A 144,179-nucleotide genomic window follows, 5' to 3' on the forward strand; every position below is an offset into this window, starting at 1 on the left:
TGTGTAGAAATCAACAGCTCTGTGGGCAGTCTTTGTGCAGAAGGCATGATCCACACTGCTGCCCAGGATTTTGACTATGTGATGACATACATAGAGGGCCTGATCCAAATGGAAAAATTAGCATGTCATCATGAGATCACAGATGATTTGTGCTATATTAACCCATTTTTTCCCAATCCAGCTATCCTATGAACTATAAATGTATAGCTGAGACCCAAGCTATAAGGCTACTAATTATTATTAAGGGATTGTGGCATCAATATGGAAGATATTTGTTTTTATTAATCATGGAAAAGGGGTTAAAGGCAATTTTAATGGTCATTGAGGCTGAGCTATCAGTAAGCCAGTTAATTCTGCAAATGTGTTCTTATGACCCCTTGGGCTACACCTGACTTAATCAGTCCCCCGCGTTGCTAAAAAATTCAGTCACCCAATCAGGGAGCAGAAATAACATCACGTGCCCAATCACACAACCCAAACAGCAAATACTTGAAGCAACGGTTGTGGCAAATCATGTACAACACAGAGGGTGAAATCTGTTTGTATCAAATATTGGTCAAATGCTTCAAACAGCAAACAGATTTGTAAAACTTAAAATCTTTTTTCAGACAATGGGAGCTAAATTAATTAAACGTATTGTTTGGTGTGAATAGTCCACTCATGATCTACAGATAGCAGCTACACTAAGAGATCCAAAGAGGAGATTTCTCCCTGCACAAGCCAGTGTGTGCTGCAAAAAGCTTTCCTTAAGCAGATGTCACCATTCTTTGATTGTGAAACATCTTCCAGATGTAGCAGAAAAGAATAGCATCAAAACAGCAGGTACCTACCTAATGGCAAACATTGGTAGCGTGGCCAGGCAGAGGGCTCCAGAGAATTCAGATAACTTGTGTTCAGACGGTTACAATACAGCTAAAGGTTCTGATTCTCCTCTGCATTAGGGCTTGCATGGGCCACCCCACCAGCACAAATCAGCCCTAGAGTGGGCATGGCCAGCTGTTGGAAGAACATCCCTCACTGGGATCCCCAGATGGCATAGAGCTACTGTAGCAGCTTCTGTGATACCCCTCTGCCTACAGCGGGTGCAGAGGTCATGGCTGGTGGAAAGGGGTGGGGCCAGCAAGTCATTGCATATCAGTCTCAGGTGCTGTAATGGCCATTAGGGACAGCTTCTGGCAAATGGCATAAACTGAAGAAGTCCTTAGGCTGCTCTAACTTAAATCAAGGCAAACTGGTTTGGAGCCCAGCAGGCTCAAGATTGGAGTCCACAAAGGGGACATAAAGCCACCTGTGCAGCTCCTCTCCCTGAATGCCAATGTTTGCTCTTCTGCCACTTTACAGGATCTGGGTTGAAAATATTGTGAGAATTTCCGTACGTGCTGTATGTTGGCATCCTTTGGTTTGCATTGGAGAGGCGTTTACTAGCGCTGCCAACCTGCTGATATTGAATTTAGCATCACATAAATTAGGCCTTACGGGAGATTTGAATGAACATTGGTGAAATGGCAGATCAGTCCATTTCACAGATAAAGACACAATCTTTCTTTGTAGACCTGATTCAATTAATTTTATTCCTTGCTTTATGCATTTAATTTCAAAACAGGTACTGTAGAACATGAGAGAGAGAGACATTGGCAATAGTGGATTGAGCCTCTATTCACCACTCCCACAAAGACAGAGAACATGGAATCCTGGGCCATATTTTAGATCACAACGTTCTATAGTGTATCTGTAATACACTAAAATTACTTTAAATTGCTCAATTATTTAACACAGAAGGGAGGGCATTCTGGGAAGGAGCTGATGGACCTGTGCATTTGTATAAGCCAGTTGCTCTGCCTCAGAGAAACATCATTAATTCATGGTGTGGGCAATCTTTTAATACGATCTTTAAAATGAATGAAAAATATTCACCCTTCTCTTAAAATACAGCTCTCCTCTGCAAGATGCATGAAAAGCAGTGACAAAAGATGGGCTCCCCCGTTGTTCTCTCTTAGTGGTTTCCCCTTTGGATGTGCTTAGCTTTTGCTAAGTTATCGCTTGGCAATCTGCCCTGAGTAAGGAGCAGCACATAGCTGTACTGTATTTTAGGGGGGAACTGGCCTATATCAGTAGCAGATTACATCCATCTCTGCCAAGCTCAGCTGGTCTGAGTGGCGCTTTGCGGATGGGAACAGAACCAAGGCTCTGCACATGCCCACACCCAGCTCAACGGCTTGTTGTTCGGCATGGACAACTTTCCCCTCCTCCCACATCACTGGGTTCCACTGGTAACTTACCCAATGCTGGGGACTAAAACCCTCTTGCTTCCCTGTGCAGGTACCTTGCCCTTTGTAAGTATTAAGTCATCTGATCGGCAGCATTGGAAACTAAGGGCACAGTGTCCCCTCCCAGAAAGGGGAAACTGAGTAATTCTCTGCAGGGAGTTTTCATGTATTACCCTTCCTGGGGCGTGCAGACAATAACCCCAAGCAGAGGGCAGAGGATATGGCCCTCTGACCGTGTGGATGCCCTTGAACCAATGGGAGGGATATAGCTCTCTGAGCCAGTGAGCAGAAAGCTAATCCCTCCAAACTACCTAAGGTCCCCCTTCTGCCGGGAAGCAGCACTTATTCTTAGTTGGCTCAAACCCTAATATGTATTTGAATGGGACATATGATGATGGGCTATCAGATATTAAACCTTCTTCATAATGTCAGTGCCATATTTTTAATATTACACTCAAAAAAACAGTGCTAAAAGAACATTATTGAAGTTACAACGTCAAGAACTCAAAAGTTTAGGAGATGCCAGAATTAAGGTTGTCTGTTGAAGGCTGGTGTGTGATTGTCCCACGCCCATCCCCTCACTGTCAGGCTCTTGGAGAGACAGGTTCACTGGTCTCAATTTTGTTGCCTGTCCACAGCACCAACCCAGAACTGGGAAAGTCTTGCCTGCAGGAGCATGTTCAGTGTGGACAGAATCTTCAGAATTTTTGGCTGCAAAACTCTGCTGAGCATGTGCAAAGCATGTGATTTTTTTTCAATAGCTATACCTTGACCGAATTTGGGTGAATTTTCACACAGATGGCAAAAGGCTCATCCCTAAGGACAAAGGACTCCTCCAAAGAAGGGCGTGCTAGAGTTTGTTTTGTTTTAAAGAAAAGGTTGTCAGGACTCTCTATCATGGGCAAAGCAGTATATTTTTCCCTAGCCTTGTTCTTGGAAATGAATGACTCAGTTTGGCTGACACTTTCAAAAATATTCACTCGGAGGCAGACACCCAGCACAAACAATTTTAGCCCAAATGGTTAAAATTTGGCAATGTTATAAGCAACTGAAAACCAGGTCATACAGTGTGGGCAACCAAATAGGAGGTGCTCCCAGCTCTGCCTATAATAAATATGACCCGTAGCATTTTCTTTAACTTGTTTGGAAGCAAAAATTACCTGTGAACGCTTTGGAAAAATCTTTTAGGAAAAAAGACAGTTTTAATGGCTTTATACAATATCACAGCCTAACCCTAATTATAAAATTGCAGTCAGATGGAGAGGAAGACTTCCTAACCTAAATTTCTTCTCTCTTCTGGATTTGCCTTGCTGCATACTTTATGCACAGTGTGTGCGAACTTATTTAACACATTAGCCTATCACCAGCCTAAGAGCCCATTCATCATTGTCCCTGTCACACATAATGTCAAGTATGGTCAAAGCCGTCTGTCCATCTTCCTCTCTCCCCCCCACCCTTTTTGCAAGAAAACCTCTGCTTGTGTCTTTCAAACTGTAGAGAAATTTTAGTTGGGAAATGTTTTGTAGAAAACCTTTCTTTATTTCTTAACCATTGAAATGGCAAACCATGTTGAATGGCATATTTGCAAGAATTTTAACTAGATGCAAAGCATCTAATATAATTTCCTAGTATCATTCCTATGTAAATGGTAAAATGCTTTATGTACCCCACATGGAGTCTACTGAGCTTACTAAACTAATTACTAATGTAAGAAGACATTTAAGTATAGAATATTTATATTAATGGGGAAATTAATTAATTACTGGCAATGCTCAAGCAGCTTCCTCTCCAACTCCGGAGGAGTTCCTTACATGGCTCTTTCTAAGTAACATATTTAAATATTTTCTTCAATTTCATAGGATTTAGTTGATTGCTTTCTTTGACCAATTAAAAACTGACTGGTTATTAATAATAACCAGACACCTCTCACCTGCCCTTAAACAACATTCTTTTGCCCACTTGTAAACATTCTTAGCTATCAAAAGATACACTAGCCCTGGACTCTCTATAATTTTGGGAAATAAGACCCTGGTCTCAACTTCCCAAGAGAAAAAGTACCCCACCAAAGGTCAGCCTACTTGCAAAGATATAATCTCTGCTAAATTTTCTCCACAGAGAGGCATGCAGAAGATATTGTAATGGAAGTTTTATCATTTGGGGTCTGTCATTTGTGTAGTTTTATCTAATGTTTTCTTTTCCTTTAACAGGAAAATATCCATAGTTAATTAGTGTTATTCTTTTGCTTGGTTTTAATCATGGTGGCCCCAAAGGTACATAAAAGAACACCTGTGACTAATATAGCGGGAGTTCAATCCCTGAATTGGCAATAAGGAAAACAACTTGGAAGAGTTTCAGAGTAACAGCCGTGTTAGTCTGTATTCGCAAAAAGAAAAGGAGTAGTTGTGGCACCTTAGAGACTAACCAATTTATTTGAGCATAAGCTTTATAAGATCTTTATATCTTCATCGGATGCATACTGTGGAAAGTGTAGAAGTGAGCTGTAGCTCACGAAAGCTTATGCTCAAATAAATTGGTTAGTCGCTAAGGTGCCACAAGTACTCCTTTTCTTTTTGCAACTTGGAAGAGCTGGCCTATCATTTCTTGTTTCTTTGAACTAAATATTTTAGTAATTTTTAAAATAAAAATCACTTGGTGGCCAACATTTTAAAATGATCTCTTGCCATGCTACACATGGAGGTCTCCAAAAAAAGGTCAGATGGCCAACCTTTGTGTAATGACATCCATCATGGGAAATAAGTGGGAACTGAACCCAGGACTTTCAGCACTGGTCTCGACCTACTTGAGCTAGTAGCTAATAGCAATAGTAGGCTGTTATCCTCTACATGGGCAGTCCATGGAGGGTCACACAACACACAGCCAGGGTCTTACAGTTGCAACTCAGCCACTGCAGCATTTTGCTTGGGTATAATATTCCAGGTGAAGGAGATATTAATTACAAACCAACTAGCCTAGTTTTGCTGTCTAACTCGAATTTACTAAGCAGACAAAAATAATTTAAGTGTTTGAATAATCTCAGGGGGGCATTATCAACATAGAGGGGAAGTTTTTTAATGTATGATTTTATCCGAACAGAGTCCATTTAAATTCTCTCAAAGAAGCATCCAATCATCATCAGATTTACAGATATTTTCTGGTTAAGGACTGCATTTTTCATGAATGCCTGTTAGCTGAACAAAAATTAGCATTCAGTACATTAGAGGTACACTTCAAAGAGACTGGAAAGATTGGTGTAATCTAGTCAGTATTTTTTGTTATTTTTTGAATATTCATTTGTATACCAGCATACTGCCAATGTTACAATTGAAGGAACTCTTAACTACCAATATTTTTCAGTACCTTTAATTATCCTTTTTGTATTTTATATGTTAATGTATTCAGTGACCAGAATTACAGCAGGTATGAGCTGGGCCCAGTGCGTTATCATAGCAAGTCTGATTTGCATTTAAAGGAAGTTTGGGACTTCTGTAAAATCTATTAATATCAGAGCGTTATGTTGTGGTGCCAGATAATGACTGAGGGATACGGAAATCAAGGGAGAGAACGGATGGTATTGCAGTGAAGGCATTAGAATGGGACTCACTCAGGAGACTTTGGTTCTATTCCTGGCTCTGCAACCAACATTCTCTGTGACCCTGGCCAAGTTTCATCAGGGACTTAATTTCTCTGTGCCTCAGCTCCTCAGCCCTCAGAGATGGATAATAATTCTCCCCTGCTCACCGGGGTGTTATGAAGATGAATTCATTAATGTTTCTGTGATGCTAAGATACTACAGTGATGGAGGGACATATCTATCTAAACCAGTGGTTCTCAACCTTTTTACCATTGTGGGCCACATCCAATACTACCTGTATGGCCCTGAGGATGTCACATGGGTTGCAGCTCTGTGCTAATTGGGCCACAAGCAACCTGTGGGCCGCAGGTTGAGAACTACTGATCTAAACAGATGGATTTCATGAGGTAATGCGGACAACAGTTTCAACCTGTCCTCCCTACGTTTACGAAATCTGCTTTTAAAACTTAAACAGACCTTGCTATTGGAGGGGAAGTGGATATCTCCAGAACAACAGAGGCAGCTTGAATGTCAGTTGTTGGAGGAAAAAGACCTATAGCAGGTCTAGCAGGATTTGAAGCCAAGGGTTTTGTGCATAAACTGTTAATTGAAGCTACAGATTGAGGCCTGTAAAAACACCAGGTTTCAGAGTAGCAGCCGTGTTAGTCTGTATTCGCAAAAAGAAAAGGAGTACTTGTGGCACCTTAGAGACTAACCAATTTATTTGAGCATAAACTTTCGTGAGCTACAGCTCACTTCATTGGATGCATAAAAGTGGAAAATGCAGTGAGGATGTTTTTATACACACAGATCATGAAAAAATGGGTGTTTATCACTTCAAAAGGTTTTCTCTCCCCCCACCCCACTCTCCTGCTGGTAATAGCTTATCTAAAGTGATCACTCTCCTTACAATGTGTATGATAATCAAGGTGGGCCATTTCCAGCACAAATCCAGGGTTTAATAAGAACGTCTGAGGAACGGGGGGGAGGGGTAGGGGGGTAGAATAAACAAGGGGAAATAGGTTACCTTGCATAATGACTTAGCCACTCCCAGTCTCTATTCAAGCCTAAGTTAATTGTATCCAATTTGCAAATTAATTCCAATTCAGCAGTCTCTCGCTGGAGTCTGGTTTTGAAGTTTTTCTGTTGTAATATCGCAACTTTCATGTCTGTGATTGCGTGACCAGAGAGATTGAAGTGTTCTCCGACTGGTTTATGAATGTTATAATTCTTGACATCTGATTTGTGTCCATTTATTCTTTTACATAGAGACTGTCCAGTTTGACCAATGTACATGGCAGAGGGGCATTGCTTGCACATGATGGCATATATCACATTGGTAGATGTGCAGGTGAACAAGCCTCTGATAGTGTGGCTGATGTTATTAGGCCCTGTGATGGTGTCCCCTGAATAGATATGTGGGCACAGTTGGCAACGGGCTTTGTTGCAAGGATAAGTTCCTGGGTTAGTGGTTCTGTTGTGTAGTATGTAGTTGCTGGTGAGTATTTGCTATAAAAACATCCTCACTGCATTTTCCACTTTTATGCCTCCGATGAAGTGAGCTGTAGCTCACAAAAGCTTATGCTCAAATAAATTGGTTAGTCTCTAAGGTGCCACAAGTACTCCTTTTCTTTTTGTAAAAACACCAAGGCCCAGACTGGACAAACAAAGAAGAGAAGGGTGGGGGTAGCGCCCAAGTACTAAATAGTGCTAAATAACAAAAAGATTTAAATATAAAAGAAATTTCTAACAAAGAAATATAAGAACAACGAGAGAAAAAGCAGTGAACTGTGTGGCTAGCTATGGTGAACACAGCAACGCTTTGCCTCAAGCTGCAGGAGGTTGAAAAGGAACTGGAGTGGTGGCAGGTCAATCCTCCCCAATATAGCCTCACACTGGAGCATGAGCTGTGTTGGACACAGGTGCAGACCCACAGACACTGCTGATGAAAATCTCTGATCAAGAGCGCACATCCTCAAGTGAAGCACCCTCAGGGACACTACTCAAAGCCACAGCAGGGATCAACTGCAGGCGCAAAGGAGAGTTTGGACGTTAATAAAATATTACACAATGTTCTTCCTTCTTACTTGGCTTCCATAGCATAGTCCTAGTACAGATACATGCAATTATTATTCCATATATTTCGACCCACCAATCAACATAGTCACCCTGCTGCTCAGGTGCAGTCAAGGAGTGCACAGCTAAGGAGGGGCTGGTTGTGTGCTGGGTTAGTCCCCCAGCATAAGTGAAGGCAGCTTGCAGGTAGTTATAAATTATACTGCCATGGCCCTGAGGGGCTAACCACCAGGGGACCACCAAAGTGCAGGCAAACCCTGGCCACATCACCTTTTTCTCATTCATGCTCACTACATCTTCCGCAGGGAAGGTGGAGGTGCAGGAGCCAGCCGCAACATTGTCTGTGCCACCAGAGACTCCTCCTGCACAGCAGTGTTAGAACCAATTTACCACCAGCAGAACAATGCCAGAAAGCCCTAATTCAGCCCAAGATTAGGACGAGTGAAGCATACGCGGACCATCAGAAGTGTGACTTTTTGCTACTCACTTGACCCCAAAACCTCCACTTGTAACAGCGTGACCAGACTGGCTGAAGAATCAAGCATTACGCTGCACCTGAAGTGCCTTAGCAGACCTGGTGGAAGCATTTCTTTATTTCCAGACATGGACAGGTCTCAGAGTGCCCTCTGGTGGCAATACGAAGGCAGCGGAAAGCACTCCGGCTGCTCTGGTACATCACTGTCTTGAATGGAAACAAACAAGGAGGCAGAGTCTGAAAAATAAATTATTACACCTGTTCGTTTTGAGCTCAAAAGATGGTAGGAACCTCGAGCCTAAAATAAATTCCGCTGTGTGTAAATTTTGTAAAACTGGAGACAAATTCCATGAGGAGTATTAAAACGTTAATGTTATTGACCCCAAAACCAGCCATGTGGTGTTAGATAGCTAGGTTATGGGTGCTGAGAACCCAACTTTTTTGTAAACCTTTGGGATTATTTAAGTGCGTGTCTTAAGATCGGTACCTTAAATAGATATCTTTTCTGAGGATGCTGCAGGAGATTTGTCTTTCTTAAAACCGGCTCCTTTAGGGCCCCAATGGGTAGTTAGTATCTCTCAAAGTGTCATCCAACATGACAGTACAATTTGACTGGTTTGGAACTGAGGTGGGAACTGCACTATTCCCTATTCACTATTCACTAATGAGGCTAATGTTCCTCTCATATGCTGTAGCACATATTATTGATTTTACAAATCCCTTCCTTGTGTGTTATAGTGTAATAATTTTACTTTAATAATTTCTACAGTAAGTTCATTTCTTTTGCCTGTCCTGCTTCCTGTGAAGATTACTGAAGCATCATCCCTTGCTTTTTTTTCTTAGGTCTCTGCAGTAGTATTCTTTGCTCCATCACAGCCAGAGGCTACTAACAGAACTCGAAAAATCACACGAATCCACCTGGTCAAGTGGAGAAGGTATCATGGGATGCCAGAAGATCCAGACTTCATCCTCTTCAATATCTGGAGAAAACACACAAGGCAATGAAAGAAGAGCTTATCTGGTATACCGTCTTACTACTCATAGTTAATACTTTATTTTGATGGACGCATAAATGCCAAAAAAACCTTTTACTGACAAGTAAAATAAAGTGTCCCTTCCCAAAGAGCTTAATGCTTTGATCCCACAAGAAAAGGGGTACAGGCTGGTCCCTCTGTTTGCACAAAGCCCCATGGACTTAAATGGGGCTCTGCATAAACACCTATCTGTGCACATATTGCAGGATGGGGCGTAGGTGTAACATGGTGAAGGACAGTCAACACTGTAGGGTAGGGAAAAGAAAGCTTATCAATGATTAGATCATGTGGTTGCTTTGCTTAGAGACTGTAAATTTGAAGAGAGAGATGTGGGAGTAGGTATTAATGAAACAGTTAGTAAAAGAGAAAGAGTAGGGTTTACAGGCCACAATGAATTAGTGTTTTAAGGAGAGGGTAACATTGGACAAAATGAACTGGAACCATAAACTCACTGAACATTAAATCTCACCAAATGAGGGTAAATCCATCCTCATCATCATATACACTCATTATACTCCACACCTGAACATAGCCATTATATGAACAACATACCCTCATATCTCAATGTCTGTACTTTGACCCGTTAACCTTTTACCCCCATGGGGGAGACTGCAGATTATGTATTCCTTACGCCATCCGATCCTAAATCGAACTTTGCACCCCTTGATAATCTGTACCTTATTCCCTGATAACCAGAAACTTCTACTCTTAAACTCTGTACCATTTCTTTTATTTTAACACCTTAATAAAATTATTAAATCTGATACAACCTTTTTATCCCAACAGGAAAATAAGCCAATTTCGGCATTTGGATTTTTAGATAATCTCTTGAAATGTAGGGATTCACAGGACCATCAACATTAAAATCCAGAAAAAGAAAACAATTTTCACCAATTACACCCTAAAAACTTACATACAATGCTTGCAAATTGAACATTTTTATCTCTTTTTGACCCAAGTGGTTAGCCAATATTTGGATTCTTGCAGGTTGTTTTCAATAAGGGGAGAAATTGATGAGAGCCAGGTATTTTTTTGATGGAACCCTATTTATTTACAAAAAGTGTACACAAAGTCCTGTTTCCCTGAACACAGGCAGAATCAAACAACTGAAGACAGTTTCTTTGCTCATAGTTCCAAGCCTCTTTCCAGCCAGCACTTTACCCAAAGCTCTCAGCTTTTTCTCAGAATCATGCTAAAAGTGCTTTTTTGCTGTCTCTGGGCTTCCTTCTCTCAATCTCTCTCTCTCACACACACACACACACACCCCACCAAACAATATGCAGCCGCTTGCATTTGCAATCAGTTCCCAGTGAAACCCTTCTGCCTACATAGCTCAGATTCCTGACGGACCTTGCCAGAAGCCTGCATTTTGGGCAGAGGCGCCTATTGTTTCTGATATCTATTCTATTAAGGAGCTTAATTGCTTTTTACATTTATTCTGAATGAAGGGCAGCTGTTCCACCCACCAGCTTCAATAAATTTTCAATCAACGCCCTGCATAACAATACATTATTTTCTCATTCTGCACCATTTTCTGCTATTGCTTGTGAAACTTCAGCAGCCTTGTTAACACCTTGCTAAATCCACGCATGAGTACCACTCTGGAAGCCATGCTTTTCCTCCCACTGCTTAAGGAAATTGCTTTTCATTTATGTCTGCCATGTACATATCATACGCCCTTACAATGTATCAGAGGGGTAGCTGTGTTAGTCTGTATCCTCAAAAACAACAAGGAGTCTGGTGGCACCTTAAAGACTAACAGATTTATTTGGGCATAAGCTTTCGTGGGTAAAAAACCCACTTCTTCAGATGCCCTTACAAAGCTTGTCACCTTCCATGTGCTGAGAAAGTGGGCATGAACAGGCTGTAGGAGAAACAGGGTCCAGCAGAAAAAAAATTAAAAATCTTTCAAGGGACAAGAGGGTTATCCCACAAGGAAGAGCACTGAAATTCCCAGAGTTTTCTGTGAAGATAAAAGAGTTCCAGGCCCTTGTTTCTCTACATGAGCTCAAGGAAACAATTAATTCCATGACATATGAGAAGAGTTCTGGTCCAGGTTTTACAGACAGGTGTTTCTGGACAATGTTTTTGTTACTGTACAAAATGAATTCAAAGAGAAATGCTTTCTCTGGGAGACTGAGCTCTCTGATTATAAGTAGAGAAGATTTTAACAGAAATTTGAAAGCTTAGCCCTAATGATCCCTCCTAAATCAGAATTGTACCACTCTAAGGAAGATTGTCGTGAAATGTCAAAATAATTTCTAGACCATTCACCCATCCTGACCCATTAAGATTCCTAAAAGCTAAGCAGGCTGATGTGAGAAGATTTCTTAGTAGCTTAGCATGAAGCTTGCTTGACTGAGAATCCTGTAGAGGCCTTGTATGCTGAGCGCGCCTTTGACACTGAGGATTGCAAGGGGGACCTTTGCTATCTTTCAGAAGGATTTGAAGTGAACTTTAGAGAATATTCTAATTTGCATTGTACTTGTGCCAAGAGGCCACAACTAGGTTGGAGCACGATGGTGCTACGTGCTGTTTTGACCTCTAGCAAAAGGCAGTCCCAGCCTCAAAGAGAGTTTATAACCTAGTTTAAGACAAAAACATAACAGGTAGGAGGAATAAAAACAGTATAGGGGCTATAGTATAGTATACTCCTAGCTATGGACCCCCCTCAAAAACTAAAAGTAACTTCCCATTTACACCCTTCAAATGTCTCACTTCTATCCCTCCTCAACACAGTCATCTCTGAGCTGAAGTTGTACGAACTTAACACAGTCTGTTCGCATAGGTTGGTCCCTTCAGGACACTCTTCACTGAACTCCTTCCAATTAATCACTCTCTTTGATAATGAGATTCCTAGAACGGAACACAATTTCTGGCAGAGTCGCAATGGAGCTGCAGAGAGGAAATCTATTACGCTCTATTCATTGATAGCATGTCTCTATGTATGCAGCCTGTAATTTCACCCATCTTTTCTTTGCAACTGCCACATCACATTGCAAACTCATGTCTAATTTGATATGATGCAAATCCTCCCAAGTCTCTCTTGGCATTACTTTTCTCCAGGTTTCTTCCTCCCCAAAGAATATCTGGCATTTAGATTGTTTCTTTCCAGATATTTCAGACTGCATTTGTCCAAGTTGAATCACACTCTGATTCTCTGTCCATCTGTCTAATCTAATCTAATGGATCCTTTTGTTTTATTACTCTGCCCTCACTGGTATTTGTACCATCTTTCAATTTAATATTACTTGCAAAATTCATTAATGTGGTGTTTATTTCCTCTTACAAATCAATAATGAAGATACTAAATACGACTAGACCTGACCCAGGTCCCTGCTGGACTCCCCTGGCCTCACACACCATCTCTATACTTGGATGTTTAAACATTACCATTTTTATATAGCCCATAATCAGGGAGAGTTCATGACCTGCTCTGAACAGAATATACACACACTGTATAAAGTCCAAATGTATTATCTTTCTGGGGCTTGGGCTTTACTGGACAAAATGTTGAAATTAAAAAACAAACAAACCAAAAAAAACCCCAACAACCAAAACTTCATCCAGTTCTCTACAGTTGGTTGAAAAATACTGGGAAAAATAATTCCCGTTCCCTTTTTTGGTTCTTTTTAAACCAGTTTTATATTTAGCATAGTTTAGTCACCACAAATATTAAAAGCCACATGAGCTTACATTCCTTTTGCTCACTCAAGAAGCAATATGGCATTTTGAGGTGGAAGTATTTATCACCTTAAAAACCCAAGGATAAAACTGAGTAATACACAACACTACCACATTTATTTTATTTTATTGATATTCATTAGTGAAGAAAATTTAAATTTTATCTTTCTGATGTGTTACACCTGCTTTCTGGTGATTGGACAGCTCCTATTGTTTACTTAAAGGCTAAATAATAATATACTTTCCAAATTGCATGATTAGCTTTTACATTTTTAATTCTCATATGGTATTGCTCTCTCTCTCTGGGTACATAAAATGGCCCATAAAAATCAATGATTTTTCAGATCTAATTGTTATTCTATCTAATTTTAAAGATACATTCAAATAAAAAGATTTAAAGTTACTTGCAATAAGTGCACATATACAACAGCAAATGGAGCTGATGACATTTTACTAAAACTTTTTTTAAAGTTCACAGAATAAATAGAAGTCTTCAAACACATGCAGTATTTGGCTCATGTGTTTTCTCTCAAAATATCACTGCACTATTGTAATATCTACTTCATTCAAAAGCATCCTTCTCTTGTAACAAAGACTAAAAGACAGTTCCATTCATACAAGAAATTATCAGTGCTAATGATTTAGTAACAGTCTGGTATACATAGCAATTTGCGGCAATTACATGTAGTGCAGTAGTGGTGGCAATAAATAAACGGGCTGCTTGGTTTTAAACTTCACAGAGACTACAAGGAAAAAAGAAGGTCCTGATTTTTTAAATCAAAGCTCAAAAACAATCTTTTCTTGGCCACGGGAATAAGATCTTTTTTGTCCATTTCTATTTTAAGAGCTAACAAATATTCCTGCAAGCACCTAGCATAAAATTGGGCGGGACAGGAAAGAAAATTCTAACAAATACTGGGCTTTCCTGATTGAAAGCATATGGGCTTATTATAGCGGGGGGATAAAAATGTTTTCAAATGGCTGTTACTTCTGGCAAGTTTACAACACCTGGATGGAAACAGGTTTCTATGAAAAATGATGAAAGCTAAGTAGAAAATATTCTCACCCTGTTATAAAACCATTTAGTGGATTGATTTCTTTAGATATATAAAACCTGTAGCGAAAAGGTAAATATAAGGTCAAAAGCTGCTTTCCCTTGCTTGTACCATATTCTGTTACTAAATACTTTTGTGGTTCTTCCCTGCATGATATTTCAAGCACACACCTGTTTCAAAGACTGCTTTTGCTAAACAATCTTTTCAAACAAGACTGTTTTCCAATCTATTCAGTGACTCTGGCTCCCAGGAAGTGGTTGCCATGTTATCTTGTGAAGTGTGAAAACTAATCTCTTTAAGGATAGTTTGTAAGGTGTGATTTTCAGTATCAGCAAGAGAACACAATGTAAAGCATTTTTCCTTCCACAGTCCAGTGCAATATTGAAAATAATAAGGTGAATCACACAGAATACAGATGTGCCAGAAGAAACAGCAGTAGTGGAAATGTGTCATTTTTCCAGGCACGTAGCAGGCCCGTTGACCTCAAAACACAGTACTAGTTCAAGTTTATCATACCAGGAAAAAAAAACAAAACAAAAAAATGTCTCATCTATTCAAGCATAACAGCCACACGCTCGGATAACCCACTTCATCCACAATGGCAAAATGAAATTAACACAGATGCTAAGCTGACTACTCTGTTTAGCACTTACCAAAGCACAAATGTTCCCTGCTGCTGTTATTCCAATGTCTCAGGTAACATGGTCAATAATCTTGCTATGCTAGGTCAAGTTAGGCTAGCTACAGAATTCATTTTCTTCTATCCATGGATTGTTGGGTTCCTCCCCCCGCCTTCAGTGCATCTTTAAAAAAAACAACCACCTTTCAGAAGGTTAGCAAGTTAAACCCTAATACAGCAACTGCAGTGTCAGAACATTTTGCACTCAACTGAACAGTAAAATAAACAAATTCGTTACAATATATCTGGTACATATTTACAAATTGTACAAAGTTTACACACTTCTCCCATTAGGCACAAAGTTGATTTGTCAAACTCAGGAGGCAATGGAAGAAAAAAAAAATTGCAGGCAGGTTCTTGGTATCTCTTTAAAAGACTAGCCATAAAAATTAAGTCCTTCATCGTAAGCTAGTTTGCTTAGGGAGCTTGGCTCCCATTAGGATGCCAGAAGTGAGAGTTGCAGGGCCCTTCATCTGCATGCTGGAACCCACCATGGTTGGGAAGCTCCGATTCCTTCGAATGCCAGTGTTCAGCTGAATACCGCCAATGGCACTTGTTGCAGAAGGGCAGCCCAACTGAAGGCCTTCTGGGGCCAAGCCTCGGGGAACAAAGGCCCTTACTGGTCCTTGAGCCCCACAGAGAAGAGGTCCCTCGTCATCAGTTAAGGGAGGCGCTTGCGTTTGCCCCGAGCTAACTACTTTGGCAATTCCGAACCGCTTTACTTTGTCCACAAGGTTAAGGTTGGAGACAGACACATCGGTCTGACTCTCACTGTTCCTGATGTTCTTTTTCTCTCTCACCTCCTTCAAAATGGAACTAGCAGGTTTGGAAGCGAGGAAGTTGTCATATGGAGGGCTGGTGCACTTGAACTCAAAAGCGGGTGGGGAAGAAGAGGGAGTCTGCATAGGTGAGTTCGGAGGAGTGGAAGGAATGATCGCCATTTTAGGAGAGTACGGGTTCAGGATGGTGCCCCTGCTGGCCCTGTCCCAGCTTTGTGGATTGTACACTGCTGCTGAGATCCCTCGTTCTTTAAGCAGCCACACCAGGCCCAAGGATGTGCTCATCGTAGTTGTGGATTCCCGAAGGTTAGTGAAGGATTCTGCCAAGCTTAGACGCCGAGGGGTGCATGGGGTAGCAACCGGAGTGCCTTTCAAATTGCCAAGGCTGCCGCAAGCTGGAGTAGGTGCCGCATTAAGGCTGAAAACAAAGGAAGAAAAGGTGAATTAATGAGCCCGGGTAAATATTTTCAACAGGAACAAGTATACCATTTATAAGGGAGCCTGAAAAACTGACGCAAAAGATCCGCCGACTCTTGGGAACGCTGGATACAGGACATTGAGTTCTAAAGATCATCACTTTGAACGTCTGGAGCTCAGCTTTAAACATCATTTTTGTCCAGCAAGGCTGGATTAATGATTTCCCAGCACCCCGCGTCAAACATCCTTTGACGTAACCACAAATAAATGGTCTTTAATAATTCAGCTGCTAGAGCATTTCCTCTTCAGCTCGAATGGGATCAGGACTTGGCCCTAACTCCCAATGACTTCAATAGGGAAAGGTTTAAGTAAATTGGAGTTTGACCACTGACTTCAATGAGACCAGGATATGGCTCAGAGCGGCAACTCCCCACCCACCAAACTGCTAATGGTTCCAGTAATGCTGTATCTTGCTATCCCATGAGAGTAGCAGGTGGGTAGCAGAAACCATTATGATCAATTGGCTGCAGAAGTGGTTGTAACAGAGAAGCTGGGAGTTGGTATTTTCACTATCTGTCTGATTAAAACAAGCCCTTTTATTAAACTATTAAACTGAGGGAAAAAAGGGAGGGGGGGGGAAGACTTGTGCCCTGATTTTCAGAGGTGCTGACCACTCGCTACCAGAAAGACTCCCATTAGGTACTCCACACCTTTGAAAAAAGCAGGCCACTGATTATCAATAGTTTGTTAGTTGAGTAATGGATAACTCAGTAGCAAACCAAATACTATATGGGTGAGTTTTATTGTTATGTTTGGTGTCCACAAATTTCATGCTTATTTGCATAGTCTTGAACCAGGGAAAGCACTGAACATCCACTGCCCAACCCTCTCCCATCTAAAGAAACAAAACAATCCCAACAGCAGGTCAGAAGGTGCAGGTCAGGAACACCCAGCACAGTAAATATAAAACACCGGCAACAAAGGCTGTAAACACACATGCAGGCATATTTCTTGGATCTGACCAATAGCATTTTTTATTCTATTGGTTAAAAAAATGTATAACCGGTGGCACTAATTTTGAGGAGTTTCCCTCTCCCCAGTGGCTGGTCCTTCTCACATGAATGAGGATTCAGCTTAACTTGCATTTCTGCACTTATTGGAGGATTGGCTTACCTCAGAGATTCACGGCAGCCCTCAGTTTGGCCACTTTTGCTCGTGGCTCAAACCTGCCGTTCACTCAGCTAACCTCATCACTGGCCAGCATGGAGAAAGGGAGGAGAACAATCCCCGCAGCATCTGCTGACCCACCTAGTGGGTCGGGGGATAGGTCAGGGACCTTCCTCTCTGGTGGGACCCACAGTCCAGGTCACCTCCTCTTGTCTCAGATAGGGAGTTGAGGGGGATGGGTGGAAACGGGGCCTGCCCTCTACTCCGGGTTCCAGCCCAGGGCCCTGTAGATTGCAACTGTCTACAGTGTCTCTTGTAACATCTGCGTGACAGCTACAACTCCCTGGGCTACTTCCCCATGGCCTCCTCCCAACACCTTCTTTATCCTCACCACAGCACCTTCCCCCGGCGTCTGGTAATGCTTGTACTTCACAGTCCTCCAGCAGTATGCCTTCTCACTCTCAGCTCCTAGTGCCTCTTGCTCCCAGCTCCACACACACGCCTCACTAACTGAAGTGAGGTCCTTTTTAAAACCAGGTGCCCTGATTAGCCTGCCTGTCCTAACTGATCCTGGAAGCTTCTTAATTGGCTCCAGGTATCCTAATTAGCCTGCCTTAATTACTTCCAGCAACTTCCTGATTGTTCTGGAACAGCCCATTATCTTACTCAGGGAAAAGGAACCTGCTTAATCTGGGGCTAATATATCTACCTTCTATCATGCTCCTGTAGCCATCTGGTCTGACCCTGTCACTCAGGTGAATTCCAAAATGCTTTACAGACTTTAGAGAGTCATTTCCAACTATAGGGATATCCTCACAGTTTACTGAAATGCAACCTCTTTGGCCATGTCTCAATGAGCAAAAAAATGTTTTTTCAATCCAGTTTAACTCCCCTTAATGGCTGCATAAACAGAGTTTAGTGCCTTTAAGAATGTTTGAAAGGGGTAAGCTGTGTCTACACGGACACTAAGGGGGAAGTTCATCTGAGCTAAGCTAAAGGCTTGCCTGCTCTTCTAAATGTACCAAAATAGCTATTCTGGAATGATTATTTTGGTACATATCCAACTGCAGACAAGCCCTAAATCAAAACATGCACCTTTTTCTCCCATGCAGACAATATCATAGGGTTTGCTGAGACTGGTCCTGTTTTAACTCTAGGGGCAGGTCTACGCTTCAAACAGTGCATTGGCACAGCTGTGTCACTATGGCGGTTTAATGAAGATGCTCTACACCAATGGGAGAGAGTTCTAGTCAGTGTAGTTAATCCACCTCCCCGAGAGGCGATAGCTATGTCAATGGGAGAAGCTCTCTCGCCATCACAGTGCTGTCTACCCCGGGGGTTAGGTCGGTGTAACTATGTTGCACAAGGGTGTGCATTTTTCACACCCCTGAGTGACGTAGTTATACCAATGTAAGTCTGCAGGGTAGACCAGACCTAGGTAATGGATTGCCAATTAACTCAAGTTAATTTACACTACTTCAAATGCAAGTCAACACACTCCACAAATACTTCAACTCAGCCTAATTGGCATTTGAAAATTAATTAATTTGAATGAAGACAGGACCACAAACTCTAAACTAGACATATCTTGAAGGGGTGTAACATGGTGGCTTTTTATTTATTTATTTATTTAAGACAGTTGTAAAGAACCCATCATTAAAAGCACAGTTTTCAAGCTTATAAGTACCATTTAAGGAAGTCCAAGTCCTGTCCCTTTTCTGTGGCCAAGTAAGGCCTCCGCAAGCAGGACCAGCATAGTTCTGCAGTGAAAGATCAGGTAGCAGCCCATGCCCTGCACTCTGTGCTCTGCTGGGATTCCCTGCACCTCAGCAGTGGACCCATAACAACACAGATCTGTTGACTATTCTAGAAAGAGAACATGTCAGTCCCCAGAGGCTACTCATTTTACTCTGCAGCTGTAGTTTGTCAAAGGGAAATCCAAATAAGGCCAGATATGAAGTGCAATAAAGCACGGTGTTTGAATAGCTAAAGCAGTTTATCCATCATAATTTGAAAAGCATCTTCTCTCAGCTACTATGGAATGTATTTCCTTGCACCACCTGGTGGCTTTTACCTGTAAGTGCAGCACTTGTCTCCAGTACCAAATAGCTTGACATGCAGATGTACTGGGTTTAGTCTTTACCTATTACATTTCCTCACTGTTTGTCTGGGCAGTGAGCAATGCTGGGGGAGGACCTCTCATTGTAGCTGGGAAAATAACACGTCACCAATGTGTACATACACACACACACGGTGCAAGGCTGTGAAAGGGGGGAGGCTAGTGAGGAACTTTTCTTATGGCAATAGATTAAAGCTGAAACTTCATACCTCTGATTAGTTTGGCAAAATTAACAGCAATGGACAACACGACAAACACTATAGTACATCTCCTCAATTGGCTAAGAGTAGGGGTACAAAAGCGTGGGGGCTGGGAATAGAGAAAACAGGAGAAAGTTTACTCTGTGAACTGATTTTTAGTGTGAGACCAAAGAAATGTTGGAAACTAAACTTGGGACACTACAGATAATGGTCAATTTTTAAAGACGTCCTATTTAAAAAACAAACAAACACACACACACACACACACCCCACCACTGTCATAGGTATTCTGTTCCATTTCAAATTATGGACTAAATTGCTTTTGGCCTCCTTAGTGACTACCTTATTGTCAAGTATGCCCTCAGTCACAGTCCTTCCAACTCCAATTTGATTTTATTTCCAGAAACTCAGGCTCACATTTCTGCTGTGCTGTCATTGCAGATACACATTAAAATGCAACAGAGAGCCAGTGCTGCATGAAAACAGCTTTTATATTGGCATCACTTTCTTAGCAGTGCCTTAATTGGGAATACTGTGCCGACCCAACAAAACCACTGCAGGGTAGCCCAAATACAATCACGAAAACAAAAACAAATAAAAACCCAAAGGGGCCTAAATGCTTCAAACTAGGGACTGCTTCAGGGTAAGGACAAGGAAAATCAGCACCTTGCTTTGCTACATGAAATTTAGTCCGATTAGAATGTAACCTGGGTTAGAATGTTAGGTCAGAATGTAACCAAGTGGGTAAATATCTACGCTTTTTGAGTTAGCTGGTGCCACACACACTAGAATTTCTTCTACATGACCCTGCCAGCACAGACACTGCTGTAAGTGTTGCTCACCCCCTGCCACGTTGGGTCATAGTGTCTGCCCTATATCTCCTCTCAGCATAACGTGACATAATGTAGTTTCATCCTCCTCCTCACATGACCTGTGAAGAATCATTTATAGTTTAAGAAGATCCTCCTCACCAACAGTTCTGTTGACAGCATCACATATTTCTGAATGAATGGTGCCAGGGCAACCTAAGTCCCTGAGAATTTGCTAAAATGAAGCTGAGTTTAGTTACTGGTTGTAGGAAACTTGTTAAGTTTAGTAACCAATGAATCTCAAGAAGATTGTTAAGGCCATTATTAACAGCGCTTCAACAATGTCTACATTTTAGGAGAGATGTTGAAGCAAAACAAAAGTAACTTATTTAAATGGTGGTGCTGGAAGGGAAAAGCCACTCATAGCACGGTTCTTAATTTATACCACACAGAAGTGTAAGTGTAAACAGTTCCATTTCCCATAATGAATTTGTACTTCCTTTCCAAATACCCACAATCCAGCAGGTGTTCACATTCCCTGAATTCTCAAAAGTTCTGCTTTGGCCACCAGTACTCGGAGCCAGTCTGATTTCTAAGCACTGCCCTTCATGAATCTAGATCTCTGAATTGGCTCATGAATGAGGAAAACAGTGGTACTCTCCCTTGAGGAGGCTGAAGATGGTGGAAGGGGGAGAAAACTGGGTGTAGTCTTTCTAAATGGAAAAAATACTTTATACACCAGCCTCCAACTAGTTATGGTGGGTCCATCTTTAGGTGTGAAATCCACTCACTGTCTTTAGTCATCAAATCCTAACGCTCTTGACTAACACTGTGCCTATTAGTGCCAATTATTATGAGACGACCTGTTCACTAGGTACTAGATTGAAACCATCAATTCATTTTCAAACGGTCACTCTGATGTGTGGCAGGGGGCCCTCAGCAGCTTAAAATTCCTCCACCAAATTGAAGAGAGCATTTGAACAATTTCTTGGCTTCTTGTTGAGACCTTTCCCTCCCCACATCTAGCCAGCACTGAATCCTCTCCTCAGGAGAGGAGAGTTATCTCTGGAGCTTCTAAAATTACCTCTTTGCTTTATTTATTTATTTATTTTTTATTTATTTGCTCCCCTTGTACCAAGGGCCAGATATTTTCAAATATTTTCCTGAGGAACGTATAATACATTCTTAGTCTCGCCAATGGTTGTTTAAATGGGATAACAAATGAATAGACTCATTAGTCCCTCACTCTTCTCTACAGGTGAAATGTACCCCTGTGCAGAGAGGCAGCACAAAGCCTATGTGCCACTTAAGTCTTACTTAAAGCATATTTTGGGGGTTTAAGTGGACATAGGGCTCCTTGTGCTGGTGCTCTGTGCTGGGGTGAGTTTCATCCTCAGACCATTCACACATTTGGTACTTAGGATTTATAACCAGTTGGGGGGGGGCAGTGGGTACACTTTTATGGAACCCCTTTGTTCAAATACTGGTAGTATACCACTGGGCTAAGAGACTTGCAGCTTCTGACCTGTGCCAGATTTGAATGGCAGAAGGTAGATTCTGCAATATCTCAACTGGCTTGGTAAATCCAGGCATTACACCTCCTTTCAGAATGGGAGGCGGTTGAGAGATTTGGCAGGGAGCTTGAGAGAACACATTTCAGTTTGTTATTCCCTCTCTCCGCCACCCCCATGCATACCATTACTATTCCCTTGCTTATGCCATTCCTTTGCTTTTCCTCCCTACGGGACTGTGGCATCCCTGAACTGTTTGTGTGTCATTGAAAACCCTTACCTTGGAGTGACTCGTGTGAGCTCATCAGAAGGGTGCAGAATGCGGCAGGTGGTGAAGGTGAAGGTGGAGTTGGTTTGTGACATGCACTTCCCAGGATGATGTACTAAATTAAAAAAAAAAAAAAAAAGGCAAATTCTTTGCATTTATATATAAAAAGAAAATAAAAAGTTCAGTGTGCTCACAAACAGATGCAAAAAGTGATGTGATACCTTGGACTGGATCGATGCAGGGAAGGTGAAATATACAAGCTTACTGGGTTATTGGAATTGGCACCCATTCTGCAAACCAATCTCCACAAGTCTAAGTTTATTATGACAATATAAAAATTGTTGCTAAATTTTCCCACCATTACTTTCATCAGTCTAGTTTCACTGGTGCTGTCAAATCTTGCTCCAAACAGGTTCAGATGATACAGTACTTAAAATGCCAGCTGCTGCCACCACCAACACCCTTGACAGTGGCAGCAACAGTGGGAAATTACAGGAAAACATTCCCAGTGCAGACAAGTTTTCAGAGCATCTACAACATACTGAACACTCATGCAATTCAGCTTCTGGATTGATCCAGGTAAAGGCATCTCCATTACCTTTCATTTCAGTAATGGATCCAGCTAAGCTATGTAGGCTAAAGCTACAGAAACCATTACTAGTAAGTTTCAGAATGTATAGTGACTCCTCTCTATCCAACTTTCACATCCATACAGAGGATACTTTTAAAATTTTGGATCCAGTACTGCACATCTGTGACATTTCCTTGTTTTTTTAAGACAGAATATCCTCAGCTGCAGTAGATAGCAATTTTTGATTGTTCATAAGTATATGCTGTGACAAGTATAGAAAAACATTTTGGTATTGCCAACGGTTACTTAATTGTAAAAATGTCAGCTCTTACATTCTGATCACAGTATAGATAATCTGGAAAAGGGGGTGATCTTTTTTGTAGGGAAAAGAAACATTAAGTGGTTAAGCTGATGTACTTAAGTTCTTAGCAGAATGGTGGGTTTTTTAATTTATTTTTTATTTGCTATACAATGCAGCTGTGGAATATATTCTATTGCAAACTAATCAGAAAGTTTAGGAGCCATGCATCTGAAAAGCTTGAGGAACAACCAAAGAAGTTAAATACTATAATAAAAGATATCATGATTGCATAGGTTATTTACTATCTGAGCTTTTAAAAATTAGTGGTGTCCAAAACAACATGCACAATAAACCATGCGTGTGATTTCCTTCCCCACCCCAGTCCTCTGCGGCATTTCCTGACTAGGCCACATTTTACTGTTGCAGTATGTAACTGATTGACAGATTGCCTGGAACAGACACCACACACCATTCAGAACTTCCAGAGAGTCTCAGAAACAAGCAAGGCAGGTTCTGATTGTGGCTGTATTTCCTCTTTCATTTGAAAAATATTACAGCTCAAACACTCATGTGCAGCCAGGCAGTCCTTAAAGAAAGTAGGATATCCACAGGGTATAAGGTGTAAGAAAAAGCATGAGCAAAGTGAAAGGTGAAAACAGAAACACAAGTGTCTAAGCACGTGACAGGTGATTCAATACGAAGCTAGCTTCTCCATCTTTTTAATAATAGGAAACATTGCCATGTATTAATGGAAGTTAATGTTTTTGGTTAAACTCACTGGGGTATCCTGTTCGGAAGTTTGGTTGTTAGTACAGTATTTAAAAAAAAAAAAAAAAAAGCCAACCAGCTCTACTTCACCTCCACAGATGATAATTATGATGGTTCAGGAATCCCGTTGCTTTAGAGATTAGTGAGAGCAATGTATTTATCTACTGTATAAGTGAGCACAGCCTAGCAATCATGATTCTCTGCATATCATTGAAAATTAAAATAAAAGCTGGAGAAAGATCTCAAATAATGGACAAGAAAAAAGTTATTTGGTGAAAACATCAAAGGACAGAAAGTTGAGATATAACAGTTCTTGCTAGATGACAAATAAAAACAGAACAATGCAATGCTGGTTTTAGATTGTGAGCCCAGCCCAATTATGCACATGGCTACAGAAAAGTAATCATATTTCCCTCCCCTATTGATTGCAGTGGTCACTGAAGAATGCACCAATTGTGCTTCCTCTCAGATTTGAAATGGGCACATTGAAGATATAGCTGCATTAGCAAAAGCAAAACTTGTAATTAATGAGTCTGTGAGATAGGAAAAGGCTGCTAAAAGTACAGCGTCACTGATCCCAGTAGTAAGGGATACATCAAAATGATTAAAGAGAAATCAATATTCAAAGCCATAGATTTAACCCTCCAAAATACCACTAGGAGAACGTGGACCAGCTTCACCCTCCATCAGTCAACAAAGAAGTCTATCAGATTGCCGTAGTATTTTCCATCCTTTGAACACAATATGAAGAGAGTAAGAACCCATCATTGTGAATGATCAGTACTACCCAAAGTTCAGGAAATGCAAACAAAAGACTTATTCCTAAGCAAACCATCCTACAGAACATGAGTCAGATCCTGAGCTGGTGTAAACTGGTGTGGAACTCAAGGGGACTATGTAGATTTACACTAGTTGAGGATCTGGCCTGTGACATTTAAAATAATACTTTTCTGCAGAAGTCATCAAATTATCAAGATACAACAGCCAACTGCATTTAAGAAGAGGAAAATGCTCTGCTCTCCCCTGCATATTCCACAACAAACATCTGCAATGCTGATGGATGGCAAGGTACCTTCAGAATCCTGCCTCAGTCTGTTTTATATACATTTCATTACAGGTTTCAGAGTAGCAGCCGTGTTAGTCTGTATCCACAAAAAGAACAAGAGTACTTGTGGCACCTTAGAGACTAACAAATTTATTAGACCATAAGCTTTCAAAAGCTTATGCTCTAATAAGTTTGTTAGTCTCTAAGGTGCCACAAGTACTCCTGTTCTTATTTCATTACAGGGACACCTGCTAGAGCCCCTGACCATTTCTGTACTTTTATTAATAATCCTTTTTTAAAAGACAATAATTAGTGACTAAAATTCACAGTAGGATGAAAACAGAGAAATTATGCAAAACACAATTTGTTTAAAAAAAAAGAGAAAAAATTCTCTTGAGGGGCAAAAGTGATTTTATACCAATCAGTGCAGTTTAGAGCAGCTCAGGCCTGTTTCAGGTTCAACCAGGATATCTAAAGCCTCAAGGAGCCATCCTACCAGCTAGATACAGCACAGCCATGCTCCCAGTGCTAGGGTAATACTCAACTGGCCATTTAATCTGGTTTTACGGCCCCTCTGTGCCACCAGAGAGGCACAAAGGGGCTATAGCAGAGCCTAGGGCCTGCCTCACCCGCAGAGCACTGGTAGACAAATTTGGTTAGTGGAAGAAGTGAAAAAAAAATTACTGAAATTAACAGAAACGCATTAACATATAAAACTGGGTCCAGACTCTTGTTCTCCATTATGCCAAGGATGTTGATTGATCTTGTGAGAGGCTGCACTGAGTGGAATGCATTGTACATCTTTGCACTGCAGAATATTTCTCTCATCAGATCTATAGTTCCCCTGAAATAGGTGGAGGAATTGGAGAGGTGAATCAAAGTCTTGGATGGCCACAAGACATCTAGGAGAACTTAGAGACTAGGTTTGTGTTTTTTAAAAGCTGGAGTGAGCCATTCTGTCCAGCATTTCGTATGTGGGCTTGTGCTGAGGAAAGGATCTAGTCCCTTGTCTTTGATTAGAGCGTGGGATCACCTCCCTCACCATTCTTCCGCAAAAGGACACTTGCCCTCTTTAGGGCCTGAAGCCACATTCACCTTTGCCTTCTTTAGCAGGGATTGGCTGGAAGCAGGGATGGGAGAGTGAACTGTAATTGGGAGGAACTAGCTGATCTCTTTGGTGTGGTCAGTAGGTGTTTAAAGCATTAAATATTTCTTTTATCACTGCAGTGAAATAAAAGTCATGGCTGCTTTAGAGGGGATAGGAAGGAAGGAGGATGACTAGTAATGCAAGATCCCTGCGAGGGCATCTTTTCTTCGATGGTGCTATTTTTATATGAAATATGGAGTCCAAGGGCTCGATATCCATTACTAGTACATCATCATCAACATACCCCAAAGGGGAGGAGAAATGCTTGAACCTACACAGCCTGGCAAAAAACATTGTCTGTGTCATCAAGTGGCACATGGCAAAGCAGAATGGATGTTTCAGGTACTTCCTATAACTCAGCATGGCTTATTCTCCTGGACAACAGAAGATGGTAGCTCTGGCATGGAGAGAGAAAGGTCCCCTCCAAGGGGCTTTACCGTCTCTGTTGCTGGTGAACTTACAGCAGACTAATTCTGCTGATAGGAAACAGGGTGAGATAGGGGAAGTTAATGGCTGAAAGCCTAGTTACGTCTGCTGGAGTCAAAAATCAAACAGGGATAGTCTGCCAGAACCAGCCCATGTAAAGGGGGCTGAGATCATGTTTTGATTATCTGGAGGTCTCTGCTGTTCGGAGGACATAACCCTGACTGACCCACAGGCAAGTGTCTATATGACATTTTTTCTGTGATAACGCATAAAATTGACCATTTTGTCATCTATTATGCACTTCCATGAGCAAAAAGTTTTGGATGGAGAGGAGGGCAAGCAAGGTACTTCTACCTTCATCCCTCTTCAAAAGTGATGGTCTGGAGCTTCTTCTCCACCCACCATTCTGTGCTTGAGCAATGAATGGCTCTCTAAACAGCAAGCTTTTCTTGAGTTCTCTATCATGAGTTAAAGTCCTGAGACACAAGAGGAGGAAGGACAGAATTACCTGGCTTTGGTGGAGAGACTGAGTCAAAGACTCAATATTAGTAATGTTATTTTACTTGGTTACTATTAATGGGTTTTATAGTAAAAACCCACCAAACAAAAAAAAAAAAAAACCCACTCCAACTCACATCTTAACAATGCCTAAGATGGTATATCAATAATTTCTTATTTGTGATACGTAACACATTAATTATATTTGCATTAGAACCAAAGAATAAAACATAACTGAGCAAGGATGGTTTAATGAGTGAGCAACTGTTCAAAAGAATGGCCTGTAATGGAAGCAGATACATTAGTTCAGCAAGGGTTCTGGTATCAAACACTATTTATGTGGAATCTCTATGATTTTTCTAGGCTGTTATTGACTGAGGTCTGCTTGTCACAAAATATACAACCATACAGTACAGAAATGAAGAAGTTTCACATTTTTTAATCATTAATCTGGCTTCTACCTGACTGTAGGCAGGCTAGGATATTTGAGTCAAACTGTAATACTTTTAACAACAATAAGCAAAAATTAATATTGACAACTCTTCCTTTTACAAAACTGCCTTTCAAATATTTATACCATCTTAGAAAAGATAATACAAATGTGCATCAGCACTTTGTTTTAAATAGATATTAGTGTATTTTCATTCCTTTTCCATGTATTGCTAATAATCTCTTGTAGGCATATAATAGTCTTCCTAAAAACAACCAGACTTAAGGCATTCATTATGTACTTCCATCCTTTTAGGCACTTGTTTCTAAAATCTCCCCTTCTCTCTACCTTTAAATGCCAAGTTTTGAAAAAGAAATCAGTGCATGGGCCTGATCCTGGAATCCTCCTTCACACAAGTAACCTCATGCAAATTAAGAGCTGCAGGATCAATCCCTATGACCCTGAATCAGCCTACAATTAAATATGCACTTAACTGCAGTGGGACTACTCAGATGCTTAAAGTATATTAAGTCCTTTGCTGGCTTAGGGCCTATATACGGAAGTCTCCATCTGAAATTGCCTTCTGTCTCATAAAAGGATTCTGTCAAGTTTTAGACCAAAAATGAGGTTTTTTATAAATATATTTCTGTACATTCTTTAATGTGATTTTGTTGCAAAAGTTACTTATCCTAGGAACTATGCTACATATTCTTGAACGCCATCTACTGGCGCTTTTCCTATTAACTAATTATTTACAAATATGCAGAATAGAACACCCCTAATCAGCCTTTATTTCAGTGAAACATTCTTTCGTGGTTCTGAAAACTTCAGCGAAAGAGCATTGTTCGAGTACCTCAACCAGACAATCTGACTACAAACTAAAACTGACTAAGTCTGGCACAATGAAGGTTTTAAAAAAAGGAAAGAAATAGCATAAAAGGTGAAAAAAATAGACATTTAAGTCTTTCAGCTTTAATAATCTTAGGTATTATTGGCACAAATAAGGCTATTTTTTAAAATGTATTGGGTTTTAACTAGACAGTACCCCTTTAATATCCTCACTACTTCAATTATGTTGAAAAATCTCAGTGTAAGAGAATACATATTTCCCAGAGAATCTGGATATTGTTTACGGCCCTGATCGTGCAATTTACAATACCTGGGCAGATGGCTGTTCCCACATGTAACCTGGAGTGCTCTGTGGACACAGCAGTTCACCCATATATTGCAGGGTCATGGGCTCAACTAGTACTGAAAAATCTTAATACCATGACCATTACTCTGGTCCCATGTGCGGAAGTTATTCAAAGCATTTACATTTGCTGCAGTTCTCAAACCTGGAGAGAAAACTCTAAAAAACATAGATCAGTCACCCGTTAGTCAGCAGAGATTTATGTCCCAACCCATCATCCAGACAGGAGGCAAACTGCACTGTCCTTCCTTTTTTTGGGCCATGACGTCTTCAGCACTACCCGAAAGCATCAGCCATATTTGCTCTCTTGAACCTAGATATTAGCACTTAAAGAGAATGATCATTGCAAGTGCTTATCAGCAGGCCACACAAAGCAGTCATAGCAGCTCACTTTAGCTGCCCATAAAGATGTGAACTGGAAATGCTCCTCACAACCATCTGATGGAAGGATGTGGTTCTTGGAGGTAGAAAAGACCTCTCTCATTCTTGCAGGGCAGTATGTAATCCTCAGAAGTAGACATATATGATAAATTGACACATAGCCAAAAGGCTAAGAAGATCCTACTGTTGCATATGATCCTGTAAGGGCTTATTTCCAGGAGTTGTAATATTTTTATAGCCTGCCAAGACTCATTGTAAGGAAGGTATTTTCTTGCTTCAAACGTCTCAAAGTGGGAATTCCACAATGGAAAAAACTTGAGTTTTTCCACAAAATGAAATTTGATCGTCCGGATTACTTTCTATATTCTCTTTGCTTTTATGTCAGTCGTGTTCTTAGAGAAGAGTTTATTCCCTGATAGCCTAGCTTCTCCACTTGCTTGATCTTGTAATGAAATCAGCCTTGTTTGTGTGACACTGCTGTACTCTCTGATGGAATGAAAATGAATGGAAGGTCACAAATAAATAAATCAATCAATAAAAATCAGCATTTGATTTCACTGCAATATCAAACAAGAAGAAAAGATAAGTTGAGAAAAGCAGTTTTGCCAATATTTAAATACAGAATAGCTTTTTAAATTAATCAAAAGTAGAAAAAATATTATGAATCTCTCCCAACAAATCCTTTTGCAGCGACTGTCCCTAAAAGATAAACACTGATTGTGTACCCTAGATTTACAATGTGCACAGCTGTAAGTAAATATTTATTTTAAGGACACTTTTCACTATAAACTGATCTGTTTGAGAGTTTCCCCAGCATGGTAGTCTCTTTGTAATTGCTTCAGGTAAGTGAATGTTCATCAGGCCCTTTTCATTAAGGAACCACAGTGCCTGTTATAACCCTCTTGCTTATATGAGACATTATTTATCCAGTCTTTCAGGGTTTATTCCTGCCTCTTTGCAGGAGCTTTTCCTCCAGAAATTTCTTTTTCTTGAAAAGGAAAGTGTGGAAGTAGGTATATAACTCATGACTGCTGAGGTCAGACAGATATGCTCTGAGAAGCATGAGGAGTCATACCAAAGCTTCACCTGACATCAGCTACATGTTTCATCCACATTTGTTAAGAGATGGGAGTGGTTATAAGGCTCCATAAAAAAAAAGTACAATAATGACAATGTGTTGGCAATGTAAAGTCTGCATTCCAGTCATCTAACAGCATAAGAGGTGGTTGGTAACTTCCAAAGTGCTGAATTACTCCAATGCAGAAAAAAGGGAGCTGCAATCTCTCATTCCTTCACTTGAATGAGACCCATAGCAACTGCAAATCTGGCTGTGGTTCGCTAATGCTGTTAGGTCCTCCACAATGGGACAGAACAGGCTATACCAAAACCTGTGCCATTTGGAAGAGGAGTTGGAGATGGAAGACAGTTCAAAGTTTTCCATGGATTTCCTTCTTCGACTTATTAAAGTTGTTTCTTCACCTTCATTCTAAAACATCTGGTAGCTTTCCCCCAATTCAGCAATGTATTTAGGCACATACCTAAACTTTAATGTGAGTAGTCACATTGCGATCAAGGGGACCACTAGTGGGACCCGTCACACATTTAGCATTAGACACTTGCCAATTTCTTTGGCATATTCAACAATTTAGGAAGACGGTTTGAGATGGTGAGAGTCTCCTGGATCGGAAGGGACTGTTCTAATGCCTTTAAACCAAACTGACAAAGAAAGAAAAAAATTGCTTTCTTGTCAAGCTTACTTACAGCTAATAATAGTTCCACAGACACTTATTTTCTTCATAATAAATACCAGTCACTAGACAATGGATTTCAAAGAGTAAAGTCCATTTTTGTAATTGCAATAGGAGTTGAAAGCATTTGGCACCTAGCAGATTCCTGCTACAATCTACAGGGAGAACTGCATCTTATATGAAGTTAGGGCACAATACTGAGAGGTGCTGAATTCCCATTCACCTTTATGTGATCTGAAGGCGCTTAGTACCTCATGGCAGGTTCCAAGCACCTTGTAAAATCCAGCCCTTAGAAGCCATCTAATTTCCTATGACTTCACACACAAAGTATAATTTCATCCAAAAGAAAAGTGCCATTCGGAAAAATGACTAGATATAAATGATTTAGTTTCATGGAAACATCAGTTTTGGCTGGGTTTGTCACCAATAAAGAACTATGTTTATTATGAAACCATAAAACCAGTGAATTGTCAGATATAAAACTACTCTTCCCTTCCAAACTTAAATCTATTTTAAGATAAATTTCAATATACCTACATTGCAAGAAAATTTGTAAACTCTGTGTAGCCACAAACTGTGTGTGACATGGCTCACAATATCCAGTGTATAAAACACTATTTTGAGTCATTTAACATATTCAGTGATGCTTTGAGTCCTAAGGGTAGAATTTGGAAGTGGTTCAGTGGAAGGGAAAAACTAGTGTTTGTAAGGAAAATCAGATGTGATTACTGTATCTTCCACATACAAAATACCTTTAATTCTTAGCTAGATGACAAAAATCTTTATGGGCTAAATTTTAAGAAATGTATATTTAAGGTAATTGGACACTAAATTTGGAAAATTCCTTTGCTTAATTTTAAGTGAAGACACATTTATTTGTTTCACAAATATAACTTAGAAGCACTTTTTTCAACATTTAGCCTTACAGAATCCAGCTTTTTCTAAACACGAATTAAAGGAATGTGGCATTATCCTTTTTGAATGTCTAGAAAAATATTATGTAAACACATAGAACGTAGTGTATATATATTATGTATATGTACACACAAACATATCACAAACCCCAGTCTCTCTCTCAATCATTTGAACGAACCACTTCCTTTTAGCAGCCTTCTCTTATCAAACTAAAAAGGAAAAATTAACCATGTGCTTTAAAAAATGTAAAACAAATTAGAAGATTTGTTAAAGAAAGAAACATTTTGAACTAATGTTAGAACGGGCGTATTTTAATTGCCGCCCACACTAATGTGCAGAAGCTACACACAAAGAGACACTATGGATGATGCTCTGGAGAGATGTGAGAACAGCCCAGTAATCAATATCCTGTAAAGATGTCAATTTTACTGGACTTAATGAGGTTCCCTCACCAGACCCCTCATCATCGGCAGTCGTGGACTCCTGCATCTCCTCTGTGAAAGCCTGAGACTGGCTTGGATTATTCTTGCTGTCTGAAACAGTCACTTGTGCTTGTGACCTCTCACCTGAGGTCTCTGTGTGCTGAATTGGCGTCGAGGTAGTTAGGCCCTTGTAAGAAATGTCACCTGTCTCATCTTCTTCATAATCATTAAGGCAGTACACTTCATCGAGGTCAAGGTCCAGAGTTCTGAAGCCTTTAGTGACAACCCCAGGCCTTGGGTCTAAGATTCCGCCCAGGTGAGGCTGAGCTAGCTGCTGCCAATGATGCAGAGTGGCTGAACCTTTAAGAGGAAGAAGAAAACAAAACAAAAATCAGCAAGCAAGCCTGAGTATTTCTCTCAGCTGAACATCTGGATATTCTCATTTCACTCATCTAGGGTTCAATCCTCGTCCCACTGAAGCTCTGCCATTGGCTCCATGCTTCCAGGATTTGGTCTTTAGTTCTTGTATTTATAGGATTGTACACCGCCACAGAACTATGGCTTTTAGATTGTCCCAGACCAACATGAAATAAAGCAGTGACAAACACTAGACAAAGCCAGTGGGCCAAATCTTCCTTATTGTAAAGAGGGTAGGTAGTGCCATCCTCTTCTCAGACCATGCACGCTGGGACTAACAATACAGAATTAAAGAGAATATATATTTAAACAGCATACTAATCACCAAAATGGGCAAAGTCAGAAAAATGGGCACCAAAGATTTCTGCCCTAAGAAGGGTGATGATAGCACACACTAGAATTTACTACTGGGGACTAAGGGGAGGAGAACAATTATATAGCGGATGCTAGAAAATTATATCAATTCAAGTTTAAAGGAAGGAGGAAAACACCAATGATTTGTTTATCAATTCTAGGTACTTTTACAGCCTGTATACTACTGGAATGCACTAGTACATAAGCATACTCTACTATACCTGCAATTTCATCCTTGGGAAGTAACATTTTGGGTGTGAAAAAGGTACACTTTTAAGAGAGCAATGAAACATGAGACAATGAGCCAGCAAGAGCAATTCATCAGTGTACACATCAGTCGAGGAGTGCTGGTTATGGACCTGACCCTGCAACCACTGAAATCAGTGGAAGATTTATCATTATTTCATTGGGAGTAGGATTAAACCCTACATCAAAACCCAAGAACTCAGAAATTGCACTCTGATCAGCCCACATCAATTACTCTTTTATAATGTATAGAAAAAATATTGAGGTAATTTGCTTCAAATCCCATGCTAGTGACATACTTGAGAACATTCCTCTTCACACAACCAAGAAAATTATTCAATTCTTTTTACCAGAAAATGGTGTTTATTCAATGTGATACAATGCAATAAATAATGTGTTTGGTTTCAATGTGGTATTTAAGACTATCAATTTTCAGTTACTTGGTCTTCTACATGCAAAACCTAATGGACCATAATATTGTGGAGGGGCTGTCTTAGATGAATTAATGTCATGTATCTGAAAATACCCACAGAGTAAATTATTACTTTACATCAATAACAACAAACTACATAAAATACATTCTGGATAGTAACTGGACTTTTGGGAACAGTGAATGTAAAAAGAATGGGCCATATTTATTCTCGGTTTAGCACTACTGAAGTAAATGAGTTGCCCCAGGAATGAAACTCGCCCACTGTGTTTTGAAATCAACATTTTCAGCTTATATCAGAGAAAAATCAATAATAGAAACCTTCAAGTATTGCAGTACAGACAAAGATACACATGTTGGATTAAACTGACCCTGGTACAGAGGGCCAGCAAAATGCTTATGCTCTAGCAATGTCTCTCGTTTGATGGACTACATCCAATCAAAGTTGCACATTGGCCTTGGGGTGGCCCTCTGCACTAGGGTGAATGTGACCATTTGAAAATAAATAGTTTATGGACAAAGAAAAGTAACATTTTCTCCCCAATATTTATTACTGTGCTGTTCCACGTAAGTTTTCCTTTGTGCAGATTCTATTGCAAGAGATGGATAATAGAGGTGTTCAGATATTGGTGTGTCTTTTATTAAAAGCCACAAACACCCCACAGGATGTTTCAGAAAGCAAATGACAGAAACCAAAACCTCTCTGTACATGCTATTGTACAATTCTATGCAGGTTGACTCCTTGACTCCTATTCACTCCTTACGTTAAAACTTTTGGAGAAATACCCTTTTCACGTCAGACCTCACCAAAATCCACATCTTGTAGCAACTTTGTAGAAAGAAAGCAGTCAGTGGGCAAAATGAGAGCAAAAAAAGTCAAAGCCAGGTAAACTTCACTGCACACAGGAGGAAGTTTCAGCTACATCTGCATTGTGAGGAGCTACACAGTGGTATGTTATATCTCCTTCATTATAGGTTTTTTTAAAAAGTGAAAAGTAATAATGTTCTGGATTTAATTTTTTTTCTCAAAAATTACTGCAAATGCGGAAGGCAACATAGTTTTTCTCTTACAGTTAGATATAGGGAAAGCAATAAAATGCAGAAAATTGTTTTGAGACACATCCATCATTCAAAAAACAATGAGAGTGGAAAGCAGTGCTGCTTTAAGAAGCATCTGCTACACCAAATTCTTGTAAATTATAAATTATCAGAAGGAAAATCAGAAAAAGTGGAACTATGGAGTAGAACAATTAGACTGCAGAATCACTGAGGAGAACTGAAATTTTATTTGCTTTATTCGCATGTGTAACTGTTCACAAATTTATTGAGGAAGATCAAAGCTGAGAAGAAATTTGATCTGTGTACTGTGTGGGCCAAGGGAAGCCAGAAAACACCATGAAGGTGCCATCACTGATAGATGGATACTGAATGACTGAGCCAACCTCAAGGCCATATTTCATGAATGTATACTCTCAGTGGATTTGGGGAGTTACACATGGCACTTATGGTACAAGATGCTATGGATACAGAAAACTAAGGAAATTGGACTAAGAAAAAAAGGATGAACCAAAAACGAACAATCTGATGCAATGCAAAGAGAGAGTCCCACTATCGTCTAAATGTGTAACAAAGCCACTTTTCCCTTTTTAACCAAACCTGATTAAAGGGAAGAGGAGAATGGGAATAATGTCTTCCACACTAAGTGTAATCCACTATTTCTTTTACTATAATTTACAACACTGTTTCAAAGGAATAGAAATCACCTAAATTTGAAGTGGATTAACAAAGCATTGACTGTAATTTGTTCGATTTCTATGGCACATATACCCTTAAGATAAAAACACACTAGTAACTACTGAATAACAAAATTCAGTAAAGATATAATGAATTACACTTATGTTAGGTAGGGGAAAAATATTCAATACTTATTTGCTGCACAATAGTGATCCATGTTTTTCTAAATTTAAGAAAAAAATGTAATCCTTTCTCCTGAAGAATCTAATCAGAGTGGTACATGGAATCAAAATCACTTATTTTTTAAAAGATGGTAAATATCATTAAAATTAGAAAATGGACAGAGATACAAGCACATGTTACTAATGGACTGTGAAAGACATGCTGAAAGTGTTCCAGAAATTTCAAGGGAAAGAGAGTGATCTGGTAAGAACAATACACCTTCCCCGCTCCCTCACAGCATGCCCCACCCCCAAGAAGAACCTGGAGCAAATCTGAGAAAATTAAAAAGACAGACAGATAGAAAGATCATGAAGACTGAAAGAGTTTATTGAAGGAAAAAGCAAGGATATAGCTAGATGACAGAAATCTATTACAATGTTAGCAACCAATATATATGTTAAGTGAAGTCTGAACATCCCTTTTCTAAAAGCAATATAAGAACTCCAAATGGTTACTAGATGAAAGCAATCATGAAAACAGAAATGATACCACTTAAAAAGAGTACTATGGCTATAGAATCATCTGAGTAGGTGCAGCATGCCAATTTCTTCATGGAAAACAATAAGCTTTATCTCCATTGAAAATAATCATGAGAAATGCTCTGTCTGCTTGAAGATCCATTCATTTTATTTTTAAAGGAAATGCTGCAAGTTCACTGGTGAAATTAAAACGTGCATGAACCATTTCATGAAATATTACAGTTCTGTAAAAAACAAAATCCCAAAAACAAAGAACAAAAACACTAAGCAGAAGGGAAGCTCCTAACAGGATTTACATAATTGCACACATGAAATCACACTATGGCAAAACAGCTGATGAAAACTGAAAGCATTCAATAGAGCCAGGCACACACAACACACCGATGGAAACATGCTTTAAGCTCTGAAAAGCAACAGCACTGATATTCTAGTTCTGAGTACAGACCACCAATTATCTTGCTTTGTTTTGTGATGGGGAGAAATATAAGAAGCTTGGCTGAAATCAAATAAGTCATTTACATGTGAGACCAAAGACTTCATAGTTTTTGAACTCAGGTCCAGATGTAAAAAAGTTGAGACCCAATCCTGCAAACACTTACTTACTTATGTCAGTCGTTCCATCAAAACTAACTTCATCAGAATAAAAATATTAACATACATACCTGTTTTCAGGATTGGGTCTGATGCTCCCCAGGTCTGCTCTGATAAATTTAGATACTTTCCCCGCCAGCCCTCAATACTCTATGCATACATGATGTGCATGAAAAATTAATAATGGGATTCATTTCAGTTATACAACAGCTCTACTGAAATATTTTTCAACTATGTGTTCTTGACTATACTCTCTATGGTGTGGTTTATTTGTTTTTATGCAATGCACCTTCTTTAAGGCTTATGGAGAAATTTACTTTAGTTTTTAGAAGAGTTCAAACCAACAACGAGGATGACTATCTCTAAAGTAAAAAGAGTATGTATTATAGAGGTTTCCTGCTTTCTGGTGATGGATCAGAGACCACAGAGAGTCACTAAGAATAACAAATAAAGGCCGAGGCCCTTTATTATCACCTTCAAGGGGCTTCACAATTTGAAGCTTCTCTGGCAGGTAGGAGCGACTGCTGATGGACATTCCTGAATATCCAGTGAATTCTGAAAACCTGGAGTGAGTTCCCAATGACATGATGCTCTCTGTTGGTGTAATGGAACCACTTCTCCCTTCACTCTTCTCCGCCAGTTCCCGTAACTTCCTGTCCTGTTCTTCTTCAAAGAACCTCCGCTCTGAGAGGTAATTCTCTCGCCGAAGGGACAACCTTCGAAGAGCTGTCTCCAAGTCACTAGAACCAGGTGTCCCCGGAGTTCCAGGCTTCTTATTCTTGTCTTCATTTCTAAACACAACAAGAAAAAAGAAAAAGAAGGAAAACAGCTTAAAACAGCTTAAACTTCATCTACTATTTCCCAGGCATTCAACCACCAACATGGTCTTACGCTCGTCACATCTCAAAACATGCTAGTCTTACAGTGAAGTCTGAGAGGACACACTTGTCTTGTCTTGAAAATGGTGTCCAATTCTGCATACCAAGGCAAGGACATGAAGTAAAGTTAATTTTTTAGCCTTGGAATACATATTCCACTACTTAAACTCATCTGCTTCTGATGTACAGTGGAAACCTCTTCCCTGCCACAAACCACGATGGAAATAAATGTGTCAATTGAAGACCCAATCCTACAAAGAGTTGAGAACCTTCAAAGAGGTGCTGATCCCCCCCACTTTCCCAATTCCAGTGAAATCAGTGGGGACTGAAGGTACTCAGAGCCTTACAGGAGCACCCAGATTATCAACCACGAAAGGAATACATTTTGCTGGTAAATAGCCACTTGTTTTGTGAACTATTTAATAATAAGCATTTTACTAGAAAGTATGCTCCGTGTTGTAAAACATACCGGGGAAAAACAAATATTGAATGAAGAGCAAGGCTCTGACTAGTTTTACTTACAAGTTTTTATAAGTCACCTTCACGTTCTTTAGGATCGAGAGAGTTAGCTATAACTGCATGTAGAACAAACCTCTCACGTTAATTCAAACTGGTGAAATATCATTTGTTAAGAATGTTGGCTTGCATTTTCAAAAGTGACTAGTCATTTTAGATGCCTCATTCTGTTGCACTGAAAATCAGGCTCCCTTTATCATGCTGTCTCAGGTTGAGTGCTCAAACATTGATGCACACTATCTAGCAACTTTACAAAATGTAGGCCATTATGTTAATCTGTGACAAATGATTTAAAGGGAAGAGATAAATATTAAAATGCTTTGCCTGCCTCATATATATTAGAAAACAATTGTGCAGCCTAGCTAGGTAGTACTGACCCAATGTCAGAGGATTCTGTTTCTAGAATGATGCTATTGGTCTTGTTGTCTATCACATTGTTGGAGATGTCTCCCCCATAGAAACTGGAACGTGGAGTGCTGGTACAGCTAGAAATGACTGAGTTCATTGCAGAAGACTGGTTAGATCCTGGGATATTCATTGGAGATGGAGTCAGGGATCTCTGCTTGACAACCTGGTTTATGTTTCTCACAGTCTCAAAGACCCGCTTCTGGTGACTGATAAAATACACATACAGTCAGTAACCACAACACCAAGCAAAATTGTGCCTTCAAACACTGAGTATTAGAGAAACAGGAATGGATCAGTACTGATCAATTATATCACAGTTACACATCCAGTCTTGACACCTTTCCTAACATACTTTTGGTCTGATACTTGCAATAGTCAGGTTTCCAAAACATGATTTGTGACAAAACAACATTCAAGCCAAACCATGCAACATTCTCTCATAATTCTGAAGTACAGTTCAATTTTGAAACATTAGATGTTGACCTATTGTAACCTTGTCTTTTTTTTTTTTTAATAGTTTATTTTATATGCAGGAAGAGGATACAGCAAGTCAGTAGAGACTGTCAAGGTTGGTAAGCTTCAATTCTGACTTACTTTTAAAGTTCTCTCTCTCTTTTCCCATAATCCTTCTGACTTATAACTGTTTTCATTCAAGAGTAAAATAAGGGGGGGAAGTTTTGACAGAGATTTAAAAAATAAACCTGTTCTACCGCAGGTGGCATGTCACAAGAGGCCCCACCGCGTGGTTCAACCAGAACTCAGACTACAGACACTTATCGAGCCCCCTCCCTCATCCCTCCCCCCCACCAGCTTCCATTTTCCACAGCTTTGCAAGGGTATAATAATTAATCAGGAGATTCATACGAGCGCTTTATTATGATTCATATTTGTTTGTTCAATTGGTGTGTACTGAACAGCTGTGTCCTTAGTGCAGAAGCTCTACAACAACATGCCTTAAGTATCTCAGAAAAGTGTGAGCATCCCTAAAATAGCATGACGCTGTCCAAGAGGATTTTTTGCCTTTTTTGTTCACTATTAACAAAGGCAAACATATAACAGGGGGAATGTAAAAAGACAAAGTGGATAATAGAGATAATATTTCACTGACAAATAGCTGGATGGGGCTGGTAGTAGTAGCACAAAACATTAATTAGATGCAGTAAGAATCTGTGGATGAAAAGGTACATTAAATAAGACCTACAAACTTATTTGGGGGAGGGGGGTCTTATCTATACTAACGGAGCTTGATTCTTTTTTCATTCAGACAAACATAAGTCAGGCCTCAATGGAGTTATATCAGTGTGTTAGGAGAATCAGGTCCCATGCAGTTTGTATGAGAAACACGCGGCTTCATTTTGCTCAAGCTTCATTTGTGCCTATAAGCTCAGACTCAAAGTGCACTTAAACAAAGTACTTGAAGTTAAGTGTTTTGTTGAATCAGGGCTTCATCTTCTACCCTCCCTCCCTTCTTTGGAGAGCTCAGGCTAAGTCAGGATACAGCTCAATCAGGTTCTCCTAATTAACATTAGTTTACTTCAAATTACCTCACCTATTTATAAAAGTGTAGGCTGGTTAGACTTGTTGCAGATTATATACAATTTACATCAGTAGGGAAGGCTCTTTCTTTTCTGTCAAGTGATCCCAACCTTGGTCTACAATGGATTTAGGCTTTGGAATGAACAACAGTGCTGCACTCACCTCACCTTAAACCAAGATTTTGTTTACAGTAGGGAATTTTAGCTAAACATATTGTCACTGCTGCTACCACTCCTAACAGGTTTGATGGACATGGGAGGAAAAAATGCCAGAATGTGCTGAGGCCTTGTCTGCATGAAGACTCTCACTTGAGATGCGCAGTCAGTCAGCACACTGTTGGGAATTTCTGCTATTACTCCCTAGGGAAGAGAGGGGACCAAGTGACTTATCCCAAATCATTACTCAGGCAAGTCTAATAGGGTAACAGTTCAAGATTATCCCTTTCACTCCCTGTTTCAGTATGCACATTTCCATCACATAAGAATTAAAGCAATAATTTCTGGGGGAAATATATAATTAAAAGCTCACATCTTCTTTCAGGGGGACCTACAAAAAAACAAGCAGGCAATCTGTTTCCACTCCTGCCTGTGCCCAATAGATTATGGGCAAGACACCAAACTTTTCCTTCCAAACCTCCAATTTAGCTATTTACTCTCACCTTTCACAAGACCAACACAGAGAAGCTTACGAGAACTTTTAGGGCAAATTTACATAGCAGATTTTACAGTGCCATGTGGTAGTGTTATTAAACACTTTGCTGTAGATGGGACCAAAGAATGTTGCAACCTTTTAACTGATCTGTAGAAATCCGTAAAGTGGTTTTAACACAATTTAAATCAGGTCTACACAGGCAAGCCCAAACTGTATTATAATGTGACAGGTCACCTAAAGTGTTCTATCAAGAGGCATGGTTGTATTTATTGTATTAAAAAGGCCCTTAGAGAGCAGGACCCTTGTAAACTTTACATTTAGAATGAAACAGGAAAATGAGGAAACATGTTAAAGGAACTCATTCACCCATCAAAATGCATGGCACAACTGACAGGTCATGCTTTCAGCCTGCATCCTTTCTGGAGAAAAAGTGATTTTATGTTTCATTAAAAGACTGCTTTATTTTTAAATTTCTCTTTTTTAAATATGGGTTTAGCACTACTGAAAAATGTAAGACAGCAAAATTGAAGATGAGAGTCCTTTATCCACAACAGTGAAAGCTTCCCCACACCACGATGTCAATGTTCCTCAACCCTGACCTAAAGGAACCATCTCTAGGGATTAGAGGGCAGCTCAGCTTCCAGGCCTACTGTCTTTTCTTGGAAAAAACAAGTAAGCAACTGCTGTGATGACAATTTTTGTGATGTGGGACAGCAGTCCACTAGGAACTGCATTTAGAAAGTCTTCATTTCACTCTGGGATCACTATTCTTCTGTCAAACAATAATACATTTTGGATACAATTAACTGCATCAACTTTTTTTTTTTTTCATACAGAACATAGGAGCCAATTGTATTGATCCTACGTTATGTCAGGAGAGTCTGGCTCATCCAGTTGCAGTTCTTTTCGCATTGATCCTTCTATCTCTGCTGCCAAAGAGTCCTATCAAAAACAAACAAACTCTTGTCATATCATGAAATTAATATTCCCAAAATTTAGTAAGATTTCTAGCAAGAAAAGCAGTTCTAAAATTAAAAACAGATTTCAGTGTTGGGAGACTAATCAAAAAATCTGAATGGCCGATGTAATAACAAATAATAATAACTATTTTATACTTCTATAGTGCCTGCCATCGGATGAGTGCTTTACAAACATTATTGCAAATGGCATCACAACACCCCTGCAAGGTAGAGAAGATGCGATGAGGAAATGGAGGTACAGAGAGGTTAAGTGACTTGCTCAAAGATGCCAAGAAACTGTATGTGTACAGGTGATAACAGAACCTACATCTCCTGACTTTCAGTCCTGTATTTCTGACAAAAAATTATGCTTCCCTTCATGTACAAGTCATTACATATTTAAGAATAGAGCGGGTGGGTTTTCCCCTCACTTTTTCTTTCACACATTAAAACTAAAATATATTCATAGGTTTTCTTTCTTTAATGTACTGCTTATAAAATTGTAATGGCTACCTTGGCACAATATGTTTCCAAGGTTATTAGTATCTCAGCAGTGTTTAAAAACTCTGGGCTGCATTTTGGGCCATTAAGTCTTTATAGCTGGACACTAATCCCCTAAAATGGACCAACATTTTATTATTGCTTAGTTAAACACTAGTAAGTCCCCACGTCCATTAAATGCTTAACAACCAACATCCTAAGTGACTTTCTTTTCCCTGACTAATTAATCATTTGGAAAAAAAAAATTGTAACAAAGTATACAACTCCTTTTTAGCTCTTGCATTTCACAAGCAGCTATACGTGTACACTAACCATCCGTACTTGAGGAGACCCGGATCTTAAATGTATTTTAAACTGGCCCATACTTGATATTAAAAAGGGAATGTAAAAAAAGCAAGCTCTAAACTTTACTGGGGATCTACTATATGTGTACGAAGATGCTCTAGTCACAAGAAGTTGTTTATTGCTCTCTCTCAATAGTGGGAAATGGAGAAACAGTGAGAAATGGAGAAAATGACAGAGCGCCAGATTCTGCTGCTAAGTTACACTGGTGTAACTAACACATCAACACATCTTCACTGCAGTCACTCGGTAAATCTGTGCTACTGTCATCAGTGGGATTACTTCAGAGATCCATACCAGTGTAACAGGGCAAAATTGCTCTGGAAAAGTTTTATGGAGTGTTTTTCATTATTTGTATTGCAGTAGTGCTTTGAGGTTTCATGCTGATCATAAACCCAATACACTGGGCACTGTACATGCACATTTAAACATCTTCTCACCATGGGGAAGAGGCCTAGCGAGTGATAGCGACGTGATATGGCATTCGGCATGGTCTTGTTCCGAAGGTTCTTCAGCTCCTCCTGCGCCTCATGAAGCATTTCCATGCACTCTGCATACTTGTCTTCCAGCTCCCGCAACTGTAACAAGCATAGTCAGAAAGATTCCAACACACTGTGGGCAGCACAATTGCCCTGCAAGTGCCACAATTACTTTAATTACTGGGGGTGGGGAAACTGTTTAAAAAGAGAAAAAATGCTGTATTTACACGTAAATTGCAATAACTAGATATTATTATATGTGCATATGGAATGCGCATGCAACAAGTATAGCAACTAGAATGGTAAAAGCTATAAGAGATAAAGAACATTTTAATGAGATTTTTAGTGTTCCAAAGTATTTAGACAAAATCTTAAATCAAGGCCATCCTAAGACAGTTTTCCATAACTACTTATATTATATGTTAATCTAATATTTAAATAGTGTCCTTTAGCATAACTTGTGTGTGTGAGAGAGAGAGAGAGAGAGAATGTAGTGCCCATGAGAGGTAACTGATGGACAATTTTGGATTGTCCTTTGTGAGTACAGTAAATGCAAATTTCCCCACGTTGTCCCTCACTCTGCTAATAGGCCTAACCCATAATATAAAACCAAACATGACAGGTACAGAAGGTAGTTATACCTCCTACCCTACTTCAATCCTTGTTTTCCCAAGACGGCCAACAAGATCGCCATTTCATGTTAATTTTGTGTGCTTGGGGCACACTTGTACACATGAGTATGGGAACAGGGACCTGTCTGAGAGGAATGCACTGGGGCATCGAGAAATGGACTGGGACCAAAAACTCATTTCACATAGACCATTCATGAGGTGCCAACAGCTTTTTTTGTTATTAACAGTCTTGGTTGGATTAAACTAGTAATTTAGAAGTGAAAAGCTGCTGTTCTATTACCAAATCACTCTAGTATTTTACTTCTTGATACTTACTTCTGCCGTGAGCTGACGCTGGGCATCTTTAGCTGCTCCCAAATGCTGGACAAGTTCTTCATTTTCGACTGCACACTAAAATACACCAAACAATGGTAAACACACTAATACGATTACATAGCTTTTTTTCCACGACAGCTGTTAATTATGTGAATAGTGAAATTCTCCCACCCTCCTCCCTGCAGGACATTTATATTATATATGTATCCGCATTGGCTAAAAGGTCATGAGACTGCATCTAGTATTAAAATATTTCTCTCCAAATTCACATCTAGGCCCTGGAAATCAATGGATATCTTCTATCTGAAACAGCTGTGGTGAAATCCTACCCTGCTGAAATCAATGTCAGAATATCATCTCTAATTACTCAAGATGAATTTAACCATTGTTTTTGATGCATTATATTTAATATGAAATGGGAAAAAATCAGGTATCCATATCTTCCTTAAGAAAAACCTTAAAGGCAGGTCTGCTTTTTACATTAAAAAATGACCATGCAAAAGATTTAAGTCAAATAAGACTGTCACATATGGGAGAGTAAGGAAAAGTTCCTGAGGGGTGTAATAAACATTATTGCTTACAGATTTTGCCTTTTTCTGCAGATCAACTATCTGAGAAAGGAGATGGGTGATCTCTTCCTGCTGCCGGGCAGCATCTTCAGTTTTCTTTGCTAACTCCTCCGAGATACTGGAAATCTGGATGTTTGCATCCCCTTTTAACAAGAGAGAAAGGATCACAACTCAATGCCCACTGTCTATACAAAGAGGAACTTTGTGCAGAATGTTGCTTAATTCAGTAGAACCTTTTTCCAAAGCACAGAAAGATACTTCCTCAAAGAGACATTAATAAATAAAATAAAATAAAATAGAGAACCGATGCCGCAACGTGGGCTGTATACTTGCAAACAAGATTTCCTATTGTGGACAAAATTGCCATCTTGCAAATACAGTGAAGATGGTGCGCCAAGGCTGCATATTAAACTGTGATAGAAACAGTAAAGTTGAATGGTAAAATTCACCGTAAAATTGTTTGCACATTGAAATGCACTGAAAATTCGAAACTTTCATTCTGTTTCACTGTAACTGGGTTTCACTGTAATATTAAGACATGTTAAAGAGCCAGGACAAACCTATCTTTCCCAAGAACAGAAAGATGGGTACATTAGCTTAAATTGCAGCAAAAGAGATTTAGGCCAGACATTAGGAAGAACTTCCTAACTGTCAGGGTTGTTAAGCACTGGAACAAATTACCTAGAGAGGTTGTGGAATCTCCATTATTGGAGCTTTTTAAGAACAGGTTAGACAAACACCTGCCTGGTAAGTTCCAGATAGTACTTAGTCCTGCCTTAGTGCAAGGCACTGAACTACATGACCTATTGAGTCCCATCCCATTCTATATTTCTAAGCTAGAGCATTTTTTTAGTATCTTGCAATGGAAATTAATGCAAAATTTTGCTTTATGTCTACCAGTAATTTCATGGCTACTTTCCTACTAACTATGTAGTAAATGAGATCTAGTTCAACTTAATACAAGAAGTTTTAGAAGTCTGAAAATAGTTTCATTTCATGCATAAACTTGCGATCCTAATGGTTTAACTCCTGCTTTTAAATTCTTTTGAGCCTGATGCTTCAACTGATAGAAAAGTAAGAACATATTTAGAGAAGATAGTTCTGTAACACTGGAAGATCCAAACTTTGCCAGTGGGGACCACACTGTCAGCCTGCCAGAAGCCTGAAGGCTGCACTTAATTTAAATTAAATGGAACAACATGCAGCATCTGTCACCTATAATACATAGGTGTGGCCCAGAGAAACTGCAAGTCCCAGCAGACACTGTTCCACCAAGTTCAAGCAGCTACTGTAGAACTGAATGACCTGCACTTTTGCTACCTCTGCATATATCATAATAAAGCTGAACTGGTATTTCTGTGTTAACCACACGGATGAAATGTTAATGTATTTACCTAGCCTCCCTCACTAAAGAAGAAGAAAAGGATCTTCAAATTAAAAATGTTATGCACATTCTCTTTAAGCCTAAATTGTCTGATGTGCATTGGTACCTAATAAGTACGACTGGAAAGATGAGATTTTTATGAGTAAATGTCCATTTCACTGTACACATACAAACCAATGAAAAAATATTTTCATCAGTGATAATCCAAATTTACAGACAGGCAAAGAAAAAAAATGCTGCTTAAGAATCAGAATCCAATGATTTTGACTTTTGAATTATGCTGGTTACAAATGGACTAGTCAATGAATAGCAAAAACAGGTCTGATTTGTTGATTTAATTGTATTTACTTTCTATATTTTGACGTGATGTTGACAGTTTGTGTTTAATAGTTCATAAAGCTTTAATTTTTTTTATTCTCAATGTCATTAAATAATTGTCTGACTCTCCCATATTTACTCCCAACTCTGAACATTTAAATAAAAACCCCAAAACTTAAAACCCATAATTTCACACAACAGTGAAAATTTAAAACGGATAAAATGCTTAAAAGTAAACATTGATGTTATCAATATTATCCACTGAAACTATATAAAAAAAAATCAAATTCTGCCAAGCCTACTAATAAATCATCTGAAAGTTTCTATCTCTTTCAATGCCTGATAATTATGTCTTCATTGATGACCCATATGGATACTGTAGATATATTCTAATGTTACATTTTAGTTCAAGGACTTGTACTTTAAGCTGAATTATCTTGATATTAAATGTGGTCTTAAGTGATGTAATTCCAATATGAAATGTAAAACTGACCGTCTGAAAGATGGCTCTGCCTTTCTCACACATTATTTCATAAATTAAAGGTACAAAAGTGACAAGAGTGCAGGGACTTTTTAGTCTTTTGTTTCTCTTCCCATGAGCAGTCTTAGAAGAGAGACAGATAATACTTGTAAGGAAATGAAGAAGGACCACACAGTAAATTACTCTTTTAAATGACTCATTTGTGAATTTACAGCTCAATCTAAATGTCCCTGAACACAATAATTACAGAGAGAGGGGTGGGTGAGGTAATATCTTTTACAGGACCCACTTCTGTTGGTGATAAGAGGCAAGCTTTTGAGCTACACTGGGCTGTTCCTTAGATCTGGGAAAGGCATCCAGAGTGTCACAGCTAAATACAAAAATAGTGCCTTTTTCAAACCTGAGAAAGAGCTTTGTGTAGCTCAAAATCTTGCCTCTTATCACCAACAGAAGTGGGTCCAATAAAAGATATTACCTCACTCACCTTGTCTCTCTAGTATCCCAGGACCGACATGGCTACAACAACACTGAGCACAACGTCAGGGGAAAAGGAGGGGGAAAAAAGGACATACTCAGCTCTTTCACACAGTCATTTACAAGCTGCTGTTCTTTCTCTTCGTAAGTAATTGTTTCAGTCTTCAGCTGACAGGCCTGTTAAAAAGGTCCACATCAAAATATGGCACATTAGCATCTTGGTTGTTTTCTAATCTGCTGTAGTGTTTCCCTTTGCTTGAAAAAAGCAAATCCTTTTTTCAAATTGCAATTCCAGGAAGACAGCAAGAAAATCCCCACGCCCCCGGTCTCCCCTCAATCTCTAAAAAAAAAAAGAAGGGGCCAAATGAACATTCAGCATCCACAGATTTGATGCAGAAATTTGCACCCACTAGGTGTCACTATTCTAACAGGAATGAAGATGACCGTAACCACATGCATAGAGTGCACAATGTATAAATTGATCACCTGAACAGATACGTTTTGAGATCTCTAAAATAGATGAAGATATTACATGTTTAAATTAAACACTACATTTTACATTTCATCAAAAGCACTGAATACGCAATTGGACTTAAGTGTAAAGTGTTCTTTTATAATCCCTGAAGCCAGAAGACTTTCACTTCCAGCCCCACCTTAATTACCCTCACAATACCCACATAACATAATATTTACACTACTTATCTTCCCTGAGTGTTTTCATAATAAAGGTGAAGTAGACAGCACTTTGATCAAAACATATTTTATAAAAACATGACTTACATTTGTAATGGAAAGTTAATGAATTTGTGAATCTCAGAATGGTATTTCGTCTAAACTCCAATGAGAGTTTGCAAATTATAACATACCCCCAAATATTGTAAGTTCAAAAACTGAATTGAAAAATCACAAATGTAATTACTTATCTGCTACATGGCCGTCACAGTAAACATATATTAACTCTGACGGACTCCATTAACCCACAAACATGTTTTTTATTCTTTTGAACGGTGCCAAGATAAAAGGAAAAATATGAATCCACAAAAAAACAATGTTAAAATAATGTTAAAGACCTGACTTGAAACTCACAAATTAAGGCCATTTAGAGTTTAAGCTAATACTTAAATATAGAGAGAGGCAGTAAGAAAGACATTTGTGCCTATTGCTAACACTGGTATGGGTTAAGGACCTATGCCAACCTGCGGGTTCAGAAATACAGCAAGGGTCAGTCATGTTCCAACATCTTTTTTGTTTTTAGTGTGTATGAACCTCTCAGGTTTTAGGCTATAATACTGTCCCCTGACAGTTATAGAACTATGTTGTCTCTTCCACATGAAGCCTTTGCTCTGAATTTCCTGAAATGTATACGTTTCAGTTGGACTCCTAACACTACTTTAAGATCAAAATTGGTGATTTGATATATTACAAGGGGATATGTTATGTAAGATAGCCCTCCCCTGTGAGGGTTTCCATTAAAAATATTTATTTAACAATCATCATCAGACCACTGGTTTTGAAAGGGAGAGGGAAGCAGGGCTGCAAGTGTTAAAAACGAAGTATACAAGGGAGTGATTTCACCTCTGATCTAAGCACAACATTCTCCTCTTCCAGGTCCTTGAGTTTCTTTTGAAGAGAATCCAAGTGAAAATAGTTCTGGACGGAGGAAGAAGACTCATTCCTCTTCAACCTGGTAACATAACTATTAACATTTATTTTAGGCCCATTTTACTTGAAACCTTGGAAATGACAAATGGGAAAAGGCTTAACAGAGGTTGCATAACAGCCAGAGCTGTGTAGAATTAAACCTTTTCACTTTAAGTTATTTGTGACAACACGCATTTTCATCTAATTTTAAAAGCATACATGACAGTTTTCCTCATTCCTCCCACTTCCTGTGGGAAAGTTATTCATCCACAGATATTAGGAAGAAAGCAACCTTCACATGCAGACTTACAAAAAATAATACAATAGCTTCATGAATCATATTGCACATACTCCACCGGAATGCTGCAATAACTCTGCAGACAAGTGGACAAGTTGCCATCAAAGTCTGCCATACCGGGGCATACTGCATCAACCTCAAAGTCTGCCATACTGCTCTGACAGCTAACGGTCTGGAAAAGACTGTAATACATGTGTTATCTCCTCTCTCTGCTGTCAAATAGCGCACAATATTTTAGGAATGCCTCAAGTCTCTGCCAGTCAAAGCAATGTGAGTTTGGAAGTTAGCCTTTCATCACTCGGCCAGATTCTCCCCTGCAGACAGAAAGATGGTACTGTGGGGAGGTACATGTCAGGTGGCTCACTGATCCTGTGAGGTGGTCTGTGACAACCCCAATGTGAGTTAGAGTAGCCTATGGTGTCATATGCCACTGTCCTCCTTTTTCCTTCCCTCCCCACATTGGAATCAGTCCAGTTGCTTCAATACAAAATGTGCGGCACAAGTTGGAGGTTTAAGTTATTAATGTAACTTCATTCCATTCAGGATTAATTTTGCCACCACCATCAAGGGTATCAACACGGCTCAAACTTCCTGCTAGTCTCCCTGAATGTTCAGATTCAGAAAAAGTGAACTGATCTGATAACTTACGGTGTTGAGCAGATGGACTCTGGCTCACTTTCCTCAGCAGCACTGGTATAAAACTGAAGCAGCTCATCCTTCATGGACAGTTCATGGCGCAACTGAGAAACCTGAGCAAAAAAGAGCGTAAATCTATCACTTCCCTTCCAAGCACATTAATATTTTTAATAATTAAATCAATTTGTTTTTCATCTTTCATATGTTTCCTTCAGACTAATCAAGAGCCCACTGTACCACTCTGACAAATGGACTGGAAACAATTCTTTAACTTCTTGACAGGTTTCAAAGCGGTAGCCATGTTAGTCTGTATCAGCAAAAAAACCGAGGAGTACTTGTGGCACCTTAGAGACTAACAAATTTATCTGGGCATAAGCTTCCGTGAGCTAAAACCCACTTCATTGGATGCATGCAGTGGAAAATACAGTAGGAAGATAGATATAGATATATAGATATATACACACACACACACAGAGAACGTGAAAAAATGGGTGTTGCCATACACACTGTAATGAGATTAATCTATTAAGGTGGGCTATTATCAACAGGAGAAAAAAAAACTTTTCTAGTGATAATCAGGATGGCCCATTTCAAACAGTTGACAAGAAGGTGTGAGTAACAGTAGGGGAAAAAATTAGTATGGTGAAATAGTTTTTACTTTGTGTAATGACCCATCCACTCCCAGTCTTCATTCAAGTCTAATTTAATGGTGTCCAGTTTGCAAATTAATTAATGATACACCCATTTTTTCACGTTCTCTGTGTATATGTATCTTCCTACTGTATTTTCCACTGCATGCATCCGATGAAGTGGGTTTTATCCCACGAAAGCTTATGCCTGAATAAATTTGTTAGTCTCTAAGGTGCCACAAGTACTCCTCTTTTTTTTTCAACTTCTTGAAAAATCTTTAAACAGTCATTTGATTTTTTTGTCTTTCTTTTTAAAGAAAGCAAGAATCCAATTACCCACTGCTATTAAAGGAAACAAGAGAGGCAAATGGTCTGTCTCATTTCATTCCATGACCCTGATTCACCATCCCAGGTTTACACCAGCATAACTCCATTGATTTCAATGGAGTAAAGCAGTGGTAAATCAGGCCTAGCATTTCTTTTCATCTGCATTTGACACAACGATTATAACCATCTCACTTGGACAAGGTCCCGGCCACCATTATCATCCCTGCCTTTGTGATTTTCAGACTGGATTATCATAATTCTCTTCAGATAGGGTAACCTTTGGACACCACTCTAAAGTTTTAGTTGGTGCAGAATGTAGCAGATCCACCGTTCAGTAGGTTTTGCCATAGGGTGCACATTACATGAATCCTACATAGACTGCAGAGAACTATTAGCTTCTGAATGCACTTTGACTCTGAAAAGTGATTCTACAGAAGTGGTATCATGGAATCCCATGTTTATTATATCTTACTCTGTATCAAATGTGCTCATTTTAGGAATGAAAAGGTGCCGTTTTTTTCTCCCTAATTGCCAGCTCTGCAGAATCAATCTAAAGTCCAAAACCCATTTTATAAATCCTCACTCACGTGAGAGGTCCACTAACCATGAGCAACAGTTTGCAGGATGAAGCCCATTATTTCTCCTACACTGTAGGACTCTAAATATTTATTAACATGAAAACATCAATTCAAAATGAAGACAACTAATTACATCACATATTTTATTCATTAACTAGATAGAGATCATCTTATCTTTCATATGTTACCTTCTGCTCTAATGGATTAAAAGTTTTTTATTTCAGAGTAGCATTTTCCCCCTTCTGACTGTAACAGAGGAAATGAAAACTAGCTCTGATGAAAAACAGCCTGGAAAGGCTTTAAAATGAGTATGGTGGGCTCAACTCACCAAACACTGAGCTTTAAACAAACATCAAACACTAACTCAGGTGCGATATCTAGCAATTAACATGAAGATTACAAAGCTCTACTGTTTAAGAGTGACCATAAACTGCTGGTCCCTGGGTTGACAGTCTCTGCGGAGGATGAGCTAGCTAGCACTGTATTAGCTGCTGCAGGAGCACAGAACAGAGATGACTAGAAGAGGAAAGAAGTTTAGGGTTAAATAAAGTAAATAGAATAACCCAGAATAACTAGGAAGAGCAAAAACCCAACAATCTCCTTCCACTCTAACCTAGACTGACAGTTCACTTTACTCTGGCTCTTAGATCAAATTTCAAAGCAGACAAGATTAGGTTGTACATGCTAATGTCATATTTCAGCAAAAGGACAGAAATTTTGATCTTGGAGCTGCAGCATCCTTAACTTTTAAACACTGCAACACAGCACTGGGTGGGCAGGCTTTACTTGGGAAGCTACTCTCATTTGTGCTACCTAAAGGTTGAACAGTTATTTCTGCAGTCAAAGCAATTTATAATCAAGAGAATTTTCCCAATACAACATTGAAGACTTTAGTAAAATACTTCCAAAACAGCAGGTACCTGGTGACTAAAGTGCACCAACATACAGTACAGCATTTGCTTCAGTGCACTCACCTTTTGTTCTCTAGTGCCAAACAGTAGGTCTGAGTCTCAGTTTTCATAATTTAGTACTACTGGAAAGAGTTGTACAGGGTAGAAATTAGAAGCAATTAGATAAGACTGGGGAGGGAAGGGCTCTGTCCTCTTGACAGAAGGAAAAATGAAATTCAAACTGTTTTGAAGTGATCATACAAAAACAGCTTGTTGCAGATGAAGGAGACATTGGCATTTAAGAAGAGCAAAGTAAGAGACAATATAAAGAGAAAAACTGGTCTGAAACGTGGTTTAAAGTCACACTTTTCATCAGAACATGATCAGAGTCTATTCCTCACAATGATATTTAGGTTTGAAAATGTAAAATCTAGATGTTAATGTGAGGTAACACGTGTATCAAATGAAGAGTCATGGAATAAACTGATACATGATAGTGTGGCATAAAGACTTTATTAGCATGAATATGGAATGGCTGCACTACTCATGATTAAAGAAGCCATGGCTGAGTTACACAGGTCATCCCATACACGTGCCAATAAAATCTATATATCATGCTCCACCATCAGGTATGTTGCATGTGTCACATGCTGCACTATTTTAGGAATGTTTTAGAGAGTTAAAAAGAAAATTATAGGGACTATATATTGTATCCCTCTGGCTGCAAAGTCAGTTGCCTTAGTTATCGTGACTACCAACTGAACAGGACTCAGAGGAAATCTCAAAACCTGCTAAAACTAACCTCCGATTTTCTACACACAAGTGTGATGACTTTAACCCCTAATATCATGTGCTAACAGCAAGTTGTTAGTTGCACTGGGAAGCTGGCAATTTCCTAGATGAATCATGACATTCTTTGTTTAAGAAAGCTGTTAATAATGCAGCCAAACTGGCAATGCTGTCAAAGGTGAGTGAGTATTTAATTTGTCACCTGCCTTGGAATTTCTCCCATTGAGATCACCTCCATATATTGGGTGTATTTCCATCCATCATGCACCTGTGACTGCCTCACCCACAACTTGCTCATTATACCATTGCTCAGATTTACCCTAACATCATGAATTCCAGAGAAGCTTCCATAAACCACCGTTTTCTAAAAACCAACCTGTTTTCAACCCCTCCCACCAACTGTGGAATTTCTCAACCTTTCTTAATCTTCCCCCAAGAAGTGCACCCTCAAGAGGCCCAGGATGGGCAGGATTCAGCTCAAGGTCACCAAGTGTTTCTAGGAGGGATCCAGCACTCACTTTTAGCTCTTCAAGGCAGCAAGCTAACAGACGTTATGTTGTGACATTTTTAGTTAATCTGGCTCTCTACTCAGGGAGATACAATAAATAATCCTGATGATAATTTTCAATGTTTCTCAAAGACATTTATAGTACCACATATGTAGCACATACAATATACATTATAGTGTTTTGTGGTGTTTTATTTGTTTTTTTAAATCAGTACTCATTTGGGATGACCTGCACCATGTCATCCTATACACAGATACACAATATATATACAAAAAACCTACAGCATTACTATTGTTATCCAAAATTGTAATATACACACACATACAGATCACAAAAACCTTCATGCATACACACACACCACCAGATTCTTCCATATTTTACTGAAAAATAGCAAAACCACTGCACCATAAGCCAGAAGGTTTTAACAAATCTAGATGGGAGATACTAAATCCCAGACCATTAGTTCTGTTTAACATCTATTTCTTTAAACCAACAAGTCACTTCGCTGCTTTCTGAAGCAGACCATATGCTGAAGCAGCATCATTCATCATGACATAGAACCCACACAGTAATTTATCCTGAGCCACCCAAGCATCTGATGGATATGAAGCTGGGTATGTTAAAGAGGCATGATACCGGAGGGGCACAGGAAGTACAATGCACATGACTTCAGTGATCATGGATCACAAAAATCTCACTTTATATGATTACACCTTAAATAGAGTGGCATGATGTTCATGCTCATCTGCAGTAGGGGAGCATGTTCAGCATTTAAGTGATTTTATTTAAAAACCAAAACTGAAATCAGCTTGAAGACAGAAAACAAGTTGGGGGTAGGGGAACGAAAAACAAATCTCTTATAGGTGGGAAAGGAGAGAAACAAACCAAGAAGTGAGAATCATTGAGCTATGTGGGGAGAAGAAACAAAAGGGAAAAAGCTGAAGGTTGTGGAAAGACAAGTGCAAGCAATGAACCCAGGTAAAAAGGGACCTAGAGACGTGGAAGGAGAGATAAGTGAGAGAGAGATATTAGAAAGAAAGAGGGGGGGAGGAAATGTAGGGAAAGGAGGGGGATATGGTCAAAATGGGGTTTGAGGAAAGCGTGCCCGGGGGGGGAGGGGAAGAAGGGAATGAAGCAAAATAAAATAGGGACAAATATGTTTAAGAAAAGAATTCGGCCTGAGGTGGAGCAAAATCTAATGGCCCATAGTTTTCTTAAAATTTCCCTTTTTTTGAGCTCTGTAGGCCAAATGATTTCATCAGTCATATTTGTAGAATGAACTTTGTACAATATCCTACAAGAATCACTATCGTTCAGATTGGCATCCTATACACAAGTCATCAGAAAGTTAACTACACACAAGCTAAAGCTAGAAGGAAGAGTTTTTCTGGACCCACAGCATCATTATGTGTCGAGACAGTACAAGTGTGTATGACCTTACCTCTTCCCTGATATGCTCTACTTGTTCCTCAAGGAATTCATTTCTCTCAGTTAGTGATTTATTCTTCTTTAACAACGACTGGCCAATTCGAGCAGCTAATTCTAAATCCCGCTCTTTCTGTAAAAGGAAAGAAAAGAACATTGATTTCCAATGCTTTTGTTCACTTAGAAAATAACTGGTTCTCCCATGTCAAAAAAGGTTAAATCTGTGCTAGACAAAAGGGAAGAATGAATATTCTTCAAAAACAAAGAAACCAACAATTTTTGCTCATTTTCTTGTCCTATTCCTGCTTAGACTACACCTACATAATCCAGAAAAATTGACACGTACAGTTAATGAACCATACAAATGAAAGCATAACCTTGCTGTCTAATGTAAAAATGTTAATTGAAGCAAATCTAATTCCAGCTCTTTTATTCTATTTGAAAAATTACTGTCACTAACCACTCAATTTTCTCTTTGCACTTTTTGTAGAGAGCTTGTAGGCAGCTTACAGATTATATTTTAAGAGCTTCAAAAGCACAGCAAAGCACAGATATAAGCAGACAGAATACACTTGGATATGTTAATGTGCTTCTCAGTGTCTCCTCTGCTCCACTTGAAAACAAATTCCAGTAAGTGTAAAATTTACGCAGCAGCTGTAAATGTGCATTATACTATCTTTTGATAGCTTCAGAAAGAGAGGTGACTATGTTAAAGTCAGTAGGCCAAACTATAGCTTTAAGTCACTGCCTCCTGCACTCAGATAGGGACACAGGTGGAATACTTAGAGGGAGTTGATCCAGCCAACATGCCTGTGGGAGCTCTGAAGGAACTCCTGGAGATGTTGAGATGAACGAACTCAGCCATACCACCTTTTGAAAGGGTGCAATGTGCATTACCATCTCCCTGGATTGGGCCAGCTCTGTTAGCATGCCCTTCCCTGCCCCTCCCCAGGGCTGGCTAGCCCATCAGTCACACAAGTCTAAAGACATCCTGCTTCCTCCATCCAAGTGCCCAGGGTAACAGGAAGAGATTCTCTACGCCCTCTCCTCCCTTGCTCACGCACACAGGACCAACCCTACCCTGTGTGGACAGTAAGCCACGCTAAATATACTACAGACTGGGGACCTGATCCTGCTAACGCACATGCCTAACATTAAACACAAGTGGTCCCAATTGATGTAAAACACATGCCCAAGTATTACCAGGACCAAGGCATTAGACAGTGAGCCCTTTTGGACAGGGCAATGAATTTAGGGTCTCTCAACTTTGCAGCACTTATTGTATGATTTTGAATTAGCAAGATGCATTTTTACTGTGTTATATTTGCAAAAGTCTACGTGCATTAATGGTGCAAATTTCCTGGTATATCCTTCTCTCCTCTTGTTCAGTTCCTTCCTCTTATTCCTTTCAGTTTATTTGCTAAAAGTAGCTATTATGTGCTTGTTTATTTTGACTGACAACTGTTGCACTCATTATTACTAAAATTTATTGACTATAATATGGATGATAAAGACAAAGTCTATCAAAAGAAGCTAGTGATTCATTGTCAGTGATGTGGGTTCACAATAATTTCATGTATTTCAAGTGCCTCCATGCAATAGAAGAGTAGAAAAGTAGATAGCAATTACCAGTACTGATACAATTCTTAAATAATTTAAGATAGGTTTTTGATAGTTTGCAAATCTGGTAGTGCTGTCTCTAAGTGATTTCCAATATGTCAAGCTCAGTCTACTTTTGCATTAGAAACCAAGGACCCTATCCAGCCAAAATTATGCATGGACTTCCAGACCATGAAAGTTCCAGAAGGCCATAGAAAATATGCTAATGGTGTGTAATAGGCCAAGATACCCAGCTGGCCCACTGCACAAGGTCAAAATGAAAAAGAAAAATATTTGCAGAAGAGAGGAAGGAAGGCCCAGTGGATCCCCTGCCCAAGCCTGAACATCTACATGGCCATTAAACAGCCCCTTAAGCCTAAGCCACCTGGCACGGGTCAGCCATGGGTTTTTAATAGCAGCGTGCACATACCTTTGGATCTCAATTTGGGACTATGGAGATAATAGCACTTCCCTACGTCACAGGAGTGAGGATAAATACATTAAAGATTGTGAAGTGCTTAGATACTGTGACTTGTAAGATCAAATTTGAGGGTCCCTCCTTACTATCACCATTTGGGGGAGAGGAGTGTATGCCCACACATGTACGTATGAGAAAAATAAATTTAACATGAAAATTTGGCTCAATGAGCCTCATATATTCTCTCACTGTGCAACACTAGTGAATTTAGCAAAAGATGCACCATTGTCAGGTCACATGGCCTCTTTAACAGCCAGACAGGGAAGAAAGAACTCCCTCTGCTTTAGACTGTTGGTTCAGTGCATCCCACACTGTTCCCAGGGGCTAGACTGCTACAGCTCTATAGAAATCAAGCTCAGGGAGGAGACAGGCTTGGGCAAATGCAAAATGTCCAGCTCTGCCACTACTAGAAGGGGTGATGGAAGGAACTACCACCTCAGAACAGCCAACAGTCACACAAATGATTTTGTGTTGGCTACAGCTCTATGTAAATAAACAACCACCACGTGCCTCTGGGGCTATGAGAGAATTTAAGAAATTTTCATATTCAAAGAAAACCACAGGATATTTGTAAGTTTCCAGATGGATATAATACCTGCTTACAAAACCATGCAAATGAATCTAAGCAAATGAAGAAGCAAAAGGAGCATAATGAATGCATAATACAAGGGTAAATAGAAGAGTTATCAGTGGCGTGCTACAGATATAATAATTCTAAGTGAAGTATCTGGGGTTTATCATGAATAGTACATAGGAAACTGTTTTTAAAGATTTCAGTTGAAAGCATAACCAAAGGCCTCAATTCTACAACCAAGATACACTAATCCAGGCCCTTGTGCTCATGCTAATCCCTTTGCAGGTTCGCGGTCAAAGAATGCACCAGTTCAGGTACTTTGGGTTAGCACTGCATGAAACGGGTCTGCTGTACTAAGAGAGCTTTGTAGTGCGAAACAAATGCAGCACTACCGCAATATGAAGCAGACCAAAATACAAAAGGTTTAAGTTCTAAACCAGGGATCGGCAACCTTTGGCACGCAGCCCGCCAGGGTAAGCCCTCTGGCAGGCCGGGCCGGTTTGTTTACCTGCCGCATCTGCAGGTTCGGCCGATCGCAGCTCCCACTGGGCACGGTTTGCCGCTCCAGGCCAATGGGGGCTGCGGGAAGCGGTGGCCACACATCCCTCGGCCTGTGCCACTTCCCGCAGCCCCCATTGGCCTGGAACGGTGAACCGCGGCCAGTGGGAACCGCGATTGGCCAAACCTGTGGATGCGGCAAGTAAGCAAACCGGCCTGACCTGCCGGGGGCTTACCCTGGCGAGCCACGTGCCAAAGGTTGCCGATCCCTGTTCTAAACTGTCAAGAACAAAGACCGCATTGTTAGTCTTCATCTGAATAATGCCTTGCAAACATAATTTCCAAAAAATATTTGCTTACATTTACTTTAAAAATAGAGTTTGTTTTGATCAATTAATATTAAGTTATTAGGCTATTTAGTGAGTACAAAAATTTTATCTTGTAGGTCATTTTTTTCTCTCTGCTATTACATGAAATGTTTAGTCTCAATCACAATAAATTAATGACCATATATTATAGTGGCTTTATAAATATAAAGGCACCAGAATGCAAGAAAGAAGAACTTGGAGACAGGGCAGAAAAAAGTACATGGGAGAGAGGGAGATGTTTGTTTATCAATTGGTAACTATATATTTTCCTAAAGATTATAATCATGGAGATATCAATAATAAATATTATATATAATATAAATAATAAATAGACTCGCGAGCTTTATGTGCTCTTGTTTTTTGTTTTTTAAACAAACCATTTATAATACTGTGCATATTTGGAAAACAAACACACACTCCCTCTCACTTCCCCTCCTCCTCCTCACAACATCATGATTTCATGTAAACCTTAACTTTTTTCCTCACATCATTCAGCATGGTATGTCACTTTTTGTATTCTGGCAATAGTGAGATAAATCTGCTTTAGCTATATATGAAATTGTTTGGTGAATTTGTACAAATTACGTAAACAAACTAAGCACCTTTTATTAATAAAGTCATGTCCCTTACCAATGAGATTGTAGTGAATGTGCATTTAGAATATTTGTTTCACCATGACTGAAAACAAATGGGGCAATTTCTATCAACACAGATTCTTTCATAATCTATATTATGTCTTTGTCATAAAGTGAACAGCTGTGTAAAAGAATACTTGCCTCTTCTAGAAGTCGTGTAACAGCATCTATGTCATTGTATGTTTTAGTCATCTGGCCCACTCTTTCAGCACATAAAACTGTTGGAAAACAAGACATGTAAAGTCATTTTATCTGCCACTCAAACTAAACAAAATTAAGAATTACTTGAAAAAAATAAGAATCTTAAACCTTAATCCTAAAATTAATCTAAAATTATATCTGTTTACTGAATTATTTTAAGTTTTGGGAAAACATGAAGAACTATGAAAACAATGAATTTAACAAGAAAAAAATTTAATCTTTAGTGTTTCATATTGAACAGAGAAGATTGGCATTTCTGTTTTGTAGCAGGCATTTGCTTTTGTCAATTTTTTTTTCAGGTCCTGTATGTACTGTAATCGTAGGAATTTTAAAGGCCTTATGATCAATCTGAAGTGTTTTTAAAGTCCATACATATTAAACTCTTCAACACTAAAACAAATTCAGAGCCTCAAACCTGGAATTTTCTGTGTAAAACAGTAAAATTTACTTTTGATTCAATGCAAATTGAAAAACATTTTTTTTAAAGGGGGACGATGGAGTCACGACAAAACTATAAATTTCTCAAACCATTAAGACAGAATCAATGAACAAGTATGCTAAACTCAGTGCAAAAACATTTTAAGTAAAAACTAACAAAAAAAATGCAGAAACAAAGGCTCATTGTGTCACTTCTACATTGAGCCATGACTTACTCCATTAGTCCCTACTGGAGTAGAACCAACAGGACAGCTCATAGAAGATACTGCTCTGTGTGAGGTTGGCAAAACTGGGCTCCATCATACAAGACTGCATAGTGCATATAAAATATATACACAATTCTGCTTCTGAATGACCTAAATATAATAGCCCTTGTAATGTATCTGGTAACTAAAGCATGTCACAAAGACTGTAGTATTACTAGCTAAAGCAATGCGTAACTGAAATGGATGTGACACACTTAAATAAAACCAGTGTTATTACCCTGCTGAATAATTTGGGAACATTTTTGTCTGACTGCATGACTTTTTCTTGAAGGACACATAGTGACCTTGGCTTAGTCTCAGAGATATTGAGATTTCTAAACAGAACACAAATAAATTTGAAAAAATAAGATCAGCAGTTCCTGTTTTACTCGTATGCATCCTTCTTTTCCCTCCACCATTGTTTTTATGGCTTAAACATTCCATTCTGGAAAAAAGGGACTGTTAATAGAGAGTTATATTAGTTGGTTACATTGATTTCTGCAGAGGAGACTGCTGTAAGGCAACTTTCGTCACAAGTGGATTTATCTTTGACAGAGTTTCAATTACGGCTGATGCACAGTTTGGGTGAAGATGTTCTAAGGTGGTTAATTCAGTAGAAAGAAATCAAGTCCAAATTACTTAAAAATAATTGAATGCTGTGTGGTTAAACCTGACGCCACAGATTAGGTGACATACAACTGACAAACAACTGCTACACACCAATGAATAAAAATAGTAGCTGATTAGGCATCCTGTTGCCTTACCAACCCAGAATGTCAAAGCATTTTAGGACCAAAACCTGTAAATATTTATGTACATGCTTAACTTTTTAGCCTTGCAAGCAATCCCAGTGAATTCCATAGGACTGCCTGCAGAAAGACTGCAGAATTAGGGATTTTAGTTTACACTACTCTAACCTAATTAAAAAGTTAGCAAGTGCTAACTAAAAGCTTATAGCCAGAAATTTACACCCCCAAAAACTGATTAGATAAGAGAATAAAAATGAAATACACAATGAATATATGCTATAGTGTAAACATAAACGTGCTGCATTTACAAACTACATGTTCACAGAAACTGTTTTCTGCCAAGAAATATTTTAACTTGCGAAAATCAGGAGCATAGAGGAAGCAGGAAACTGGAGTAATCATTGCACAGAGAATCTTTTCATGAAAACTTAACAGAAAGAAGAGAGATTTGCATTAACTACGTAACTTTAAAATGTCCATTCATAAAGAAGTTTAATGTAACCATAAAAACAAAGTTTCCAACACAATAATACATAAATCAACACCTAAAATGCCTACTGTAAATACTGACACAGACCAACATTTTATAATCCCAAATAACTGTTCACTAGAGTTTCCTTGGCTATAACTTTCCCTCAGCAATGTTGGTAAATTAATGTTTGGGATTACCATTAGCAAACCCTAACTCTGCCACCGTTTCTGAGTAAGGCAACATGACACCACCCTAGTGACCGCAAAACTATAATCATCTTGGTAAAATCCAAACAAGTAGATAACAGTGTGGTGTTCCCATGGGCTGAGCAAGGTCATCTGATTGTGAGAAATGTTAACAAGGGCTGGTACGTGCAGTTGCTAACTCAACTATTTCTTCAGAACTTGCTACGCAACCTTTATCAGCACATTCTGCTATTAAGAAGCAATGTCAAGAAAATCAAAGTCACACAATGCATGACTGAAACAGTCTTTTGCACACACAAATCAAAATCTATCATCTTCAATAAATGTTTTCACTTGCAGAGGGGGTATGAGTTTAACACCCAAAGACATGAGATAGTCAAAGTCCAACCTTCCCTTTGAATTTATACATATATAATATAATTTTATACATGTATATATTTACATATATATATAACTTTGACAGCAGGCAATACGTTCCAGAAGCTACCACAATGGTCTTATAAAGAACACAGAATGTAAAAAGAAAAAAAAAATCAAACAAGAATAAACCTGATCACCAATGTCTTTATGGCCTCATTAAACATGAGCAACCACGAAAATTTAGATGAAGTCTCTGCTACATCGCTCTGGACAGTTTTAATAGCCTTCAAAGTGCAATTTGAGTTCTCTTAATAGCCAGTCTAAATGAAAATTCAGGCCCGAGACTCCAGTCAAAGACCCAACCTCCAAGGCCGCAGCATTACCGTTTCGGTTAAGCCCCTTCCAAAACCTCACACCCAGCTAAACCACTACGGAGGATAAACCAAAGCCTTTACAGAAATATTGACTAAAACAATAGATTTAACAAGGATTGCTGCTCTGGACAGGAAAATTGACTTTGTATATAACAGCAACGTATCAAATGTACTGATACCCTTCAATGGAGTGGAGACTACAGTCACAAAAGCTAAAGAAATTGGTATCAACTTAGAGGGGATGAACATTAGAGGATTAATATAAAACTCACTGCTTCAACAAGAGAAAAAGACCAAAGCCATGAATCAAATACAAACAGAAGCCTGATGGGAACAGAAAAAGATATTTTGATTACACAAACTTCTCCTGACTTTATCCTTTAGCCAATGAGATATGTAAATTAAAAGTATATTGCCTTAATGAATATGGTTTCTGGCGTGTATCAGTTCCTGGTGAACACTAGCCTTCTAACACTATTCTAACCACATGGAAAGGGCAAATGAAGGACAGTGCACTGTAGTATAAAACTCACACGGCACAATTACTGACCTCCTCTTCCACACTGGCAAATCAGCGGTATTTTTGTTCAGCATGATAGGGAGGGGGTGATATCTGTGGTACACAATCATAATATCCAAGTCAAATGCACTTCAGACCTCTCAATTCACATCTAGAGGAATATCAGGCAATAAAATGGTCGCTCAAGTGAGGAAAAAGAAATCACAGGATTCCAAGAACAAAAAGAATTATGTACAAAATTTTGGCAGTTGCTTAGAAAACTGCTTTGGAAGCTGGTGACAACCATTTAATACAACATTATTATATGTCACAAAAAATGTAAATACATGAAGATCACAGACTTCCTCTTATCTAGTTTTCAACTCAGATTCATGATACTCATTGGGGCTCTGTTTTAGTTTTGGGGATTTTACATGCACACAATGAAATGTACATTTAGTAATGGCAACAGAGATCATGAATTCCTGTCATGCACAGGCTCTGAAACACAAACCAAAAACTTCATATTCTCCCACATTTTATACCAATTTAAAAGAGGATGTGGCTGTATGGGTCAATGTTTCTTTCAGGGGGGTTAAAAGACTAATAAATGGTAAAGTCCCCAAGAGACCAGGTTTTGGACATGCAACAACTCAGAAGGAAGGAGCAATGCCCAGTAAAGACATGGCTTGAATCTTAAATTAGGGTGGGGTACCTGAGGTATTTGCATTCTCAAGAATATAAGATGTGTTCTTTACTCTTTATATCAAAATCTCCATCTAGAACACCATCCTCTGGGGCTTGAAAAATTTACCAGATTTTAATAGGAGACTGAGGGAGATTTTAAAAGAAAGGAGAGAGGGAAGAATAAAGGGCTGCTGAGGAAGCCAACCTGCTCTTTCCTCAATCCTCACCTTCCCAATTCCAGTTGCTGGGAAATGGAAGGGGACTAAGATTATGCCCAGGGTAAACTGACTTGGTACCTTTTGTCTTGAATTAGACTGTGTGCACTTTGGGATAGGTAGCAGCATGCCATCTGACATGGCTTGCACAGAATCTAACATAATGAGGCTCCAGTTCCATTTGGGGCCTTTAGGCACAGCCCTAATACAATTATTCTTATTAATTATTAACAATAATAGAGTGCTGTCGATCTCTGAACCTCTGGAGACTGGGTGTCTGGTAAATTTGAAGCTACATCTCCTTCTAGTTGCTGGAAAAGAGAAGAAACTTTCTGTCTCTTGTTCTCTCTCACACCCTCCCTCCTCTGATTGCTGGGAGGTAGGATGGTCTACGCTATTCTATTCCTCTTCTTGCCTCTGTTTTTGAGAGATCCTCCCTCACAAACAGCTCCAAAACCACTTTCCGCTGCTGCTCAGAGCTTCTCAAAACAGCAGAAGCTTGAAGGTGATTCCTGACCATTATAAAAGCTACACACGATGTTTGCATAGCAACAGTCAAACTGACCAGTTGTGTTCAGTTACACTCTGCTACTGCTTGGCAGATAAGCAGCAACAATTATTAAATATTTGTATTGTGGTAGTCCTTAGAGACATCCATTACTGTTCAGGGTTCCATTGTTCAAGGCACCATGCACCCACATAACAAAGAGAGTAACTGCCTGAAAATGCTTTGAGTCAAAGTACAAGACAAGAGGTAATAGGTGGATATAACAGTGGGGGAGATCACCACGTGGCAGTGGAAAAAAATATTAGTGTAATAAAATCATGGTCACAGCACATCAGCTGCCTACCCATTGTCAAGTCACCGTCAGCAAGTAGATACAGAAGCTATTTTTTCCCACTAAGCTACAAATTCTATAAGCAATACCACCAACACACAGGTCAAAATACAAAATTACAAAAAAAAAATTACAAAAATAATAATCACATTCTATTCTTGCTGACAGTCTAATTGTGCACTTTACAATGCAATTTTATATGAAGGAGCAATTATTTCTTCCTCTGAAATTTGTAGAAGTTCTAATTTTTTCACCTAAGATGTGATTTAAAGGGAGTTTAAGATAAGGAGGATACATGGGAGGACAAAAGGTGGCTCTGCTTGTATACTGCCTTCTCTGTGTGTGGCACTCAGGCCTTGTCTACACTACCGGGGCAAGTCGAGCTAAGTTACGCTACTCCAGCTAGGTGAATAACATAGCTGGGGTCAACGTAGCTTAGGTCGACTTACTGCAGTGTCTTCACTGAACCGTGTCGATGGGAGATGGTCTCCGGTCGACTTACCTTACTCTTCTCAGGGAGCTGGAGTCTACTGCGGAGCGCTCTGCCGTCATTTTAGCAGGTCTTCACTAGACCTGCTAAATCGACACCCACTGCATCGATTGCAGCAGCGTTGATCTCCACAATAGTGAAGACAAGCCCCCAGTTTCCAATTGCTCAGGTCTTCAGAACTAGAGTGGAATCCTGTTTATGGAAACTGATTTGGGAAACCTCTAATTTGGACAGTTACATCCAAATGATCCAGGTCCATAAAACAGTGAAACTTCTCAAATCAGATCTGCACAAGAACAGCAAGTTCTGCAAGGCATTTTAATACCAAACAGGTCAGTCAGATGTTTGGTTTTCCAGCCCCATTGATTCCCTCCCAGCCACTTATTTTGCTATTTTTGCCTCCCTTCTAGAATCATTCCCACATCTCTCCTCCCTTCCTCTCCATACAAGATTGTACTGACTTTTTCACACTACAGATCAGCTTCCTTCCATGTCTCTTCCAGAAATTTCTCCTCCTTCTCACCCATCACCGACACAGATTTCTGCTCTGCTCTCTACCTATCTCTTAACCCCATCTCCATGCCTGCTACTACTCTCCCTTGATCCACTTGCTGTCTCACTCTCGCTCCTCTGCATCTTTTATTTTCTTCTGGACTCTTCCCCATCACTAGCATGCCCTAACCTCCCCTCATCCACAAAAACAATTGTGTTTCCTTGATGCCACTTGTCTCTCCAGCTACTGCTCCCATCTCCCTTCACCACTAACCTTACTGGATATACCCGTTACAACCATTCTCATATTCTTCTCCTCTAGCTCCATTCTGGACCTCCTCCACTATACTGAAACTGCTCTCCCAGGTTTTTCCCCAGATAAATCCTTGTACTCCATATTCATCTTTCTCAACTTATATCTTGTTTGACACTGACAATCATACATTTCTCTCTGAAATCTTGTCCACCCTTGGTTCCTGATTCTATTGATCCAGGTTTATTCTCCTGCCTTTGTGATCACTCCTTCAGTGAATCCTCTTCCTCCCATGCCCCACAATCCATGGGGGTCTTAAGGTCTTGACCCTTTCCTATTCTCCAATCACATCTTCCCTCTGGACCGTCTCAGCTACTCCTGGATGATGACACTCAAGTTACCTGTCCACTCATGACCTATCTCTCTGATATCTCATCCTGGATACCCCTCACAATTCTCCCTATTCTCAGTTACTTTTGATACCACCACAATGTTCCCTGTCACTCAGACTGGCCAACCTGGGATTCATCACCACGTGACTCTCTCTTACCCCAACATCCAGGTTGTGTCAGTGCTTCCTTGGTAGCATTTGAAATCTATTCTCTTCCTTACACCCAAACAGCCAAAACTCTTGTCCAATGCCTCATCTCCTGGGTCTTGACTATCCTAGACTCCTCCTCTTCACCCTTCCTACAGGCCAACCATCCACCTCAGGTCCAGACAAAATGCAGTTGTTAAGATCCTCTTTCTTGCCCACCACTCTGGCCACATCACGTCCACATGAATTCCTTCTACTTGCTAAACCATTTCACTTCATTAAGAGCAGGCTTCTTGTCATCACCATCAAGCCCCTTCACAATTCTACCCCTCCTTCCTATTTATTCACTCTAGACTCTTTCTGCATTGTCCACAACCTGCTGCTGCTTCTGCTCCCGCAGTGCCTCCAGCCTTATCATTAGTTGGTCATGTATGAGCCATATCAGATGGGAAGAAGAACTTACTCAGACACATGTGAATGATAACTGGGAATAATTTAAGAACACCTTACGATAATGCCTAAAAAGCCACAATTGAGGAAGGAGGCTGTACTGGTTAAAAACCTGGTTTAGATGGGAAGTGAAGGCAGCTGTAAAAAAACCCAACAATTATGTCTATAGAAAAAAAAAAAGGAAAAAAGGGGAAGTTGATAGTAATGAATATAAAAAGCTGAAAGCTGATGTTGTGCCAATTTTTAAAAAGGATAAGCAGGATGTTCCAGGTAATTACAGGCCTGTCAGCCTGTCATTGAACCCAAGCAAGATAATGGAGAGGCTGATAAGTGACCTGATTCATAATAAACTAAAGGAGGATAATGTAATTAATCCAATCAGTATGGGTTTATGAAAGACAGACAATCTTTTTTTGATGTGGTTTAAAGGGAGTTTACAAAAGAGTTCACCCACAGAGTGTTCCAACAACTTGGTTCCATGGAGGCTCCAATAGTAAGGTCTCAAATACAGCAAACTAATGATATTAGTCATTCTAAAACAGGCGAAAGGGTCTGGGAAACAATTAGGGCATGGGAGGGGGCACAAAAGTGTGAGATGGTAGCCATTTTGTAGAGTTTTCCCTAAGGCAGGGTATGCACTGGAAGACTTTTCCTCTGCTACACTGAGAGAAGGTTGTTTTTTTTTTTTTTTTTTTGAGATTGTAAGTTTGGTTGATAAAGGTAACAGTGTTGATGTAATATACTTGTACTTCTGTAAGGCATTTGACTTGGTGCCACATGACATTCTGAATAAAATACTACAATGATATTAAATTAACATAACACACATTAAATAGATTAAAACCTGGCTAACTAATAGGTCTCAAAATGTAACTGTAATCAGAGAATTGCCACTGAGTGGGTATGTTTCCATTAGGGTCCTGGAGGTACTGGTTCTTGGCTCTATACTATTTAATATTTTTATCAATGGCCTGGAAGAAAAAAAATCACTGATAAAATTTTCAAATGACACAAAAATTGGGGGAGTGATAAAAAATGAATAGGACAGGTCACTGATTCAGAGCAACCTGGATCGCTTGGTAAACTGGGCACAAACAAACGCTGTATATTTTAATATGCTAAATGTAAATATATAGATCTAGGACCAAGGAATGTGGGCCATACTTACAGGATGCTGGACTCTATCCTGGGAAGGAGTGACTCTGAAAAAGGTTTGGAGACTGTGGTGAATAATTAGCTGAACATGAGCTCCCAGTGTGATGCTGTGGCCAAAAGAATTAATGCAAACCCGGGAAGCATAAATAGGGAAATCTTGAGTCTGAGTAGACAGGTTATTTTACCTCTGTATTTGAAACTGGAGAAACTGCTGCTGGAATACTGTGTCCAGTTCTGGGGCCCACATTTCAGGAAGGATGTTGATAGATTGGAGAGGCTTCAGATAAGAGCCATGAAAATGATTAAAGGATTTAAAAACATGCCTTCTAGTGATAAACAAAATAGATTCGGCTCTTTGAATCTAACAAAGAAAGCGTTAAAGGGTGACTTGATCAGTCTAAGTACCTACAAGGTGAATATTTAATAATGAGCTCTTCAATCTAGCAGAGAGAGGTATAACATGAGCTGCAAGTAGAAGCTAGACAAATTCAGACGGGAAATAAGGCATACATTTTAAAAGCAAGGGTAATTAAGCACTGGAACAATTTACCAAGGGTTGTGGTGGATTCGCCATCACTGACCATTTTAAAATCAGGATTGGATGATTTCCTAAAAGATCTGTTCTAGGAATTAGTTTGGGAAAGTTCTATGGCCTGTGTTGAACAGGAGGTCAGAGTATATGACCACAGTGGTCCCCTTCTGGCTTTGCAACTTATGAATCTTCTCACAGAACTACATACCTCTTTATACACTGACCCTTATGCATGGATTGCTCTCTGGGAAGTGACCTAAATCTGCAAACCTCCAAATTTCTTCAAAAAACCTATCCCCGCTTCAATACCTATAAGAAATTAACCAAAAATGGCCTGAGTGGCATATATTTTACCTACATATATCTTTGAAAAGATTTAAAATTGAAAATGTATATAAATTTGATTGTATTTCTCCCCCAACTATGTCAATTCTCTTCTTAGATTGTCAGCTCTTTGGGGCAGTGACTGCAGCCACATATGATTTTCTGTGCCTGAGTATTTGAGGATCCAACCTGAGACTCCTTAATGGGGCCTGGGTTTTCAGCATATGAGTGTTCAATTTTTGAAAGTCAGGTCCCTTTACAGGGTGTCAACATGGGCCCAACAACATCACTGCCTCCAAAATCACTAGTCATTTTTTAAAACCTTGGCTTGAGTCATGATATGGATTTGTTCAGCATTTATCACAGTGGCCCTGCTACATGCCATGATCCTGACTCAGGCCTCTGGATGCGATTGCTACATAAATAATGTATACTGCAGTAATAATAATAGGCTCTCACTGGCACTCCCAAACAGGTAACAATCTTTATCTGCAGCTAAATGACATGGAAAAGATTTTGAAATTGTCTCCTATGTTTGAAAATAAGTTTGATCCAGTTTGCCAGACCATTCAATAGCATAAGGTGAGGGACTCACAGATCAGTAAAAAGAGGGACCGGCTTTTAGAAGTTCATTTTCTATCAATAAAAGCTGGAACAGTCACTATAAGCCATGTTCATTACATAAAATTCCACTGTAGTCAGCCCACATAAAAGTACTAAAATATTCTCAACCCTTCCCCATTTCCTGAACAATGAACATATGTTGTCCCACAAATAACAGTATACAAATAACATGGTGATGATTATCACTGTACTGTGTCTACATCTAGCTGAAGGTTTTCACGGTGTACGTAACTAATTGCTCCCAGTACATAAAACAAGACATATCTAACATATAAAACTAGCGCCAAGTTTTAGTCCTTATTAATTATACCAGAAACTGGTATGAGGGCAATTCATCACAACATCTAAAAATTGCTGTATAAACCACATCAGTCACTACACCAAAATTACCTACACAGTCAAACAGAAGCATTCAGCTTGTCATTCTCAATCAGATGGGCAATGGAGCTCTAAAGACCCTTCGCTCAGACACCTCTCTCTATAACTCAGTGTCCTTAACATACTGAAGGAAATTTGGAGCACACAGCAAACACTCTATGAACGGTTCCCATGACATAGGCTATTATCTGTCAGATTCCCTTTTCTGCCAGCTTACTAGTAAGAAAGAATTGGATGTTTCTCCTTCTTGGTGCAGAATTTTGTGCTTGTGTCCTCATCTGCCTCCTCTCTAACAAACTACATAGGTACTTTCTGTTCTTTTAAAGCTTCCTTTTTTACCCATGTTTTCTTACACAAACAACCTTTTGTCCACAAGTTTAAGGAATATTGTAGCCTTTTCCTGCAACCTCAGATAACAAATGGGGTGGGTTGTTTTTTCAAGTGGTGGGTAAAGAGAGGTGGTACTGCATCATAAGAGGCATATATTTGATTCAAAAAACAAAACAATCACATGAAACACACAACAAATGGAAGTCCCATGCAACATGTTTGCCCTTAAAGTATTTTGAGAGAAACTTTTTTTAAAAACTCCTTTTAAACAAACCAGAGAGTTTGACAAGATGGTCTTGCTTTATCCCCCACCCTTGAGGCCATCACGGTTAATATTCTTCTGGCCACGAAATACTCTCTTTGTATTCAATAGACTCTTATTCTTAATCTCTGTTGTTCTCCCCTGCAGTCTCTGGATGGCAGCATGATAGGATAGTGTTCTTTGGAATGCCAGCATTCATCTATAAAGCTGCTGCTTCAGAGGGAGTGTTGTAGCATGTAAGATGACACCAATGATATGTTTTGCTCAGTGTATCAAGTACAGTACAGGAGGCAGTGCTTAACTGGCTGGAGGGATCACTTGAATGACAAAATCTCTCCCTGTCTACCTCCTGTCTCCCATCCCCAGGCAAAATATGCTGTCTCCACAGCAGCCAGGAGACCAAGACTGAAAATAAAATGACAGCACTAACACAATCATCAGCACTCCCTCTCCAAACTACCAGCATGCCTTCTTGTCTTGCATTGCAATGCACGTTCCATCACAAATAACTTTTTAAAATCTTAAGATCACACAATCTTGAGATATGAACACACTACATTTTAGTTTACATACTTAGGATTCCATAATTAAGTCTGAAGTTTGCATTTGTTCTAAAACTGACCCACCGTAAGTAACCATAAAAACAAACACACAACCTCTTCCCCCACTCCTCCAAAACACACACACGTACACCTGCCATAGGGAAGGGGGGAGGAAAGCAAAAATATTTAACCTACAAGTAGTTGAAAAATTATTTGAGAAGAAGAATTTCCAAAAAATCATTTTTATTACTAAAAGCGAATTACTACTTGAGCTAGACAAACTACATTTGTTGAATATATTTACTTTTTTTTTTTAAACCCACAAAATTAAGACTCATCTTATTCAGATTTAATTTATAGTGCAGTTTCTCTACAACCTTCACTCACAGGAACCAACCAACCAACCACAATCTGTTTCTAGATGTGATTTAAAACCTTGAAAAAAATCTCTAAACTCACTTTACATTAACTATTTCATTAGCATAAAAAGTTTTAGACTAAACATAAAAAGTACCTTCTTCCAAGATATCAAGGTTTTCATTGTGAAACCTCTGTGGGTTCCCGTGTTCATTTTCACAGTCACATTCAAACCTTTCCTCTTCATTTACAGATTTGTTCACTGACATTGCTAAAATCATCCCAAGGCAGAAACTGTCCTATACGAAGCCATCTCCTTTAAGGCTACATTTGGAAATGACCCAAGTAAAGTCCCCATGGAAGAGGTACCATCTTCATCAGTTAACATACTTCAACTAAAACTACTAGCTGATTATTTGTGTATGTCGTCATTAATACAACACCTTTCAAAAAATACAGAGAAGAGCTGTGTGTGAACCATCTAATAATTACTAAAAATATTATATTGTTCATCATACCAAACTTGAAAGTTGTTACATTTATTAAATAGCTCTATTTGCACATTTCACATAAACAACAATTAGTGTGCTGAAATCTCTCTTTAAGAATCAATTCATTTGACAAATTTCTATCCCCCTATTCAAAGTGAATGGTAGCTTCCTAAAAGTATCATAGCAACAAGGAAGTACAAACTGATACTTACACTGCTACACCTGTTTGAGGGTGGGGACTTTACTAAGTTAAGTCACCTTTGTAAATTATTGCCTAATGCCACTAGTAACAGGTTTCACAGGGCTGTTGAATGTATAGATCTTGGAAACGTGCTGCTACTGTATATTATATCAAAATGTTTGTTTTGCCATAAATCTGACTGCAATATTAGCCTTAGGGTAAAAAAAAGGTCAAAAATTCAGCTTTTCATTGATCGCAGAGCAATAAAAAACTTTCAAAAAGCAAAAAAAACCAAACCCCACCCCCCAAACCTCCACCGCCATACTACCCTTTAACCAAGCTTTTAACTTGCATGCCATATTAATCCTGCAGTGCCATATTTTCTACTGTCACCTTTACTCACTGTGTATTCTACAACCTGTCTGGAAATTGAAATACTGCAAGATCAGAAATGCATGTGTGGCATCACAGCATATTTTCAAGGACACGGTCGGTATAAGGAACAAACTAAAATCATACAAGTTCTCAATTCTAACGATAAACAGGAGTTTCCAGGAGCGGACAGGTCTGAATATTTGTGTTTGCAAAACTTTTTATTAAGCACAGAGTCTGTATACAGGTTAACTTTCTTCTCTAGTCTTTCACAAATTGTATTTAATGCTCTCTTAACTGACTCAGGAACGTGGGTACCAACCTCAGGGCAGACTGTTACAAAACAGGGCACAAACTCTAAATTGGTTGTCTGTTCTATAATTAAATTTCACCAATCAAGTATCAAATGTGGACTCCTCAAGATCTATAACAGCCTTAACATTGAGTCACAGATAGTCTTCTTGGGTATTGTGGTCTATCTTGCCACCCAGGCAAGCTTGCCTTTGTAATAAATGGTCCCTTACACCAAAAATCACAATATTCACGTCACTCCCAGTCCCAAATGACCAATCATTTATCCCAGGTCTATTGTAACTCAGATCTCACACCAAAGTCAATGCCTGTAGCCAATTCTGTAATGAACTAAGTAAAGATTTATTAACTAGGAAAAAGAAATAATACTTATTTACAAGGTTAAAGCAGGTAAACATATACACACACAAAGGAGTTACAGTCTTAGGTTTCAAAAAGTACAGAAGCTGCTGTAACATGCAAGCTCTACCTGTCCTTTAGGTCTAATCCAAGCTAAACAGCTTGGGGATCCCTTGCTTAAGCTTAGAAATATTGACCTCTCCAAATTCCAAGCCAGACAGCGATACAGTTCTTTCTGGTCAGAGATTTTCATTCCCTTTCCCCAGAGTTCAAACTGTGATGGGACAAGCATTTGTGCATTTCCCCTCTTCCTACAGGTGGAGCAGGAGCAATCAACAAAGTCTTTTATGCACTGATGTTCCACAATGGTTCATCTGGTGTCTATCGGTAAGGTTAAGATTTTGTCACGCTTATTTTTAGTAAAAGTCATAGACAGGTCACGGGCAATAAAAAAAATTTCACCGAAGCCTGTGACCTATCCCTGACTTCAACTAAAAATAACAACTGTGACAAAATGGGGCTGAGCCTCAGCCCTACTGTGGGAAAGGAAGGGGGAGTCCACCACCCGCTGTCGCTGGGAGCTCTGGAGTACCCCGGCATCAGCCTCAGCTGGGAGCTCCAGGGTCCCCCAGCTGCCCACAGCAGCTCGGAGCTGTGGGGCCCTGCCTTGGAGCTCGAAGGTTCCCCCTGGGCACCTGCAGCAGCTCAGAGGTGCGGGGTCCCCCCCCGCACCATGTGCAGTGCCTTGGAGCTGCAGGGTACCTCCCACACCGTGCACAGCGCCTCAGAGCTGCAGGGTCCCCCCACGCCATGTGCAGCGCCTCAGAACTGCGGGGTCCCCCCAAAACAGCTCAGAGCTTCAGGGCTCCCGCAGGCTGACAGCTCCAGCTCCATTGCCCTGGGGCTGAAGTGAAAAATGTCATGGAGGTCACGGGAGTCATGGATTCCATGACCTTTATGACATAATCTTAACCTTATCTATGGGCCTTCTTTTGTTGGGCAGATGACGACACCTCTTGTGGAAAATCAGTATTTCACACTTGGTAATGCTTCTCTCTTGACTGTGGGTGTTTCCAGTTACAAAGCAAACATTTAAATATTACCTTATAACATGGGGTACAGATATGATAAGTGAGATTAATACGTGCAGCCACTCACAAGCATTTCAAAGTCCAAACACTAAACACATTCTTATAAACTTAACGTCTGTTTTAACAACACTAACACACAGGTGAGCCAGACTAGTTTCCAGCTATGTGTTTGTCAGTGTTCAGTAAGCCCTTGAGCCATAGCATGAGCTGGCACCTGGTCTGCCAGCATCACCAAGCATGCAGTCTATACACAGGGTAACTTTCTTTTCTAATCTTTCACAAATGGTATTTAGTGCTTTCTTAATTGTCTCTCTTATTGCTTAATAGCAGGAAGATATCCCACGCTGACTGCAGAAAATATCACTCTCACTCCCCACCCCAGTCAGGGAGGTGGCTCCTCAGCCTAATCAATGGAGAAGTTGTTGTATTGTGGTAGCAAAGCAATTCGTGCAGGTGATGACAGCATATGCATATGACAGCATCAGCATCTTCATTCTCACCAGGGTGTAACAGACAGTACAGTAACTGAAGGAATAAGAAGGGCCCAAATTAATGATCATCTGTTCGGATCCTTTTACTGAAAGCAGAAAGAAGACTGAGTGGGGCCAGAAAATTTTACAAGAGATGTATTTGAAGGGAATAACACCAAAGAGGGTGAGGAATTGCTTAGGGTGGTAAAAAAAAGATATATTTAATATAAATGAGATGAAAATGAGCTAAGGAAAACTGAGGTATCTGTATTAGAAAGAACTTTACATATGAACATAAAAATGATCATATTGGGTCAGACCAATGGTCCTTCTAGCTCAGTGTCCTGTCTTTGGACAGTGGCCAATGGCAGGCGTTTCAGAGGGAATGAACGGAACAGGGCAATTTCAAGAGATCCATCCCCTCTCGTCCATTCCCAGCTTTTGGCAGTAGGAGGCCTAGGGACTTCTGGCGCATGAGGTTGCATCCATGACCAACTTGGCTAATTGCCATTGATGAACTTATCTAATTCTTTTTTGAACCCACTTATATTTTTGGCCTTATCATCCCATGGCAATGAGTTCCACAGGTTGACTGTGTGTTATGTGAAGAAGTACTTCCTTTTGTTGTTTGTTTTAAACCTGCTGCTTATTAATTTCAGCAGGTGACCCCTAGTTCTTGTATTATGTGAAGGAATAAATAACACTTCCTGTGCTAGGGAGTCCATCCCACACAGGACTGACAGACATTTAGATGGACAAGTAGGCCAATTAACTCCATAGGCTGACCTGGAGGAGAAGCCAGGGAGCTAACTGAAAGCAGGCTCAGCTGGGCAGGAACAGACTGGGCCTATAAAACCAGGTAGCTGGCAATAGAAGGGGACTACTGGGAAAGGGGCGGTCACTCCCTGGGAAGAGGGAGGAAGCTTTGGAGCTGGTACTCCTAGAGTAGGAGGGAAACCAGGAATAGTAGAAAGAAAAGGAGTACTTGTGGCACCTTAGAGACTAACCAATTTATTTGAGCATGAGCTTTCGTGAGCTACAGCTCACTTCATCAGATACATACCGTGGAAACTGCAGCAGACTTTATATATACACAGAGAATATGAAACAATACCTCCTCCCACCCCACTGTCCTGCTGGTAATAGCTTATCTAAAGTAATCGTCAGGTTAGGCCATTTCCAGCACAAATCCAGGTTTTCTCACCCTCCACCCCCCCACACAAATTCACTCTCCTGCTGGTGATAGCCCATCCAAAGTGACAACTCTTTACACAATGTGCATGATAATGAAGTTAGGCCATTTCCTGCACAAATCCAGGTTCTCTCACTCCCTCACCCCACTCCAAAAACCCACCCCCATACACACACAGACTCACTCTCCTGCTGGTAATAGCTCGTCCAAACTGACCACTCTCCAAGTTTAAATCCAAGTTAAACCAGAACATCTGGGGGGGGGGGGGGTCGTAGGAAAAATACAAGAGGAAATAGGCTACCTTGCATAATGACTTAGCCACTCCCAGTCTCTATTTAAGCCTAAATTAATAGTATCCAATTTGCAAATGAGACAGGCCAGTCCTTGCCTACAGACAGCCCCGCAACCTGAAGCAAATACTCACCAACAACCACATACCACACAACAGAACCACTAACCCAGGAACTTATCCTTGCAACAAAGCCCGTTGCCAATTGTGCCCACATATCTATTCAGGGGACACCATCACAGGGCCTAATAACATCAGCCACACTATCAGAGGCTTGTTCACCTGCACATCCACCAATGTGATTTATGCCATCATGTGCCAGCAATGCCCCTCTGCCATGTACATTGGTCAAACTGGACAGTCTCTACGTAAAAGAATAAATGGACACAAATCAGATGTCAAGAATTATAACATTCATAAACCAGTCGGAGAACACTTCAATCTCTCTGGTCACGCAATCACAGACATGAAGGTCGCTATCTTAAAACAAAAAAACTTCAAATCCAGACTCCAGCGAGAAACTGCTGAATTGGAATTCATTTGCAAATTGGATACTATTAATTTAGGCTTAAATAGAGACTGGGAGTGGCTAAGTCATTATGCAAGGTAGCCTATTTCCTCTTGTTTTTTCCTCCCCCCCCCCAGATGTTCTGGTTTAACTTGGATTTAAACTTGGAGAGTGGTCAGTTTGGACGAGCTATTACCAGCAGGAGAGTGAGTCTGTGTGTGTATGGGGGTGGGTTTTTGGAGGGGGGTGAGGGAGTGAGAGAACCTGGATTTGTGCAGGAAATGGCCTAACTTCATTATCATGCACATTGTGTAAAGAGTTGTCACTTTGGATGGGCTATCACCAGCAGGAGGAAAGGAGTCCTTGTGGCACCTTAGAGACTAACCAATTTATTTGAGCATGAGCTTTCGTGAGCTACAGCTCACTTCATCTGATGAAGTGAGCTGTAGCTCACGAAAGCTCATGCTCAAATAAATTGGTTAGTCTCTAAGGTGCCACAAGGACTCCTTTTCTTTTTGCGAATACAGACTAACACGGCTGTTACTCTGAAACCAGCAGGAGAGTGAATTTGTGTGGGGGGGTGGAGGGTGAGAAAACCTGGATTTGTGCTGGAAATGGCCTAACCTGACGATTACTTTAGATAAGCTATTACCAGCAGGACAGTGGGGTGGGAGGAGGTATTGTTTCATATTCTCTGTGTATATATAAAGTCTGCTGCAGTTTCCACGGTATGTATCTGATGAAGTGAGCTGTAGCTCACGAAAGCTCATGCTCAAATAAATTGGTTAGTCTCTAAGGTGCCACAAGTACTCCTTTTCTTTTTGCGAATACAGACTAACACGGCTGTTACTCTGAAAACAGGAATAGTAGGAAGCAGTCCAAGGAAGGAGCAGTGAGGGCTGCTAGAGGAAAGCCCAGAACTGCTGAGCTGAGGGTCCCTGGACTCGAACCTGAAGGAGAGCATGGGCCACGGTGCCCCTACCAGCCACTGAGGGAGTGGCACTGAGACAGTGGAAGGGAAGACTGACTAGAACTGCTAGGGGAAAGGGTTTTTCCCTCCAGAGGTCCCTTCCAACCCTGATATTCTATGATTCTATTATGCATTTACAGGGCCTTTCAATGTGAGCAGCTAAATAATAACACTATTAAAAAAGTTTTTAAAAAGAAAGAAAAAAAAACACATTTTCAGAAAACATACTGCTCCTCCCATGCAGGCACACGTATACAACTGGATAAGAAAAACATAGCCATTTGCTTTGCACAGAGCAGCAATTTTTCTTTCAAAAAATGTTAATTATTAACAATTAGTTTATTACCACTTACAGCCTGATCCTGTTAGGGGCTGGACACCTTCAGCTTCCATTAACTTCATTTACAGTTGAGAAAACTTGGCACCACAAACAGTCTAGGCCCCAAATCAATTTGACCGTTGAGTAATAATTATCAACTACTTTTGTTTAATTAATGGTATAATTCTTTCAAAGGCACTACCTTACATATTGCATAACTAGGTAAGGAAGGATTCAATTTTCTTATGAATTTTGACAGATAATATTAAGGTGTTTTTCCAATTTTTATCCTCAGATCTTTGCACCATTGGGAAATTTAAAAATTCATTAATTCAGATTTATGTGACTGCAGAACATTCATAACAGATTCAGGAATAAAAAACATTTGATAATTATTTTATAATGATGGCATAATATCTTGCCAGGCAGAACAGAGGGGCACAGAATGCACTGGTTATCTACAAATGCTATGCCCTGTATTACAGGTTTTAATCTCTTTTTTTCAAAGTTTATTTAAAAGTTTACATGAATAAGATGGAAAAATATTGCAAGTTTTTGGGTGGAAGAAGGACTCACCTATTGCCATTTACCAAGTCCTGATGCTGCAAAAAACTTACTGTTCTACATTGCAGTACTGGGTAGTAAGTGTTCAAAAATTACAAGTCAGATTCCCAGAAAATCATGATTGGCCCCAAAATGATGCGCATGATTTTTAAATAATAAATTTTGGGTTTAATTTAGTTGCCTTCTGGTTTCTGAACCTTTAGGGTATACTTTCTTCATGTTTTCAAGCTTATCTCAACAAACATGAAGACTAGATTTTTTTTTTCCTTCAAATGAAAGCTAGGATTCTTAAATAATTTGCTTCTGTCAGCTGGTGCATTAAGAAAAAACATCAAATATCATGAGACTCGCAATAAAATTCATGAAAGTTGGTAAGACTGATGTAGTGTTTATTACTGTCAGGATCTCCTTTCATTTCAAAGGGACTACTCACAGACAGAGAACTTTGCTTGCTAGTGTTTTCAGGATAGAACCAGAAGTCAAGCATTCCAAGCCTGCACGTAATACCCTTCTCAGTTAATCTAGGTTGTAGCTGATAAATCATTTACGATGGCTTTTGTTCACTGAAACAGGGGCAGGGTGGAGTGTGCGCGGATACAGCAGGGGCTCCATCTTGCAACCCCTCCAGATCCATTACTCCCACGGATTTCAGTTATTGTTTCATGCACAGTAGGCTTCCAAGCTGAACACTCCGTTCTGATTCTTTAGCAGAGGTTTAGGACATTTGTAGGAGCTCTTTTATGAGAAGGGTTGCACCCACATTTGAAATACTTGCTGGCACAACCACACCAGAGTATATCGACAGTGTTAATTTACCAGACAGATTTTAATTTTTATCTCTAGATGGAGAATGTTGTTTAAAAAAAAGCAGCCAAAAAACATTAATACTCTTCCAAAAATGGGAACGTCAAAGTGATCTTGTTAAAGTTGTAGGGGGGGGGGGAACCCAACATCAACCTACCCTAGCATTTGTCTCATATTTGAGCTTCTACCACCACCCCTGCAACCTTGTTGCAAGCAGGAAAAAAAAAAACACCACACCTGCTCAGCTTAGTGTGCATGTCATTGTGAAAACAAACTGGTGGGTGCGCATAAGTGCTGGCATGTTTACTTTGAGTCACATATTAAGTCTGATAAAACAAGGGATCCTGAGAGCAAGAAAGAATTTTAATGACTACTAAAATAGCACAACATTGTGTCCTCTTGATAGTATAATTAAAGCAGGACATAATGTTGATGTTGCAAATTCATAAGGGGTAGAGGAATATACTGCACTCTAAGTCTACCGCCTCATTTTCAGTTCTCCTTCAGTCATTATTAACAGGCATGAGGTAGCTGCACCGTAAACATTAGAGACGTGTTTATATAGGGAAAATGGGACTGAAAGATGTCGAGAGATAGGGTGATCCCCACCCGACAGCATTGCCCAGCAAAAGCACATATGCTTGCTGACCTAAGATGCAATGATAGGATCTTCAAAAGGTAGGTGGCATGTCTGAACACACATACTTATCAGGCAAGGCTGAAAGAGAGGGTTTCAAATACAACAGGTGACCACAGAATCAAAGACATTACAAACAACTATAGGTCAATGTACAAGTACACAGAGCAGATTTATTATGATCAGGTTTGCTCAATGCAGCATGCTGAACAAGCTGACAGAGAGGGAAAACCTGCTGGGAGGTGCAAGAACGTCACAATATATCAAGCTTGCTGGTCACAGAAGCACATATTTCTCTTGTAAAACTGTATCTCTGAACAAACAAACTGTGCCACTAAGAGAAAGAAATCAGCAGCTACAAACTACGTCTTAAAGAGTTTGATCAAAAGTGATGGCAACATCCTTACCTTGACTCACTGTTTACAAATAAATCCAAATGTATTAATGACCTAGCAATCTCCTCTTTATCAGCAGCATCTAGTTTTGTGTACACACACCACCACAATGAACTCTAATGATAACCATGCTATTTTAAAAGCAAAGGATTTCTCCACACACATACTAGTTTTACAACACCAGCTACAGGTGCAATAATATCCCCTGGGTTTTAAGCCTGCTTCCTTAAAGATGGTGTTTTCTGATTTTCACTCTCACTCATCGGAGGATTTATAGAAGAGATCTAGAGTCAAGCAATGAAGACATTGGACAGTTTAGATCTCCATACATTTCACATACTTTTCAAAAGCCACACACAGATTTGTCTGCTTACTGAATTATTGTTATTACTTCCATTATTTTTATGATAGTTGCTCCTAGGAGCCCCAATCAGGGAACCCTTCAGCTAGGGGCTGTACAAACATAGAAGATACAGACAGTCCCTGCCTCAAAGAATTTATAATCTAAGTGTAAGACAAAAGGTAACAGCTATATATATATAAAACAAAAATGACAGAATACCGGGGCGGGGGGGGGGGGAATGAGATCATCATAATCAACATGATAAGCAATGGTCTCAGCACATGAGCAGCCTAGCCGTTGTCAATTTTTTTGTAGGCATCATGGTAAAGGAGAGTTTTGATGAGGGATTTGAAGAAGGATAATGAGCTAGCTCTGTGAATGTTTACAGGGAGTTCCTCCCAAGCGTGATGGGCAACGTGGGAGATAGAACGAAGGTGATATGTTCGAAAATTTAACAAGTGGGTGATGGAGGCTGGCATGATGGGCTGATCAGAGACAGGAGTTGACATCTTGATAGTGAATGACAGGTAATATATAAGGTGGGGAAAGGCCAACAAGGACATTGAAAGAGAATTAGGTTCTGTTTGATGTGATAGAGAAGGGGGAGACTGTGGACGGATGAAAAGAGGGTCACATGGTCAAAGCAACAGGCTCAGAAAAAAAAATTTTTTGCAACAGCATTCTGAATGAGTAAGAGTGGGGCAAGACTGCATTTCTGAAGGCCAGAGAGAACGATGTTGTATTAATCCAGACGCGAGATGATATGAGCCTGGATGAGCATTTTATCTGCATGCCTGGACAGAAAAAGATGCATCTTAGAGATGTTATACAGTAAGAATCAGCAAGATTTACACATAACCTGGATATGAGGTCCTAGAGAGAGGTCCATGTCAAAGATGTCACTCAAGCCTGTACCCTGGATGTCAACAAGGATGGTAATGTTGTCCACAGTGACCAACAAAGGAAGAAGAGGGAGGCATAACAGGAGTGGGAGAAGGTGAGAGAGAGATTAGGAGCTCTGTTTCAGCCATGCTGAACTTGAGCTGACAGCTAGATATCCAGAAGGAGATATCAATGACAGGCTGAAATTTTAGTCTGGATAGAGGGAGAGAGGTTTGGAGCAGAGAGGTAGATCTGAGTCATCTGCATAAAGATAGAAGTTGAATTCTTTTACATTACGAGATTGCCCAGAGATGAAGTATACAGAGAGAAGAGAAGGGGACCAAGGACAGAGCCCAGTGGAACTCAAAACTCACTTTTTAACAAGTGTATCCATCTCAATGAACCTTAGTTCTATCTTTCACAATGAAAAGGAACACTATAAAGATTTGGAAAGGTTTGTAAATCCTTTTTCTCATGTATCTACGATATGTTCTTTTAGAAAAAAAGTCATGAAATAAACTGGTAACTAAGTAAGGTGTGGGTACATGAAGATATCTCTGCCAACCTGCAACTCTGGGTCACCCCCAACATCCTTTTCTTTTGCTCCTGCTCTTTTGCCATGGAATGTCTCTGACGGAAATCCCATAGTCAGGCTAACTTCCTCCACTACAAATTCATTCCCTCCTCTTTCAGTTCTTCCATTTTTCTAATTAAACAACTCTACATTCTTAAACTTAGTGAACAACATGCCCACAATCCCAGTGTCTCTCTCTTTTTTTTTTTTTTTGGACTCACTCCTCAAACCCTCCTCTCTCTTGCCTCTATTTCTCTACCTGTGCAGGATCTCACCCATTTCTTCCAACAGAAAATTGAGAAAATACAATGTGACCTTTCCCCCTCCCCTTGGCCTACTTTTCCTTCCCCTCCTACAACACTGTCATCTTTCTCCCCTATCACAGACATTTTCCTCTGCTCTTCTCCTCTAACCCCTGTTTCCTCCAGTGACCCCATTCCATCTCCTGTTCTCCCTCGCACCCACCCCCTCCCTTACTCTTCTCCTTAAGCTCTCCTCTTTGGCTTTTCACCCCTTATAATACAAGCAAGCTTTAATCTCTCCCATCTTAAAGTAACCCACCTTTGACACCACTTCTCCAGCTACCACCTCATCTCCCTTCCATTTCTAGATAAGGAGGATAAGATAAAGCATTGAATATGCTATTTACAATACTGTAGCTGTCTGGAATTCCACTCTTCTGATTCCATCCTAGATCCTCTCCACTCTGGCTTCCACCCCTCGCATTCCATTGAAACTACACTCAAAGTTTCAAGTGTCCTCTTCCTAGCCAAACCTCAGAACCCCTCATGCTCCCTGACCTGTCAGTTATCTTCAACCCAGTCAACCATACTTCCGTTCTTGAAGTCTTATCCTCCTTTATCTTTCATGACTCTCTCTCCTTTCCTGGGTCTCCTCCAACCTCTGTAAATGCTTGTACCCTTTGGAGGATTCTCACTGCACCCTTTGGAAAATTCTCCTCATCCCCCCTCCAAGTTTCTGGGTGCGGTCCACAGGGTTCTGTCCTTGGTCCCCTTTTCTTCTCTCTGTATACCTCATCCATGTAAACAAATTTAACTACTATCTCTATGCAGATGAATCACAGATTTCTTTCCTATTCAATTGCCCATTCTCCCCCTTTCATAAACATACCATTCCTGCAATTTTAAAAAATAAATCTGTGCAACATATCTGTGTATTTGATTAATGCCAACTTACATGATGATTCCCGTTTCCACATATTATATAAGCATCTAGTCATTATTCAAAATGAAAGCATTTCTAAAAATACAGCTCAATATGTCTTTTGTTTACAATATTTTCAGTTAACAGAGGTACTGGACTGAAAGATGGATGATTTGAGCTTGGGAGATGATCAAGAGAAAGTAAGATTTTATTGTATAATCCTACTCACTGTTACCAAAAATATACTCAGCAAAAGCCATTATGTAAGAGATTATTTCAAAATCCCAACAATTTACAAATGTTTCAGGACTCTGACAAGTTTGAGGGCTTGTTTGTCTGGGGGTTTCTTGCAGCAGGTGTTCAAAGGCAATAGTACATTTCACAGAGATTATCAGTATTATGCCCATTGAGTTTAACTACAGGTAAGGTAAGAGAAGTGTAAGGATTGCATTTGCTGAATTCAAACATAACCAAACAATGAGCAATTTCTTTTTTGTATCATCAATGTAGTGTTTTAGGGCATTTTCTGCAGAAAGCAAAATAAGAAGTCTTAGCAGTATAGTACAAGGAAAACATTCACGAAGGTTAAAAGAAGATATTGGACTCACATCTTTGACAGAGGAAAAAAGGGTGGTATATTCATTTGTACTAGACAATGGTTATGTAAACCTCTTCTTGAGAGGTCTGATTTTTAGTTGCATCGTACTGTAGATTAGATTACTTTTATCTCATCCATAAGATGAGACGAAGCGATGTCTTTAAGAAGTGTTGTGCTATATTTTTGTAAAATTTCAGTTTCCTATTGTACAGTGTTTTTAAAGGTACTGCGTCCAAACACATCCAAAAATATTTTTCATCCATCTCCCTCTACATTTTTTAAATGGAAAAAATTGACTTAATTTCAGACCCAAATTCATGTATCAATATGGAACCCTGAAGAACCTGCTTCCCTCTACCAGTACAGGAATAGCTAAAGCCTGCAAGACCCATTCAGTCTTAACAGGTCACCACAAACCTAAGGAACTGAGATAGGACTGACAGCACCTCCCAGCATACAACCGGATCATGATGGACAATCACTCTACTTGTTGGAAGGAAGCATGCCTCATATAAGGAACAGACTACACCCTTCAATACTCAAAGGCAGGCAGAGTTCCCCCCATGCTTACAAAAACACTGTCTCTTAAGCCTAGCAGACCCCTGAGAAGCAGGGTCATCCATACAGTAGGCCTGTACCGACTCACTGGTTCTGGTCCCCAAAGCCTCCTCTCCGGTTTTCCCAGTAGCCCAACTCCATTAGAACTGGGCACTTTCACCAACCACTGCACTATGTTTCTGTCTGCACACGGTGACCTACTGTTTTGACAAGCAATTCCCAAGATTGCTAAATTAAAGGATTTAAAGAAAAATTGTCCCTCTCCTATTTAAGTTTTACTTTCAGTTTCCCCTTTTGTCTGTGTGGGTTTAGACATAGCAAGAGGAGGGAAAAAGCATGGTATAAAAACTGAAAAATGTGATTTGTACAGGAACAGAAACCAGCTAGGTATTTCAGGGACATGTGTACCACTTAGAACTACATACAATTCATTTTGTTTAAATGATTGGATTTGAAATGACTGTGTCCCTTTAACTGTTTTCTTCCACTCACTCCAAAATCTTAATTATAATTGCTTCTCTATAGATTTGTATGCGTGTATTACTAGATCAACCCATCTTCTGTCAAATGTACAGGAAATATCAAAAATTCATCTCACTTTTAGATTTTAATGATCAAAAATATCTTAAAAATGTTAGAGCAGCAGATTCAAGAAAGTGGAACCATATGATTGAACAAGAGTGAACCTTTCCATTTTCCTATCTCCATAAAACAAGTTAGCAACTTTGTTGTAAAAACACTGCTAACATTTGGTGCCTTCTATACACAATTATATTTTTTTTCATTTAAGGAGAAATGAAAAGTCCACCACGGTCTGTGAAATACACAATCTTCCAGAACTGGACTACAGCATCTTCCAGAAAGGAAGAGGATAGAGACTCCCACTATTACAAAGTTTTGTGCCTTGCTTCTAATTTGAATTTGTCTGGCTTTTGGTCAGCTCCACACTAGAAGTATCTTGTCAGTATACTAATGTCAATTAGGAATGTGATTATGCTACTTAATACTGAAAGACTGGAAGGATATTAGTTACGGCTCTTTCCTACCTTAGAATTTTACATCCCGCTTTACAAAAATCATTATAAATTAGAATTATCCCAGGCATTTGAAAACAAACAAAGGGGCAGGGAATTGTAATTGTAAGGATGGGAACTGTCCTAAGCAGAAGGCTTACCTTAAAATGGTGATCGGTTACTTTAAAATGCTGTACCCAGGACATATTTTTAAGTAGTGCTATGGGAACCTGGAGCATATAGATAGTTGCCCTTCATTTATTTTAATGTATAAAAAAGGATAAAGGGCTACAAAAATTTGGCCATTAGTTTATCTTATTTTCCATATTAAAGCTCAAATCCTGGAAAGAGCACAACTGAATGGAGTCCTGTGCTCACCTGGTACCGCACTGAACTCTGGGTCTTACCCCCTGTGGTGCTCTTTGCTGGACCATGGCCTAAGTGATGGTTACCCCACTGAGCCTGGGCCCTAAATTAGGATTGCCAGGCATTGAGGTTTTCAATTGGAATGCCTGATCAAAAAGGGACCCTGGCGGTTCCAGCTGACACCGCCTACCAGGCCATTAAAAGTCTGGTCAGCAGCACAGCGGTTGTCTGGGGCTAAGGCAGGGTCCCTGCCTGCCCTAGCTCCACGCGGCTCCCTGAAAGTGGCCGCCCATGCACCTAGGGGCTGCAGGGACCTGGCGGCCGCTTCCTCGCAGCCGCAGTAAGCGCTACCGGGACCCAGCACCTCAAATCCTCTCCCACGCCCCAACCCCTGCCCCAGCTCGGAGGGGGAAGAGAAGCAACGGAGAGAGGGGGGATGGAGTGAATGGGGACAGGGGCAGAAGAAGAAGAAGGGGCAGGGCATGGGCAGGGCCTTGGGGTAGGAGGCAGGGCAGGGGTGTTTGGTTTTGTGCAATTAGAAAGTTGGCAACCCTACCCAAAATATGTCACACACTGCATAAAAATTAAGCGTACCACTTGCTTATTAAGTGGCTCTCATAGCTCTGATACTCATTCATGCCACATTCTTGCATACACTCCCATTTTGACACAGTTGACATTAATCACAAAAAGAATTATGGAATACATTTATCACTTCTGTTCTCCAAAAATCAAACAAGGTCTCTCTGTATTTACCGCAGAAATCAACAATCTCTCTTTTTAATGGTTATATGACTGTGCTAATTCTTAAGTTTCCTAAACTGGGCCAACTCATCAGTCTGTTACATCAGTCAGATGCTACAGCATTTACTAGGGTTATAACTAGAGGACAGAGTTACATAATAGAGTCAATTCAACTGAAAAATGGTCCAACTAAAAACCCCTCTCAGATAGGTATATGGATATGTCCCACACACTAAATACATAGAGAAATATTAATTTAAAAATAGAAGTTCTCCAAGTTCAGAAGCATGTAAGTCGAGGGCCACTTTATACAACACAACATAGAAAAACAAATTAAGCATGTATGTGTGCTATTGTAATGCCAATCACAACACTTCAGGTGAACAAAAAGCTCATATTTTGGCTTATAAACACATTGTTCATGTCCTCTATCAGCCCCTCTGATGCTATCACAAAAATCACCATGAAGCGTTTTGGTATCCAACCCATATTCTCTCCCTACCACTGCCTTTTGTCCTTAGTCTCATGCTCTGGTGATCTAGGACTTGCCTTGCTCACAAAAATTCCAATACACTACAAGATCATAACAGAGTGATAGATACATTTTGTTTTAAGAGTTCCACCTGGCTGCTATGGATGGATGAGGGAGTTTGAATTTCCCAGTAAGCAATCAATGCAATGTTGGGCTTTCCTCCTCCTCCCTCCCCATACACCCTCTGTCACGAGACTGATGAGCGCATTCAGCATTGTGATAAAGAAATTACCACCTCGGCAAATGGCAGAAAGCTCACAAGGAGCTCTAGGGAACTTGCTTGCCAGAGTTTGCAATTTGGCAGTTCTAGCAGCTAGTTTGCTGCAGCTCTAAGCAGCAGAGATTTTATACATAAAATATTCTCTATATATGTATCTATGAAAATACACACACACACACAAAGTATGTTATGTTAAAGAAACATATGTACATATTAGAGGTTCTGCCATGCCTCTATAATGCACACGCATTCTTGCACACACACACATGTACACACAAAATGTAATTCAGTGCAAAATTCATTATAGCAAGGTTATTGTAATTTTAGCTTGGTTCTTAATATTTATAGAGTTGGTACTTCTCAGTTATTTGCTTCTGCTGAGGAAGAGATTGTACAGTAATTATGTACAACTGCTGCTCCCACTGAAAAAGAGAAAGCCCTACAGCAGTCTCCTGGAGCATACTTCCAACGGATGCTGAGATGTTACAGGCCAGACATCTCTGCTGCACCAAAGCGCTGCCTTTTTCTTCAGTTTCTTTTCAAAAGGGTACAAACCCCATGCACTGGTCTTACAAACTACAAATACTGTATCAACATATTACAAACCAGAATTACCATCCGTGCAGTCTTCATAATACCAGTCTAGTTCATAGTAATCCGCTTCAATAAATTTCTGCATAGTCAGTATCCTTCAGCAATGTAGAAGATATTTCACTGTGCTGAGGTCAAGTGAAACGCAACCATGCCTCCCTGCCTTTGCAAAACACTGAAGTGCAAAGACGCTGACAGAATGATGAAAATGAGCTGCACATTTTCAATGAGAGGCTAGAGCCAAAATACGAGGGGTGGGGGGGGGGGAGGAGGGAAGGGGAAAGGGTGTAGGAGAGAGATTTCTAAAGCAGATGCCCTAGCAGCTGCTCTAATAAAGAAGCTCTGAACAGCAGCCTTGGATGGGAGTTAACAAAATCATCCTATCAAAAGACTGGTATACTGACGTTAGGGACACACACCACTACTTGGCTGTTTCTAACTCATTCCTTTCCTCCCCGGTCCTCACATACCTTTCAGTCTAACATGTTGCCATGGAGACTGGCTGGCTCTGAAAGAGATGCCGAGACGAAGGAAATGTATTCTGCTGTTTCTGGCTTCACAAAACTAAGGAGTGTCTCTCAAAAAAGAAAGAAAGAAAAATTCCCACACAGAAAAAAAAAGCTCTTTAATATAATACAAACATATCTTTTTTCTGTTTTTCAATATCATAATCTTTGATCCTCTGTGTATATCCAATGCCTTAATAATGTAAATCAAGTGCCTTACCACCTCCCATCCTGTGTTAGAAGCTCTCCCCCGCCCAAGTGGAAAATGAAGCTACAGTACTATTTTGCACTGTTTTAGTAGGTTAAGCACTAATTTTGCAAAAAGAAAATGTCTACATTAAAGGTGAAAGAGCGGAACTAGAAAACCAGACAGTAACACATTCCCCCTTTGGATAAGCTCATCTACTTTTGCCCTCTGCGTTCTCAGTGAGCCAGCGACCTATTTTTCAAACATCTACGCCCCTGTAGCAGAAAACAAGGGAATTATGGCAAACAGCAGCCATTCTGTATAGCTAAACTAGTTACACACAACCGCTCAGTATTTTTCATTTCCAAAATATCTGGTGTGGAGAAGGATTCACTTTTAGGTACCTCACTAGGCTGGATTTAAACTACTGGAATTATAAAATATTTATTTGTGGAACAGAATTTTAATAAATTGGTATTTATAACAATATTCAGGAAGTCAATTAAATCTGCAAGTGGGGGGTAAAAGTTATTACAATGCTCAGACATCCATTCCGTTCTTATATTCCACTCACATTCCCCTTTCCCCATCTTTTATGGACTCCACTGGGTTCTTTACAAAAGACTTCAGAGACTTGGAATGATATATTCTATTTCAATACATCTTTTGTACATGACTGTACAGTGCCTAGCACAATGGGGCCCTGGTCTGTAACTGGACCCCTAGACTCTATTACAATAGAAATTAATATTAATATCATTACCATAAAACATATATCTTCCTCTATCTAGATATTAACTCCCATGACCACAGTATTTGAGCCTTACAAATATTAAGGACTTTATTCTTACACCACTTCAGTGAGCGAGGGATGTAATATCCATTTCACAGATGTGGAACTGAGGCACAGAGAGACTTAATGACTTACCCAAGGTTTCACAGGAAATCAGTGGAAATGTGAGGAACTGAGCCCAGGGCTCCACAGACCTAGGCAATGGCTACACTAGAGAGCTCTCTAGTGTAGCTGCTCTAAGCCAACAGGAGAGAGCTTAATTACTCCAGCCCCCGTGAGCAGCGGTAGCTATGTCAGCAGGAGAAACTCCCCAGCTGACATAAGCACTGATGTGGACAGTGCTAAACCAGCATAAGTTAAACCGCTAAGGGGGGTGGCTAATTCACACCCCTGAGCTACAAAACGTAAGTCAGTGTAAGATGTAGTGTAACAATAGCCCTAGCCTAGTGACTTAAACACCACACCATCCTAGCTTCCCTTTGAGAGATGAGTTGTATTATGTTTTCTACTGGTTTTACACTGTATTAGTAAATTTTGAAAAATTCTAGTACATATTTTATCCTTCTCTGCTTATAATAGAAATTGCAGGTGACACACAACACTCTCTTATGACCCTCAGTTGGGCAAACTTTAGATGTGCTAGTTTTGATAAGAAAAAAACCCTGAATTATTCCTATTAAAAAAGTATCAGTGTAGAACTGCGGTGTCCTGGTTTGCGTTTTCATCTGCCCAGTCAATCATGCTGTAAATAGCATAATCAACGTCAAAAAATTAAGAAGTAGGGAAACTACAAGGACCAGTTCTTATGAATCCCTTGTTAGCTCTTACAGTTTGGTCCCTGGCTCCATGAAGATTATGATTTGCCATAGCCTGGCATGCCTTCCAGAGTTAAAAAGTTCAATAAAACCTCAGGTTTTTGATCTTTAAAGAGTTAAAGTTGTAGCCAGAGGCCTTTAAACCACAAACATGCTTTAATTCTACTGATCAGTGTGTTGCATGGTACGGTCAATATTTGCCTGAGAACAGTAAGGTATGCACATAAACTACAGGTAAGTAAATTTCAAAGGAATATAAGATGCCATTAAAAAGCCCTGTATAATCTTTCATACAGAGCAGTAATACAATCATTTATGGAACAGAAGAGTTCACACTTTGAAACTAACGTTTTTTCACTCATACATGTGTTTTCTAACTCAGTTTATGTGATTTTGTTATATGCAAGAATCTTGACAACTGAATTACTATACAATCCATTCCATCTCACTTAATCACACAGTTTTGATAGTTCCTTAAGCACACCCACACACACAGTAGGTCAATTGCACATACAATTAAAAGCACTTTTAAGGCTGCACCGTTAAAATAACATTAGGGAATACAAAAATGAAGGGTCCTACAGAAACATTAATTTAACTACTTTACAAATATGCCATCTGTTTTATTCCTAATTTCCTTGCCATAGGAACTTCTGCATTTCCTAACAGTTTAAACTTAAAGGGCACCATAACATAGCATAAGCTTTTCTTTTCTTTTTCTCCAGTATTTAATTTCCTTTTAAAAAGTAGCTTTGCTTAATACTAGGATTTAAATGGTCACAATTAAGCTTCGAAGTTCATTTTCAGTGAGATGAGTAAACACGGGGTAGGAAGGGAGTTCAAAAAATGCTTCTTTTTTGTTGTTTTTTTAAATTCTGCAGACAGTATTCTGCAAGATTGGGTTAGAGGTCAGAAACATCTTTTTACATTGGAAAGGATCTAGCTTTCTCACAAGAAAAACAATTAACCCTAACATACGGCTTTACAGAGACGAAGCATGTTACAAAACTAATCACCACAACATGCTTATCAAGTAGGGTAGGTAACTATTATAATCTCCACTCCATAATTGGGAAAATGGGGGGCACAATCACCCTATCATAGTGAGAAAACACAATGGCAGGGAGAAGAAATTCTATAGAAAGAATCATCCAGCTGGACAACACCTTCTTAGTTAAGTGGAGATGGTAGTCTCATAAAAGTGGGATGGACAATTTAGGTCTGGAGCTTTCATGAAACATGCCTAATCTTGGACTGGCCCATGGAGGACCTGTGGTATCCTTGGGGAATCCTTTTCTCTCTCTCTCCAGCCCAAGCTCCTCCTCTGGGGCTGCTTATCACAAAACCCCATGGTATGGTGCATATTCTGATCACATTTTACTGATGTGCTATTGTGTTACTTATCCAATGTAAAAGTAATCAAATATTTGAACATAAGGAAATTCAGGTAATTATACTGCAAGATATAGGAGAAGTTCTTTACCCAGCAAATATTTTGAAGTAAGTTATGAGCACACTATAAACTCTGGATTGTATAAATGTACGCTGCCCCGCTCACACTTTGGAGAAGCTTCCCATAAATATCTGCAAAAACTAACTGCTTAAAACTCTTCTTTCCTGCAAGACCTATAAAACACTTGACAAAAACCATGATAACTGTTAGCCTGCTAGTGCTGAGACCACTGTCTGTCATAGAATCATAGAATCATAGAATATCAGGGTTGGAAGGGACCCCTGAAGGTCATCTAGTCCAACCCCCTGCTCGAAGCAGGACCAATTCCCAGTTAAATCATCCCAGCCAGGGCTTTGTCAAGCCTGACCTTAAAAACCTCCAAGGAAGGAGATTCTACCACCTCCCTAGGTAACGCTGATCAATATTGTCTCATTGTTTCCTTGTAGTCCCCGATTGGTCTATCTTTATCCATCTGTTGTCACTTGTCTTATTCTTGAGGTTGTACTCCCTTTTGGGCAAGTACTGTCTTTTCATTCTGTGTTTGTACAGAGCCTATATGGTCCATGACTGGGGTTCCTAGGCACTACAATAATACAAATTAAAAATAGGGTTTAAAACTTCCTAATGTTTTTAGGGGATTCTCAAATTCATTTATATTGTGTTTTAGAATGATAGGGATTTTTAAAAAGATAACATGTAGTTTAAAGCTAGGAAGGCATATTCCCCAAAAGGAGAATGTGAGACAACAACATTTCAATTATAGATCAAGAGTCATCATAAAACAAATCAATCAATCACAAATTACAAGGTAGAAACATTGTTTTCTGTTGCCAGTTGTTAGTAAACATAGGACTCCCAATATCTGTAATGCTAATATGGAAAGAAAAACATATTTATCAAGTATATATAATTTATAATAGTCAATCATAAATAGCAATAGTAAATGATAGCCCGCTCCCATATCACAAAATGTAAGACAAATCACCCTCTGGCTTCACAGAATCAAAGAAATTAGGAATGGATGGACTTATTCTATTAAGGCACCTTGTTCACCTCCTTGCCAGTGCCGGATTACTGCCTACCCTGTATTTTTTAGCGCTTTGTAAGTGTTGTTTTGAACAATAGGCTAGTTTAATAAGAGATTATATTGGGAAATGTTTTTTTTTTTAAACTTCTCGATCCAGTTTGTATCTTATGAGAATCAATTATTATTTTAATTAAATGGCATGCTTCTGGGATGATATATTTTGAAAGTTTAAGATAGAAAAAAGTTATAGTTACACTTCAGGGTATCGTCCGTCCCTCATTTTGTGTATGTACCAAATGCCAACAGACACAAGCTATCACGAATGGCGAACTTGTTGCTAACATTCTAGTCTACCACCTCTCTACTTCTGAAGTGAAGGCACAAAGAAAAAAGGTACATATGGGCTTATGTACATTAAACTTCCAAGAGAGGGCATTCTACAAATATGGGGAGCCCAAACTTTTGAACACATATACTGCTAGGACCTGGCTAAGGTTGTTTTAAGTAGATTTTGTTGCTACAGATGATATTCTAAATTTTTACCAATTAATCTTGTTTCAAAAAGGAGAACATTTAGCTCTGATGAGAAAGCAGATAAGTAATCAGAGTTAAACTATTTAGTGTCCTAAGATGTACCTTACCTATGGAAAGTTAAATTCTATAAAATATCCCTGAAGTATACTATTGTATATATATGTATATATTGTATACATTCCTCTCCTGAAAAAAAAAAATCTAAATACAGCAACATGTTTTGGCCTTCAGGATCCCAAACATAACGTAGTCCATGTAATTTACACATCAAATACATTATACATAATTAGCAAATAATATAAAGCTCATTACAGCAAAGGGCATAAAAATTCATGAGGCTAAGGCTTTATTTGAAACAACACTGAACACTCAAATACAAAATATACATCTTCCCTTGCAAATTATGCTACTGTCCCCCAGGGGATGAGGTAGATGAAGCATTAGAAATAATTGCAAACTTGATCTTTTGTAAGTAACTGCCTCCAGAAATCCTGGAATTGTAATATATAGTCTGTAGTTCTATTTTTCAGAAGCAATGAACTCATTTGTGAAATTAGGAAGAGATTTACAGCATGCTTGACTGGGCAGATGAAAACGCAAACCAGGACACCACAATACTACTCTGAATTATTCCTATCAAAACTAGCACATCTAAAGTTTGCCCAACTGAGGGTCATAAGAGCAACATGCCAAAAGCCCATGGGCTGTACAAAATTTGCACTAAATGCATCAGATTGTAGCTGCCTTGGTCTTTACACTGAGAGCGCAGTTCATGGAGATTACAATTCCAAGCATGTGGTGCTCCATTTTGATCCCAACAACATTTTGATCCTTGGTTGTCAGACCAAGACAGCCTGCATTTTAGGAACTGTAGCCTCCTTGAGCTGTACCTTGATACTGAAGATGAAGATGGTAATTTGCTGTATTGTAGATCTACATGGCAGACACTTTGGCCACCCAGTTGAGACTTTTGCCCAACAGAGAGGAAATCCATTTATGACTTGAATGTTATTTCCCTGCTAGGCTGAGTTATGTTGATAGGTAAAGATTTGACTGTGTTTTGGTTAGAAGCAGAGCAATCTACTTTGGCTGTCCTTGAAGGAAAGTGACAGTCTTTATTCTTCACAGGCTAACTAATGAGTGAAAACACGTCTTTCCTACTTTTGTTTCTGAATTTAAAAGAATGTCTGTAGTTCCAAAATGTCAAGCAGTAATTTTCAAATGCATTTCTATCTATCAAATGTGGAGACTCCAATTTGTTTGACTGTCATTTAAGTAAAGATTCAGATTAATTCTTCACATTCCCTATCCCAGGACATAGAGAGTTTATATTCAAAAAGGGCATGCTAACAAACTGAAGCTGTTTGGTTGTGTAAACCTTCATCTTCATGCCATAGTATTTAAAATTTCTTTAAAGGAAAGGCCAAGTGGCTTGGTGGCTGTGCTCTAGATGCAACACATACTCACCAGGGGGTTACCTGGTGTGATGGCCGCCATCTTGGTCAACACACTTTGGACTGAACTGGGGACCTCCAAAGCTCCATGAAAGGCTACAACTTGAGCTAACAAGCCACAGTTCTATAGCTGGGCACTGTAATTACCAATCCACAGAGAACAGGAGTCTGAGAGGAGAACCTATAACACATGATCACCAGTGGGTTACACTAGAATGAACCTCATCATTTGGACATATCCTTAGAACTCCTGTGCTGCAGGCAAGTTACAAATCAAATGTTTTTACCCTCAACTCTCCAGAGAACAGACTGGAATATGCATGCAAAATTAATGTCTACATAAAGATAAAATGTTGTCTGTACATTGTACTAAGTACTATATTAAAGTCGGTATTAAAGTCATACACCAGCTGTTTACATTCTTTGCTATACTTCCTGTTACAGGTCTTCTAAACTCCAACCTGAATGAGCAAGCAGTATAAAAAAGAATCACACGGGAAAGTAAAAAGATAACTCTTAATATTCTGCCTAGAAGGTATGCTCCAACTCTGGAAGAGAGATTTAACATGGTCAAATACTCAGCTAATGCATAGCTCCTTTTACTGCAACAGAGCTATGCCAATATACACTAGCTGAGGCGTTCACCCACAATATCTAGTAATTTCTTTAGCAAGTGGATCTTTTGGGACAGATTTCCTTCCAACAGAATGGAGGGTATTTAGCAGCACAGCGCTGATGCTTCTGAGAATTGTAGGATATGACTGGGCAGTAGGCAGAGTGTTAAAAAACTACAAGATTGTATACATCTCTGATCATATCAAATAAGTGACCTGTAATGAAGAAGTAAGGCTGCAGAAGGACCCAAGAATCTAATAAAAGTGGTGCTGAAAAACAACAAATCCTCTTTCCCGCAAAAGTCCAAAAAAGCAGCTAACAATGTCTTATTCATAAACTTGTTTTGAAAACTTGGTTTCAATTTAAGTTTGTAAATATTAATTGAAAAGGGCAGTTGTCAAGACAGAGATCATCCAGTGGATGGGGCACTGAAATAAAAGGTAGAAGAACTTGATCTGTTCCCAGCTCTGCTACTGACCTGCTGACATTCAATAAGTTACATCTCTGTGCACTGGTTTCCCCTTCTGTAAAATGCAGACAATACTTACCTCCTTTGTAAAATACTTTGAAATGTGTGGATGAAAACAGTGATGTAAGATCTAAGAAGTAGTAGTAATATTATCAAGATTCAGAAGCCTGAAAATGGGATTAGTAGATTGACTTTGGCTCATTTCATGGATGCTCGTTGCATTGTCTGCCCTGTTTTGTCTTCCTGTTCTGCTTTTGAGCCAATGCATGACAAATTACACTATGACCTGTGCTCAAACGGTCTTACGAGACTGGAACCAGCAGGCAGAGTAGAAATGTGAGCTTGTTTCAACCCACAAACAAAAACAAGCTGAGCAGTCTGGATTTGTTGTTGGCGAGTTGCTAAGTAGAGAAATTGGGCTTTCATCCATGATGAAGCCCATGCCCTTTGAAGAGCATAATGTGTCTTTAATGTCCTCCATTATTATTTTTAAAGAAAGGATACTGCTTTTCACCCTATCAATCTTCCAAACTCCTATAACTATTGATAAATGTTTTAATTTTATTCCTTCTCCCGTAACATTCAATAATCATTCATTGATAACCATGGCTATAAGCATGCCAGGCAGGTTTCTGTGGCTGGCATTTTAACTCTAAATCATGAATAAAGTTTCCAGCTGTAACTGAAAACCAATCTGCATTATAATCTCTCTAAAAATCTCCTTAATATTGCCGCAGACAATTTTTCAACAGAGTATAAAAAAAGCTTACAACAAGTTTAAAAGATTTCATAAAGAAAGAAAAAAGATTCTCTTTTATAAGAAACACTTCTAAACAGTAACTAGCACAAGTTCCAACATTACTGCAATTTGGCAGTAGTCTAAGGAATGCTTCTCTTTAGTAATAGGTCATATTGGATGAAGTATGCTGTGCTACATAGAGTATCTAGGAGGAAATAGATCCTAGTCATCAATTTGCTGCACATGAAGCTTTCCCACCCCTAAAGAAACAGCAGGGAATAACAAGAAACCAGATCATCATGGTTTGCCCTTTGTAATAAGTGTCTCAAAGTAAGAATTTGCACTGGAGGTGGAAATCAAAGCAAAACATCCACCATAAGCACAACACCACCACAGAGAGACTGCCCAGAATTTTCAGTTTATCTGGTTCATAAATTACTACACTTGCAGTACTTTTAGAGGTACTGGGGGCCTTAAATTACTCAAGAAATTGGGCTGGGGATGGAGGAAACATCATCTTACAATCATTCAACACAAACATCACACGATGAGAAAGCAGTAATATAAAAGTGAGAGAAAATAAATGAAGAATGAAATGAAGAAATCAACTACTTCTTTCTCCAACCTGACTCTCTCCAAGGAGAGGCGCTCCAAGGTGCAGAAAACCAGTCCGTTTACCCCCACGTAAACACGCATTTAAAACCATGCATCATGATTGCTATCCTGCTACTAAATGTAAGACAAACCCAAAGCTTATCCATTTTGCTCCAAAGAAGTCAAGACACACTGAATTAGAGGTTTGTCTGCCCCCTCCACTTGCCAAACTAGGAGACAGCATTGATGTCCTGAACCTGTGTTGCTACTGGATCTCCAAAGACATACAAACTGCCAAAAATACCCTTCGAGACCTACAGCAGGTCAGAAGACTAGGCCCCATTTCCATAATTGTGGACTCTCCCACAGTCACCTAATGCATTTGCGACCCGCAAACTTGACTATTGCAACATATCTACCAGGGTGAGAGAGTTCCTTTGCTCCTAGGTTTCAGAGTAGCAGCTGTGTTAGTCTGTATTCGCAAAAAGAAAAGGAGGACTTGTGGCACTTTAGAGACTAACCAATTTATTTGAGCATAAGCTTTCGTGAGCTACAGCTCACTTCATTGGATGCATTCAGTGGAAAATACAGCGGGGAGATTTATATACATAGAGAACATGAAACAATGGGTGTTACCATATACACTGTAAGGAGAGTGATCACTTATGGTGAGCTATTACCGGCAGGAGAGCTGGGGGGCGGGGGGGGACCTTTTGTAGTGATAATCAAGGTGGGCCATTTCCAGCAGTTGACAAGAATGTCTGAGGAACAGTGGGGGGTGGGGGGGAAATAAACATGGGGAAATAGTTTTACTTTGTGTAATGACCCATCCACTCCCAGTCTCTATTCAAGCCTAAGTTAATGGTGTTCAGTTTGAAAATTAATTCCAGTTCAGCAGTCTCTCGTTGGAGTCTGTTTTTGAAGTCTTTTTGTTGAAGAATCGCCACTTTTAGGTCTGTAATCAAGTGACCAAAGAGATTGAAGTGTGCTCCGACTGGTTTTTGAACGTTATAATTCTTGACGTCTGATTTGTGTCCATTTATTCTTTTACGTAGAGACTGTCCGGTTTGACCAATGTACATGGCAGAGGGGCATTGCTGGCACATGATGGCATATATCACATTGGTAGATGTGCAGGTGAATGAGTCTCTGATAGCGTGGCTGATGTGATTAGGCCCTGTGATGGTGTCCCCTGAATAGATATGTGGACACAGTTGGCAACGGGCTTTGTTGCAAGGATAGGTTCCTGGGTTAGTGGTTCTGTTGTGTGGTGTGTGGTTGCTGGTGAGTATTTGCTTCAGGTTGGGGGGCTTTCTGTAAGCAAGGACTGGCTTGTCTCCCAAGATCTGTGAGAGTGATGGGTCGTCCTTCAGGATAGGTTGTAGATCCTTGATGATGCGTTGGAGAGGTTTTAGGTGGGGGCTGAAGGTGACAGCTAGTGGCCTTCTGTTAATTTCTTTGTTGGGCCTGTCCTGTAGTAGGTGACTTCTGGGTACTCTTCTGGCTCTGTCAATCTGTTTCTTCACTTCAGCAGGTGGTTATTGTAGTTGTAAGAATGCTTGATAGAGATCTTGTAGGTGTTTGTCTCTGTCTGAGGGGTTGGAGCAAATGCGGTTGTATCGTAGAGCTTGGCTGTAGACAATGGATCGGGTGGTGTGGTCTGGATGAACGTTTCAGTTACTAAGCAAGCATCTTGTCAATGTATCTCCCAAATTATAGCTAACAGGGCAGCGGGATTATAGGGAAGTGTGTCACTAGAAAGCTTCTGCTCTTCTGTTAGCTATGGAACAGTCTTCCACAAGAAATCTTACCACCTTCAGGACAAAATTAGACGTGAATCTTTGATTTAGCTTTCGCCAGAATAAAACATTTAAAAAACAAAAAAGCCAATCCTACCAACCATTTCAGTGGAATGGAGAGGAGAACCAGAAATCAATTATTAAACAGCATCTCAGATTGGTTACATTGTGTATTGTACTCAGACACCTGGATAACGAGTAAGGTATGAACACCTAGACAGATTATATAGATCTTCACTTGGCAAATCTTGCAACCCTGGAACTAAAGAATCAAATTAGTCAAACTTAAATCCCTCACTATATACAAAATGAAAAGCAGAAAATAGCTTCTCTTCATTTTGCACTCTCTCACTGCCTCAGTTCCCCCTCATGCCCATCTTCAGACTCACTTGTAACAGAAACAATATACTGGTACTTAAGTATTTGTTTTTCTTTACTTTATAAAGAAGGTAGTGAAACTGTAGGAAATAAAACAGTGTGGAATTCATAGATGTCACATTAACTTCTAGAACATCAACACTCCATGCTCTTTCGAAGCTATGGGTGGCAAAGCTTATTGCAGGCCTTAATAAGGCAAACTTTAATTGAGCATAATGACATATGGTGCATACTCCCACTGAGACTCACAGGACCTCATAGTGGAAACTAGTGGAAAGTGAAGCTAACAAGGTAGCAAGCTTATGAGAAAGGGCAGGGAGAGAATGAGTCCGCTCCCACCCCTCACGCCCCAAAAAAGCTCAGAGATGGGGCGAGCAGTGGGGTTAAAAATGGTTTTACTACATACTCAAAATGGTAGGCCATTTTTCCACAGTGCTTTTTTTTGGTAGTTTTAAATCAGATCCTTCCACTGTGAAGTACTTTTTATGGTGGAATATTACATGGCAAAATCCACCACAAATAGGCACTGACTTCTTCTCTACCCAGGGGGTGCTCTACCGCCCCTCCGTCTGAGGCCCAACCCCCACTCCACCCCTTCCTCCAAGCCCTCACCGCCGCCCCACCTCTGCCCATCCCTACTCCATCTCTTTTTATTTCGGGTTGGAGTTCAGCTCCTGGGTTAAGTTGGATTGTTATTTTTAAGTTCTGTGGAAGATACTAGGGCCTTTTGGGAGTGTTTGAATGGTATTAAAATAGATAAATAAAATAAATATTTAGAAAACCCATCATTCTGTTTCATCTGTCTGCTGTCAAAATGCATATCAAGTAATCCAGAGGGTATGGGATCGGAAGTCAGGAAATGTGGCTTTTTTCTAGCTCTGACATTGACTTGTGTAATTCTGGAAAAGTCAGTTAGCCTCTCTGGGCTGCTTCCATGGAGATTGCCCATCTTTCACAAGGGACAATATTTGTAAAGTGCTTTGAGAGCTATGGATGAAGAGTGCTGTATAAACAAATATTGTTATTTGCACAGGAAGAAAATAAATAGGGAATTGCAACAAACAAGAATGTGGCACTCTCACATCAAGAGAGGCTAGATAGGTACCAAGATAACTTACTAACCTCTTTTAGTCTCCTCCCTTCACAAAAGGTTGCCATTTTTTCCAGAGGAATAGTCCCTCTTCCTAATTCCAATTTTACCTGGAGGGTGGCTGACATGACCACAAATTCACAACAAGTACTTTGTCATCACCAAAATCTTATTCAAACATCATGAAAAGTAACTTTCCATAATCCCACGTTCCTACCAAACACTGAGATGTAACTACAGAATTAGGTTGGAAATGCAATCTCCCTAGATAAACAAGCAAAAGGGCTTCACAAATACTGTCCAATATATCTGAATTTGGACACATTTCCAGAACATTTGGAAAGATAAGCCTGTATATATTTATACAGGGGACTTATTCTGACAGCATATCTTTACCATGTTATTGTTTGGAAACCGCTTAGTAGTTTAGATACTACAGTGATGGGGACCATATCAAACCTAAACAGAGAGAGATGTCTAATACTATACCTGAAGTATTATGTGCTGTCTTAAGTTTAAATACCAACCTTATTTTATGTACTTGAAAAGCACCAAAAGAAAGCTGAAGAAAACAGAGCACCGAACTTTAAACGTATTACTACATTTACAATGGGAGCATTTGTTTTGCTCAACTGAAGTCAAATTTCTGCACTTTCCCTCATTATTAGTGGATGCTGCACTACCTTAGTGCTGAATTTCATTATCTTGATTTCATTGAACCTTGGAATGCTGACCCACATAGCCATAGCTAATACTTTTCATACTCATGCAGCTATCCCTGCATCATTTCAATTGTTCTGTACAAGTCTATTTATTGTTCTTGTATCCCACAATTAGTGTTTTGCATGCTCCTTTTGGAACCTGGCAAATTATTTAGTAAAGCTATAATTAACCCAATGATACACAATCTCATTTACTGTGAACAATTAAAATTACAGTGCCACCAGGCAAAGAGAGTTATAATTCTACATATGGTTTGCAGAGCGGGTTGGGGGTTTTTGGGGGACAGAAGGGGAATGAGATTGTGGTATTTAGAAGAGTTTCCACAGAATTCTAGACAGTCCCTCAAGCTGCGCATATCCACAATTTGTGTTAGTTGACCACTCTTTAGGGAACTGTAATTTTGAGATGAAATCCTTTGCTAGACAAGTGTCAGTGATTGCACACACCCAATGCTAATGACTTTTTAAACCTTACAAAAATTGTGAACTTGTGCAAGAGTGTGTGTTTCAGCCATTGCATTTAAAACCGATCATTCCATTAGCAGTCACACTCCTGGGGACATTCCTGTAGGATAGGTGTGGCAGCTCAAGGATTTTTCATGCTGAGCTATTTAAATATATAACTTTACACTGTTTGATATCTTTTGATTTGGATGAAAGAATGGCTAATAGTAGTAACAACACTTAACATTTATACAATGCATTATAGTTTCAAAGGGCTATGTTAATATCAATCTGTTCTCAATTCCCATATGTGAGGTACAACAATATTTTAAGTTTTATCTCTACCATACAGATATGCAAGGCAGACACAAAGACTACATGATTTTTCATGGCAACAGAGCAAGTCAGCAAGAGAGCTGCAATCAGAATTCCCAATTTCCTGGCTATCAATGCAATGCTTAATTCAGATAAGGTTATTTTTCTCCCTCTCAAAAATACTCTCTATACCAGTGGTGAGCAACCTATCGGGGGTCAGGGTAATCTGCTGGCGGGCCACCAGACAGTTTGTTTACATTTGCATGGCCTTCCGCAGCTCCCAGTGGCTGCGGTTCGCCATTCCCGGCCAATGGGAGCTGTGGGAAGCGTTGCCCAGCACATCCCTGTGTCCTGCGCCGCTTCCTGCGGCTCCCTTTGGCCAGGAGCGGCGAACCGCAGCCACTGGGAGCTGCGGGCAGTCATGCAAATGTAAACAAATTGTCTGGCGAACATCTGTATAGGAACCATTCACTATTGCTGCTGCTTCATGTTAACTTTTCCCAGTGAGCAGCTCTATGAGGCTTTAGCAAGAGGATAGGGAGAAACTAAAGCAAGCAGAACACAAGCCACAGTTTTGTGCTCCTAAAAAATTTAATGGATGGAGTCCTTGCCCACAACATTGTGTCAGGGTCTGTAGTCACCTAGTCTGCCAGCTCCTGTTGAGTACACAAGCTGGGAGAAGTGAAGAATTAAAGGTAGTGGCCACTGCTGGATTCTCATGACGATATTAGGCCACATTAGGGTTGTCAACCTTCCAGGAATGACTTGGAGTCTCCAAGAATTAAAGATTATATCATGTGATGAAATCTCCAGGAATTCGTCCAACCAAAGATGGCAATCCTAGGCCACATAATCTCATGTTGTGCACACTCACTAGCCATGCTGATGGTTCTCTGCTGCTTTGCCCACCAGGGTAGCAGATTTCCTCTGCATTTAGCTTTAACATGCTTATATAAACTGGCTCAAGGTTTAGCCCATGGCTTTGTAGAACTGAATTCATCATAAAAATATCTTGAATTCAGCAGTTAGCATTTATCCAGCCACAACAGACTTTGAAATCTGATATTTCAAATTTTTTATTTAACCCAACTTCAGTGGACACTAGCATATTATTGATACATCTCTTCCTTATAGCAATGCAATTTAACCAGCTCTGTAGACCTGCTGCAGTTGTTGGCTATTTTTAAATTTTGCATTATTTCTTTTGTCCATTAGTGAAGTTAATGCCACGTATCACTGGCAGCAACCAAGCATATTTAAGGGATTTATTTCCTAAAATATAAATTACACCATTTTTTAAAGATGAAAGATATTGAATTTGGTGTTTGGATGACATGTTCTCTTACTGTCATGTGCCCTTTAAAACTAGTCATAAGAAGCAACAAGAGCTTTGTTCTTTATAACCTAAATTCAGTAACTGCTGCACACTGCAATAAAATCTAACACACCATACCTTAGTGAAATTTCAGGCACTGATCTTATACTGTAATCCACGCTGATTGCTTCAGTTTGCAGGATTGGAATTTAACATTACAGGTAATTTTAAATGTCACAAATTCATATGTGAAACAAACGTATAGTTTAATGCAAATGGAAAGAAAAGGACGGTTACCTTTTCCCGTAACCGCTGTTCTTCGAGATGTGTTGCTCATGTCCATTCAACTTAGGTGTGTGCGCGCTCGCTACATGAACTGGTGCCGGAAGTTTTTCCTTCAACAGTATCTGTAGGGGACGAGCTGTGGCACCCCCTGGAGCAGCGCTCACATGCCACAGTACATAGGGCGCTGCAGGCTCCTCCCACACTCAGTTCCTTCTTGCTGGAAACTCCGACAGTGGGAAAGGAGGGTGGGTTGTGGAATGGACATGAGTAACATCTCAAAGAACATCAGTTATGGAAAAGGTAACTGTCTTTTCTTCGAGTGCTTGCTCATGTCCATTCAACTTAGGTGACTCCGAAGCAGTACCCCTCGGAGGTGGGTAGGAGTTCACGGACATGTAGATTGTAACACTGCTCTGCCCACCCCAGCATCATCCCTGGCCTGCTGAGTGACAGCATAGTGGGCCGTGAACATGTGCACCGAGGATCATGTCATGGCTCAACAGAAGTCATGGATCGGGAAGTGTGCCAGGAAGGCCACCAAAGATGCCTCACTCTGGTCGAGTGAGCTCTGACAATCGGCGGCAGAGGGACTCCTGCCAACTCATAGCAGGTGCTAATGCAAGAGGTGATCCAGTCAGAAATCCTCTGCGTGGACACTGGGAGGTCCTTCATCCCATCAGCTGTAGAGATGAAAAGCTGAGCCAACTTACGGAAAGGCTCATCTGATCTAGTTAGAGAGCCAGGGCCCTTCTTATGTCCAAAGCGTGGAGGTGCCTCTCTTCACTAGTCTCATGGGGTTTGGGGCAGAAGACCAGAAGGAAGATGTCCTGGCTCATGCGGATTTGAGGCCTAGAGCTGGAGATCTACGTCTCGCATTTGACGAACGGTACCAGGATGAGGAGCGGGATCAGGAATTGGAACAGGCCTGGTGCCTGGAAGGGCTCACACGTGACAATGCCCTCGTAGGGGATTGGTGATGGTCCGAGGAATGGTAGTGTTGATCCCTCAACGGGTCCCTGGAGTGGAACCGTTATCTCGGAGATACCAAGTGCTGGGATCGTTACCCCTACCAGGGAGCGCAGGCCTCCAGAAGTCTGCGCCCAGTCACCGGCGAGCTGTGCCTCGAGCCTCTCTGCCTGTGCCCAAAGTCTGGGGACTGAATGGGACTGCACCGAGTCTGCCTTTCACAGTCAGAGGTGTGGCTGCTTGGGAGGGTGAGCACTGGCAGGACGTCCCCTGCAGTGGGGAACGGTGCCACTGAGGTTGGGACCGTGACTGTCCGAACGCAGATTTACCCTGTGACCAGGGAACCGCAGGAGCCGCTGTGGGCGGCACCGGGAGGGTCATGATCTCCTGTGCTGCCTGCAGGGCCTCCGGCATGGACAGTACCCGGAGCTGACGGAGGCCTCTGCCACTATCTGGGGTGGCCAGCAGGGAGCGGGTTGGACTACATCACTCCACCGGAGCTTGAGCCTGAGATCCCGACAGGAGTGAAGAGTTGCCCAGCATGGGACCTTGCTGGCACCCTGTATTATCCTTTCTCTTGCAGGAGGTTGGAGACTGACCTCGCACCATCTTCTTGGGCTTCTTGGCCAGAGCCACAGATGGGGACCGGTGCTAGTCAGTGGACGGTCCTGGTTGGTGCTGTGTAGTGAGGTCACGGTGCTTGGCCCTGAGTCAGAGCATTGCTCTGGTGCTGGGGAGAGGGCTGACTCCATAAGGAGTGCTCTTAAACAAATGTCGCGCTCTTTCTTAATCCTTTGCTTGAAGGACTGGCAATCTTGCACTTTTCACTAATGTGCCCTTCACCCAAGCAATGCAAACAACTGCTGTGTGGATCGCTAACGGGCATGGGCCTCTCGCAGCGATCACAGGGCTTAAAGCCTCGGGACCGGGGCATGCCCCCTCCCAAGGCAAAGTCCCGTTCGGGACCTACGGAGTCTCTAAGTATAGCTAAGGGATTTACTAACACTAACAGGAAACTATATACACTATAATACAAGGATTAACACGTTTGTACAAACAAGAATGCAACAGCGCTAACTGAAGCAGCAACAGTTCTAGCACCATCACTGGTGGCAAAAAAAGAACTGAGGGTGGGGGGAGCTGGAGGTGCCCGCTACACCGCGGCACATGTGCACCGGTCCAGGGGGCACCAGAGCCAGCCCCCTACAGATACTGCTGAAGGAAAAATTTCCGGCACTGGTGCATGTGGTAAGCACACACATGTAAGTTAATGGACATGAGAAAGCACTCGCAGAAGAACCTTTATTTCATCACAAATCTCTTGCTGAATTACTAAATGACAAAATCATCATTCGGATGGCCAGAGGATTTATGTTTGACTATATTTGTATAGGTTTTCCTCACTTTGAAAACCCTTCCCTTAGACAAGAGTGAACAGAACTTTAAGCTAGGAGCTATTCTTACAGGTGTAATGGTCAGCCACTGTTTGCAATGTCATGAAACTGGACAGAAAAAAAGAAAAAGATGAAAGGACAAACTCTGTGAACTGACCATCCCTTTAGAATTGCTACTAACTTCAGTTCTTCCAGGATAGTCCAGAATTGCAGCTCTCTCTCCCAGAAGTCTAAGCTGCAACATGATTACTTGATTTCATGATGCCTTGCCAGGACACTATAGCATCATCCACCATGCAAGGTGTCAGCAAATGAAAAATGCAAATATAGTAGGCAGCAAGTCTCGGCCTAGCTTTTTGTATTTTATGCTGATGCTTGGTATCAGGAAATTGCAACTGCCACCTTTGAGAGTTAAAGCAAAAAGTAATACATTCCAATTATAGCAACCGAAATCCAGGAATTTAATGTTACATACATTTCTTTTTGATCAAACATTTTTTCCTGGTTTTCCTCTTGCATAAGTTCTGATTTAAAGGAAAAGTATGTTTAAAAAACAAAAGCAACTACTTGGAAGTTTCTTCACTCACCCAACATTTAGAGCTTTCACATTAAACCTGTGGAATGGAGAAGTAATTTCAATATGAGTAAACTATGTTAACCTATAGCTGATTATAAAGTCCTCAAACAAAATGCATACCATCATATATTCAAACTCCAGATATTTCAGGGACTTTCCAACCTTCTGGAAATTGAATTGAGGTGTGGATCTGAGATTTAGGTGTTTTTAGGGTTTTTTTTACTGTATTTTTTATTAAGAGTCTTTGTTACTTTCTCATCCTAAATAGAATTTAATCCAGGAGGATAATCAAGAACCTCTCTCTTGGATGAAGCTCTGCATGTACAAACTATAAGTGCAATTACTATTTTGTATGTTCTAATCTTTTATTTAATATTTACTTTACCTTCTACCCATCAGAAACCTGTAATACTGGTACAGAAAACAGACCAGCTTTTGACCCATTATTCATGTATTTATTGCTTTTGCCACAGCATTGTAACAGAAGGCTGGTTTAAATTGCACATGTAGCTTGGTCCGACGCCACTCATGCTGATCCCTAAGCACAGCTGCTATATTAAGGGCCTTGTGACAGAGAGCACTAGTTCAATTTTCAAGCCATATTCTTGCTTCGGTACAACTGTCAAGTTTTCACTTACGGAAGTATTTCAGCGTCTCTTCTATTTGCTCAGTTGTTAAGTCGATACTGGCATCAGGAGAAATGAGAGGCGTGTGAAGCCAGTCGTCGTAGTCATAACCATAGATTGTATCTGCTCTCAGCTTGTAATGGGGCAGCTGTTCTTCCAGCAGACTGATGATTTCAACTTCAGGAAGATCAGTACTATTGCACACATCTGAAAGGAGGAAAAGAAACATATAGCCCATGTTAATTATTTCAAATACCTGAGCTCTTATGTTTTAACATGAGCCAGGCAAGCATGTCCATTTACTTCAGTGCTGGCAAGAGTTTCCTAAAAAGAACAGTGAGCAATACACATTGGTTTGGAATGCATGACTGAGTGAGGTTGGTAACAGGAGAAACAAGAGCCACGTAAGCACAGGGTTGGCGACTCATGGGATCATAGAACCATAGGGTTGGAAGTGACTGCAAGGGTCATCTAGTCTAGCCCTCTGCCAAAATGCAGAATTTGTTGTGTCTAAACCACTCGAGACAGACGATTATCCAGCCTCTTTTTGAAAACCTCCAGTGAAGGAGCTTCCGCAACTTCCTTAGGCATTCCCTGTCCCATTGTCCTACTGTTATAGTCAGGAAAATTTTCCTGAGATTGAATCTAAATCTGCTATGCAGTAGTTTGAACCCATTGCCGCTTGTCATGCCCTCTGTGGCAAGAGAGAACAATTTTTCTCCATCTTTTTTATGGCAGCCTTTCAAGTATTTGAAGATTGATATCATGTCCCCCCTTAATCTCCTCTTTTCCAAACTAAACGTATCTAGTCCTTCAGCCTTTGATTATATGGCTTGCATTCCATTCCTCTGATCATTTTTGTCACTCGCCTCTGGATCTTTTCCAGTTTCTCTGCATCCTTTCTCTGCAGCAGTGACCAAAACTGGACGCAGTACTCCAGCTGAGGACTAACTAGTGCTGAGTAGAGCAGTCCTATCACCTCCTGTGATTTGCATGCTATGCCTCTGTTAATGCAACCCAAACTGCATTTGCGCTTTTTTTTTTTTTTTGGGCAACAGTGTTGCACTAACAACTCACTTTGAGGTTGTGATCCACCACTACTCCCAGATCCTTGTCAGCAATGCTGCTGTGAAGCCAGTTATCCCCCCCATTCTGTATTTGTGCATTTTGTTTTTCCTCCCTAAGTTTAGCACCTTATATTTGTCTTTGTTGAATTTCATGTTGTTGTCTATAGCTCAGTTTTTCAATTTATCAAGATTCACACAGTTCAATTCTAAATTACTAACAAAATGTCCTGCTTTATAAACAGAAAAAAGGCAGAGCACTAAATAGCATTTTCAGATTGGTAGGGCAGAATTCTATAGCTAACCTTAGCTGAAGCAAAAATGTGAGAATGGGAAGCTGAAACACAAGAAGTTCTTCTGAGCGGGGATTACCAAAATCTGTTTTACCACATGCCTTTCCTGCACACAGTTTAATGAATTGCTAATATGCTGTGTACATATGAAATTTGTGGCCCCTGAATTCCATCTTTAACCAGTGCCAAAGGTCTCAGAATTTGGCATTGGTAGGGCAGTGACTCACTTCACAATTTACTGTAAATAAAGCAACCCTGTTAGACAGAAATGACCTCAACACCATGTAACTGATGCAACCCTCCAAGTTAGTGACAGACAGCTTTTCATTGGAATACATCTCTACAAGCCATCGGGGAAGAAAGATATAAGAGACATTTCATTATTTTCCATAGAATGTTTATTTCTTCATTGTTCTGTTTCTTGAAAAAAATCTTGGTTATTGGTTACAGGGACCATGAGGTGAAAATAGGGGAGTAAGACAGGGTCTTTCAGGATGTGTGCGCTTAATCTCTGCGTGGCTGACTGCATGGGAGGAGGAGGTAGGTAGAAGAGGAGGGAGAGGAAAAAATGGGCATGGAAGGAAAAACTAGAAGGGAGAGATCATGAGATATGAGAATGGAGAGAAGGGGGTTAATTAGAAATTCAAGCAATCATTCTGAAATCTTTTCATAGCATGGACCACATCTTAGAGTGCAAGTCTTATAGGCTATCCATGCTCACAATCACACAAGCTTCCTCCCTTGTTCCAGACTCACAGTCTCTTGGATATCCCCACTCTCTTCTCCCCCACACAATTGTGACACATCCCTGGGGGAATTTCAGAACTGTAGCATGGAAAATATTAAATGTATATTTTAAGCTGTCTTTTAGTGACATTTAGCAGTGGAGCACAAGAACCTACGCCAGTATCGTATGACCAGGCTGCTCTCCACAAGGCCAGAGTGAGAACAGCTGGAATAGGTAATTACTAAAAAAGGGCAAGGGGAGGTGACAGAAAATAGTGAGAGAGAGGAGAAAGACTGCAAGGAGAAAGGGGATATACAGCTAGGTGCCACACAGTATAGACAAAGATGCAGGGAACCCTATTCCAAGAGATAAAGTGGCTGGAAAGTAAGCTTGTTACATTTTTTTAATTCTCTGAAAGTGTTGTGTGGTGTGGTGTTTTTTTAAGATTTTCCAGCTGAGGAGTCCCAGAACTGCTGGTTGCTTGGAAATAACAACAGAGACACAGAAAAATACATTTATAGAGCACCATATATCCTGGGGCGTGTGGGAGTATCTCAAAGGATTTCAGTAACAGAGCACAACTCATCCCTGCTATAACCAAGAAAGTGCAGACACCCCTTGTAGAGAATGAATCAGTCACTTCATCTCAGGCCACCCCTTAATTCGGATTCAAAATATTCTGAATCCTATTTAACAAAACAAAACCAAGCCATATCTTTTCCTCCCTTTATTTCAGGGTTCAAATTATTTCCTATCTGACTACTGAATATGATGATGATAGATATCGCCACCTGGTGTTTAAACAGACTTACTGTAAGTGAACTAAAAGAATTAGAGACAATGTGAGTGAAGAAGTATCTTTTACTGAACCAACTTGGTGAGAGAGAGAAGCTTTTGAACTTCACAGAGCTCTTCCTCAGGTCTGGGAAAGGTATTAAGAGTGTTACTGCTAAATGTAAGATCCAATGGCTAGTTTAGCATCTGTGGTTAGCACATATTCACCTTGAATGCTCCCTTAGAAGCAGCCCATTGACACCCCTGTAGTCATAGGACAAAAAAGGGGAGTTAGAAGGTTACTTTGTTGTAATAAGGCATAAAACCAGTGTCTTTATTCAGACCATGATTTTTAGTGTCTAGCAAAGTTATGAATTTAAGCTCTCAGGCTCGTCTTTTGAAAGTACTATGCCAGGCTTCCTTTGAGGATGAGACCACTTATAGGTAAGATATAGTTATAGAGTAATCACTTTGTGAAAAGTGTTTACCCAGAGGTGATATGTTGTTTTTGTCTTATTTTCCTGTGAGTTTTCATTTGAGAGCATAGTGATAGTCTGTTTTCCGATACCACAGAGTATGTTTCGAGGAGAAAGTCCAGGATATACCCCGATCATCAGTTCAGAAGGACTAGCGGTCTGCGGTACTCGCCTGTTTAATTTTTTTTTCCACCCTCCCAAGACAGCTTTTTGAGCAGTTGTATGGCATAAATTATTTGGAAACCAGTTTTCTTTGCCCAGATGCTAGGATCAGTCAGATCTTTGGTACACTCATCTGCCCGTAGCATCCCCCACAGATTTATACATGGAGTGGTTCTCCACACAGAGATCCCCATACTGCCATTCCAAAGGACACTTCTCAAACGTCAGGGCTATCTGAGTAGAGGTCTGGCTGGAGATGGGGAGGGTTAGGGATGAGTGGGAAAACACCATCAAAGCAATACAGAACTAGGCTGTGTTGCCTTTTCTGTGAATCCCTATTACCAGTGCCCATGACGGGGAGACTGAAGTGGGCGAGGAGAATTCCTGGTGTTACAGACCCAATACAGCCATGATACCTGGAAATTTCAGGTTGGGGAAAGGGACCAATATTGGTCTGGAAGCAGACCTACAGTGGTCCCGCAGGTCTGTTAGGTTTGGTGGCAAGTATGGGGACATGTTGTGCTGTTCTGAATTTCTGTTAATAAAGAAAGCGTTCAGAAGAGCCCTGTGCCATTATCTGAAGTGCAATTTTTGCCTTCCTCAGCTGGTCCAGCAGCTCACTCAGAGCTATTGAATCCACATCAAATCTACGGGGAAGCAGTAGATGCTAGACACTAATTTATTAATTGCTTCACTATCTGCACATATGGTCATTACTTGCCTCGTAAAAGCAGATCAGATATGCCAACAAGAAAAAGAAAATGAATCAGTCTTATTGCATTATTTTCCTTTCTTCTTCAAATTTTAGACTAATGGGACAATGATCTGTATCACTACCACCCTGCACTATCCACAGAGGAATCAGAACTTCATAAAATCTTGTCACAATTTCTTACTCTCCCTCTTCTTGTATAACCACTAATATCCCAAAAGAAATAAAAAGAATAGGAGGCAGAAAGGTGAAAATCATATGAAAAGGGATGGGCAGAGAAAGATGAAATGGTGAGGTATAAGAAGAAGGCGGTCTCATGAAAGGAAAGAAAGACCAGCAAGAGGAAAAGGTTAGAAGAGAAAGCAGGGGGAAATGGGTGAATTCATAGCTATTCTTCTGTACTGAGCCTCCTATTCAGTTTCCCAACCAGTTTTTCTCTGTCCCATCCCACCCTCACTCCAACAGAATAATTGTAACACAAGCTTTGGATAAAAGTTATTCTATATATTCCAAGGCCAACAAATAACTTAAAATAATGTTTTTTAAAAAAGGAACCAGTTAAGTTTACATGCTCAAAATCATACCTGAAAAAGTAACTCAGTGAGCCAGAGCAGAAATTTTCATTTAATTAAAAGCAAGCTGTTCTGTAGAACAGTGTTACTGCCTGGAAGCTAAAGTCCAGTCTCATGCAACACAAAACATTAAATGAACTTCACGCTGTTCAGAGTTGACTGCAAATGTGACACAGTTATGATTCACTGCATATTACACAAAACTAATTTAAAAAATGGGAATTAGGAACACTAGCTGGTAACAGAAATGGACTGAGTTCTCATTAACAAAATTGATTTTCAGATATTATAGAATAATACAGTATATTTACAAACATCTGTAATTATATACAAAGAACTTCATTAAACAATTATTTTTAGGAAGTGGTCAGAATTATGGGTGCCCATGCAACTTGAATTCAACTGTTCTCATGCATCCACCCTGGGCACTAAATTAGGCAGGGGTTCTGTGGGAAAACTAGTGTGTAATTACTTAATTAAAGACTACCATAATGCATATCCAGTTTCCCTGGTGTTAGAGTCTAAACCTTTAAATCAAATGTTAAGCATAAAGCTCAGCACAAAAGAAACAGTCATTAATTTGTGATAAAGAACCTTTTGTTAATAAAACTAATTAAGGACTTTTTCTTTGATAAAGTTATAAGCTGCTCAGGAACTGTTTGGCTCGAAGTCTTCTTTAACATATTGTTTCCTTAACTTTGCACCTCACTGCAGTAGAGGTCAGAAATTCTGGCTAATAAGCTTTCCATTTTATTTTCAGAGAACTCTGTTTCTGTTTGAAAATGTACCTAAACATTGAACACTAACACTTCCTTACTGCCGTCACTTCACTGAATTACCCCCTCAGCCAATCATCACTGCCATTGATTACACTTCACATTTAAGGATTTGCTTTTCCTTCAGACAAATATTTTTGCTCCTTTTTGGCTGTGATTATTGAGAGTACTTTTTCCATATGAGCATTTCCTACATGTTTCAGAAGTACGCCTTGCTAACAATGCAGTGGCATCAATTCCTGCATCCTGGCAGTGTCTTGAGAAAGATAATGATTGCTTCAAGTTTTTTGGGTTTTTTTGTTTGTTTGTTTTTTTATTGTGGGGATGGGGCAGTGTCAGAGATGGAAAGAAAGTTGGGTTCATAATATAAAGCTTAAGCTATGCTAAAAATACCCAGGTTCATTCTTTGAGAAGCGCTGTTTAGAGGTTTGTTTGTTTTTTTTTATTACTACTACTGTTGATAGAGATCCTGAAGTAGCAGATTGATCTGATGTAGCACTTACATTTGCAGATAGGAAGAAAGGAGAGACTATACCTAAAGGACCCTTCAGGTTTCAGCCACCTGTCCTTTTGAGAACAGTGTTTTGAACATTTAGAAGTGACCATGGCTCACCAACAGCTACACGGCACACAAACTCAGCTTTTGTAAAATGTCTAGGTCCTTAAAAGAAGAAAATATCCCACGTGGAAAAAGTAATGTGTGAGGAAAAATTCACTTTCCATATGGGAATTTTGCTGCTGAACCCCTGTCCTAGCAAGAAAGGAGGAGTTGTTTCTCAAAATGTTTTCTGGTGATGGACCTGCATGTCTCTGTTAAGAGAGGAATGAAACTTTTTCCTGGTAAAACAATTTGGCATCAGCAAAAGCCTTATTACACCGGACTGATAAATCTAGGAGAGCCCAGAAACTATGGAAGACCGTCATTCACACAAAGGTGCTCTAATATAAGCTGACAGCCAACCAAGAGCTTGTGTCTGCAATGAGATTTTCCTCATTGGTCAGGTTCTAAGCCTGATACTATTCCAGAGATGGAATTCAGAATGATAGTCTTTCCCTCAACCACTTAACAAGTGATAAGTCCTGGAGGCTAGCAGCAGCATGCTACAGCTTAGTCTTCTGATGCTTTTCTACCACTTTAGACAGAACCACAGAATGGAGAAAATTAGCAGTCAGCATATTTGCATGAAAATCAAAATGGGGGCAGACTTTCTGACAGAAGCTGGGCATGAAAGTTCAGCCTTGATATTGGTCTATTTGTTGGTCAGCTAGAAAGAAGTAAATTTGCCGTGTTGCTGATGGCTTGAAGCTCAGTGAGCCAACACTCAAACATCACATATGTTATAGAAGTGCTATAACTCTGGAATCTAAGGGCTTGTCTACATGGCCCCGCAGTGCAGACTACAGAAGTGTGAATTGCTGCATGCACTGCAGTGTTGTGCTGTACCCACCCCACACAGACCCTGCTAGCGCGAACTAAAAAGATGTCTAGTTTGTGTTAACATAGTCCCATTTCAAACCAGGCCATGTTAAAGGTTCCATCCTAGTTTGTGTTTAGTTCATGCTAGCAGTGTCTACATGGGCTAGTTATAGTGAAACACCTTAGCACACACCGTAATCTCACTACAGGGCATCATAGACAAGTCCCGAGATGCTGCTTGATATCACCGAGGACAGGTAATATTGCAGGCATTCAGTAACAAGCCACACAATCTATTAAACAGAATTCAAAGGGCTTCTAATCAACTTTAGCTTTGTAGAGGGGACTGAATGGTGGGTGGTTTCTAAAGTGCACTTCTGTGGTACTGCTCCTGATGAGAAGGGGAAGTGGGACTGTACCCTACAGCTTTTATATAACATTTATTTTTAATTTATCAAATATGCCTGATTTTCAACACTCAGAGGGCTTTAAAAAAGACAAAAGGCAATTACTAAAGAAAGAAAAGCAGAAAAGGTCAGACCTTTCTCCCAACTCACTAAATACCAACCCAGTAATTCATCTAAGAAGAGAGATGGGCTTTGCACAGCATCCTAAATGTCAACAGCCTCTGGCTGTTGAGCTGGCGGAGAGCGCAAATTCCAACAGCGTTGAGGACTCTTTAGTTGGGAATGCCATGCCACCAACTCTCACACATTTGAACAGAGTCCTAACTCAACCACTTCATCTGATCTCAACAGCCCTGGTAGCATGTGTGGGCAGAGGAGCTTCAGGAACCCTATCTACTCTATAGAACCAAGAACAGGTTAGACTACCATTTGACAGAGAGGACCTGGGTTTACTTGACTCTGGCTCAGCACACAGGGCTGAAGTAGATGACTTCTTGAGGAAATGTTTTTTTTTCCATGAAGAGTTGAAAGCCAAAATATTTTGACTCTCAAATGCCACTACAGTGCCTCATGAGAGTTGTACTTTGGAGCCTCATGTTTCCATTCTCAGTAGGCCAGACTTTCTGTCAGGACTGCATCTCCCAAGATGCACTATAGTCTCTTGTTCCTGGTGAGGAGAGGCAACACATCATGGCAACCACAGGGGCATGGTGCATTATGGAAGAAGTAGCGGCCTATAGAACAGAAAAGGAATGTGAGGCAGCACAGCAGCATTTTGGGTTTTGATCATTCATTATTTTCACCCAAAAACATATCCCACAAAAACTGAAGCTTTGTATGGAAAGCAGACACTTTTTGCAAGAAGTTTTGTCTAGTCAAAATCTAATTTCCCATTGAAAAAAATCTGATAGAAAACTGTTACCTAGCCCTACTTCTAACCCACCTTGCATTCACACACAAAAGAAGCTCCCTTCCCAAGGTCATAAGTAATTTTTGTATCAAAATAATGAGATAGACTTGCACTGTACAAATTTATCATAGCTCTTCTTTGCTGCCAAGAAGAATCTCTAGGAAGGACAGCATTATCCCACACAACTCTGAGCACTCATTTTCTTTTAGCATCCCTGTGTATAGAAAATGTCCCTTCAGTGTGTCATCTGCAGGGGGGATTCTACTAAAGTATGGCAGTTTAAAACATTCTGAGGAGCCAAGTTGGAGGAACAAGTCGGCTCACAAAAGAGCTCCAATCAGAGCTAGCACAAGAAAGTAAAGGCTGAGCTAATGTTTAAAGCTCATGAAATTCTCAGTTCCTATGAACTGAACTGTTTTTTGTTTTCCCCCTCTTATAGGTTAAAATATGTTACAATCACTATGCTTTCGTATCAAGTTTCTTTAAAATATCCCAGAATTTTTGTATTTTGGACACACAAAATTTAGATCAGATGATAATAAAGCATTCACACTAAATGGTAATGTCCCTATTGTACACTTCTCCATAAAGCAGTTTTAATTTTGCCCCAATATGCTAAAATTCCCCTCCCCCGCCCCCAACCTGGCCAAATAGAACCATATTAGTGCATTTCCCTTTGCAAAAGAAGAAAAAGTAAACATGGCTCCCAAAGCTCATTCTTCTGCAGCAGGAACAAAAAGTCATTCATACATCAGCTGGATGCTGGCAAACCAAAATTTAACAGCAGCAAGAACAAATAGTTTCTTTATCCATTAGGGTTTTCTAAACCTGAACAGCCAAGACTAAGACTACGTATGTCTGTCAAAAAAAGCAAGAGGCACTACTGATAAAAGAATAGAATATACACAATCCTAAAAGTAATTATCCTATTGTTTCTAGGCTTCAATTATGCTACAAATTAGCAGACAGAGCCCTCTAAAGAATATGCTCAATGCATTTTTAGAATCATAAACCAATGTGCTTGTGATAAATGCAAATGATAAATGAAATGTGATAAATGTCCCTTTTACAGACACCCAGCCAGCCAGCTATAAAATCCCTCTTAGTAACTGTTTTCTATTGCTCTATACATAAAGGGTTAAAAAGTCTCACTGCTAAGCACAGGTAAAAGGAAATGAGTGGACACCTGGCCAGAAGAGCCAATGGGAAGGCTAGAACTTTTTAAAATTTAAAAACGACTCCCCTTTTGTCTGTCTGTTGTGGTTCTCCCAGAGAGAGGGGACAGGGTAGAGCTATGCTGTAAAAAGCTTGGGCTATGAAAAATCATCAGTATCATACCTAGAACCTACTCATTTAAAACTCCAGACATGTAAGTAGATCAGAAAATGTTTAGGAAGATGTGATTAGGTTTATTCCTTTTATTTCTTTATGGCTTGTGGATTTCTCTGTGCTAACCCCAAGTGCTTTTGTTTGGCTTTAACCTAGACCTCAAAAAAACTATTCTTGATGCTTAATCCTTGAAGGTTTTTTTTTTTTTTTTTTAATCTAGCAATAGCCTGAGTTTCCATATGTATTTTTTCCTCTTTTTTATTTTATTAATAAAATTTACCTTTTTTAAGGACAGAATTGGATTTTGTGTCTAAGAGGTTTGTGCACATCATTTTAATTCGCTGGCGGCAACAGCTGATTTTCTTTGTTTTTCTTTCTCAGCTCTTCCCCAGAGTGGGGGTGAACGGGCTTGAGGGTATGCCACAGGAAGGAATTCCCAAGTGCACCTTCCTGGGCTCTGAAAGGCGTTCTTCATTTGGGTAGTGGCAGCATTTACCAATCAGAGAGAAGCTGTAACCTTGGGAGTTTAATACAAGCCTGGAGTGGCCAGTATTAATTTTTAGAATGCTTGCGGGTCCCCACCTTCTGCACTCTAAGTGCCGAAGTGGGGGATCAGCCTTGATAGTGCTGATAGGGGTAGGCTCTTGCTTAAAACAATTTACAACCTAAGGCCAAATCCCCAAGTGATAAACACTTGCAACTCCCAGGATTCCTCACCAACTCTCAGGATTTGTCCCTAAAATTACACAGTTAGGGATGACCAATAAGGTTGGTGAAGACGGGCATTAAGGAAAAGCTGAGGGTTACAACAGCAAAAAATAAGATATGTTTGTACATACATTCATGCTTTTATTGTGAATATAGTAGTTAGGTTTAGCATTTTTACTTAAAAAATAAGTTAATACTAGCTTGAGGGGCACAGTCAAGCAGGAGGGCAGGAATAATGGAATAAGTCAGCTCTGGAAGGCTACCCTAACATAGCAAGTCTTGAAGAGATTTAAAAGGGTGAGACTGAGGTTGCTTTGTGCACAGGATCAGGGAGGATATTCTGGATGTAGGGGCTGGCATTAGAAGCAGCATAGAGTCCCATGTGGGAAACAATCAGAGACCGTCAATTTTCATTGAATTGGCAGAGCACAGAGTGCAAGCTGGGACATGGTGGATGAGATGCAAACAGGAACAGAGCTTAAAAGGCAAGAAAGAGAAGCTTAAAATTTGATGGGGAAAGAGACAGGAAATCCATGCAGGGATTCAAACATGGAGAATGATGTAACTGGAGCCGTCAGCAAAAAGATTAGTTTTAGTTACAGCATGTTGGATTGACTTGAAGGCAACAATTAGAGAATCAGGGAGGCCAAAGAGGAGGGGTCTCCAGTAGTCAAGCCAATAAATGACTAAGGATTCATCCAAGATTTTAACAGTAGGGGCAGATTTTTTAGGCACTACAGAAGACGAATCGGCGGGATTTAGCAACCGTTTGGATGTTGATGCAAAAGGAGAGGTGTAAAAAAAAAATGACACCTAAGATGTGGGCCTGGGTAACAGGGAGGATGGTGGAATTATTGACAGTGATAGCAAAGGACAGGAAGTGAGAGAAGAACTTCATTTATACCATGCTTAGTGTGAGCTGGAAGCTGGACAGCCATCCTAGAAATGATGCTGGAGAGTTTCATTTGCAGGACTGAAGAGATGTGGAAGAGGTAGAGTCGAAAGTAGTCATCAATGATGAGGTGATGACAAGTCATGGAAACAGATGATGTTGGCTACAGAAAACGTGTAAAGGCAGAAGAAAAGGGTGTCAAGAACAGAACCCAATGCAGAGAAGGAGAGAAATTCAAGTTATTGCCACCTGATGGATATTTTGTAGCCTCTGTGAACGAAGGTGATGGATTCCTGTCCATGTCATAAAAGTCATCATCACAATGTGGCTCTGATTAGTACCCTTGCTGTCAGTCTCAATACAAGCACCAAAATCAGAATGGCCATGGAAACTGAATTATCCTGTCAAATCACAGACATAGGCTCTCCATAACAAGATTCGGGTATTCTGGAAGCTTTGCATCATCTGCATTTATCACAAATTGGCAGTTGCCAATTTCTGTGCTGTAGAGTTCTGTGAATAAGACTGAAAACTGAAATCAGTCCTCCATTAACTCTCAAACAACAAATATATATATATATATATATATATGGAAGAAGTAAAAAGAAAATGAAAAACTGGAAAGTAAAGATTGCAGATACTTGACATGTGCATGAAATAAAATATCCACTGTAAAGTAAATTATTGAGAGCAGAGTGTGTTGCCTTTTGTCAAAGGAAGTCACTGGTTAAAGCTAGCAGATTGCATCATCGGGGCAGAAATATTCTGTATATGTGGAATCTGCTTTATTCACTTCCGCTTTATTCCTGTTTTATTCCCTTCCTCATATATTAAAAAAAACTGAGAAAGATTTTCTTGTATCCAGATTTGTCTGTTGAGAACTTCTGTCATCTTCACTGGTCTGATGTTTTGGTTTAGATGGATGCAATGACTTTTTAGTTCAAGAAAACTGCCTTTTTTCTTATATAGAATTAATTTTAATTTTTTTAGATTTCAATTTAAAAAAAAATCAAAATTTTGAAAACTGAAAATAAAATGAAAAAAGTTACAAAGTTTGTGTGAAATTTTCTTCTGTGTGACCAGCTTCAGAGTTGGTAGAATTTTTTTGAGTAATTTTTGAAAAATGTTTGTAATTTTTTTCCTCTTTTGACCAGCTCTGTCCTTGTGTTTGGAAGGGACATAATATTTTCTTAACTTTTTCAATCTTTCATGAAAGTCAATCCATCAGTTCTTACAGCTTATTATACTATTTCCAAGTATTTGGTCCTTTGTTTTCTAAATATGTTCTGATTAGCTAGAAGAATATATATTTCATTTGGTACTCAGCCTAATACTTAACATCTGCCTACCTTTACAAAAAACATTTTAAAGTTGTTTCATGTTGTATTCTCTTTGCAAGAGAATGACCACCACTACTAGAAGCATGCAGAATTTCAAAAACTATTGCGACAAAACCTGAAGTCCTTAATCGGAAAAAACTCCTATTGCAGAGAACAAAGGGATTTCTGGACCTGGATTTCTGTATATAATTTTCCATCAATGTAACCTTAAAAAATTCTTATGGTGGTGAGCCATCCTGTGAAAGGCATGAAATATGAACAAAATAAGCTTCAAAATAGCTCATCTCCATGAGAAACGTTCAAATCATTCACAATGCCAATCTCTCAGAATCAGTGACAGCCAAAGAAGTAAGGAGTACTTTCATGCATGTGCCCAGAAGTGAAAATTAGGATAATGAGTGAATCATGCGTAGTTATGAGAAAATGACAATTTAAATCACAATTCATTTATCCTTTCTCTGGTTAGTGAAGCCCACTGAAACAAACCCACATCATCTTAATCAGCTGCGCTCTCTGGATTACAAACTATACCATGGCAGAGTAATTCTAAGTAGAAGGGTCCTCAGATCTGAGGAACAAGACTGAACATTTAATCAACACAATGAAGGTGACTGGAGGTAAGGAGTCAAAGATGGCTAGGAAAAAAATGACACATGTAACACATCCCTGGGGGCACTTAGGGTTGTGAGACCCCTGTCCTTAGCATGAAGAAGCCTTGCCTATGCCTGCTGGGAATCAATTCCCCAACACCTCCAACCGCTGGCAACACAAGCATCTGTCTTCAGAGCCGGCAGAGGTCTGGCTCTCTCAAGTTAATGGTAGGCACACTCCAACCCCTGGACACTCCAAGCATCCCCCTTGAGTGACCAGCACCTGATCCACTCCCAGAATTTCCAGATCTTCTGTTCATAAAGGAACAGTACACCACAGCTTACCAGTTACACTATACAACACATCTCTGCTTAAGACCCAGCACTCAGGTTTGTTTATAGAGAAAGAAGGTATACGTTTATTAAACAAAGTTCAGAGATTGAAATGATAGCAAGCAGAACTATTGGAAACAAAGGGCTACATATCACACAAAATCATAGCACGCATACTGGAGCTTAACTTAACCAATAAAGACATTGTCATTTTATAAGAGCAAAAGTTCACCCTAAATCCTTCCAGTGTATTACACACAGGGTTGGCTGTGATCTTCTGTTCATGAAACAAGCTCTGTCTTCTTGCCTTCTCAGTGGAACAATACTAAGTTTTTCCCTGTTTCTACAGTTATAATCCAAATATCCATTGTGTGCACCCACTGGATAACCCCTACTGCTTGTGTTTTCCTGCCCAGGGTCTCCTCTGGAGACTTTGCAATCATTTGACTAGCATTTTGCTCAGACTGTACATGGGTACCCACTGTGAACCATACAATACTCAATTTACATGTGGACAGACAAAAACACAAACAGCCCTTGCCTGGAAGAAACCTGTTTCTCACCTTTTCTGGTGATCAGCTCCAAGTCACAAACCTCAAGAACATAATTCTCACTGTATATATAACTCCTTACATATTTTCTGTACATATATCTCACAGTGATTATGATGATCATTAGAGAGACCTTACATGACACTTTATGGTGACCTAATATATACATGCCAGACCCAGGGGATCCCTGTAACCCTGATGCATGCCCTCTGCCACCTGGCACCAGTAGGTCTCTGGGTCACAACATGTAACAGAGAAAAGTCAATACCCCCATGGAAGACATGGAATGAGGAAAATTTCCCTTCTGTCACCTAATATAGTTTGAGCTTTGTGTGTACAGAGCAGTCTGAATCTCCATTTCTGGAAGGATAGATTTGAGTGACAGCTACTGATGAGAAGGCAAAAGCAAGAGGGATAAAAGGCTTTTGCAATTTGCAAAATTGGAGTAATTAGCAACTGACATTTCTAATAGCAACACTCCATTTTGTCTTGCTAAGATTATATGGCTCTTTGTCTCTGGAAAATGGCAGCAAAAATTGGAAAGGATGAGGAAACTTCCCCCAAGATGTCTTTTTTCCATCCAGCACCTGCCAAGGACTAATATTTAATCCTGGACTAAAACTACAGTATAAAGAGCAATGGTAATTCTCAAATAGAATTTTTAATTTCTTCTTTGATGAAATTACACTAGATGGTGCTACATCCACAGCTATATCTCTGATCATTCATCTGAGGAGGTACGTACAGGAGAGGAAAAGAGAGAAGTGGGCACATACAAAGTGAGAAGAACAAAATAATGGTGCAAGTAGAGAAAGCACATACACGTAGTAACAGATTATCCTTTCCCTGCTATACAATGATGGTCCTGTTATCCAGAAGCCAGTACCAGTAGTAAAGTCTAATTCTACCAGTCCTATTTGCCTGTATTAGTCATACCCATATTATGGGGCTGTCCAAAGAAACTCTATAATTAAGGCTGCATTGAGCTTTTCAGTGAAAGCTTCATTAAAACCCTCTATTACATACTTCAGTGACTGAATTTAATTTTCAAATTTAACACTATTGCTGTTTACAGGATAACCGGCTATTCTGTAGCATTTTTTGTATAACCATGGCTCACGTCCCCTAAAAAAAAAAAAGATTTAAAAATTATTGTTTCTTTCAATTTGGCTCTGACAGTCTCACTATACCTAAATGGTCACAGACACACACACTTTTTACACTGACCTCCACATTTTAGTTTGGCCTTCTTGTCTCTATGAAACTCTGCAGGTAATAACTTAAGCTATCTATCTTAGAATTGCAGTTAGTACCCATCACAGTAAGATTTATGCACTTCAGTCCTGATTCAACAAGGTACTTCAACATGTGCTTTACTCCAACCCAGTTTAGTATGTATTTAACTTCTATGGAAATCAATGAGACTTAAGCACATGCTCAGTATTGTCAACCCTCAATTTTTTTTCTCCCCTAAATGAAAGAAGCAATTAGGTAAGAATCTCATGCTTCCAGAATCTGAGGCTTTAAGCAAAACACCAAATATCGATAGACTTGTGATCAAGTCTCACAAGTTAGCAACTATGCATGCATAAAGCTAAGCATATGCTTAAGAGCACTGGTGAACTGGGGCCTGAGTACACTCCTGAAAGTGAGATTGGAGTGGCAATGAAGAAATTCTGCTTCCTCAGTTGCAAGGCCGGCTCCAGCGTTTTTGCCGCCCCAAGCGGAAAAACAAACAAACAAAAAAAAAAACCTTGCTGCTGAACACAGAGGCAGAGTGATGGTGCGGCTGCCGAATTACCAACGACAACCGAAGAAGAGTCGCGTCCCTGTCGCCGAATTGCCGCTGAGCGCGAAATGCGCTCTGATGGAGCGGCTGCCAAATTCCCGCCGCAAGCCCGACCTGCTGCTCCAGAGCCTGACCTCCTGCTGCCCCTTTAAACTTGCCACGCCAGGCACCTGCTTGGTTCGTTGGTGCCTGGAGCCGGCCCTAGTCAATTGAGGACACCTAGCATAACTACTGAAACATCAGATATAGTAGAACCGCCTCCAAGGACAGCTCAAGTAGAATGTAATTCAATGGTTTGAAGGACTGAATTAAAAACTATGTCATGAAGCTAAGACAGGAGAAAAACATCTATATTGCACAAGGAGAGAAGCCAAAAAGTTATAAAGTTTAATGTGTTTGGTTATTAATGCTCTTGAAACTACAGATCTGATACAGGTCACAAGCTAATAAAAATCAGAGGTCAACAAAAGGTCTCAGCTCCAGCACTTTTTTCACCCAAAGCTGAAATCCAGCACTCGTATGTTCTCTATACCTGATCCAAAAAGGCCAACAATTTTGTAGCAGCAATAAGTAAACCAGATTTGGCAGAGAATAAAGCAAGTCTTAGACACAGGAAATCCAGAAAGATTGCTGTGTTTAAAAGAACTAATGGTGCGAAACTGAATACTGACCTTGACTTGTAAGAGGACTTTATTAAAAGAAAAAAAATACTTTTCCTTCTGGGTATCATTATCAAGAAGATATCTATATTTGTGACAAAACTGGAGTGCTCTGGCATGCAGTCAGAAACAGGACAACAACTTAAATCTCACTGTCCCCCTGAGGGAACATTCTGAAACAACAAATCACAAGAGCTGTTCTTCTTCAACATGCCTCGAACAGATACGAGATATGTTATTGTTACTAGAAATTCTGTAGTATCTCCATATTTTTGTAATGTTCCTAGTCTATCTGTTAAGTTTAGATGCAACATAAATGCTTGGGCAACTGCAGTCTAGCTTAGAGAGACCACCTTATAAATAAATACCTCAACGAATCTGGGCATCAGTGGTGGGGGGAAAAAAAATGGTAACAGGAACTTTACATGCCCAATAGTACGCCAATTCTGAGACTAAAGGGTTGGCTTCAGCTTCAGTGCTACTGGTAGTCATGGCTGCTGGACTTTGTACTGCAAGAAGCTAGGGCCTTTTTGAAGAGTCAGAATTCCGCTCTTGGGAAATCCAGCACACAATTGTGGAACTGAGCAGCTGTGTTTGGCAACTATCTTGTTAGTTCAAAGGTTGCTGGCTTTCATTTTTTTTAAATAAATAGTTTTAAATTGTAATGTGAATCAAATTAAAAGGATATGGAAGGGAATGATGGCAGGGATTAATGGTTATTGGTGGAAGGCTAGTTGAAGACCCTTCATAAAACTCACTTCTTTTAGGAGGAAGGAGAAAGTTACTCCAAGGGTATTGGAGGCTGCTCCAACTAATTTAATACATAGTGGTGCAAATCTAGATTACTCAATTTAATCTGAAAAAATCTCTAGTTAGAGTGTTACATACTTTATAACTTCTGTAGGTCAAACTCACTGCACACAGCAGGGGCTCCTTGCATCCCCCCATTCTCCCCCACAAGCTCTCTGTATGCCCTCCCCTCGCCCATTTCCCCATGCTTTCCTATCATTCTTCATTTCTCTCTTGCAGGGTGTCAACATTTTAAAACTCTATTCAGAAGATGGGCAGAGCTGAGATGGGCGGGGAATGGTGTTATGATGGAAGGTGCCATCCACCAGGTCTTCAATCTATAGGCAATTACAAAGACAGTTGAAACTGCTGGGTCTGCAAGCAGATGCCATGGCTTCTGTGTGCTCCCTATTTCCCCATTCTGGTTTTCCATTTTTCACCAAAATCAATAGGGGTCTACCCACTGATACCTAGAACAGTCCCTGAAATTTTGGAATTATTCAGTGTGACAGGGTGTTGGCTAAGGAAATCTGAGCCAGGCCTCTTCATGCCAGCCCCAATCAAGAAAGGGGAATTGGAGCTGGCTGAATAAGCCCAGGCCTGACTGGCAAACCAGGAACAGCTGCCAGCCTCATTAACCAGGGGCTATATAAAGGCTGGCAAGAAAGAGGCCAGGAGAGAAAGAAAGGGAGGAGGAGCATTAGAGGGAGTAGGAGCTCTTCTCTGCTGGCTGCAGGAGCGAGCAGTCCCTGAGACTGTAATACTGAAGCTGTTTGTAGCTAGAAGGTGGTGGGAAGGTATACTGTAAATAAAGGGCACGGGTGATTGAGCCAATGCAGAGGTCTCTGGCTGGTTTGTGGGCGCATCAGAAGAGAGCGGGGCCCAGCGGCACCTCACCACATTCAGATTTGGCGTTCAACAGTTATCACATTATATCCAAAACAGAGAAATACCGTTAAGTTGAGCATAAGGCCTCACAAGCTTTGCCAATAAAGGTCTTGGAAAAGAAATTTTTATCATTTGATGTCCAGATCATTGATTACGTTCAGTTACACTAACCATTAATATACAAGGAACAAACAGCTTAACTAGTTTTGAAATTCAGGCTCTACAGGGAAATGCATTATCTCTTACAGTACCAGAGCTAACACAGCAAAGATCGAAACAGAGCATAACCTCCCTCTGGTTGCTGTTTTGAGAGGCAAACACGACAGGCATAGCATCGGACACTCTGCAACTTCATTTCTTTCATCTGGCAATTGTTAGAGCTTTCCCACTAACAAGAAAGCCAAGTTACAGTTAGTAACATAACTAAGTATTCTCATAATTTCTGGCAATGACGTTATGTTGAGCTTCAATATTTTTAAATTCCTCATTTTCCGGTTTGTTTTTAAACTTGAGCTCCAAATTGCCTGACTTTCAAATTTGATTTTTTAAATGAAAACTACAGTAATCTAATTATACAGTTGTAAATTAATGGCCTATTTGCAAAAAGCTTAACTCTCTTGTAGTGTTGTGACTGGGAATTCATTTAAGATTCAGAACTCTTCAACACTATATCCTAGATGAGAAAACACAGTATTTTTAGAACAGTAACAGATTTATTATGTATGAAGCTGCTATGTCAGCAGTTGCTTCATTAAGGAAAAGAAAACTTAGCTATTGTGTACCTGTCTCAAGAAAGAGGTAAAATAATCTAGTTTATTGCGTACCAGTAATGGTGCAGGCATCTCTGTATTCTCTGTAGTCCGGCACATCATCTTCCACTGCTTCACTTACATAGTGCTCTTCATGGATGCCTGTGTCACAGGCGAGGACTGCATGGTTTGTTGGCTCTGAAGGGGGCACAGTGGCAGCCAAAGTGCAGTCGTACAAAGCTGTGGCGTCCAGCTTGGCAGGTTTCACAGGGATGTACAAACTGCCATCAGGGGGACCAGTGCTGGAGACTGGGTCTGGCAAACAGAAACGCAACCCTGTCTCTTTCTAGTGTTGGGTTCCTTGAGAGGTCTGCAAAATACACAAGAGCAGCATATATTGAATTCAGGCAATTCCAACCAAATTAGTGAGAACAGATTGTTAAATATTCTATTCATTCCATGATAGGTTCAGCAAATATTACAAGACAAATATTCCACATAGACCAGCTGCCACACTTAGTATACTATGCAATCACTTTATCCACAGAAAGGTGTTAGGCCTATTACATCAATATTTGAAATAGTAGGATAAACAGTCATTTTTCTTTTTTGTCCAATCCTCCCTAGAGTTAATATAGTCCATCAGCCAAAGAACATATTGTGATGAACATGCTAGGACATTACCACCATCCTTCCCCCATAACCAGTGGAGGGCACTATTTTACCCAATTCAACATTCAGCCTGTAGAGGGGTCCCTATTCCAGAATTCCAAAAAAGGAAGTAAAATCCTGACATCAGAGAGGATCAAGTTAGGGAGACAGAGACTGCATGTGAGCAGGAACAGTAGCCTGGGATCAGGCTGCAAGGAGAGGGCTCGGCAGGGCTGCAGGGGGAAGCAACCTCAGCCTGTTACTTTCAGGAAGCCAGCAGAAGAACAGAAGAATATATTGCACTGGCTTGCAAGCAGGTGTGAATGCAACTGCAAAAATGACACCACAGATGAAAAACCTGAGCTCTAACCAATGAGGTCTTCAAGTGCTTCTTTGCCTTCAGGATAAGAAAAATCTGAGGTACAGTTAACTTTATACACTTGGGGGAAGTTGACAAAGTGGTTGACTTGTTTGTAACTGCTAACGTCCTTGTGCCTGGGGTATTTGCATATTTTATTTTCTAGCACTCCCTACTAAAATAATCCTCTTACTTTCTTCGATTGAGTGTTTATGGGAACTCACTTAAGTCTGTAGAGCCCAGGGCTAGGAGTGCTTACAGCACCTGCCTCTAAGCTCATGGTATAGGCTTGTGGTACCACAGAGAACTACCAGACATATAGAGGGGGCAGGGGTACCACAGCACACATAGCAACATCCTAGACGCAGTTACAATATATTATGGTCTTTCACATGTGCGCTTTTTTCAGCCTAGCCTATATTTTTCAACAGAGATGAGTATTAAGACCCAAAAAATCCAGAGCTCCTGCACAACTCATATTTACCTTTAAATCAGAGGTACAGTCAGTCTTAGTTCTAAAATGTCTCAATTTATCGTGATGATTTATGCATTCTGGCATTTTGTCAAGTCTGAGTGACCTGAAAATGATTCTCAGATTCAAAGGCACAAAGCTGATATTGCACTCTCTTTCCACTACAATCACCACGGGACAATCATTTTTCTCTGTATTAAAATGATAAATTTATCATGGCATATCCTTAAATGCAGTGTTCCTCTGCCGTAGCAGCCATATAAAGGGAAAAGTCCCCAGTGAGTGCTTTAGCAGAAAACTCACAGTTCTTCTGCAGAGTATCCTTTATTATGTAGCTATCTATGCATGCAGCTTTGCAGAACAACTGGGTCATTTGTACTGGTTATTTTTAAACTTGTCCCGTCAAGTTGCTGTGCTGGAATAATCAAAGAGAGACGATTGCAGATATAAATTTTGTATTTAGGTGAAATTAGAATTAAGGAACAATCTCCATTCCTTCTTTGCAATTCATGTAGAAGTGTTTCAAGGCACAGCAAAAAAAGCACACTGGAAACATACTGACGGACTAAAAAGCATTTTATGTCTCCAGTTCTTCATGATCCCATCATATACCCATGAATCATATTTGTAATAGAAAACTCCATTGGGTAAAGCTCACCCTTTGTTCGCAGCAACAATGAAGTCTGGGGAAACATCTAGTAAGAGCAGCATTTATTCCCACACTCCCTATCCCCCCACCCTTATGAATCCTTCCTTTTACAATTATAACGGATTGAGGAAGCTCTCAGGCACGGCTTGTAAGAAGTGTGTGTCCCTAAATTACACTTCTATTGATCAAACATGTATAAGTGAGTTTTCGAACGGATGAGACATTTGCACTTACAATGGTCATGGATACTAATACAGTATCTGGTGTGAATACAATCATCCTCGGGGCTCCCTTCTCCCAATGATTTTTCCAAACCCCTCTCCCACATACCCACAATCACTGAAACATTTGCAAGCAGTGACCAGAATGTAATACTGCAAGTTTCATTACATCTGGCATCCCGCCAAAATAAGCCTCTCCATTCATCTAGCATACCACCTAGGTCACTGCAATAAGGTCACACCAGTTCTCTCCACCCCAGACAGTCTGAGATCTGAAGAAAGCTCCATTTCTTACATCACCAGCCACCTGCAAACAGAATTCAGTCCAGAATTTTGTTGACCTCTGGAAGAATATAATGAGATTTCACTTCTGTAGCTTCATTAACCCTGTAGTTGGGTAGAAGCTGGTTTTGGTCAATAATAGAGCTGTGTGGATAATTCACAACAGATAATTCAACACATTTCATCTTTTTATTTCCTACTTGAAAATTGTTTGCATGCAGATGACAATTTTCTTGAATTTGTTATTCAAAATTATTCATCAAGTAATTAATGGTCTGTGGAAGCTCATTTCCAAGAAGTTTGCTACAGGTATGGTTTATTAAAAATTTGAGATTTGACATAGATCACTGGTCACACGATTGGTTACAAGTCACACAAGAGTGTAGATTAAACTCTTTTCATGAGTATTCCTGACAGCAGACTTCTTCACTAAACTGTTCACAGAAAGCAATCACAAAAGGGATACTAATGTGGCTGGAATTAATTTATTAAAAATGCCAGTGGATATTCATAGAATTATTTTAGCAGTATTTGCCCAGACCAGATCAATACTCAGATTGAAATCAAAGATACATAAGAAGCAAACATGTTGAATAAAATTATGCTGTTTGTACTTGGACACTTTTGTGAGGAATCTGTTCTTCAAATTCAGTCTAAAACAGTTAAATATATATTTTTAAAATGTCCTGCAAGCAGCCACAACAAAACAAAACAAACCCAAAATTTACTACACATAGTAGTTAAATGTACCATAGTTATTTTCTGATCTGAATATAGAAAATACATGATAAATCAGTGCCCGCCAAACATCTTAGCTTGACAATTTTTGAAATATAGCATAATTCCAAAATTAAGATGACTCAATGTATAACCATCATAGAAATGCATATGAACTACTTGTGTCATTTGTCAAAATGAAAGATTAACACTCAGTACATCTTCATTTTAACTTAGTGGTGTTCAGCATCTTACTATTTCATATTACAAGGCCCTGGCCCAGCAAATCACTTACGCACATGCTCAACTTTAAGCTACAAGTCATCTGACTCACTGGGACTACTAACATGCTACGAAAGAAATGCTCAGATCATCAAAATGCATTCCAAATTTTATTTTTCTACGCTAGAGCCAAACCTTTACATTTAAAAATAAACAGATAGTTATCTAGGGCCATTAACAGTTTATTGCACATCAAACTTCTCCCTCTTATATTTTAAATGTATCCATAAATCTAGATGTATTAGTCTTTTGTTGGTTCAGGACAATTTAATATAGTGTCCAAAGTGATTCTTTTGAAAATTTGTAAAAAACAAACAAACAAACAAACAAACAAACAAACCCCTTAAATAAACTGTTCCACTGCAGGTTTCAGAGTAGCAGCCGTGTTAGTCTGTAGTCGCAAAAAGAAAAGGAGTACTTGTGGCACCTTAGAGACTAACAAATTTATTTGAGCATAAGCTTTCGTGAGCTACAGCTCACTTCATCTGAATGCATCCAATGAAGTGAGCTATAGCTCACGAAAGCTTATGCTCAAATAAATTTGTTAGTCTCTAAGGTGCCACAAGTACTCCTTTTCTTTTTATTCCACTGCAGAAGCCTAGTTTTAAACCAAACAATACCCAAGATCCATCCATTCCTAAAACAGAGTGGTTGTAATGAAAACATAAGTAGTTTGAGGCTTCTTAATGGAGAAAACTGTAGATTCTACAGAAGCAGCATCCCTATCCTTCCCTAGGGGACAACAATCCTAGGTTATAAAATACACACACAAGCACATATTCTTTCGTAGTCCAATAATTTCTTAAAAATTAGTTCATCCCATTTGGCCCATCACTCCAAAAATAATTGTCAACAATTCTGTTTCTCTCTCATAGAAAAACCTAACTAAAAATAGTATTTTTAGGAATAGCCCAAAGAGTCCTCTGTACCCCTAGCCAACTACACCCATTTTACTCCCACATCAAAATAGCACTTGGAGTCCATCACTGCTGTTTCTTTAACCAAGCAGAAGGGATATCACTATTGAGCAATGTGAAGAACCCTCTCTTCAACACACACTGACCAAGCTTCCTCTTTAGCACTTTATCTCTACTGGTGTGCCTCAATAAGAGCCAAAGAATGGATATTGAACCCATGGCTATGCAGAATACAACAAAGTTCATTCTTATCTAAGTTTAAAGGGCTGTTTAAGAAAAGATCTTGTGATCATATCAGTCAATTTGAGTTTCAGTTTTTTAATTTGCAGTTTTTATTGCGTCTTATACCACAATACATACAGGCCATTTCTGTGTTCCACAGGAATACAAGATGAACCTCCTCTGCAGCCAGTACTAAAAGCAACTCTGCTGTAAATGCGTTACTAGCCTTGGCCCAAATACCACACAAAGCATTTTTTCCTGGAAGAACAAAAAAACAAAGACTATGTGATGTACCTATCATGGGGACGCTTTGTGGTCCTGTTCTATTGAGTAGTCAACATTTTTTAGAAAAAAAATTGGTTTGGATTTTAAGGAGCCAAGAATCTTTCCATACATGTGGTCTAAGACATCTCTGAAGTTGGAAGGGTCCTAAAACTTAAACCTTTTTATGAGAAAGGATGCCAGTCTTTCCAGTACGTATTTTTGAAGATAAAAAGAAACCAACCTAGTGACCACATTAGTGGCTGATCATCTCTGGCCACCAGTTCACATGAGAAAAACAGAACAGATAGAATACACTTCTCAGCCACAAGGATTTGAGGGTTTTTTCTCAGCATCACCAGGACCAGGAGTTCTGTTTCTGTCTATTTAATAGGTACACTAGCTCAGCCTATTAAAAAATACACTGGGGCTTCGAAAGGTTGCAGGGATTTCCAAGAATTTTTTTTCTTATAATGTTCCCAAAAGATCCCCTGAGGAAACTCTCTGGCCATTTTATCTTACTCTGGACACCATTCTCTGGGCCTCTCAACACTGCTATTTAATAAGGCAGTGAAGTTACTATAGAAAGATCTGAAACTTCATATTTATCCAGCCACTTCTCCAGAGGCTGAGCATGTTGTCCCCAACCATGGGAGCATCAAACTTAGACTAAGAAATAAATCCCGATCTTCTATATAGCCAAGATGAGTAAAGGATTAGACCAGACAGCAATTCCACAGTTTACCCTTTTCATTTCATAGTTTGGAATGCACTGCTGAAACAGATCAATGCAGGGATTTTGTAAAACACAAACTCAACAAGACTTGCTTCAAGCACCAGATTGTGTGATTTCTTTACCAAAGTCAAAACCTGCATTCAGAGGTATTTTATTTATAATGTTTCCTTTTCCCAAGTGAGCAGGTTGACTTTATAAAGCAATCGTTCAAAAGGGCAGCTGAGTATCATAAAGTAGATCATAAAGATTGGTTCATTTTTAAAAAACACTTACATCCTATTAAACCCGTATTGTGATTGACTACAAAATAACTTATATTTTCAATAGCTTGCAACTAGACCTATTTAAAAGTAAATAAACGCATTCATTACCCTTCAGATTAAGCCTGTACTTTGCACTATTTTTTTCCTGAAGTGTTTTAATCATGTTTGCCTTAATGCATGCTTTACGTTTTCTTTCTAGATTCTCCACAAGCAATCAAATTCATCTTTCCATATAGAGTTTAGCCTTTGACACCCACAATATTAATTTCTCATTTCTACTCGTGCCAGACCAAGTTAACTGAACAAATTTAAACATTGTGAGACATTAATCAGGAGTATCTTAGTCAAGTAGTAGGAAATGGCAAGTGGATTGGAGATGACTGCGGATGATGAGAAGGGCAAGAATGAACATGCCACAAAAGAAGACAGCTCATAGGAGAGGCACCTGAAGAACTGTCCTATACAGTAGAGCACTTATAAATGACAGAGAAGACAGGGATTTGGAGCAGGGGAAGCATAAGTGTGGAGGGTCAGAGCCCAAAACAGAGCTAGGAGAGGAAGGCGGTGGGGCAGCAGGGGACAGGGTAGCCTCAGCAAAGGGTGAGAGCCAGCAGCATGGAGCCTCTAGTAGAAAAAATGGTCCACTAAACCCACTGTCTAGACAAAGTTGCCTGAAATAATGCTAGGGGCTGGGATACCCACAGAAAGGCAGGGAGCAAAGAGGAGTCTGTCACTGGAGGTGGGTTCTCTATTTTAGGTATAAATCTAACATTTCCCATATTAAAGTGACATCAATTTAAAAAATCCAAATACATTTGTCTGAAAAGTTTATTCCTGATATCATTACAAAACAGCTTCTAAAAGGCTTGTATCTGAAAGATTAGAGAGGAAAATATTTTTTCCTGTTTTTTTCAGTTTTTACTTTGCAGATTGGAGAACACTGCGTGCCTAGACAATTTCCCACTATTGTCAGTTAGTCAATTTCTTTTAGCGGTGGATGGGGGAGGGTTTTTGCATGGCAAGGAGACAGAACATCTACATTCGAAAAATAGGTTTATAAAACTGTGACAGATATTACAACTGCATGCAATATATACAGGGACCATCGTGTATGAAGTTTATGAATGGTTTATGTATCACTGCAGGCTAGGGAATGTATGCAACCTCAAGAAAGTCAGCCCTCATACACTAGACAAACACTTTCAAAATACAGTACACAAATGTCTTGCTTGATAAATAAATACATATAATTTCTTATATCATATGTACTACAATAGAGTACTCAAAATGAAAAATGAACTGGACAACATATTTTCTGCTCTGACAACATTCCTGGTTCATCTTTCTACACAGTAAAGATTTCAGGGTTTTCAGTTACAGTTTTTCATAAAAAGACCTCCTGAAGAAGATACTGAACATATGAAGGCAGCTAAAAACAATCCTAGGGAGACTGCAAGCAACACAATGAAATCATTTACATGAAAAGTCACTGCTACGGAGAAAAGCTAAAATAGCAACTGTACGGAGTGAGCAGAGAAGGGATTCCTTCAAAGAACAGTGATTTTATTGGTAGCTGCCAGTGCTCAGCTTAAAGACACAACAAAGTCACCTCAAATGTGAGACTTTAATCCTCATTCCTTGAAGGCTGCAGTTGTGTTCTCACAACCTCATTTTAACTGCTATATCAAACCAAGATCTTGAGTTGTGCTTTTTCAAAAAGTAATTAAATAATGCATGCAAAGACATCTTTATTCTTTAAAATTAAAAGCCACATGATAAAGAAAAAAGGAAAAGCTAATCTCTCTCCCACATCCCAACTACATTTCTCACCAGTGAAACGCAGCATCATGTGTGGGTACATCAGTATATTTCCTTTTCCTCTCAAAACAGGGACAGTGGAAACGCCCTGCAAGACAAACCCTCCATATGACCTTCACAGTTGTGTGCATACAAGTGTGCTTTCTGAGAGCTTTATGTAACACTGTCCCATTCACTGAAACTCCTTGCAGCAAATGTTATAAGAGAGTCTGTAAATTTCTTCTCATGTAAGGCTCACATTATTTTAGCAACCTTATGCAGCTATTCTCCTTCTGTTTCACCTTAGCTTACGGCCTATTTTTTACCCCTACATACCTACCAGACAATTAAAAAAATCAGAACAATTAAAAGCTGGCTCACTGCCATTTTAGTGGTGTGCTATACTGCAGACTGAGGGACCTTAGCTAGACACATCATGTACTCATTTCAGACACAGAGAAAAATTAATTCTTAATACAGCTGCCAGGACACAAGGTGAGAGAACTGCAGCTATAGTAAGAAGGGAAGAGAGAGTAGATTAAAAAACCCCTTAAATTATAGTAATATAATCTATGCTCCCCTTTAAACTATGCAGTGTGTGTGTGTGTCTGAGAAGGGTCAGGGTATACCCGTACAAATACAGCACAGAAGCACAAAGATGTGTGTATGCACAGGGCTTGATCCAGCACTGACTAAAGTCAAACTAAGGATGGTTATTGGCTTTATTGGCTGTTGGATCAGGACCTCAATGATACACACTTTCATACAACTTTCCAAAGCCCGAATATCTGGATATGAAAAATTAATTTCAGATACATAAATTCCAAGGCTATAAAGGCCCATTGTGACCATCTATATAACAATTGCCATAGAACTTCCCCAAAATAATTCCTAAAGCAGATCATTTAGAAAAACATCCAATCGTTATTTAAAAATTATCAGTGATGGAGAATCCACCATGATACTTATTGTTTCAATCTTTAATTATCCTCACTGTTAAAAAATGTACAACTTATTTCCAGTCTGAATTAGTCTAGCTTCAATTTCCAGCCATTGGGTCATATTCTACCTCTCTTTGCCAGACTGAAGAGCCCAATATTAAGTATTTGTTCCCCATGTAGATTCTTATGGGCAAGTGTTTCTCAACCAGAGGTACACAGAGATCTTCCTGGTGGTATGTCAACTCATTTAGATCAGTGTTTCTGAACCTGGGGATTGAGACACCAGGGGTTCTCAGGACCGAGTGGGGGGGCGGGGGGGAGAGGGGAGAGGAAGAGCAGGGCCAGCATTAGCGGGTGGCAATTCGGGCAAGTGCCTGGGGCCCCATCCACAGGGAGCCCTACAAAGCTAAATTACATGCTTTAGCTATGCGGGGCAGGGCTCAGGCCTCAGACTCCTGAAAGGGGTATAGCAGTCTGGAAAGGCTGAGAACCACTGCTGTAGACTGTAATCAAGTCATCCCTTAACCTTCTCTTTGTTAAGCAAAATAGATTGAGCTCTTTAAGTCTATCATTATAGGGCATGTTTTCTAATCCTTTAATCATTCTCGTGGCTCTTCTGTGAATCCTCTCTAATTTTTCAACATCTTCAATTGTGGGCCCCAGAACTGGCTACAGTATTCCAGAAGTAGTCACTCCAGTGCCAAATACAGAGGTAAAATAACCTCTCAACTCCTTCTTGAGATTCCCCTATTTATGCATCCTAGGATAGCATTAGCTCTTCTGGCCACCTTTATACATTTAGCAGTATTAAACCACATATTTTTTGCTTGCATCCACTTTACCAATCAATCCAGATTGCTCTGTATTGGTGACCTGTCCTCTTCATTATTTTACTACTCCCCCACATTTTGTATCTCCTACAAACTTTATCAGTGATGATTTTGTTTTCTTCCAGATCATTGATAAAAAATGTTAAATAGCACAGGGCCAAGAACTGATTCCTGCAGGACCCCACTGGGATACATACCCACTCACTGACTATTCCCCTTATTTTACAAAATCCTGATTTGAGCGGAAGGAGCAGAGGGTTATATGCTATATGTATTTTTATGGACACATCAGTAGCAATTCCATAGTTAAAGGATGCAGGGAGGATTACACTTAAAAGGAAGACTAAAATTCCTTTACTCTTTAATGACAATTTATTCTCCAAATATAACAGAGTATTGTATTATTGTATTTGGCCCTAAAGTAAACCGTATGAAATGATGGCAAGTGTCATGGTGTCCTAAGTTTCCCCTGCTAATTTGTCACCATTTCAAGCTTAACTAGGTCTTTAACCCCCATCCTGGTCTTCTTTGAGGAGACCCACTTACGGTTTTAGGCTTGCTAGCAGGCCAGTGGCAGAGCCATAAATAGAACCAAAGTCCCCTGTTCTCTATCCACTGGGCCAATAATGGTGGCAAGCTGACATGGGCAAGAGTAAGTGGAGATGCAGTGATGGGAATATGGGAGCAAGGAGCCTATATGCAAGTACATCAGTTGTTTGACATTAAGAAAAGAAAATGCCAGCCCCAGTATATACACACACACTTCCATTAAAAGGTGAATGATATATATAACACCCCAGAATTAAAAAACAACAAATGCACCAGTCCAAGCCAAACATAGGGGGGAGGGATAGCCCCGTGGTTTGAGCGTTGGCCTGCTAAACCCAGGGTTGTGAGTTCAATCCTTGAGGGGGCCATTTAGGGATCTGGGGCAAAAATTGGGGATTGGTCCTGCTTTGAGCAGGGGGTTGGACTAGATGACCTCCTGAAGTCCCTTCCAACCCTGATATTCTATCTATCTAGCCACCAAGCCATTTAGCACCTGTATCTCGGGTCAACAGGAAAGGAGTGAGAGTGAAACTAGGAAATATAGCAGCTGAAGGGCCACGTTGCAGCCACACCAACCCACTGCTGGTTCAAACAAAGGAAGAAACAATTTAAAAACCATGGTCAATGAATTAGAGCCAAGTTTTCACCTCAAGCAGACCCCTAGATAACAAAGAAGAAAAAGGGGAGCCATGTTAATCTGTATCCACAAAAACAACAACGAGTCCGGTGGCACCTTAAAGACTAACAGATTTATTTGGGTGTAAGTTTTTGTGGGTAAAAAAACCACTTCTTCAGATGCATCACACTGTGGCTCACACTATAACAAAAGACGGCAGGATACTGTAGCTGAACTAGCGACATGCCAGGTCTAAACTACAAACTTACATCGGTATCACTACGTCACTCAGGGATGTGAAAAATCCACACCCCTGAGTGATGCAGCTAAATCAACCTAACCCTCAGTGTAGACAGCACTGGTGACAGGAGGGCTTCTCCCATTGACATAATTACTGCCTCTCACCAAGGCAGATTAACTGTGCTGACAGGATAAACTATCCCATTGGCGTAGTAACATCTTCACTGAAGTGCTACAGCAGCACAGCTGTACCGCTGCAGCATTTTAAGTGTAGACCTGCCCTCACACACAGACAACAGAACCAAGGAACGCAGCGTATTGCAGCCAAGCCATTTTTGTTGCATCCATTTCCCAGACTGGAAAACTGGGGCCAGGGTTAAGTAATATCTGAGGAACTGTTGAGATCAGTCTTGTCTACAGCTATTCCTGAATAACTCCATGTGTGGATGAGCCCTAAAACTCAGGAGTCCGACTCACAGTGCTCAAGCTCTACCCACTTTGCTGTTCACCCTCCCTCAAGCAACAATCATGAAGGGAGCAGGAATGGGAAGAGAGCCATACCTGAGAGTAGAGAAAGTCAGTGATGATGCCCCTAATGTCTGTGGGGGAGTGGGGGGGGGAGACCCAAACCCAGAGGGATAAAGCTTCTGTAGCAATGGCAGCAAGATGAGAGAGAGAGCGAGTGAGAGCCAAGAGACTAATTATGGCTTCCACGCAGGAAGTGGGAAGAAAAAAAAAAAAAGAATGAGTGGGAAAAGACCTTCCCTGCAGACTAAGATCTTCATTTATTAGCAAGTTTGGATATGAAACTTGGAAAACTCGTAGATTTGTGTCTATACTTTAACACTGGTGCTTTTGAAAGTTTCAGAATGAATTTCTATTTGCATGTACTCTCAAACTTACTCAACTGAAGCTTCTGCAGACCAAACTCTGCTACTCATCCACAGAACAGGTACAACGTAGGAAGTAACTGATGAAGCTATCACAAGCCATCCACAATGCACTCCCCTCGAGCCTCCCTGTAAATCCTCCATGATTTAAGAAGAAACTAAACTCCATTAAGTAGAATGGGCAAGCTGACCTGCTTACAGATCAGTCAAATCAGGTTTTTTCTTGCCAGTATTACACCTATGATTTATTCATGGCTCTTCCTATTACCCAGTCAATACAGATCATACAGCATACATTCCTATTTTGTGCTTATATACAGCCTGAAACAAAGCAGCCAAAATAGCTCTGGACCAGGACCAATCATGCTTAAGAAAAGCTTATTGACATGTTCTATAGAATGCATGAGCAGACTACTTAATTGACAGAGTTCTGCATTTCATTGATAACTCCCACTTTCTTCACTCACTACAATATCAGTAGTAACCCTTGAGTGGGTGGGGAAGGATCAGAATTATTCATTACACTATCAGTGATAATAGGGTTAACATACTCTTGTATCCATTAGGACGCACAGTGATTGTAATTTATATAAGCCTTCATAGCCACTTGTAGGCATATGATCAAGCTAGTGCCAAAGACTTAGAGCAGTTGAAGCTTTTTCTGTGTGCCTTTCTGCCCCCTTTCCCCCATGTAACAATTGGGATAAATATTAATCAGGACTTTGCTTGGTTTTTTAATGAATTCTGTTTTTTCAGTAAGTGAAATTGTAGAAAAACTGGAGAAATTTTATGACATTTTTCAACATAATCAAAAATATTTTTTATGCAAATCTATCTGGATCCTTTGTGGGGAAGGAGTCAGAGGAAAATCAAAAAGGCATGTCAGTGTCAGGACCAGCATTAGATGCCATTTTCTTAACTTCCACGCCTATGAACATTTCACTTGACACAATGGCCCTGATATAAGGTTACAACTTTTCTGTGCCTCAGTTTCTTCATGTATAAATTGGGAGTAATTATATTTGCCATAAGTGAAATCTGAACATGGATTTAAGAAGCCCAGTCACAAGTAACTAGGCTGAGACACATTTCCACCACATGGAAAAATCATGGCAACTAAATTTTAGAAATATTAAGTGATTGCTTGGCAATCCCAGATGGGCGTTTGCTTTTCACATTTCCTACTTCTGTTGTACAGTAAACATCCTACACAGGTGATTATAATCATTTTAGAGAGCAAAGAACAAAAGGTAAAGTTAGGGCTATGGACACAAGAGGGGGCATAAAACACTGGACTTCCTGAATGGAATTGACTTCTTATCTACTGTACATACCCCTGCACAGAGAGCCCATTTGGCATATACATTAGGCTGAAATCAAAGAGGTAAAGGGAAGCCAACATCTGACAACTGGAGTCCATAACATTTAAAAAAAAAAAAAAGCTCGGTCTCAAGGCACCATCTCTAAATTTGATCACTTGAAATTTGATCACTTGACCTTTACAAAAGAGCATTAATATCAAGTTCTCTTTCCATTATGTTCCACGGACACTGCAAGCATCAAACATTAAAACTTCATCTTGCTGATGACAGATATATAATAGAGCCTAATCTCTTCATGGCTATGAAAATGTAGAAGTATGTACGGGCCAAGAAAACTTTTTAATCATTGCAGTGCTGGTTAATATATCGAACACTAGGGGCTACTAGTGCTGCCCCTGCACGTTGTATCACTTCAGAGGAGAATGAGCACTTTCAAATATGCTTCTGCAATCTATTGTAACACAGGGTATGTCTTCCCTGCAGAGTTAGCTCATGTGTTTGCTCAAACCACTCTGGCAACCCTTCACAAAAAACCTGACCTGGTTTTGATGGTGCTTTAAACTCAGGCTAGCTGACACCACTTATATAGGCTTCAGCCCGGGTTCTGCTTTAACCCAGGGTAACCCATTAGGCACTGACTCCATGAATGCTCCGGGGCTGGAGCACCCATGGGGAAAAATTAGCGGGTGCTCCACACCCACCGGCAGCGAAGCTTCCCCCTTGACTCCTTCTCCCCCATCCTCAGCATGCTGCGTCCCTGCTCCTCCCTCTCCCTCCCAGCGCTTCCCGCCCCACCGCCGCCTAACAACTGTTTGTCAGTGCTTAAGACTTTCCAGGAGGGAGGGGGAGGAACGGGGGACATGGCGCATTCAAGGGAGGAGGCGGAGAAGAGGTGGGGCGGTAGGGGGACTTGGGGAAAAGGGGAGGAATGGGGGCAGGGTGAGGGCAGGGCTGGGGGTTGAGCACCCACCAGGCAAAGGGGAAGTCCTCTGCAGTAAGGGCACAGGATAATCAACATAGTTATTGATAGTCCTCTAATACCTCCCCACAATTCTCCCTGGGCTGTATTTTCTTCCACTCTACTTTCTCTCTTCTTTTGCACAAGACCTGCTACATTTCTACTTCACTTCTATAGCATGTCAACAGAGATGCCATCTGAAAAGTGATCTTGCACAATGTTCTGCCAGCTAGCCAGATACTGACACCAAGCTTCTGGTGAACCTCTGACATGAGATCAGCAAGAGGCAAGATTTTATATAGATAGATATCACACATCTTGCAGTGTGCTTTTTCCCTGCACTGACACTATCATTAAAGTGTTTTCGGAGGCAGCCTAGATATTAAGTTCATTGCATGACCTGTGACAGTATTAAGTCCTGAGCATTTGCAAAGTCTCTCGATAGCACAGGCCTGTCTGGCTCGGGTGGAATGGGGACGATTGCAAAGGCATGATTACAGTGCTACATCCTAGTTACATTTGCCTGAATTTTTGTCCCCTCTAGGGATAATGATGTAGGCAAACTTCTCATACAGAAGGAACTCCAAACAGTCTGCTGGGTTGCTAGGCACAATAAACTTCTCCCGCCCTCCTTTATAGCTCAACAGACCTCTCCAGGCATTAATCTCCACATCAGTCACCAGGTGATGAAAGATCTCCATGAAAGAGTCCTGGAACAGCTGTTTCCTTTTCCAACCCCAAATTTCCAGCAAGCTGACATCTTCCAATGGCAGCACTGCCTGAAATAATGCCTGAGCACAGAAATGCAGAACAATGGAGGAGACTGCATACCAACAAGATAAATGCTGCAACTTTCCCGTTGCTGTGATACGGAAAGTTAAAGAGAAAATTCCCCTCTGGTCAGAAACAATGTGTTGTGTCATTCCTCTGCATGAACTTCTACCCTGATGTCACTGCTCTGGGAGGGTGTCTTGATTCAAGACACCCATCCAGAGCACTGACACTCAGCAAATGGGATTCTCAATATCCAGGGGAAAGAAATGGGATTCTCAATCTCCAGGGCCAGAGATTTTGCAGGAGGACGTTGCCAGTAGGTCCAACCATCTCTTGGGACTGTAAAGGTTGAAGCTGATGCAGGACAGTCATAACGAGGTTGCAGCACAGGCCACAATGGAGATGGAAAAGAAGATGATACACTATATCAAGCACGACTGGGCAATGAAGTATCAGGACCGCCAGCAGCAAGGGGAACTGTTTGAGTGGCTTCTTGGCATAATTACCAGCAGGCAGCAAACTACAGTCCCTGGCCTGATCGAATGGCCTCCCTTCCATGATACCACATTATGCAGCCAACAGTCAACTCTACAGAAAGATGCCTACCTGCTAAGAATTAAGAATGAGACAGTCTGTGCAGCCCATGAATGGAAGTGCACATGGACAGATGTACCTGCTGCACTCAACTCCACTGCATCCACGAGGGGGGGGGGGTAAGAAGAACAGATGTACTATGTGCAATTCTATTACACGGGACCTTGCACTTCTGGGTTTTAGTTTTATTTTCTTTGCATCTGGCTTACAATTTCTTGCTTGTACTGTCTTTAGTTTGTGATAGCTGGGCCATGTAATCTTAAAAATATTTCCATTTTTAAAAGACATTATTGCTGCTGTTCTATAACCTGCTTATGGGCTGGTACTCTCTCATGTCTATGACCTGAGACTGAAGAGCTGGGGTGAGCTCCTCACACTGTTCCAGGAAGGTAGCCTTCTGCATGTGGCACTTCTGGTCATCCCGGGTCTGCATGACTATGTAGTCCTACCACTCTGTGCTTGTGCTCTTATTCTAAAACTGCCAGTCAGCACTGTGGGGGGATTTCACAGCTATTCAAACCCACATCAGCTGTTCACATTGCTCCATGCATGCATGCCACTGCCTTCTCCGGAAACCTATCACAATAAACACAGACATATTCCCCGCCCTTCACAGCTGACAACAAGTCAAGGCCTTCATAATCTAATCCACACAGACAGATATCTGCAGTCCCACCGAACTCTGAGAAACTCCACCTGGGGCACAAGGGTCAGCCCTCACAAATCCAATTTCAAAGTCCAACTGAGACAACGTGCCTGGAGACGGTTCAGGATAGGGCGAGTCTGGTGGGTACTTAACGTGAAAAGAAAGGAGGGATTTTCTGGAGAGATGTGTTTTAAATTGAGAGAAAATAAAGTGTTTATCAGATAAGGACCCAGAAATTACTCCTGATACGCACAGCAGCATGATAGAAGGTACAAAAGTGGACATGAAGGAGAATGAAAAGGGAGATTTTTCAGCTGCTACTTTAGCATTTTTTCTGGCAAAAGTTTGATTTCACTGGATGTTATTTCAAATACTGTAGTGGCACAAAATGAAGGATCTTGGCTTACTTTCCTATATCAGGATGGTAGCAAGCTGGAATTTTGCTGTTCCATTGCAAAGTTCCCATGAATGTCATCTAAAGCCAGAATTTTCAAATAGCCTCAAATTCATTTCAAATTCTACACATGAAATTTATGCATACAGCTAAATATTACAGTAATTCAGTTTTCCAATTTGTATGTGTAAAATTGCAGAGTATTTCATGAATATTTGACCACTGGTGTTTCTCATCTATATTATGACAAACGGTCATAAAAGCTGCTAAGATGCAGTAGGGAGAGCTCGGAGAGAAAAAATGCACACCATGTATTCTGAAGTCTCACTGGTGTGATTTTAATTCATCACCAATAGTGGTGACTAGTTAGTTGGGGTTTTTTTTGTAATAGCGAGAAATTTGGAATCCAGAGAGTGGAGCAAGTTTAATGCTCAATATTTTATATAGATTATTGGTTGCCTGGGTCTCAGATCCAGGACGATTAATTAAATTCAGAGTTCAGTGAACCCATGCATTTTTAGTGATCTTGTGGCTTCTTATATTGTGTCTCACACTTTTTAGTTACTGTGGAGACAGTTTCTGTGCAAAATGACCAACAACATACAACTGGAATCAAGACAGTCTTTCCCATAATGAGCAGATGCAGCACACATACATTATTGGTGCCACTCCCGCTCCATTTAGCCTCTCTCAGGTCCTAGCATCTCCATTAAATTGCAGTAAAAAGCGTAGTCCTTACAAAGTAAGAGACATTTCAAAACAATTGCCATTTCAAGGTCTGTGTTCAAAAGAATGTTCCCAAATCAGGGCTTTCATCTCTAGTTCTACTTTCCCAGCCCAACACGGCTTTCCCCCAGACTGGCAACATGAGAAAGCTGTATTCAGGTTACATCACACTGGCCTGGTCAAACTTTTAACGTATCTTTCCAATTCCAAGTGATCCGTATCTCCTTTGTTTCATTCGGAATCATCTGCAGTGCTTGCCTATAGCACCGTGCCAGGACTTTGTCCCTTAAGGACTAAGGGCCTAAGCAGACTCCAGATGATAAAAATAGCTCTCAACTACAAGACATTTACACTATCAGCAGAAAACAGTTCTGCAAACTTGGTGACAGCCTAACAGTGCCAGCTGATGGCACAACACGGTAATGAGGCAGTCTACAGAAAAAATTGACATAAAAAGGGAAGTTTTTAATGTGGATGGTAGCATAGTTAGCTCCATGGCCTTTAAGGAGAGAAAATGTAACACTACTTTATAAAAAAAATAGCTACACAATACAAGTTCAATGGGACTGCTTGTGGAGCAAGGTACTACTCCACATGAGTAAAGGTATTAGAAGCTGCACTCAGAACTTTTGGTTATTAAGTCATGAACAAAATATTACACTCTCTGAAACAATAATACACACTATATAAGGGGTCAGCAACCTTTCAGAAGTGGTGTGCCGAGTCTTCATTTATTCACTCTAATTTAAGGTTTCGCGTGCCAGTAATACATTTTAATGTTTTTAGAAGGTCTCTTTCTATAAGTCTTTAATATACAACTAAACTATTGTTGTATGTAAAGTAAATAAGGTTTTTAAAATGTTTAAAAAGCTTCATTTAAAAATTAAATTAAAATGCAGAGCCCCTCGGGCCGGTGGCCAGGACACAGGCAGTGTGAGTGCCACTGAAAATCACCTCGTGAGCCGCCTTTGGCATGCATGCCATAGGTTGCCTAACCCTGCACTATATTTTACCAACCTGTAATTCAGTAAAACTCTGTTTTTCCCTACAAAAGGGTTTTAAACATGCATGCAATAAGCACAGTAATAAATAACTAGTACTATTAATAAATAACAATTTTCACTTGGACACAGTACCTTTCAGGTCAGGATATCAAAACACTTCACAAGCACTCCTGTGAACTAAGCACTATTATTCCCATTTTACAATTGAGGAAACCGAGGCAGAAAGAGGTTAAATGACTTGCTTAAGTCACTACTGGCAGAAGACCTATGGTGAAACAGGTAACAAAACCCCAAACTCCAGACTCTTACTCCCATGTTTAATCACTAGACCATAATAATTGCATTCAAGGGCCTTTGCTGTTCAAAACACTGTGGCTGCAGAATAGACGGCCCGTTTAAAAATCTTTTGTGGCCTATGAAGTGGGATATTTCAATTTAATTTTAAGAGGGCAGAGAAGCTTTAATGGCATCACACAAAACAAAGACCACATTAAAAACAAAATGGGGAATCAGATTCGCAACATTATTTTTCAGTACTCTGACACACAAAGATCAACAAAGAATTTAATTGATTAATTTTTAACATT

General features: G+C 40.1%; 1 protein-coding gene across 6 annotated transcripts; it reads right to left on the reverse strand.

Annotated features, from left to right (window-relative positions):
* Positions 1–15,090: 15,090 nt before the first annotated feature.
* On the reverse strand, positions 15,091–106,528 carry TRAK1 (trafficking kinesin protein 1). Of its 6 annotated transcripts, none has more exons than XM_077809276.1 (15): positions 106,386–106,528; positions 58,887–58,963; positions 54,610–54,726; positions 49,459–49,559; positions 48,447–48,555; positions 46,970–47,048; positions 44,227–44,357; positions 43,646–43,720; positions 42,660–42,797; positions 41,283–41,359; positions 38,200–38,436; positions 36,903–37,219; positions 32,160–32,315; positions 22,124–22,226; positions 15,091–16,038 (listed from the first exon to the last, which is right to left on the reverse strand). In XM_077809276.1, the coding sequence occupies exons 2-15, from the start codon at positions 58,935–58,937 to the stop codon at positions 15,240–15,242; spliced, it is 2,490 nt and encodes an 829-aa protein (XP_077665402.1). In that variant the 5' UTR covers positions 58,938–58,963; positions 106,386–106,528; the 3' UTR covers positions 15,091–15,239. The 6 variants fall into 6 exon arrangements, with proteins under 6 accessions (XP_077665402.1, XP_077665401.1, XP_077665400.1 ...); XM_077809275.1 differs by having other exon boundaries at positions 32,100–32,315; XM_077809274.1 differs by having other exon boundaries at positions 31,986–32,315.
* Positions 106,529–144,179: the final 37,651 nt, after the last annotated feature.

The sequence above is a fragment of the Eretmochelys imbricata genome, chromosome 2 (assembly GCF_965152235.1).
Source record: "Eretmochelys imbricata isolate rEreImb1 chromosome 2, rEreImb1.hap1, whole genome shotgun sequence".
Classification (NCBI taxonomy): domain Eukaryota; kingdom Metazoa; phylum Chordata; order Testudines; family Cheloniidae; genus Eretmochelys; species Eretmochelys imbricata.

Excerpts from the sequence above, each read along its gene's own strand:
- TRAK1 (XM_077809274.1), bottom strand. The coding sequence starts at position 58,937 with ATGACTAAAACATACAATGACATAGATGCTGTTACACGACTTCTAGAA. Across the intron at positions 37,220-38,199 it reads ACAGAATCCTCTGACATTGG|AAATGAAGACAAGAATAAGA; the intron begins GTCAGTACTACC and ends TGTTGTGTTTAG. Across the intron at positions 22,227-31,985 it reads TGCCGATGATGAGGGGTCTG|TACATCATCCTGGGAAGTGC; the intron begins GTGAGGGAACCT and ends TTTTTAATTTAG.